The sequence below is a fragment of the Dipodomys spectabilis genome, unplaced genomic scaffold, assembly GCF_019054845.1.
Source record: "Dipodomys spectabilis isolate Male_0828 unplaced genomic scaffold, ASM1905484v1 ptg000003l, whole genome shotgun sequence".
Lineage (NCBI taxonomy): Eukaryota > Metazoa > Chordata > Mammalia > Rodentia > Heteromyidae > Dipodomys > Dipodomys spectabilis.
In genome coordinates, this window is record NW_024870680.1 from 570,380 (window position 1) to 714,558 (window position 144,179).

At 38.8% G+C, this 144,179-nt stretch overlaps 2 protein-coding genes across 2 annotated transcripts; one reads left to right on the forward strand and one right to left on the reverse strand.

Annotated features, from left to right (window-relative positions):
• Positions 1-11,134: 11,134 nt before the first annotated feature.
• Folh1b (folate hydrolase 1B) lies at positions 11,135-91,762 on the reverse strand. The gene is made up of 19 exons (XM_042689542.1): positions 91,549-91,762; positions 88,814-88,922; positions 86,131-86,317; positions 65,407-65,508; positions 57,617-57,742; positions 56,923-57,109; positions 54,375-54,468; positions 43,688-43,786; positions 42,926-43,011; positions 41,282-41,401; positions 38,810-38,892; positions 35,042-35,105; positions 26,316-26,383; positions 24,502-24,593; positions 23,020-23,110; positions 18,648-18,912; positions 17,661-17,742; positions 14,131-14,223; positions 11,135-11,408 (listed from the first exon to the last, which is right to left on the reverse strand). The coding sequence occupies exons 1-19, from the start codon at positions 91,664-91,666 to the stop codon at positions 11,219-11,221; spliced, it is 2,256 nt and encodes a 751-aa protein (XP_042545476.1). The 5' UTR covers positions 91,667-91,762; the 3' UTR covers positions 11,135-11,218.
• On the forward strand, positions 22,041-22,657 carry LOC122115942 (LYR motif-containing protein 4-like). The gene has a single exon (XM_042689553.1). It carries the CDS (start codon positions 22,042-22,044, stop codon positions 22,315-22,317), a length of 276 nt encoding a protein of 91 aa, XP_042545487.1. The 5' UTR covers position 22,041; the 3' UTR covers positions 22,318-22,657.
• Positions 91,763-144,179: the final 52,417 nt, after the last annotated feature.

Here is a 144,179-nt window from a genome sequence, read left to right on the forward strand (position 1 = left end):
GGCTGTAACACACACTTGGTCTCTATGCTCTCTCTCTCTTTCTCCAACCCACACCTGTTTTCCTCACGTCTCTTTAAATTGATTAGTTTTAATCCAAGATGATTTAATCTTGGATTATCTTCCAATGCCTGGTACTATAAAGAATAGAAATTGGGGCAGGCACTGAAAATTCATGCCTATAATCAGGATGCTGAAATCTGGGGATCGTAGTTCAAAGCCTTGCAGGCAGAAAAGTTCATAAGGCTCTTATATACGATAAACTACCAAAAAACCCAAAGTGGCACAAGTGGTAGAGTTTAAGTTTTGGGCAAAAAGAAGCTCAAAGATAGTGCACAAGCCCAGTTCAAGCCCCAGGACCAGGGAGGGGAAAAGAAAGAAAGAAAAAGAACAGAAATCACGTTCATAATTTTAACTGCAAAAGTCCTTTGAAGAAGGTCTGACTGATGATAGACTGATGATAGAAGGTCTGACTGGCCTAGAATGCAGGAAACTTTCGTTTGGGGCCGATCCATCACACACACACAAAAAAAAAACAAAATAAAATTACTGTTTTTTATTCATGAAAATGTTTTCTCAATCACTTCAATCTCCAGGGTAATTTCATCTTTTTACCTGGTGAATCCCGGAGCTAGAGCTAGTGATAATAAGCAACAATTAATCTCTGGTATTTAACACAAAAGAAGTGAATATACAGTTGGGGGTTCTCCCTATTGATCAAACATGTCACAGACTCCCTCTTCCAAGCTCCTCTAATCTATCTGAATACTGATTTGTGCCCAGTTTTTAAAACACAGCCACAGACAGGGCTTTCACATCACGGAGTTTCCTTAGAAAACAAAACAAAACTTCCTATTAAGCTTTTGCACAGATTCACCTAAGGCCAGCACTACTGAAATACTGGGCACGTTAGGGGCCACGTAGTGTAGTTAATTTTAGAAACCTACACGGTAGATCGGTTAAAATCTATAGAAAACTCCAATAATGCAAGCCACTGAGTTGCACACTCTGAAACTGAAGACTCCTGGCGCTGGCGGCCTTCCGAAGGATGACCGGACCGAGGACCTAAGCTAGGCCTGGAAACCGGCAGGAAGCGAGAGAAAGGCGCCAGGCCGCTCCGGGTCCATACTCACCGAGTCCCCGGCGGCTCCGAGCCTGCTGGCGGCGGGCAGACCGGCACAACGGGGACGGGGCGGGGCCAGGCTCGGCTCGAGGCTCGGCGAGCCTCGGCGGGCGCGGGCGGCGGCGGCGGCTTCCCCAGTGTCTCCCCGGCAGACGCGCGCCCTCCGTGGGCCGCGCGCGCTCGGCAGCGTCCCTCCCGGAGTAGTCTACTTCTCCGCGTGGGCCCCAGGCCAGCGGCTCGGTAGGCTCCGAACACCCCCTGAGCGAGTTCCAGGGGGAAAGAGGAGGAGATCTCAGGCGCCCAGAGCCGCGGTCATTCTAGGCTGGCGCTAGATCCCAGCAGCTCCAGAAGCCGACGCCAGAGGAGCTCGGTTCAAAGCCAGCCTGAGCAGGAAACTCGCGAGATTCCGTCTCCTGTAAAGCGCCGCCCCCGCCTCAAAGGCCGGAAACAGGGTTCAGGCTCTTGGGGTAGAGCACCAGTCTAGAGCTGAACAACTCTGGACAGCGTCCAGGCCGGAATCCAAGCACAGACAAAGAGAGGGAGAGGAGAGGGGAGGGGAGGGGAGGGGAGGGAAGGGGAAGGGGAAAAGAAGAGGGAGGGAAGGGTAGAGGGAGGGGAGGGAAGAGGAAGAGGACAGGAAGAGGGAGGGGGAGAGGGGAGGGAAGAGAGAGAGAGGAGGGGAGGGAAGTAGAAGAGGAGGGAAAGAGAGGAGAAGGGAGAAGAGAAAATGCATTTTAAGGCAGGGACCAGTGGCTCATGATTATATTCAAGAGGCTCAAATGTGAGAATTGCAGTTCAAAGCCAGCCCATACAGGAAAATCTATAAGACTTTTGTATCTCCAACTACCACCAATTAGCCAGAAGTGGAACTCTGGCTTCAGGGATGGATTACCAATCGAGTATAAAAGCTCAGAGGCAGTACCCAGGCCCTGAGTTCAAGCCCCAGGAAAAGAAGAAAATAATAAAAGAAAAAGACTATAAAAAGGCATTATACTCAGGCACTGATGAATCAGACTTAGAATCTTAGCTACTCAAGAGATAGAGACACGGAACATCACTGTTTAAAACTAGCCTAGTAGGAAAAGTCTGTGAGCTTCTATCTCTGAAACAAGATCCCAGATGCCGATGGCTCATGCCTGTAATTCTAGCTACTCAGGAAGCTGAGATCTGAGGATCATGGTTCAAAGCCAGCTAGGGCAGGAAAGTCCATGAGACTCTTACCTCCAATAAACCACTCAGAAATCCAGAAGTGGCAGTGTGGCTCAAGTGGTAGAATGCTCACCTTGAGCAGAAGAGCTGAGGGACAGTGCCCAGGCCCAGAGTTCAAGCCCCATGACTGTCAAAAATAAATAAATAACAAATTTTGGGGTAGAGGTGAGGCCCAAGTAGTTGAGGGCCAAAAAGCTATTTAATGGGAGAATTACTCACAAAATTTATTTTTATTGTGAATCAACGATCTCACATTCTTATTTTTAATTCATATGACTACAATTGCTACTACTACCACTCTTCGTAGCAGTAGTAATAGTAGTAGTAGTGACTTGAGCTCAGGGCTTATGTGCTGTGCCTATTTTTTTCATGTCTGGCAGTGTACCACTTGAGCCACAGCTCCACTTCTGGCTTTATGGCTGGTTCACTGGAAAACAGAGTCATGCAGAGTCCTGTCCAGGCTAGCTTCAAACTTTAATCCTCTTAGTACTTAAGATTACAATATGAGTCACCAGCACCTGGCTACAATCATGCATTTTTCTTTCCATTTTTTTTGCTTAGTGTTATGATTTCCTTTTGTTTAGAGAGGGTGTATTTCTAAGCTTGCTTAACACTTGCGATCTTACCTCCGTCTTCCCAGAGCTAAGCCTAACAACACACCTACCTTGACATGTGCCTTCTTATTCTACCTTTTTTTAAACTGGTAAAATTTAAAATGTCTGATTTACATTTCCATTCCATTTTTCCTTCACCTTTTAATAACTGTTTATTGAGATCAATGTCAAAGGAATTGGCAATAAAATTATAGTGTACTAAAACAGTCCTAGATCTGCTAGAACATGTATTATATGGAATAAGTTTGGCCAGAAACCACCAAAAAAGTATACAATTAGAACTGTAATGACTACACTAAAAGAGCAGAAAAGCTTAGGGTGTGGAATGTATCCAGGACAGAATGTAGAGCTGAATGTGATGTGAGTGAATGATGTGAGTGAATCTCACCTCCAGCACTGCAAGAAACTTTATTCGTGGTGATGATGGTGACAGCAACCCCACAGATGCACGCACGAAGCTGCTCTATCGAAAGGCTTCTCTAGCTGTGTGGCAGGAGGAGGAGAACAGCCTGGTAAATCTTAAGGTGGGTGTGGGCTTTAAAGCATGCTAAGGTGTGTCCTTCATCATAGAAACAAAGGGAAGCTGGTGATGGCTCATTCTGCTTTTTAAACCTATAATTGCTAATTTTATGTATCTAGCTATTATTTACCTGAACATATTCCACAATAAAACATTAAATGAAGGCAAGCACTTGTGGCTCATACCTGTAATCCTAGCTACTCAGGAGGCTGAATCTGAAGATGATGCTCAAAGCCAGCCAAGGCAGAAAAAAGTCCATGAGACTCTTAAGTCTAATAAACCATTCAAACAAAGCCGGAAGTGGCACTGTGGCTCAAGTGAATTAAATGAATTAGCCAATGAACATCTGTCTAACTCATCTTTAAAGGTACTGGCTCCATAGTGCCCCCTCCCACTACACACACACACATACACACACATACCCATAAAATGTATACCAATAAATATTGAGGGGAAAATAATCTTTCTCTCAAAAAGTAAAAATAAAAAGAATTTGCAGGTCCTGTGGCTCACACCTGCAATTCTAGCTACTCAGAAAGCCAAAATTTGAAGATCCTGGTTTGAAGCTAGCTTGGGCAAGAATGTTTGTGAGAGTCTTACCTCCAGTTAAGCACCAAAAAACCACAAATGGAGCCATGATTCAAGTTTAGAGCACTAGTCTTGAGCTCAAAAGCTCAAAAGCTCATAGCCCCTAGTTCAAGCCCCAGGATGTGCATACAAAACACAACACATAGACACACAGACACACACACACACACACACACACACTTTGCTTTTCAGCTGGATGCTCTATTCTCTCTCTCTCTCTCTCTCTCTCTCTCTCTCTTTCATTTATGTTACTTCAGGGGTCTGAACGCAGGGCCTGAAAGCTGTCCCTGAGCTTTTTCGTTCAAGGCTAGCATTTTAGCTCCACTCCAGCTTTCAGTTTTAGTGGTTAATTAGGAAAGAAGAGACTTTCTTGACTGGCCTTCCTTTAAACTGCAATCCTCAGATCTCAGCCTCCCGAGAAGCTAAGGCTACAGGTGTGAGCCAACTGTGGTTGGCTTGCACATCTATTTTTTTTCTTTTTTTCTGGTTGTGGGGCTTGAACTCTGGCCTTGGGTGCTGTTCCTGAGCTCTTTAGCTCAAGGTGAGTGCTGTACCACTTGAGGCACAGCACCACTTCTGGTTTTCTGGTTAGAGATAAGAGACTCAGGGACATTCCTGCCTGGGCTGGCTTTGAGGCAGAATCCTCAGATCTTAGCCTCCTTTGTAGCTAGGATTGCAGGCATGAGCCATCATGGCCCAGCTATGATTCTAAATCTTTATGTAACTGAGAATCTTTCTGTCAACTTTTACTTGTTGTGGGTGTACTGCTCACTCACACTCTGTCCTCACACTCCTTTTGGGAGTTGAGCAGAGTTAATGGGCCTGGGAGCCATGGATGATGGCCTGGTCTGAAAAGCAGGTGCTCCCGTCCTGCTTGGGGTATATGCCTTGCCATATTCAGGGGTAGTTTTGGCAGAGGGTTGGTATCTTGGTTAGAAATTTCCAAAGAAGGGCTGGGAAGGTGGCTTAGTGGTAGAGCGCTTGCCTTGCATTCATGAGGCCCTGGGTTCAATTCCTCAGCACCACATAAGCAAAAAGAAAAAAGCCAGAAGTGGTGCTGTGGCTCAAGTGGTAGAGCACTAGCCTTGAGCTGAAGAGCTGAGGGACAGCGTCCAGGCCCAGAGTTCAGGCCCCACGACTGGATCCCACCACCACCAAAAAAGACAAAAAAAAAAAAAAAAAAAGAAATTGCCAAAGAATTCAATAGAAACTCCCAAGTATATTAGACTGCTTGGAGAAATTTATTTCAAAGTCCTGTATTAATGTTTTACTTAGAATTTGTGATATTTAGTATTTAATATTTATGGCAATAGTCCATTTAAAAAGAGGTTTTGCTTTTTGTGCTGGTCCTTGGGTTTGAACTCAGGGTATGGACACTGCCTCTGAGATTTTCTGCTTAAGGCTGGTGCTCAACTTAAGCAACAGCTCCACTTGCAGCTTTTTGGTGGTTAGTTGCAGATAAGAGTCTCAAATATTTTCTTGCCTAGGCAGGCTTTGAACCATGATCTTCAGATCTTAGCTGCCTAAAAAAGTAGAATTACAAGTGTGAGCCACCAGCACTGGCCAAAACCTTCCTTTCATTAAGCTGCACTAACCAGGCTCCCTGCATGTGTCTGGGCAGCTGTGTAGGAAAGGACTTCTGCTTTTCCTTAAGTTTTGCCCTGATGTGACCCTCACCCTATATTACATGTGGTAATATTCAGCCCTTTGGCTGAAGCCATGTGATTTCAACCATTGTTTCATAATCTCAATCTCTCCCTCTCCCTCCCTTCCTCTCTGTCTCTCTTTCACTAACACACACACACACACACACACACACACACACACACACACACGCACACATAAAAAAATGAAGAAATAAAATTTTGCTTTGGTTTTGAGTCATAGAGATTTGGATTTCTTCTAATTAATATATATTTATGGCAATTAATTATGCTGTTATATATAACTATCTGTATCTGTACACACACACACGCACACACACACACACACACACACAAACATATATGGTGCTGGGCCTGGGCCTAGGTGCTGACTTTGAGCTTTTATGTGAAAGCTAGTGTTTTATCTCTTCAGCCACAGCTCTACTTGATAGATAATTGGAGATTAATGTCTCACAGACTTTCCTGCCTGGCTTGGCATTTGAACTCTGATCCTCAGATCTCATCCTTCTGAGTAGCTAGGATTACAGTCAGGAAACATCAGAGCCCAGCTTGTGTTATATTTAATTGACATAAAAATTGCTTCAACATATGACCTAGTTATCATCTCCCCCCTTTATTTGAACACTAGTCTCTCTTTACTACTGGTGAGGTGGTTTGCTCTCCCTTGTAAAGCTCTCCTTGGCCTATTGTCTTGGGCAATAACAAAAAGGTGGGCATGCCTGAAGACATCTTTCACAGGAACCACATAAAAACAAAAAGACAGCCAGGTGCTGGTGGCTCATGCCTTTAATTCTGGCTACTTAGGAGGCTGAGATCTGAGGATCATGGTTCCATGCTAGCCCGGGGAAGGAAAGTCTGTAATACTCTTATCTCCAATAAGCCACTCAGAAATCCAGAAGTGGTGCTGTGGCTCAAGTGGTAGAACACTGCCTGCCTTTAGCTGAAGAGCTGAGGGACAGTGCCCAGGCCCAGAGTTGAAGCCCCACAACCCACAACAAACAACCAAACAACAACAAACACACACACACACACACACACACACACACACAAAACCAAGCAAACCACTGACTGAGAGAGAAAGAGAGAGGGAGAGACTGAGATTATGAAACAATGGTCGAAATCACATGGCTTCAGCTAAATGGCTGAATATTACCACACTGTAATGTAGGATAAGGATCATATGAGGGCAAAACTTAAGGAAAAGCAGAAGCCCTTTGCTATACAGCTACCTAGACACATGCAGGGAGCCTGGTTAGTGCAGCTTAATGAAAGGAAGGTTTTGGCAAACACTTTCTATGTGGTTCCTGCAGCATGTACACAAAGTTTACCTATGTCAAACTTGATGAAACCATTAGCCTTGCCAGTTTCCAAATTTATGAGGTAAAGGTGTAGGACTCCTTTATTCCCCAAAGATCTTTCCAGCTTGTACAACTCAGAGGTAGTATTATGAACAGAAAAGTGAGTGACTCTACATGTCATTGATCAGACAGGCATTGTCTCTTGTCCATAAAATGCTAAGGACATGCATAACACCAGCAAGGTAAATAATATTAGTTTGTATGTCGCCATTAACCTTAATGATCACTTCAGTATCATAGGGAATACCTAAGATTAGAAAGAAAGGTTATTCAGATTGTAGAAATCAGTGGATGTGTGAGAAAAAAATTAGGTAAATTTATCTGATACCAAAAATGTTACAACAGCTACTAACTTGAGAGGCTTCTTCTGTGCCCATGAGGCACAGCTGTGCTAGGCATAGAAAATGTAATAAACTTATTTATTCATTTATTTTTTGCTGTTCCTGGGGACTAGAACTCAGGGTCTGGGTGCTGTCCCTGTTCTTCTTTGTGCTCAATGATAGCATTCTACCTCTTGAGGCATAGTGCCACTTCTGGCTTTTTCTGAGTAGTTTATTGGAGATAAGAATCTCAAAGATTTTACTTCACGGGCTGGCTTCCAACTGAGATTTTCAGATCTCAGCCTCCTGAAGAGCTAGGATAGTAGGTGTGAGCCATCAGCACCTGGCTTAGATTTTTGGTCTAAAAATTTTGTTTCTATTTTATCAATTGATTCATTTTTTATTATCTTTAAGTAGTTGTACAAAGAAGTTACCATTTATGAAGCCAATAAATCTTGGTCAATGTCACCCCTTTTAACATTCACAATAATCTCTCTCAACAAAATCCCTCCCTCACTTTTCTTAATTTTGTCAGATATACATTGAATTTTTTTTGGGGTGGGGGGGTCCGGTCATGGGGCCTGAACTCTGGGCCTAGGCGCTGTCCCTCAGCTCTTCAGCTCAAGGCTAGCGCTCTACCACTTGAGCCACAGCGCCACTTCCGGCTTTTTTCTTTTTGTTTATGTGGTGCTGAGGAATCAAACCCAGGGCCTCATGCATGCAAGACAAGCGCTCTACCACTGAGCCCCTTCCTAGCCCCTACATTGAATTCTTGACTGCATTCATCTCCCATTCTCCTCATTTGTTTATCCCTTTTCCCTTGACTCTACTCTCAACCTCTAAAGTACCTGTTACTTAGTGTTTATTGTTTTTGAACTTTGTCTTTGCATCTCTTTTTTTACTCTTTTGCTTTTATACTACTATTATAAAAGTGATGTACAGAGAGTTATGGTTATATAAGTTAGATAGTGAGTACATTCTTTTTGGACAATGTTATTTTTTTCTTCAATCTCTCCTCCCAGTTTTTCCCTTCCAGCTCCACCCAAAAGTTGTATAGTTCATTTTCAACATAGTAAGTACCACTACTGCATTGTCATTCTTTGTCCCTTCATTTCTGTGCCCCCTTTCCCACTTAAAGACAGATAAATGAGCAAACGAGACAAAATGAAAAGTAAACAAAAGCAGCAGCAAAGAAAAAAACCTCTTGTTTATATTTCTTGGAGTTTATTTTGATAAACTATAATCAGAGGCTATCTGGATTTCTAAGGGATTACACTAGTTGAAGTTCTCCCTTGAATCTACCATATTTAGTAAATATATTTGTATACACTTGCATACCACCTAGCGTATTTATGTTTATAAGCTAATTCTAGCTTCCATATATGTGGAAGAACAATCTTTGTCTTTCTGGGACTGTTTTTCCACTTCCATACTAATGGTACAATATCATTCTGTCTAACAGGTGAGTAAAATTCCATAAGGTATATATACACCACATTTTCTTGATCCATTCATCCATTGAGGGGCATCTGGGCTGATCCCATACCTTAGCTATAGTGAATAGTGCTGCTATGAATACAAGTGTGTTGGTTGCTTTACTATAGCCTAGTTTGTAAAGGATGGAGGTCTTAGAATGCATTTCAGCAATATACTTTTTATAGACAGATTCTCCTTAAACCTTTAATTTACCTTCCAAAGGTAGAAAAGATATAAGCTAACATCCATGATAAGAGGGGAGGGGGTTCCTTATGACTTCTGAGAATCAGTGTTCATAACACCACCGTAGTTAAGACAGAAGATGCAGGTCCTCATGCCTTGTTGGAGAGATGTTCTTCAATTTACTTCTATTTGCAGGTCAGAGTACTTTCTAAAATTTGGCTGCATCTTTACTCTGTGTAAGTTTATTGTATGACTTTCTACACACAAATGGCTATGCTCCTGTGGATTTCTTCTGAAGCCTTTAGGATGTTATCTAAATGTTTCATGGGTAACAAATGGTTCATAAAATATTCTTTTCTCAAACTCCTGAATTATAGCAACATCAAATTCTTTATATTATATAACATACCATTTTGGGTTTTTTTTCTGGTGCCAGTCCTGGGACTTGAACTCAGAGCTTGGGCACTGTCCCTGAACCCTTCTGTTCCAGGCAACTCTATTTCCATTTTTTGATGGTTAATTGGAGATTAGTCTCATGGACTTCCCTGCCCAGGCTAGCTTTAAACCACAACCCTAAGATCTCAGCCTCCTGAGTTAGCTAGTATTACAGGTATGAAATATAGTGCCCAGCAAACATGTCATATTCTTTCCTTGTATGTGTTATTTGTTTAACCTAACTATTTTGTCAATAGGAATATAGATGAAAGAATGGTTTGGTACTGCCTAGTAAAACTGAAGAGTTACAAATTTTACAACTTAGAAATTCATGTACAGGGGCTGGAAGGTAGCTCAGCGGTAGAGTGCATGCCTTGCAAGCATGAAGCCCTGGGTTCGATTCCTCAGCACCACATAAACAGAAAAAGCCAGAAGTGGTGCTGTGGCTCCAGTGGTAGAGCGCTAGCCTTGAGCTGAAGAGCTGAGGGACAGCGCCCAGACCCAGAGTTCAAGCCCCATGACCGGCAAAAAAAAAAAGAAAAAAAGAAATTCACGAACAGCACAAGAAAAGAGAATCTCGTCATGTCTTCTTTACAAAGTTTGTTCAGAGGAGTAATATACACAGCCTTCCAATGGTCTCCAGCAGAAAAAATGACATGATTGCTTGCGTTTTGTTGTGTGTGCCATTTCCCAGTCTTTGGATCTCTGCTCCAAACTTGTCTTTATTTCTGTTTTTCATAAGAGGGGTGCAAAACTATTAGAAATGGACCTTCCTTAATGTGCTTATCAGTTATGTCCATTTATATACACACACATACATATGTATACGTAATTTCATATATGTATATATATATATACATGTATGAGATGTTTCTTAACTTAAAAGAGTAGCTATCTACTGGGCACTGGTGGCTCAGAGCTTTAATCCTAGATACTCAAGAGGCTGAGAGCTAAGAACAGTAGTTAGAAGTCAGCCTGGGCAGAAAGTCCATGGGACTTTTATCTGCAATTACCAGAAAAAGCCATAAGTGAAGCTGGGTCTGAACTGGTAGAGCTCCAGCCTGGCGTGAAAAAGCCAAGTAAGAGCATGAGGCTCCAAGTTCAAATTTCAGTACCATAACACACACAATAAAGGTAGATCTATCCTTTATAATATGGAGCAGTGACATCTGTGAGAAACATGTCTGGACTCCAGTAGCTCATGCCTGGAATCCTAGCAACTCAGGCGGCTGAGATTTCAGGATTGCCAAGATGAGATCAGAATTTCCAAACAAGTATGGCAAGAAGTGACCCTCTTACCTTTGTTTGTCCAAGAAGGACTTAGACCTCTGTGAGGAGCAGCTGTGTGCATTATCTCCATTGAATTCCATGACGAAACAGGTTTTTCAATGAGATGCACAGGTCTGAAAGTGCTGTGTTAGACTTGGTTCCTGACAGTAACAAGTAAGTTTAGTATATTAAACTATTCTCCATAAATTAATACTGAATTCAAAATTTCAAGTTTGGAATAACACTCTACAATTATGGAATATAAATTTTCCACTTTTCTTTTAGAACACTTAGAGAAGGATAGGTATATATGTAAAACATAAACATATATGTACATACATATATATGTATACAGTAGCACATTCACACACAAACAGACACAATTTACAGCTTTTATTTTTAGTTTATCATTACATCCATACACCATCTTAAATCACTACAGAGGATTCTCTGAAAATCCTTTCAGGCTACTTCTCTCAAAGTCCCTGCTGCAGCCTGTACTGTGAAGGCTGCAATGGAAATCTGTCTCTTTACTTCTCTCCAGGCCTTGGAAGGATCTGCTTTGCTGTTAATATCAAACAGAGCATCGTAAATTCCTGGGAATGACTCTCCTGCATACTTGTTGTGGCTGCTTGGAGCATAGATGATATGCCTGTTGATAAAATAGTTTGCTCAATGTTAGTTGCACAAATAATATGCAAGAGGAAAAAAAAGCACAATACAATGTTAGGCTGGCTGTACAGATCTAATTTGGTTTGTCAACTGACCTTCCAAATTCAGTAACTGTCAAAGACTGGAATGTGAAATATGTGTGGGAATACATATTTTCACTTTATTGGGGGGAGGGCCAGTGTTGCAGCTTAGGCTTGGGGTCTGGGGACCGTTCCTTAGCTCTTTCACTTAGGCTGGCACTCTAGTACTACTTGAGCCACAGATCCACTTCTGGCATTTTTGTGTTTAGCTGGAAAAAAGAACCTCATGAACTTTTCCTGAAATCCTGAGATTTCAGTCTCCTGAGTTGCTGCTAGAAGTATAGGCATGAGCCCCTAGAGCTTGGCCACATTTTTACTTTAAATAGATAATTCAAAATGATTCAGAGATGAAACAATAGCAACAACAACAAAAACATTACCTAGAATGGAACAGGCTTAATAAAAAAGAATTACTTACAAATATTATTATTGAAACAACCCTATAAAATTGGTATTTTCTTGTCTGTCATGGGCAGTGTTTGTACTCAGGGGCTGGCACTGTCCCTGAGCTTTTGTGCTCAAGGCTAGTACTCTACCACTTCTGGTTTTAGGGATAAGAGTCTCATGGATTTTTCTGCCAGGGCTGGCTTCAAACAATGATTTCAGATCTCAGCGTCCTAAGTAGCTAGGATTATAGGTGTGAGCAACCTGTGCCTGCCTTGAGATCTGATCATTTAAATGGCTAAATTATTTGTCTCAATGTTTGCTGAAAAGAAGGGCTGACTTTGACTATACCTAAATACCCTCTGAAATTCAGTCCTACTGTAATGCTTTAGTCCCATTTGTCACTTGCCAACCTATTCTATATGGGCTTTTTCTCCACTTTAGAAGCCACACAAACATACTAGAATGCTGAACCTAAAGCATCAACAATCATTTTACAATTTTATAATATTTCACATGATCTAGGTGGAAGACTGTGCCATTGTTGGAGCTAAGTCAGTTCCTATACTGGTTCTAGAAGAGGAGCTTCATAGTAAACAGGCAAAAATGAATTACAAGCATGTTGCCCTGGCAACTAGTGAACCTGTTCAGATGATGCCCTTACTCTCAAGGATGATTTTTGATAATCTCTACATGGAAAGATAGTGCTATTTTTTGGCTGTCTCATTATCTAACTCATTCTTCAATACCTAGTAGGTTCAATCTAGTGTCCATGGTATTTATTAGAAATAAGCACATTTGTCAAAACTTAAGAGAAAGATCTGGAAAGGTAGCTCAGTAATAGAGCATTTGCAATTATTTAAAAATAGAGGACAAAACCTTAATGTACTCATTACCTTACTCATGTAACTGTAACCCCTCTGTACAGTATCTTTACAATAAATAATAAAAAGCTTTAAATGTCAATGTTATGTAAGTAAATAAATTTATGCACATTGCATTGACTTGATGCTATATGAATGCATAAAGACAAATATATTTAAGATAGGAATATATATGTACAAAGATATAATAAACAATTCAGTATTTGGCCGATGGGATTAGGGCTTGAACTCAGGACTTGTGCTTTTTCTTAGTTTTTTTCATTTGAGGATGGCACTCTACCATTAAGCTCTACCTCTCCTTCTAATTGGAGATATAAGTCTCTTGAATTGCCAGGTAATGGTGGCTCACACATGTAATACTAGCTACTCAGGAGGTTGAGATCTGAGGATCGTGGTTCAAAGCCAACCAGGGCAGGAAAGTCTGTGAAACTCTTATCTCCAATAAGCCACCAGAAAACCGGAAGTGGTGCTATACTCAAATCATAGAGCACTCGCCTTGAGCTGGAAGACCCAAGAGACAGTGCTCAGACCCAGAGTTCAAGGCCCACGATAAAAAAAAAAAGTCTCTTGAATTTGTCTGCCCAGGCTGGCTTTGAGCTGTGACTGTAACCCTCAGATCTCAGCATTCTGAATAGATGGCATTAGAGGAGAGAGCTACCAGCTCCTAGCTTAGGAGATTTTTCATGTATGTTCTCTCTGAACCTTCTAAATTTCCCAAAATAAACATATTCTTTTACAACTACAATAGAAAAATTAGAAAAATATAACAATCATATTATATTAAAATATCAAATATTTATCATTCATTACATGTATTTTGAAATATATTTTGAAAATACACAAAATGAATAATACTATTTACAGGCAAGAAATCAACTATAATATTTTCCACAGTTTAGAAGAACCTATAAAAGTCACATGAGATGTTTCTAACGCATTTATAAGATTATTTCTTTGTTGCTTTGTATGTCCCTCCCCCACAGTGTAACCCCCGCTTTCACTATATTTGATGTCAGTATAACATGTGGAGGAGATGGGGACAAACAAGTCATTTAAGGATTCAGGTGGACCTATTGCAACAATGAGAAGTACAAAATGTCATGTCAAAACCAGCTTTACAATGTCGGTGGGGGGTGGGGGGTGGGGGGGTATGATTGGGTGGGAGGGAGGGGGGAGGCTGGGAAGGGAGGTGAAGGGTAAACAAAGGAGGAGGCTGCAATGCTTGGTAAGAAATGTATGCATTATCCTGCCCATGTAATTGTAACCCCTCTGTACAATATGTTCTCAAATAAAATAAAATTAAAAAAAAAAAAAAAAAAGTCACATGAGAGCAAGGAGTCTTATTTTTTCTTACCTGTAAAAAGGCCTGTCTGGTAACCCTAAAGGATCAATGAATGCACGTTCCAAAAACATCAGTTGATCATTCACAATTCTCAATAATATTGGGCTAAAAAGAAAATTGACATAGTTATATCATCATGAAAGTATATATTCTCACTAGCAAATAAAAGATTTTAAATGAAACTCATTATTTTTAAATCATATGTATATCATGAAATAACATATATTACTATCACATTTTAAAATCTTATAAGATTATTGTGCTAATGCTCATAAAACTCTATTTCAGTTGACTAATGCCAGTGGGAAAAAAACGGTAATAATCTGTATGTTCAATAAAATACTTAATTGAAAAACTGAGGTATATAATTGCAAAAAGTTTTCAGTTCAGGGGTTATAATAGTCTGCATACAGAAGTATTATCAATATTGAAGTAAGATCATGTATTAATGTAAGTAGGGTGCCTGGTAAATTATACAGTTACCAGGTAACAACAAACAGTAAGTTTTTTTTTTTTCTTGATGGTACTAGCTTTTTTTTGTGTATGCCAGCACTGCGCTTGGGCTTAGGGAATAGGGACAGTTCCTAAGCTTTTGTGCTCAAGATTAGCGCTCTACCACTTGAGCCACACACTTCTAGCTAGCATTTGGGTGGTTAATCGAAGTTAAGACTTTCTGTCTTTGCTAGCTTCAACCTGCAATCCTCAGAGTAGCTAGAATTACGGGAGTGAGCTAATGGCTCCAGGCTGTTACTGACTTGAACTCAGAACCTTACACTGAGCCATACTACCCCACTTTTTCCCCTAATGGTTATTCTGAAGTCTTACTTTTTGCCTGGGCCTCTGTGTGTACCATGATCTACCTATTTTATGTTTTCTGATGTAGCTGGTATGATACATGTGGGCTGCCATGACTAGCTATTAATTGAGAGAGAAGAGTTTTTGCATGTATGCCCTAGCTGACCTTAAGCCATTATCTTCTGGATTTCAACCTCCCTCATAACTGGTATAACTGGTGTTCCATACAGATTGGTAACCAGCTAACTCTTATTATTAGATATAAACCTATCACAAACACAAGAAAGTGTTTGCTTCTTTTTTTTAAAACAATTGAAATTAGCTGGGAGTCACTGGCTCATACCTGTAATCTTAGCTACTTAGGAGGCTGAGAATTGAGGATCATGGTTCAAAGCCAGACTGAGCAGGAAAGTCCATGAGACTCTTATCTCCAATAAATTATATATATTTAAAAGCTAGAAATGGAGCAGTGACTCAAGTGGTAGCCTTGACCAAAAGAAGCACAGGGAAGACACTCAGGCCTTGAGTTCAAATCACAGGACTGGTGCGCACATGTGTGTGTGTGTGTGTGCGCACACACACACACACTTAAAACCTATTGAAATGCTAGCTAGGTATCAAACACTAACATGGAGCTCATGTTCTAAAAGATAGTGCTGAGGTTATTATTTGTTTATAAGAATGACTCAGTACAATAAAAAAATTTGTTAACAAACCCTAAGTAATACAACAATGAGTTATTACACTTAATGTAATAAATGTCATAATTTAGTGAGCAATAATCATTACAATAAGGAATAATTGCATTATTTATTTATTTAATTAGCTCTCAATTTTTATGTTACCTTAAGTAATAACAGCTAGCATTTAGTGTTCACTTAGTGCTCTGAATGCTAACAAAGTGCCATTTTTGTGTTTATGTCAGTTCTGGGGCTTGAATTCAGCTGATTTTGTGCTCCAGGTTAGTGCTCTACCTCATGAGCCACACCTCTACTTCTGGCTTTTTTCGTGTTTAATTGGAGATAAGAGTCTCAAGGCAGAGTCTCAAAAGACAGCCCAAGCTGTCCAAACCTCAATCCTGAGATCTCAGACTCCTAAGTAGCTAGGATTACAGTCATGAGCCAGAGTTGCCTCATTACAATGTTATCTTAATCTTACAAGTTGGGCAGAGTAATAATTTCATTACATAACTAAGACTCAGAGCTTTCAACTTGCCCAAGTTTATAAATAGGAAATTTGAGAGAGCATTGAAAGATCAATATGATCCTCATACCAGCACTCTGCTGACAATAGGAAGATAGGAATAACTGAAGCCCTGTCATTTAAATTTGAGCTAGCAGTGACATCTAGTTGTTCAGTACTGTGAACTCATTTTTGTGATAGTGAAAAACAGGTTTAGACTTTACATGTTAGTAATTCAACCTAAGCAAAAGAGACAATCAAAAGGTAATTTTATGAGAAATTAAGATTTCTGAATCAAGTTCACAAAACATTACAACAAATACAAGAATTCATGTGGATATATACATATATATGTATATACATATATATGTATTTGTATGTATATCCACATTATACATATACATTTATGTGTGTATATGTATATCCATGTGAATATATATACTTATGTGTGTGTGTATATATATGTATATGTATATTCTGGTAACTATATGTCTGCTTCCTCTCCCTCTCTCTTTCTCTCTCCCTCCCCTGCTCAGTCCCACCTCCCATCATGTTGTGACTACCACTCAGAGCCCTCAAATGTTCCTTATATAGTATAGAGTACACTTTGAAGCAAAGTAAACAGCATCTTTTTACTCGTGGAGCATGCTGCCTCTAGAAGGAGGAACAGTATTATATGCAGGTATTCAGGTTAGTTACAGTGTGAGAATAAAGGTATCACAGAGCCAACAGCCTGTGTCCCTTAATGGCCAAAGCATGGATTCAAGAAGAATAGGATAAACAATAAAGTGTTCACTAGGAGCTAGTGGATCACTCCTATAATCCTGGCTGCTCAGGTAGACAAATCCACAAGGCTGTTATCTCCAATATCTAGCAAATAGCTAGAAATGGAGCTGTGGTTCAAGTGGTAGAGTATGCATCTTAACTGTAAAGCCAAGGGAGAACAAAAGGCTTCAGGTTTAAACCCCAGATCCAGTACAAAATAAAATAAAAGGAAGAAGTATTTTTTCTTTAGATTTTAACATTTTAGTTGAGAAAGTCAATATCCAGTTTAATTTCTTTATTTAGAATTGACTACATTAAATACTGGTGTTTCAGAATTTTACATAGCATATTAAAGATAAAATTTAAGTTTGTGAGAATGTATTCACTTTGTTTAACCCTTTTGAACAATTAACACATATTACAAAATGAATGACAATAATGTAAAAGAGTCTGTGATGTAGACTCTAGTGGGAGGAAGAAAGGCAAATGGAGACCAAAAGCTGGTCTAGAAGTGAAAGAACGAAATCCACATGCATCAAGACTGCCCAGGTGATCTAGATACTGGTAACTCATGCCTATAATCTTAGCCACTCAGGAGGCTGAGATTTGAGGAAGGTAGTTTGAAGCCAGCCTGGGCAGGAAAGTCCCTGAGGATTTTGCCTCCTCTGTGGTTGAAAGTGGTAGAGCCCAAAAATGTACGGACAGTGCCCATGATCTGAATTCAAGCCCCATGACTGACAAAAAAAGAGTAATTCCTTCCAATTGTGTCTATTACATACATAAATAAATGCAGTACATACTTGCTTTTGTCTATGTCTTGAAGTCTTTTGCTGAACTGAGAAGCAACTTCTGTAAAATTCTCAACAGCAGAAAACAGCGAATCTGAAATGGAAATGATCAAAAGGTTGAAAAATATAATTTCTAATCCAGGTGATATTGTACATGCCTGTAATATGTCTGAGGCAGGAGTTTGATACTAGCAACACATCCAGAATCCATAAATAAAATACACAAAGAAGCAAGCAAAAGAACATAATTTCTAGTGACATTGTTCTATAGGTCAAAAAATATGAATGGGGGCTGGGAAGGTGGTTCAGTGGTAGAGTGATTGCCTCTCATGTATGAGGCCCTGGATTTGATTCCTCAGTACCACATAAACAAAAAGCTGAAAGTGTCACTGTGGCACAAGTGGTAGAATGCTCACCTTGAGCTAAAGAGCTGAGGGAATAGTACATAGGCCCAGAGTTCAAGCCCCATGACCAACAAAAAAAAAAAAAAAGAAAAAAAGTGAACAACAGAGAAAAAACCCTCTTATGTGCTTTAACAGTTATTTATATTTGTGCATTATGAGATGTGATCATCCATGAAAAAGAAAATACACTTAGGTTGAACCATAGTGCAATATTTGATCTGACAAAAGAACAATATGAATGATGACTTAGATAGGGTGCTGAAAGCCAGCTGAGGCTCACATCTACAATACTAGTTACTCAGGTGGCGGAGATCTGAGGATCATCAGTTCAAAACCAGCTCAGACACAAATCTAAGATATTTATCACCAACTAACCATCAAAAGCGAAGGAAAGCTCAAGTGTGAGAGCATTAGAGCACTAAAAAGCTAAAGCAGTACAAGACTATGAGTTCAAGCCACAGTACCAGCAAGCACACATATACACACACCCTCTAGGCCATTGCATTTCAGAAATTAATGGTAATACAAAAATAATGACTTTCAAAAGACCATTTGATACAAACAATATATCAATATATTTTTTAAATAACCATACCAAATGATACATGGTACATCTTCATCTCTTGTGGATATTTCATTGAGATATTGTAGATTTTGTCAGCATACATTTTCAAAGCTACAGCATAATTTTCACAGTCAAATGGGAGCAGGATAGAATTGGCCAATGCAAACACCAGCCCTCCTCGAACCTGAGCCACTGTGAGGTGATATTTAAATGTGGGATCATAAAATTTTTCCACCAACTCATATGTCTCATAGACACTATGATACAGTGGATAGCTGCTGAATTTGTTAGTTTCCTATGGAAGAAAAAAATTGAAATATCACCTGTAAGATAATAAGATTGATAGCATGATTCTCACTATTAGCATTAGTAAGAATACCTGATGAGTAATAAAGAACATTACTTATGAACTTCAGAGATCTTCTTAGTCAAGGGGTAACGGCATAGTATTTGTGTCAATTATAATAGGTGTACATGACATAAACAAAGTTATCAAAACATTCCTCAAAAGGAGATACTTATGAAAGATGTCAAGCTGAGCACCAGTAGCTCACTAGTAGCTCACACCTGTAGCTGAGATCTCAGGTAGCTGAGATCTGAGGATTGAAGGCAGCCAAGGCAGAAAGTCTGAGATCCTTTAGTGTGTGTGTGTGTGTGTGTGTGTGTGTGTGTGTGTGTGCGCGCACGCGCATGCGTGCATGCGCGTGCGCCCATCCTGGGGTTGTGAAATCAAGGTCTGGATGCTGTCCTGAGCTTCTTTTGCTCAAGCATAGTGCTCTACCGCTTGAGCCAAAGCTCTACTTTCAGCTTTTTTGGTGCTTAATTGGAGATGAGTCTCATAGATTTTCCTGCCCAGGATGGCTTTAAAACATCATCTTCAGATCTCAGCCTCCTATATAGCTGAATTACAGGCATGAGCTACTGGTGTCTGGTCCTGTGAGATTCTTCTCTGTAACTATCAAAGAGCCAAAAGTAAAGCTGTGTCTTCCATGAAGACAGTGAATAGAAGAACGGACAGTCTTGGCTGTGAAGGTTTTGGTAATGAATCTAAATGAATCTAAAATCTAAATGAATCTAACAATCTCACTATGGAGATTGGAGGGATGTTTGAAAGGCATAAGGAAAGCCAAGAGCATATGTAAAAGTCAAGGAAAAAAAAGACTTTTCAAGCTTTTTTGGGGGGGAGAGGGGTGGGGTTGGTCGTGGGGCCTGAGCTCTGGGTCTCGGCGCTGTCCCTCAGCTCTTCAGCTCAAGGCTAGCGCTCTACTACTTGAGCCACGGCGCCACTTCTGGCTTTTTCTATTTATGTGGTGTTGAAGAATCGAACCCAGGGCCTCATGCTTGCAAGGCAAGCACTCTATCACTGAGTCACCTTCCCAGCCCCACTTTTCAAGCTTTTAATGGTTGATTTATGTCCTATTATTTTTTTCAAGGTGCTTGTTTTTCCCACCTGAACTTGTCTACTTCTTGCTAGGCAATCTGCTAGTCCCCTGTTCCTGGAAGGTCATTGTATTGATGCTGAACTTACTGTGGACATCTAATCGATTTAGTATACTTTAGAACTTCTGGACTCAAATGATTACAAGCATGTACCACCACACCCACTCAAGGTTCTTATTTTTACTACTGATATAAAATAGTAGTGTGCTGAAGGGACTGAGACTACAGTTAGCCTGATAAGAGTTTCACTTCAAGCTTCACAGCTCATTGCCAAAAATTTTAGCTGTTCACTTGACCTTTCTTCCTGGAACTTTTATATATATGTAAAATATAGATAACATTAATATTTCTTCTTATCATCATCACCATGTAGCACTGACTAATCTTGAATCCAATGGTAAGCTATTAAAGATTTCCTGTCTGAAAAGAAGAGCTATCCCAAGAGGAAAGACCTAAAGATATTTGCTGTGCATTGCCAGCTGTCTTTATAGATTTTCTTTTATTTGTGCTGTTTCTGGGGCTTGAATTTAGGACTTTAATTGCTGTCCTTTAGCTTTTTTGCTCAAAGCTGACAGTCTACCACTTGAATCATACCAGCTCTACTTCTAGCTTTTTGCTGATTAGCTAGAGATAAGAATGTCTCAGGTTTGTCTTCCCAGGTTGGCTTTGAACTGTGATCTTCAGTTCACAGCCTTTTGAGTAGCTAGGATTTAGGAGAGAGACACGAGTACCTGGCAGGGGATTTGAGATTAACAGGAATATGAAGTTAAGTCCAATCTCCTGTTCTATTCTAATAGCCCTATATGCAGCAAATAAATTCTCTCTGTCTCTCTGTCTCTCTCTCTCTTTTCAAGCTCCTAGGGCTTGAACTCAAGGTCTGGGCGCTGTTGCTGAGCCTCTTTGTGTTCAAGGCTAGTGCTCTACCACTTGAGCCACAGAGCCATTTCCAGATTTCTCTGAGTGGTTTATTGGAGATAATAGTCTTACAGATTCTTCTGCCCAGCCTGGCTTTGAACCACTATCCTCAGATCTCAGCCTCCTAAGGAGCTAGTATTACAAGTATGAGCCACCAGTGCTTGGCTTAAATTGTCTCTTAAATTGTAGCAAGTATCAGAATTTTTTCCTTAAGGAAAAACTGAAAAATGAAAAAGTAGTAGGAGAGAAGCTATTATTATTCATAAACTTGGAGGTAGATATTAGAACGCAATAAAACTAACGCTTTTAATTTGATAAACAAATATAAGGTTAGAATGAATATGAAAATTAGATAAGAAGCCATTGTTTTTTCATTATACATTTAAGCAACTAGTTGAGATTTTATAAGTCATATACTTGTTACTTTGATAAAAATAAAAACTGAATAAAAATCTGTAATAAAATGGGATGTGACTTCTACATTTTCACTATTGTCTAATGATTTGTTATTTACTTAATGATTAGAATCATACTATACAAATGAAATTCCAAATATCTGCAGTTCGATATGGATTGTGAATGAGAATGAGAAGAAAAGATCCAAAGACAATTCCTACATTTTTAACTTCAGTGACTAAATGAGGAGATGGGTAGCATTGCATCAGGTGAGTGACACTGATCAAAATGCATTATACTTATAAACTAATATAGCAAATTAAAATTCCTGTGTACAGCTACTTAAGGATAATTTTATAAATTAAAAAAAAAATCAAGCCAGGAGCCAGTGGCTCACATCTGTAAGCCTAGTTACTCAGGAAGCTGAGAGCTGAGGATCATGGTTCAAAGCCATAGAAAGCACTAGAAAGCTGAAAATGGCACTGTGGCTCATGGTAAAGTGCTAGCATTGAGCTGAAGAGCTGAGGGACAGCATCCAGACTCCGAGTTTAAGCCAATGACTGACCAAAAAAAAAAAAAAAAAAGCCAATGACTAAGGTCTGAGGATCATGGTTCAAAACTAGCTCAAGCAAGATTAACTACTACAAAGCTGGAAATGGGCTCCCCTTCCAAAATGGCAGCCTTCAGTCATGCACAAGTGTTAGACCTGTACTGGGCAATGCTGAGAGAGAGCAAGCATTTCAACTCCTACAACTACAGAACGTATGCTGTCAGGAGGATAAGAGATGCCTTTAGAGAAAATAAAAATGTAAAGGATCCTGTAGAAATTCAAGCTCTAGTGAATAAAGCCAAAAGAGACCTTGGACTAATCCGTCGACAGGTCCATATTGGCCAACTGTATTCAACTGACGAGCTTATCATTGAGAGTCAAGAGAAGCCAAGGACCTAGGGACCAAGTCACCAGCAGCAGCCTGTGGACCACCTTCAGCATCCATTCGTGTGCAGCCTGGGGGCTTCCAATACCAGCTGAACATAGCTTTTTGCTTCTCTGACCTATAGAAGATGAAACTGAATCTTACTTGCATTCTATTGCAGTCTCAGTGTGAAAGAATGGCTGTCCTTCCTCTATTCAAGTGTTAGAATGAAGAGCTGGAGATCACTCACAATAATACTATGTATTATTGAGTCTCTTCTCCACCCTATCCCCATCTTGCAGCTCATCCACATTTGTATAGAACATTTGCAAGACTTTGTTTCTTGGTCCTTAACAATAAATTGAATTGTGGCCTTAAAAAAAAGCTGGAAATGGATCTGTGGCTCAAAGTGGTAGAACTAACTTTGAGAACAAAAGCTCAAGGACAGCACCCAGGCCCTGAGTTCAAGCCCTAGGACTGGCAAAAACAAAACAAAACAAAAATGAGTGACTGAGTGAATGTTCCACCTCCAAATAAAATAGAAAATATACTTCACAGATAGGCGTATTAGGGTCGGTGGCACTTATCACACAGTTCAGAACACAAGAGGCAAGAAATGTCCATCAACTATGGGGACATTTTTCCTTTGCTTTCAAGTTCTTCTACACCTCTCAGGTTCAAGCCACCTTTTGAAGTCAAAATTGTACAAAGTATTCAAAAATTCTGTTGACACTTACCCAGTTTTTAGTATACCGTGCTCTGCCTGAAGCAATTCCAAGTCTTTGGAAAAATACTTCAAAATCATTTCCAGACCCCAGCTTGCTAATCCTTTGAAGGATAAAATAACAGAATTATTTCAGAATTTTTTTTCCATTAAATTCAGATTAAAGATCAACTAAACTAACTCCATTCTTACTATTGTAAATTTGATAGCCTTTGTCATTCAACAAAAAATGCTAGGGTTCTGATCACAAAATATTGACTTCTGTAAGACTATTCTTGAGGTGATATTTCCCGAGTCACTTTTTTTTTTCTTTAAAGATTCCTGAAGGTGTGGCAGAAGTCAGTGGTTTAATGCCTATAATCTTGGCTACTCAGGAGGCTGAGATCTGAGAATCACAGTTCAAAGCAATCTCTGGCAGGAAAGTCTGTGATTCTCCCATCTACTTAACCAGCCAGAAATGACCAGCCACCAGTGGCTTACAATTCCTGATCACAGGAGGCTGAAGTATGAGGATTGTGGAAATATTTCTCCAATTAACCACCAAAAAACCCAAAAAACACTTGTTCAAGTGTTTGAATGCATACCTTGACCAAGAAAGCTAAGGGACAGATATCCAGGCTCTGAACTCAAGAACCAATAACAGCATGCATGCACACACACACACACACACACACACACACACACACACACACACACAAACATGTGTGAAGAGTTTAGTTTCCTTCAAATTACTTTATTTAAATTTTCATCTGTATTTTCTATGTCTGATAAAGTAAAAGAAAGCAAAAATAAATAAAAGAAAGCAACCAATTTCCTGATAATTCAGAAGAAAATTCTTCCCTTGATAATTAAAATTATTCCTATTATTCACACACAACTTAGAAATTTATTTTTCTTCCCTTGCTTGCAAAGGCATACCAAGGCTGATGGGATGCTTATGATTATTAGGGAAAACAATACATATATTAAGTGCATGATTGGTAAAGAATAGTTAGAGGGTGACAACCTGATAGAAGTATGAGTAAACTACTGATTTCTCTATTTTTTGTTCCAGTCCTGGGGCTTGAACTCAGGGCCAGAGCGCTGTCCCTGAGCTTCTTTTTGCCCAAGGCTAGCACTCTATCACTTGAGCCACAGCACCACTTCTGGCTCTTTCTGTTTATGTGGTACTGAGGAATCAAACTCAGGACTTCATGCATGCTAGGCAAGCATTCCACCTAAGCCACATTCCCAGCCCTACTGTGATCTATTATCTTGACTAAAACCTTTAAAAAAATGTACTGTATACTCATATCATCTATTCTAATGAGAATCATGTTTAGTGTCAACAGACTTACTTTCAAAACACATAGTAATAAGTTATTAATAAACCTAAATATACATATTTTAGAGAAATTACAAATTTTAATAATGATTGAAAGAAAAGTACATTTTACTTCCAAAACAATCTCACATAACAATCAAATTTGGAGAAAAAGTTGGGTTATTTACTGACCTGGGCACACCACTGAACTCAGGTGAAGGGCTCTTTTTACTCCAGCTCTCATAAAGAGACTTGCCTTCAAAGTCTTCATCAGGGCTTTGTAGCTATTCAAATTAAATGTAAGATAAAAAGCACACTTACAAGTGAAGATGCATTCAAATTCAATGTCCATTCACTAGGGAATGAGCAGCAAACAAGGCATGTAATCTCTGTATAGCTGTTACTAAGATCCCAGGCTGAAGGGATAGCTCAGTGTTAGCTTGCCTAGAATTTTAGAGGCTTTAGGTTCCATCTCTAGATGGTAGAAGAGTGACAAAGCTAAGGGAGAGCACAGTATACACATGAAAAGAGAAAAAATTAAAGAAAGGACAGAAAAGAGAGGAAAAAAAGAAAAGTAATGGGACCAGTGGACCGGAGTTGAAGGTTAGAATGGGAGTTATGAGGTCTCACCTAGTCCCTGTCCAAAATGATTTGTTGCGTTTATGCATGCTGTATTGAAGCAGGCTAGATTAGGGATCTCAAGGATAAAAACCAAGATCCAGGGGGTCAAGAATAAGCACAGTTTTCATAGTAACCTGAAGCTCCTTCTCCCCATTAGATTATAGATGTTAACGGGGCTTTCTTTCAGCTTTGAGCTAATGATTTCTCCAGCACTCTGGATGGATAAGTCTCTCTTAAAGAAAAATAACTGGCAAAACTCATTCTTGTATAAAAGGAAACCATGTGTGTTGAAGGAAAATAAAATCACATAAAGATGGATTTTCTGGTCTTAAAATTAGGAAATATTACTATATTTCTCAAAAATATGTATCATCTGTCAATTAGGGAGACTTGGTTTCTAGAAATACTAAACTTACCAGTTCATAGATGTAGTTATTAGAAGAATGCTGTCACAGCAAATAACTAACAGACCACATGGTCAAAATGAAGACGCATGCACAGAGACAAGGACTCTAGATTCTAATGTGGAGAGTCTTGTCTTACCAGGGACTTAGCTCTTCATATGTGCCCATATCTCCAGGCTCCTGGGATGTGTTTTACTATCTTCTTTCCTGCTTTGTTTAATAAAACTTAAACTCCTTGTCTAACTAGAACTTATCCTTAAATTCTTTTCTGTGATGATGACATCAACTCAGTTGAAATAGGTGCCACCCACATGACACCCCACCTCCCAAGCTCAGTACCCAAGTACTGGAAACATCTTAGTCCTGTTCTGGTCAATAATAGTCTCACAATCATTTAGAATCTTTAGCTCCTACTGTGGACTATAAACCAGTAATAAAATTAAGAAAAATCATAGGAGCAACACTCGGTCAACTAGTGTATAAATTATAGAACTTTGATAAGCAATGTTCTTTGAGCTCCATTCCCTCCTTTGCTAATTGGAGATAGTAAATGTAATGCTACCCAAGGTTTGACCTACAGGAGTGAGTGTAGGGAGAAATAAAGAAGTATATGTAGTCAGTTTGTTAGAAATGATACTCTAGAAAGCCAAAATCTGTTGTATGGAGCAAAGGTGAATTACTAACATCATCAATGTTCAACATAAGCAACTCAAAAAGACATTGTTAGTTATGTACCTGTGGTAGCTAATACCATCATCTAGCTACTATGGAGGCTGAGATCTGAGGATAGCTGTTCAAAGAGTCCAAGAGACTCTTAACTCCAATTAATCTCCAAGAAAAACCAGGAGAGGAGCAGTGGCTCAAGTGGTAGAGCACTAGCCTTGAGTAAAAAAGCTCATAGACAGTGTTTGGGCCCTCAGGTCAAGCCCCCAGATCAGCTGCACCCACCCCCCAAAAGAAAAAAATATAATTATTTTTTACCTCTTTTGTTAGATTATATACTAAGCTGTACATCAGTGGTGTACAATCAACTCTTAGAGTGTAGTTTCCTGAAAGATAATATTGTTTGTTGTTATTCTTTTACTCCAAGACTACAATAAGCACTCTAAACAAAATTATCTTTTTCTTTTTCTTTTTTTTTTTTTTTTGCCAGTCCAGGAGCTTGAACTCAGGGCCTAGGCACTGTCCCCAAGCTTCTTTTGCTCAAGGCTATTACTCTACCACTTGAGACATAGCACCACTTCCAGTTTTCTGGTGGTTTATTGGAGATAAGAATCTCACAGACTTTCCTGCCTGGGCTGGCTTTGAACTGCAAGCCTCAGATCTCAGCCTCCTGAGTAGCTAAGATTATAGACGTGAGCCACCAGTGCCTGGCACTTGCATCTTTTTCCATTTATGTGGTACTGAGGAATCAAACCCAGGACTTCATGCATGCTAGGCAAGCACTCTACCAGTAAGCCACGTTCCTAGCCCCAAAATTATCTTTTAAAACCAATGTTTAAGCCTGGCATTGGTGGCTCATGATTCTATTCCTAGATACTTAGGAGGCTGAGATATGAGGATCATGATTTGAAGCCACCTTGAGCATGAAAGTCTGTGAGACTTGTATCTCCACTAAACTACCCAAAGAGCTATGGAGCTATGGCTCAAGTATTATAGACCTAACCTTGAGGAACAAGAAGCTCAGGGACAATGCTCAGGCCTCAAGTTCAAACCCCAAGAACAGCAATAAATAAGTAAATAAAGAAAAAAATTCCATGTTTAGGCCAGGAACCTATGGCTTATGCCTGTAATTCAAGGTATTCAAGAGGCTGAAATCTGAGGATCACTGTTCAAAGCCAGCCAGGGTTGGAAAGTCCATGAGCTACCTTTAAAAAAAAAAGGAAGGAAGGAAAAGAAAAGAAATTAAAAATCTGGAAGTAGAGCTAAGGCTCAAGCTGTAGAATGGTAGCCTTGAGCAAAAATGCTCAAGAACAGTGCCCAGAACCTGAGTTCAAGTAGCAAGACTGGCACACAAGAAAAGAAAAATGTCAGGCATTGGGAAAGTACACCTGTAATCCCAAAAGTGAGGAGATGCAGGCAAGAAGATGGGAATTTTCAGGCTAGGCTAGATTAGTTTTAAAAGAGTTTTAAGCTATCCTAGACTAATGAAACTAGTTGTAAAAAGAAACATCCTGAGTGGAGTGTTTTGGTGCATGCTTGTAATCCAGGCTACTTGGGAGACTGTAGAAGATCTCAACTGGAGGCTGGCCCCAATCAAAAAATAAATACATGAAGACAAACCTTATCCAAAAAAATAATAAAAGAAAAAAGGGCTTGAGGAACATGGCTCAACATTTGAGTTCAAATGCAATTACTACAAATAAAATAATAACAAAACACAATCCTAAATGTCATCTAGAATAAAATGTATATATAGCAAATTCAATTTTAAAGCAGCAGGGCTCTTGTAAAAATGTAAATTGATAAAATTCTGTACAAACTAGGAAACACAGCCAGCAACAACTAACAGCAGGTACATAGATGTTATACCTACACATAATTTAGCCTTTATGTTTGAACTGAATTTTAGAATTTCTTATTAGATATAGTAGATGAGCAGCACTAGCAAAAACCAGAGATTTAATTTTTTTAGTTAGGCAGAGTAAAAATGAACCCAAATACAACAATGTCCAGACATGTATTTTATATATACGTCATATTATATATGTAATATATAGCATATATTATATAATTATCTACATAATATATAATATACTATTATATATACTATTACACATTATAGATTATGTGTATATAATACATAATATATATTTTATACTTATTCATTATATATAATACTATAGCATATATATATATATATAGATATAGATATATATAAAACAGGGCATTTGCAGGTCCCTTTACAGATAGTAAACTTGTACATTAACCTTGTAAATTTTTGTAGAACATTTAAATAAACCTTAGACACATATATACATGTTTGTAGTACGGTATAACATTTTAATCACTTAATATAAGAAAGTTTTATATATAATAAAGAAATATTTAAATTAACCCTGATTAGTTAGACCTTAGTTTCCTTTGAGAACTAATAAAATTATCAGAAAAGAAGGCTTATATTCATTTTCTTAAAAAAAACACAAGGTATTTTTTTTAATTTAAAACTTAAAGGGAAAACTACCTTTCCTTCAAGTCATTTTTTTTTAGAAACAGAGAAAAAAGTGTCTAAGCTGGGACTTGAATTCAGGGCCTTACATTGTCATAAGATTTTTTTGCACAAGGCTGGCATTCTACTTTTTGAGTCACACTCCCATTTTCAAAGCAAAATATTCTAAGGCATAGAATTTGGTGTTGTACCATGAGTGCATTAAATCTTGACCATTACAAAATTTTGACAATTTTGAAATTTTTGATCACATATAGAAACCCTCATAACTTTTATCTTTAATATATTTAAGGTCTATTTATACCATTCACATAAGTCAGTGATGTGTACATATGTTTGCAATTATAACAAGGAACTTGTTAATGATGGTATAACACTGTTAGCCATAATTATTATCCTAAAATGCCACATGCACAGGAAATAACAAAACTTCTAAACCACTTTTTGAAAATTTTTAACTATGGCTAGTATAATTTTATCATCTATACTTTGGATCCTTCTCTAAGAAATTTATGATCAAATTCATGAAAAAAGAAATTCTAGCAAGTACTTTTTTACAGTTATTGTCATCTTGGCTTTATTGTTGCATGAGACAACATTAAATTTGATGCTAAAAATAGCCAAAAAGAAGAGTTTTCTCCAGTTCAATGCAGAATGCCAGATTCTAAGCTTATTTCATAGTCTATAGTTCTTGCCTGTAACCTTAGCTACTTAGGAGGCTGAGATCTAGCAGAAGACCTCCATCTAGACCTTTCCACAAAAGACACAGATTATGCATCAAAAAGGCAAAATCCCTAGGTCACTCGTTACTCTAAAAGGGAACTGACTCTTGCCTGGGAAAAAGAAAAGACCTTCATAACATCTATGACCTCCTCAAGGAAAACAGCTCACAACTTATCTCAAAATGGCTAGAGTCAATCAGATTTGTATTCCTAGTCTTGGGATACGGATAGCCCCTTAGTGAGACAGCCAGGAAAAACAGCAAAAACCATTCAAAATTTAAGGATTACCAGTATCTACCCTATTCCTACAAGTCCCAGATTTTAGTTAATCCTTTTATTCTATATGTAACTAAAAGACAAGTTATAATATTAAAAATTCTTATTCAAAGGTAGGAAAAATTCTGCTAAACCTTATTTTTCAAAACAATTATATGCTGTCACATTTGAATTTACATCTCAAAAATAAAACTTACTTTTCTTAAGATCTTAAAACAAAAACAGATTCCTCAAAGAATAACTTGATGTCATCTGATCCTAGTCAATTCCTGGTCCAGAGGCCTATTCCTGTTAACTGAATTTCCTATGTCATCTCCTAAATTAGATACAAAAATTAATTTACAGAATTTTTTTGTGCTGGCTTAGATGCTGTCTTTAGCTTTTTCACTCAAGGCTGGCTCTCTACCACTAGAGCCACAGTACCACTTCCAGCTCTTTTGTGTTTTTGTTTTGTTTTGGGTGCTAGTTGTGGGGCTTGAACTTGGGGTCTGGGCACTGTTGCTAAGCTTTTGTGCCCAAGGCTAATATTCTGCCACTTGAGTCACAGCTCCACTTTGCTGCCAGCTTTTTGGTAGTTAATTGGAGATAGAAAGTCATGTGGTTTAGCTTAGAATCACCTCCCTCCCATCTCAGCTCCAGAGTAACTAGTATTACAAGTGCCTGGCTCCAAAATGAAGATTTTGGTTCCCTCTTTCCAGTCTATTTGGTTCCCTCTTAACAGTCTATTTTCAGCATCAAATAACTAGAGAGAACAGACTGTGAACCTTATATACTCTTTTTAAGATTATAACAAACTAAAATCATTTAGGGGCAAAATGAGGCAGAATATAGACAGAAGAGGAGGTGGGGAAATTACATTAATTTAAACAAATAAATAGGGATACAGGTTGGCCCATTGCAACAATGAGATGTACAAGACACTAAGTTGAAAAACGAACATTACAATTTAGGGCGGGGTGAGGGGGGCTGTAGTTGAGGAGATGGGAGGGAAGGGATGGTAGGGGAAAAACAAAGGAGGAGGCAACAATGCTTGATAAGAAATGTACTCATAGCTGAGCGCAGGTGGCTCACACCTATAATCCTGCTACTCAGGAGGCTGAGATCTGAGGATCGTGGTTCAAAGCTAGCCAGGGCAGGAAAGTCCCTGAAACTCTTATCTCCAATAAACCACCAGAAAACCGGAAGTGGTGCTGTGGCTCAAGTGGTAGAGCGCTAGCCTTGAGCTGAACTGCTCAGGGACAGTGCCCTGGCCCAGAGTTGAAGCCCCATGACCAAAAGTTACAGTTATGTGTAACTGTAGCCCCTCTGCACAGTATTTTTACAATAAAAAACTTACTTTACAAAAAAGGTCAAGACTTAGAAGTGAAACCAGGAAGTAGATAAGCTAGCCTCCATTTGGTATTAAAAAAAAAAAAAACAAAAAACACTTGGAGATATATCTGGGGCTATCTAGATCTGTCTTCTCTTAACCATGTCCATTGCAGCTTTGTTTTCCATAGCCAAAATATGGAATCAACCCAGATGCCCCTTAGTAGATGAATGGGTTAAGAAAATGTAGCATATATGCACAATGGAATTCTACTCATCCATCAGAAAGAATGATATTGTACCATTTGTTAAGAAAATTGAAAGACTTGGAAAAAGTTACATTAAGCAAAGTAAGCCAGAGTCAAAGAAACATAGTCTGCATGGATTTTTAACTTTTTTACTATACATGACTGTATATAGACCCTATTGAAAATTTTATAAAATACATTGCTGAAGGAAAAGACAAATTGCAGAACTATTTAGATGTAGTACAATCTCAAAAATCATTATGAAGTAATAACAGGGCAAGGTTGACACACAGAGCTTTAACCTTTCAGCTTCATGACCATGGGAGAGTTACTTAAGTTCTCAAGTCACAGTTCCCTCTTGCAGGCAACACATAATAAACTAATTTTGTAAAAGGACAGTTCACTAAATAAACATTTGGATATAAAGCAATTAAGACAGTTGTTTTATACTGTTGGTACTATGTGTGCACTGAATTGAATATAATGCGATAGAAACACTCCAAACTCAGAATGTCCCTTTGGAAGCAGGATTAAGCTTAAAAGTCATTTGTTTGCAGGTTTTACTTCATTTGTAAATTTCATACTGTAAATTGACATGGAGAATTTATTATATTATTCGGGGAATTAACATTTAACAAAAACTTTAAGCTGGTACCTGTGGCTCACTGCATGTCATCTTAACTACTTAGGAAGCTGAGATCTGAGGATTGTGGCACCAAGCCATCTGGGAAAGGGAAGTCTGTGAGATTCTTCAGAAAAAAAGCCAGAACTAGAGCTGTGGCTCAAGTAGTAGCAGGCTAATCTTGAGCACAAAAGTTCAGAGATAGCACACAGGCCCTGAGTTCAAGGACTAGCACACACACAAAAGGTAAGGTAAGTATCCCTAATGTGTAGTATATCATATGTACTCTGATTAGACCCTGAAACTTGTGAAGACACAACAAATTTGGTCAGAGGGATGAAATCAGTTAAACCCTGTGTGTATGTGGTGTGTGTGTGTGTGTGTGTGTGTGTGTGTGTGTGTGTGTGTGTATGTGTGTGTGTACGTGCATGCTGGTATGAAGACTTGAACTCAGAACCTGGGCACTGGTTAGCTTTTTTTTGTGAAACTACTGTACAGAGGGTTACATGGGCAAGATAATGAGTACATTTCTTATCAAGCATTGTAGCCTCCTCCTTTGTTTCCCCTTCCCATTCCTTCCCATCCTCCCCCTGCCCTCCCCACCCAATCCTCCTCCCCCCCCCAAAGTTGTAAAGTTCGTTTTTTGACATAATGATTTGTACATCTCATTGTTGCAATGGGTCTACCCGTATCCCTATTTAAATGATTTGTTTTTTCCCTTCCCCTCCACAAATTATACCAACATCAAATACAGTGAAAACAGGGGTTATACCGTGGGGGAGGGATATACAAAGCAACAAAGAAATAATCTTATAAAATGTGTTAGAAACAATCGCATGAAAGAAAAAACCATTTGAATACATATCTTAGGGTTCATCTCCCTAACATCAACTTATCTGAGCTTTTCTGCTTGACTCAGACATATACTAGTTATTGCAAATAAGGGAAACCATGGGACCTATGGTTTGGCTTGGCTTACTTTACTTAATTTTTCCAAGTCTTTCCATTTCCTAAAAAATGGGGCAATGTCATTCTTTCTGCTGGAGGCATAGAGTTCCATTGTGTACATGTACCACATTTTCTTGATCCATTCATCTACTGAGGGTTGGTTCCTTAGCTATAGTAAATAATGCAACAGACAAGAGTCTCATATCTAAAATATACCTGGAACTCAAAAAATTAAATCCTCCAACAACAAATCTTCAAAGAAACAACTGCCCAATAAATAAGTGGGCTAAAGACTTAAAAAGAAACTTCTCTGAAGAGGAAAGAAGGATGGCCAATAGACACATGAAGAAATGCTCAACATATCTAGCCATAAAAGAAATGCAAATCAAAACAACATTGAGATACCACCTCACCCCAGTTAGAATGGCTATAATCAAGAACTCTACAACAGATGCTGGAGGGGATGTGGACAGAAGGGAACCTTACTGCATTGTTGGTGGAAGTGTAAACTTGTTCAACCACTTTGGAAAGCAGTGTGGAGGTTCCTCAAAAGATTCCACAGAGAGCTCCCCTATGACCCAGCAATTCCACTTTTGGGCATTTACCCAAATGTTCACAAAAAAGACCACACTAAAGCTACCAGCACGACTGTTTATTGTAGCATTATTTACCACTGCTAAAATATGTTCCTTAGCTTTTTCACTCACGCCTGGTACTCTACCACTTGAGCCATACCTCTACTTCCTGCTCTTTGCTGGTTAACTGGAGATAAGGATGTGATCTACATAGAAGAATCTTTATAGGAGTACCAATAATAATAATTGTAGAAATAAAAATAATTTGCATAGGAGTAACAATAATAACCTATGTAGAAATAATAATTATTAATACTTTTGGACATTCACTCTGCAAGGTATAGGTCTGGGATTTTGCCCATATTAATGTGAGCATTGACAAGAGGTAAGAAAGCTCAGATACAAAAAGTCAAACAGGTGGATGTTACTAAGCCAGGAATAAACTCAGACAATCTGACATGAAAAGCTGTCCTCTTTCTCTGGGATGAGAAAGAACTTACATGAACCATATAAACTAACTGCAAGACAAAGAGATCAGGCACATGAACAAAGGAGGAATGTAAAACTCCATGTAACTCCCTCAAGGTGTTAGGTCTCAACTACTGTCATGCTCAACTTACATTAGTAAGTGATGCTAAGCCTGTGCCAGTGACTCAAACCTGTAATCTTAGCTACTAGGGAGGCTGACATCTGAATATTATGATTCTAAACTGGCAGAGATGGACAAATCTTTGAGCCTGTTTTCTACAAGTAATCAGTACAAAGCTAGGAGTAGAGATGTAGCTCAAGTGGTAGAATCAGCCTTGACTGAAAAACTGAATTCAAGCCACAGTGCCAGCATAAAAAAATAACCAGAAAGATCCATAAGGTTGGAGTGCAGTGTTGTGGATTGTTTGCTTCCCCTGGAAATCGACCCTCAATGTGCATCAGTACAACCTCGTGCTTACTTAGAAGCACATCCTGATATCTGCTAGAAGATCATCTTGGAAAGCAGTGATTTTGTGGTGGCTTATTATAATCCTAGCTATTCAACTGGCTAAGATCTGAAGATCAAGATCAAACACAGAACTCCGGGCAGGATAGCTACAGGAAAGAATGTGAAGAAATCAACCCTTCTCCTAGCTATGCCCTATAAAACACCTCACCACCCTATCTCCCTCCAGTACATCTCATACCACAATTCATGGTGGGTAATTAGTGCTCAGTTTAAACTTAGAACTTCTCCAGAGGGGTGGAAAAACTCATCCTGGACTAAGCAAACTGAGGCATTTGCACAGCAGAAATTTCCATGTCTTCATCTGACCTTTTCAAGAAATCCCTGCTTACCGCCTTCATGCCTCTTACCCATATACTTGAAATTATGGGATGGTGACCATGAACTTGCATAGATTGCTTGCAAATAAAACACATCTGTCAGGTCATGATGCCTCATCTCTCTAAGACCAATTGCTCTTCATTACCATGTACTCTTCCCACCTATGGGTACCACAGTTGAGATCTGGAGCCATGAGTTCACTCTTGAGCTATCAACTACAGAAAGCTGTTTTCTTTAATGGTGTACTTTCCCTCTCTAATAAACTCCTTGCTTTACCAAATTTGTGTGTGTGTGTGTGTGTGTGTGTATGTGTGTGTTGAATTCTTTGATAAAAATACCAAGAATCTGGGATCTTAGCCTCTGAGTCTCCCCAGGGATAAAAAAAAAAAATGACAAAAAGAACCAGCTTCAGATTCCCTAACCACAGCATGTGAATGGCTTGGTTCTGTGTTAGTATAAACTTTATCAGTAAAATTGCTGCCTCTAGTAAATCAGATCTTGTCTTAGGAGTCAACAATATTCACCTTCTATAGACGAATCAGCATTAATATAGGCCACACCACGTTCTTGAAGGATCCTGGAATTCTCCTGTAACAACAAACAATAAGAAACAACACTACATATGCATGTAGTAGAGCTTTCATCTCCTCCAGTGTGTGGTTCCCAGGACCCCAAAGTCAATTCGTCTCCCCCAGTACACTGTTCCTAGGACCCTAAGGTGAAGAGAGGCCTTGCTTAGGCTCGGGACACAGGGTTCCATGCTTGAGTCCCTGTTTCCTGTAATAGCCCCAACATCCTCTCAACAAATCTCACATTTTCACTTTATCATTTGAGTTAAGCAATTCACTTTCTCCATTGGTGTTTAGACAATGATGTCTTTTGGAGAAAAGCAGATTTTCGCAAAATTAAGGGCAAGAAAACAGCAGATCACACAATGACTTAAACACAAGTGATGATAACACGGTGCTAATGAGAATTTCTGTAGTATCACCTGAGCCACAAAATGCCTGCACAGAAATGTTTTAAAATGTGCCAGTACTGGAGCTTGAACTAAGTTTGTTTCACTTAAGGCTAGCATACTACCACTTGGACTAGAGCTCCACTTCCAGCTTTCTGTTGGTCAAAAAGATAAAATTCTCACATTCATTTCTGTCTGGACTAGCTTCAAATTTCAGTCCTTAGATCTCAGCCTCCTGAGTAGCTAGGCATAAGCCACTGGCTCCTGGAATTTAAATTTTTTGGTTTTTGGAAGTTCTGCTAATTTAAAAAAAAAATTGGTTTTGCTCATGCTTGGCCAAAACCATGCCCAATAAATTCATTAATAAGGTAAGCTTACTATAAGTCATAACTTCCTACTCTGTACCCATAAAAAGACACATAGACTTCTACTGAATGTAGATTTCTGAATTAAGCTGGCCTATGATAGCCACAAACCTGAAATTTTCACGAGTGTTCATTTGAAAAAGAATTCAATGAGGTTAATAGTGAGAAACAAGTGAAACTTGTTAACCATCTACATATAGCAGTTAACCATCTACATATAGAAATAGAGTTAATTGGGGTTGGAAAGGTGGCTCAGTGGTAGAGTGCTTGCTTTGCATGCATGAGGAAACACATAAGCAGAAAAAGCTGGAAGTGGGGATGAGGCTCAAGTGGTAGAGTGCTAGCCTTGAGCTGAAGAGCTGAGGGACAGCACCCAGGCCCAGAGTTCAAGCCCCACAACCAACAACAACAACAAAAAAGTTAACTTCTTAACTATAATGTAGTTTGTCCTAAAGCAAACATTACCTCTTACATTTTCCAGAGGAGATACTCTCACAAATATCTCACTATTTAACAGAACGCTGCCTGATTCATAGGGAATAAACTACTTCAGTCCTGGGATGGAAATTTTATCAAGGAAGACATGTATGAAGCCCTTCGGTCCCGTTCTTCTGTGGGATGGCGCCACCTAGTGGCAGGCAGTAATCCCTGCACAGTTTTAGAACTAATAAGAAATTACTCAGTATTGCTATCAATGTAGACTGCATCTCCAAAAGGCATCGTTGATTATAACATAAAAATTTGAAAAGTATATATATAATATATATATATATGATGGCATAATTCTGTAATATCAGCACTGTGAAGGATGAAATGGGAAGATCAAATACTTAAGGCAAACATGGGCAACACTGTAAGCAAAAACTTAATTTTGATGAGGATCATCATCATCATCATAATGATAATATAATTTGAAACAAATCATCCTCCAATAAGATTCAGATTTTCGTAGGCACTGGTGGCTTATTACTGTAATCTTAGCTACTTAGGAGGCTGAGATCTGAGCATTACAGTTTGAAGCTGGCCTAGGCAGGAAAGTCCATAAGATTCTCATCTCCAATAAACTACTAAAAAAAAACCAAATGTGGAATTGTGACTCAAATGCTAGTCTTGAGCAAAAAAAGCTCAGGGACAGTAGTTAGGCCCTGGTGCATGTGCACATGAACGTGCACATGTGCACACATACAACTTCAGCTTTTTCTGACATCAACATAAATCTTTCTTGTAAAAGCTTCATCTGAATAATGTACAAGGCAATCAACATTAAAGGCCTGCCTGTGCAGAAAGTTGGCCAAACCCCATCGCAATTAAAAATCTGGTGTAGTGGTATATACCTGCCATCACACAGCAACACTGGAACATAAATATAAGTATCTTAGTTTGGCCTTAATTAAAGCAAAAGGGGGCTGGGATGTAGCTCAGTGGCCAAAGGCTTGTCTTGCAAGTACAACATTCTGGGTTCAATCCCCCAATACCAAAAAAGAAAAGACAAAAAATGCAGTTAATTAAAGCAAAAGGGGCTCAGAGCATGGTTCCAGTGAGAGAGTGCCTCTTTAGCAATTGCAAGGCCCCAAGTAGGAACAATGGTACTACCAAAACAAAGAAAAAGGAAAAAAAAAAGAAAAGAAGGAAGGCGGGGAGAAAAGATGGAAGGAAGAAAAGAAGGAAGGAAGGAAGGAAAGAAGGAAGGAAGGAAGAGAGGGAGGAAGGAAGGGAGGGAGGAAGGGAGGGAGGGAGGAAGAGAGGGAGGGAAGGAAATCTTTATAATGTTGTATTTATTTATGAGTATTCATTTTATGTAATTTTTGGAGTGTAGTAGGAGCCAAATAAGTACAGCATAACAGAAAGTTAATGGTGTAAATATTAACATTGGACATATTTACTAGAAATTAATTCTTCTTCAAAAATCCAACAACCCATGCAGATAAAATATGTTTCAAGAGAACTTCGTAAACACTCAGTGTGGGACTTCTACTTGGATTTCACATTGTTTAATATAGAATAGGTTGCTGAATGCTAGTGGTTCATGCCTGTAATTCTACCTACTAAAGAAACTGAGATCTAAGCATCACAGTTCAAAGCCAGGCAGGGTTGAGACTCCTGAGTTCCTGAGACTACTATTAACCAGTAAAAGTCAGAAGTGGAGCTGTGGCTCAAGTGGTAGAATGACATCCTCAAGGGGAAAAAGTCAAGCAAGATGGAGAATATGGGAAGGGATGGGAAGGGGAAACAAAGAGGAGGCAACAATGCTTGATAAGAAATGTACTCGTTATCTTGCCCATGTAACTGTAACTCCTCTGTTCGGTATTCTCACAATAAAAAAAAATTTTTTTTTAAGTCAAGCAAGATTGTAAGGACCCAAGAATCAGCACCAGCACAAAAAGGAGAGAGAGAGAGAGAGAGAGAGAGAGAGAGAGAGAGAGAGAGAGAGTGACAGAGACAGAGACAGAGAAGGCAGAGAGAGACAGAGACAGAGAGACTGAGAGAGACAGAGACAGAGTATGAGCAAGCACACAGGTCATATAAAGAAGGAAAGAAGGCAATTGTGAAAAGTAGATCTTACTACAGAAACCTATAGTAATTAAATGGGTGCTGTTTTAGAAGATGAAACAGAATAATGACAAAGAAACAAAGCATGTTTTAATGTCCAATGTACAACATAACTCACCCAAAATGTAAAGATAAATTTTCAATGTAACTAATTAATTAACTGGAAGCATCTTTACAATGTTCAAGCAGTATAAAAAATCACAGTGAAACATCCTTAGACTATAAAGATATGCTAATTTAAAATAAATTCTTTTAAATGTAATTTAGATGAAACAGTTTTTTCTCACTTATTTTTGGACAAAATGTATTGCTGCAGATGATTTTGAAAACTGAATATTTCTTCATTGAATTCATGTGCCATTTTTACATGCTTGGCAATGAAGTGATAACTGTTTAATGCTATCAAATTACCAACTAACCTCTGCCCACTCAGTAGATCCAAAGAGACCAAATTCTTCTGCATCCCAGCTTGCAAATAAAATTGTTCTTCTTGGCCTCCATCCTAAAATACATGAATATAGCACATAAAGGTTGTACATGCAGAGGTAATTTACACATGACATTGTAAAGCCTGAATTGGCTAATGGAAAAAAGCATAACTCCATTTGTTGGTCACTAGTAGTTAGTCACTGGTAGTAAGACTCTTAACTAACTTCTTTTCTTTTTTGGTAGTAATGGGAATTGAACTCAGGGCCTCATGCTTTCTAGGCCAGTACAATACCTCTGAAGCTGTATAACCATGCACTTATTTTCAAGGGAGGGTCTCGATTTGTGCCCAGGCTACCCCTGGACTTTGATCTTCTACTTGTGCTTCCCCATGTCCTAGAGATGTTAGGTGCACCTCACTGCATGCAATTAATGGCTGGGATGCCTCTTGCACTTTTTTTTGCCCCATTTGGTTTTAAACTACACTCTCTCTAATCTCCACTTCCCACAGCATGTCACAACTTCTTTTTGTAAGTTTGAAAAGGTGATTTGCCAAAACAAGATGCTATGTTTGTATTTAAAAAATGGAATAACATACACATGGTAAAAGTCTTGCAAGGTCATAGAATATTAATCTGGGGTAATCAAATGGGAAAGGAACTGCAACATGAACCCAGTGTTCAGAAAGCATATGGAGCCAAGATTATGCCCTCAGCTTGGCATTGCCTGCACAGTGGCTTGATGCCTGCTGGCTGTTTGATTTCACTCCATTCTCTGGCTGGATGAAAGAAGCACTATCTGCTGCTGCTGAAAACCACACAATCAATAGGGAAGCTGCAAGGTTTAGAGGCTATGAAAGAAAGATCTCATGTCAACTAAACCCTGTTTCTCTCACTAGCATTGTTATTAGTGAAGTTAGTCATATAGACCAAGTCTTTATTTCTTTCCTATACACCACACATAGTAACAATGAAGATACCACTTGACTTTTGGGAGGATTAGATATAATAACATTCAAAAAGCACACACTTAGCTGCCATATGTTAGTAAATGTTTTCTATGTGTTTATAAGAAAGTTATCCTATAGCTGTTAAATCAATGCTTTATTTTTGTCGGCTGTTACTAGTATTATTCAAATCACCTAATAATAATAATTATTATTATTATTACATCACTTTTTGTGCAAATTCTGGGGTTTATACTCAGGACCTCTTACTTGCTCTCAGCTGGTACTCTGCCATTTAAGTCATGCATCTAGCCCAGCTTTTTGCTAGTTATTTTTGAATCTCATAGACTTTTCTGCCTGGGCTGACTTTAAATTGAGAACAGATTAATCTTAGCTTCCTAAGTAGCCAGTGTTACAATAAATCTGGTTTATGAAAAAAAGCACCTGATTTATAATTCCATTCTTTTAACCTGTTCTAACAAAGTGGTGTTTTGTATTTACCAAAGGGAAAAAAAAGTTCATAATTTTTGTAAAAATATTTTGTAACAACACTAAACCCTGCCTAATTTATGAACTATGCTAATTCAGATATCCTCTGTTTTGTTTTCTTAAAATATAAACTAGCTATGTAGAAAGAGAGTGGAGCACCTTGGACTGTATTTTAAATTGAGATGATGTTTTCTAAAGAAGAAACTGGAATTTGAACTCTGATTCTCTCACTCAGCATACACTGTCTACACAGTCCTGGGAAGAATGCTTACTTTTCTCAACCAAGGTTAATGCATCTGAAAAATGAGCACAGTAACAGCTAGGAAAGTTGCTTTCCTTGGTTTCTGTGACTTCAAGATAAGTCACATAGGTAAAAAGTTTCTCTGAGAAAAGAAATGATACAAAGAATGGACTTTTTGTCCTAAGTGTATAATGATTATTTTAAAAAGCACCTAAAGTTTTAATTATTATTTTCCTATGCATATTCTTAAATGATGGAATAAAAAAATACTATGGGTATGATGACTGGAAAAATAAAGATGTCAAGTCTTTCATCCCCTTAGGCAACCTTCATAGGAATTCTACCTGCCTGGTTCTGTATAACAGCTCTGACAGGGGACTAGAAATGTGTGCTTGCATTCTCTTCCTGGTTTGTGACCTGTTATATAAGACCTTCTCACATGTTCCCACCGTGTGTGTGTGTGTGTGTGTGTGTGCGCGCGCGCGCGCGTGTGCGTGCCATGTATGTGTGTGTACTAGTATTTTTTATTCATGCTGGCATTCTACCACTTGAGTCACAGCTCTGCTTCTGGCTTTTTGAGAATTAATTGAAATTAAGAGTATCAATACATAGCAATTATTGGTGTTGTAGTCATTTAATATTTACTTATTTATTTCTAAGATGGGGCTGGAACCCAGGGCAAGTGTTCTATCACTCAGTTACTTTTCTAGTCCCTGGGGTAGACCACACTCATTTGCAGAAGAACAGACAAGAGACAGAGATGTTGGTTGTTCCATTCCTGTGCATTACCTTCCTTTGCCAAGGTTCCAAAGCTCCTCACAATTTCATGAACAACAGCTGCCCCACTTTGAGGATCAATGCCACCAAACACCCACGAGTCCCGGTGACCTCCAAGAATGACATATCTGTCTAGGAAGCAGCAATGATAATCATTTGTCACTCAGATCCATAACAGAGCAAATTGCCAGTCATTCAAATACATCTGAACAAGACTCTTAACTCAGAAAACTACTAAGGTTCCGGAAAGCTCATAGAAATGTGTTCTTTGTTCAGATTTTCACATGTTTCCTCAAGTGCTGGAATTATGAATGAAATAAGGGAAGCATATTTTTGTGGATTATGTGGCTGTAGCCAGTTATAGGAAAGTACAAGGTCATACTTACATGTCTACCTCTTCACATGATTCTTTTACCCATTGTGCTTTCATCATTTCTGGAGTAAGACAGTAGTTTTCTAGATACAGCTAAAAGCTTTCTTTCTCTACAAATGTCTTCATCTTTTATAGGATACCTATTCAGCATCAAGGGCAATCTTTTCATACTTGGTGAGGCCCTTATCACATTTAAATGGGCGAGTCCCCTCCAAATTGAGTTCCTTATTTCTGTTATTTAATTGTGTGTGTGTGTGTGTGTCCATGTGTATTTTGACCAGTACTGAGGTTTGAACACAGGACCTCAACCCCTCAACCCTCAGCACTCATCTTTCTCATCTTTATTACTTGTGGCTAGTGCTCTATCACATGAGATATACTTCTAGTCCAGCTTTTTGCTGATTAACTGAAGATAGAGTCTGACTGACTTTTCTACCAAGGTTGGCTTCAAACTTAGATCTTCCAGTTCTCAGCCTCCTGAGTAACTAGGATTATAAGCATGAGTCACTGATCACTAGTTTAGTATATTAATATTTTTCATGAAATCAAATGCATTTAAGAAATGTGATATTTGATTGAATCAAGTTTGGTTAAAGAAGAAAAGCATAATAACTAGATCTTACTAATAACATAAGACTATAATATAATAAGACTATACATAAATTTATTAATCAAGAAGTGGTGCTGTCACTAAAGTGATAGAACACTAGCCTTGAGCACAAGGAGGCTCAGGGACAGTGCCCAGGTGCTGAGTTCAAGCTCCAGGGCAGGCAAAAGACAACAAAAATGAAAAACCAGGAAGCAATAATAACAACAAAAATTTGTTGATCAGTAGGCTATGTAAAATCCTTTGCATCCATATTTACCCGTAATCATCATTATTTTAGCTGTATATAAATAAAGCTATATAAAGAATTTATTGATTCAAGGTTACCTTAATTTTCTTCTGTGTAGATGTTTATAATCCTGAAAATATTTCCTTAGACAAAACATAAAAAAACTCATAGAAAATACCTCAGTACTATCTCCTTGACCACCTTTCCTAGTCTTTTAACTAAAACATGCCCAGCCTAACCCAAGCATTTAATCATCTTCTTCACAACATGTTCAGCAATATAATAGTACCTTACATTTATTGATTTTATGTTAAAGTGAGTTTCATGGGATCAAGAGTTGTTTTTCATTGTCCACTTTCTACTCTCAGAGCTCCAAGTGCTTAGTATGTAAGATGTGCTTGACTCATACTTGCTGTATGCCTGTTTACCTGGTGTTTACTTGTTTACCTGGTTCCACTGCTCCTCGTAGGGTACCAATCACATTATAAATTCTTGTCACTTTACTGTTGGAGTGGATGTGCATCTTGACTTTTCTAATTCAAAGATAAAGGACACCTTTTTAAAACTACTGTTTAACATATTTAAAACCCACAATGTTTTTCAATCTCCCCTTATGGTTGAAACAAATTTCTAAGTTAATGAAGGATGAGGGGAATGAGGGGAAGGGGAAGAGAACTAGACTCTGTGTGGTCCAGGAATATTAGCCACAGTGGGTTGGATGAACATGCAGGATGGCAGAATTTGAATATGGTCAGAATAGGTTGCTTGCAATAATGAAGGTAGAACAATGAGAAGAAATATTCCTAAATGTGCTCAGGGAAAATTCACAATGGCCGCCTGTAATGCTGTAAAAAGTCTGGTTTCATATTCTGCTGCTATGGGATCCATTTGACTTTTTCTGTAAAGGTGTTCAATCCTCTATAATTCTATAGTTTGTAAAGTTTCTGCCAGGTGCCAATAACTCATGCCTATAATCCAAGCTACTCAAGAGTCTGTGGCCTGGAGATTGCTGTACAAAGCCAGTCTGAGCAAAATAAGTCCCTTACATTTTTATTTCCAATTAACCAGCCAAAAATATGGAAGTGGAGCTGAGGCTCAAGTGGTAGAGTACCAGCCTAACTAAGGAGCAGTGGCCAGGCCCTGAGTTTAAGCCCCACACACAGACACACAGAAGTTTCTATATCAAAAAAATTAAAATAGCATCTTAACTGTGTAGAGAAGTTTCCAGCAAAACCAGGCCCCACATTGTATGGCACGTTGAGGCTTCCCTTCCAACTGCTATCGGGTGGTGCTGAGCCGCCCATGCGTCTGTTGGACACAAGAAACAGTATTAGCTGAAGGAAAACTTGGAGGCAATTGGTTAAAATGTCAGTAAGGCTACCTTCTGGTCAGGTGCTTACAATAGCTCTATGGGTGAGGAGAGCATGTGGTTTTTAACCCTCACTGAAGTTTTCAGAATTATTATTCCTGATTTATGGTTGAAAAACCTGAGGACGAGTGATTAGTTCATATGTTGGGAAAAGGCAGAGCTGAGATTCAAACTCCTATCAAAAGTTCCAGTTTTGGGAGCTGGGAATGTGGCTCAGTGGTAGAATGCTTGCCTAGCATGCATGAAGCCCTCAGTACCACACAAACAAAAAAAGTCAGAAGTGATGTTGTAGCTCTAGTGGTTGACTGTTAGCCTTGAGCAAAAGAAGCTCAGGGACAATGCCCAGGCCCTGCGTTCAAGCCCCAGGATAAAAAAAAGTTCCAGTTTTGCTTCACTACTCTCCAGTAGTAAATCATATTAAAATGCTCTCTAGTGCCTACCTTGTGCATAAGCCTCCTCAGAATTTTGTATCCTGATGTTTCTCCCACTGATAAATACAAACTGAAAGATACACATAGCCATACTTTACCAAGTACTTTGCTCCATGTCTGGGAATAGCAAAGATAAGGATTTCCCTTCAAACAGTAGCCCCTAGAAACGTCATGATCTTTCTTTTCTCTCTCGCCCATTTTCCTCTCTCTGACTGTCTCTGTCTCTCTCTTTCTCTCCCTCCTTCCATTTTTAAAATTTGAAAGTGTAAAAGGATTCAAATGGGCCAGCTACCTCATATAGGAGCTGCCAGTGACATCTGAACAGGAGACTGAGAAAGACAACAGGTGGGAAGTCAGAATGGAGATGTTTCTGTCATTTCAAGCAAGGATACCTTTCATGAATGCATTCAAAGCATATACTGATGTATTCCTGCTTTGGTCCAATCAGCAAATCTGCCTTCACTGGTAAGTGGCAGATAAATGAATGAGAATCCAGACAAACTTAGGAAATTGAATAATTTCTAAATTAATCATAGCTAAATTCTGATGGAAATTTAACTAGAAGGTGAAAAGAGAATTATTCTGGTATGCTGGAATAAATAAATGCAAAGATAGAAAATTTTCATCACTTGAAATTAATGACGATGTTGAAATATGAAAATCAGAATGAAATGTGAAAAATGAAAATGTGAATCTACTTTTTATTATCTTCTCTCATGCTTATACCCTCTGTGGTGGGATGACCTAGTTTCCTGCTTAATCTGTGCCTTAGACAGGTACTTATTACCTGCCTACTTGAGAAAATGTCCATAGTTCAACTTGACCTACAATCTTTTGCACATGAAAAAATAACCTCTCATGGAAAGATAATTACATAATTTTTCTGTGTCTTCATGAATTTTGATATGAATAGAATTTCAATAATGTGCTTAAAACTTATTTACATTAAATTGTGAAATAAAAAATTAATTAATACAAAGAAGCATTTTTATTGATATACAGCATAATCCATGGAGCTAGATGTCATGGTGTCTGTCTTTAACTTCAGCCCTAAGAAGGATGAAGCAGGAGGATCACCAGTAAAAGGCCAGCCTGGAAGAGAGGGAAGAGACAGAGAAGGAGGAAGGGGGTGTGTGAGAAGAATATAAAAAGCAATATACAGTAAATTTATCAGAAAGAGGGGAGAGAGGAAGGGAGATATGAGAGTGAGAATGAAGGAGGATCCATAGCTAAACAGTAGAGTTTTTTGTTTTATTTTGAGCCAGTGCTGGGGCTTGAACTCATGGCATGGTTGCTATTCCTTGGCTTTTTCACTCAAGGCTGGTGGAGCTCTACCACTTGAGCCAAAGCTCCACTTCAGGCTTTTTGGTGGTAAAACATAGATAAGAGTCTCATAAACTATCCTGCCTGGCATAGGTTTGAACCACAATCCTTAGATCTCAGTCCCCTGGGGAGCTAAGATTACAAGTGTGAGCCACTATTGCCTGGTAAAATGGCAGTCTTTCAACATTACAATATTGTAGAAAACAAATAATGAACAGGCATAAAGTTGATCACACATATAATATTTTTGAATGTAATAAAACGAACACCAGTTTTAGGGCTAGAGTAAAAGTAAACATTTTTCAATGTCATTTCAATTTTGTTTGCAAATGTATTTCCTTTTGAAAATAAAAATAGGAAAAGCATGCCAGAAGCTTGTAACTTCTGCCTGTAATCCTAGCTACTTAGGAAGCTTAGATATGAGGATCATGGTTCAAAGCCAACCCAAGCGGGAAAGTCCATGAGATTCTTGTCTCCAATTAATCACCACAAAGGCTAGAAGTGGATCTGTGGCTCCAGCTAGCCTTGAGCAAAAAAAACTCATCCATGCTCTGAGTTCAGGCCCCAGGAGTCACATACACATACACACACACACACACACACACACACAGATATGAAAAGCAATATGAGATAAATTTATCAGGCAATTGTGTATTATAATGTAATAATAGGCAATTGTGTATTATAATGTAATGAGAGTAATGAGTTCACTCAGTTCTCATAAAACAATAAAATGTAATACTGATAACTAAGTTTCTACCACCACATGCCTGGGGCCCCTGCATGGCATCATCATGTGCTGGGGTCAGTGAGGGAAGATAGTATGAAACTCACCACTGCCTTTTGCTTTGGAGATTCTTCTTTTTGCATAAGTAATCCATCCTATATAGATAGCTGACTAACTCTGTATGCTTCCTTGCCCCTGTGGCTGCTGGTATAAATAAAAATACATCTCCCCATTGCTAAAAAGTAATAATGAACTTTTTAAAAACATATAGTGCTGAAACTTCACTAGTCTCACAATGATAAAAAGCTGACAATAGAAAGTAATGATTGTTATACAAAAAAAAATTAAAATATGCAGGGCGTCGGGACCTCACACTTGTAATCCTAGGTACTCAAGAGGCTGAGCTCTGAGGATCGTGGTTCAAAGCCAGCCCAGGCAGGAAAGTCCATGAGACTTTTATCTCCAATAAACTACTCAGAAAAGGCCTGAAGTGGCACTGTGGCTCAAGTGGTAGAGCACTGGCCTTGAGCACAAAGAGGCTCATGGATAGTACCGCACAAAGAGGCTCATGGATAGTACCGCAGCACAAAGAGGCTCATGGATAGTACCGAGGCCCTGACTTTAAGGACTAGACCAGAACCAGCAAAAACAAAAAAACAAAACTAAACTAAAATACTGGTGGAGAAAATACCATGGAGATTTTAGTCAATAAATGTTATTGTGATATAAATTAGAGTCATTTGTTAGTTGATATGTCAACAAAAATAAACTTTAAGAAATTATAAAAGTGAATAAAATGCTAAACTATAAAGGTATCAGACAGTATAATTATTTAAAATATTTCTGAAAGATTTTGATAGATGGAAGATGCTCAGTGAATACTTACAAATAGCAATACATTTAAAATATCTATACAAATTCTGGCCAGTTATGGTTCATAACTATAATATGAGCTATTCAAGAGGTTGAGATCTGAGGATCTTGGATGAAAATCAGTTTTAACAGACAAGTCAAAGAGACCCATATCTCCAAATAAACAGCCAAGAGTGAGATTGTGGGCTCAAGTGGTAGAGGCCAAGCAAGAATGCAAGGTCCTGAGTTCAACACTAAGAACACACAAAAATAACCTTTATGCAGTAACATATTAATTTTGATTTTGGAAAAGATTTATTGTCTACTGTGCCTAATAAATTTTGCTTTACTCAACAAAAAATATAAACATTTATATGACATGAGCTAGCCTCTGGAGTTTCTGACTCACTCAGAAGTAGATTCATTCCTGTAAAACCAATTAAGATATGACATGTCACATGGTACAGTGATTTCCATAAAATATGTACTAAGGAGTATTGATTCAGCTTATAGGGTTGGAAACTTTTTCTTTCATATTAACATATGTTGATTGCAAAATAATAATGGATTTCATTATCTTTGCACTCATGCACACAATGTACCTTGATCATATTAACCTCCTCATTACCTACTTTGTCATCTTTCCCCATGGCTGGTCTCCTTCATCTTCCCAGATAGTCTACCTTCTCTTTCATGTTTTTTTTAATTTTTAATTTTTTGTCAGTTGTGGGGCTTGAACTCAGGGCCTGCATGCCATCCCTGAGCCTCTTTGTGCTTAAGGCTAGTGTTCTACCACTTAAGCCACAGCACCACTTCTAGTTTTTGAGTGGTGAATTAGAGATAAGAGTGTCTTAGGGACTTTTCTGCCCAGGCTGGTTTCAAACTGCGATCCTCCAATCTCAGCCTCTTTCCTTGCTAGGATTACAGGTATGAGCCACCAGCACCCAGATGTTTTGTTTATTTTTAATCTTGATTTCGCATATAGGGAAAAAGCATGCCATTTCATCTTTTGGAGTCTTGATTTTTTGCTTAACATTAATGTTCTCTTAGTGCATCTACTTTTTTGTAAACACATGATTTTGTTCTTTTTATGGTTGAGCAATACTCTATTGTATATATAGTATATACTGTCTTTTTTTTTTTTTTTGTCTGTTTTGGGGCTGGAACTCTGGGCCTGGGCCTTGAACTCTTCAGCTCAAGTCTAGCGCTCTACCACTAGAGCCACAGCACCCACTTCCAGCTTTTTCTGTTTATGAGGTGCTGAACCCAGAGCCTCACACATGTGAGGCAAATACTCTACCACTGAGCCACCTTCCCAGCCCTGGTACATATCGTCTTTATCCACTAATCCAGTGATGGGCACCTAGGCTGAGTTTTTAACCTGGTTATGGTGACACAATATACTTGGATATGTAGACATCTCTACAGTACTCTGCCTTTGATTCCTGTACATATACACCTTCTGCTGTAACTAACATGGTAATTTTAGATCAGTAATACTGATTTCTATAAGGGCTAGTCTAATTTATATTCTTATATGCAATATAGAGGGCTAATGCAACCAAGTTCTTTTTCTTTTCATTTAGTTTTCAGATTTTTGTTTTGAAATAGGGTCATGCTCTGTAGTCTAGGTTGGCCTCAAACTCTCAGTCTTCTTGTTTTCACCTACCACTTGCCAGGACTGTAGGCATGTATCACCATGCCAACTCTACTTGGATTTTAAAGTATAAAAAAGCTACCTGGAAAATGAAAATGAAATCACTCCAGGAACAAGGTATGATGTAAAGGAATGGTAAGTAGGCTGGTGGGGCATATGATGATTTGAGAGGCTTGAGTAGAAGTAGAGCTTTACTTCTGGGAAGATGCAGGTATGTGTTTTACCTCAGTCCTCTTGCCAGATACAAAAATTCCTACTATATATACATGACTGAAGATTGGAGAAGTAAGTAAGCACCAAAAGTATGAGGAATGCCACAGAGTATCACTCTCATTGTGCTTGTCTTCTTGGTTCATATATCCTGACCTGATTTTGGAAAAGATATCCATTGACATTGGAAAAGCTGACATGCCATGTCAAACATACTGGATACTGTACTCAACAGCAACCAAATTCCATATTTCTCTTACATGTGCATAGAGTATTTTTCATGATAAAACTTGTACAAGGCTGTAAAACAAATCCAAAGAAATTTAATAGGTTAAAATCTTACAACCCTTTTATTACAGAAACTAACTAAAAATGATTAGAGATAAACTGTACTTATAATTCTTCCATTAAGTATTTCTATTAAAATTAAGGTGAAAATGATATTGACTTAGTTAACCAGCTACTAAACTTAAGGTGAAACTAATATTGACTTAGTTAACCAGCACAGTCAATTATGAACAATGAATGAAAGGCAGAAGCAATTCTATAGGATTTTATGCCTAGAAAGCCTAGATCTTTTCTGTTTGCAGTAATTTATATTAAAATCGTGTTAGTAGGAAACATGTTTAAGACATCTAGAAAAATATTTAAGGAAATTCAGCTCCTCAAAATGTGGCATAATTTTTTATTCTTTAAATTAGCCTCTTTGTTAACTTATTGCCGAGAGAAGAAGCTAGACTAGCAGCACAGACCAAACTCCTCAGCAGGATGTGTGGCATGACAAGAGTCACAAGGCAAACCAGTCATGTGGAAATTCTAACTTCACCTCCTGAAGGTCAAGTGTCTTCCTCCTATCCTAGCAATCTTACTTGGCTTGGAGAGCTCATATGTATGGACTAAAGACCACTTGTTTAAAGGTATTTGATAAATTCAGAACTAACTAGTGGCAGAAAAGAAGGCAGAAATTTAGAGTTCATACTGAAAATGAACATAATTAGGCAGGCACCAGTAGCTCATAATATCATCCTAAGAGACTGAGGATCAAAGTTCAAAGCCATTCTGACAGGAAAAACTGTGAGATGCTTATCTACAATCAACCACCAAAAACCCAGAAGTGGAGCTTAGATCAAATGAACAAAAAGGTAATGGACAGTACCTAGGCCCTGAGTTCAAGCCCTAGCAGGAAGGAAGGAAGGAAGGAAGGAAGGGAGGGAGGGAGGGAGGGAGGGAGGGAGGGAGGGAGAGAAGGTGGGCGGACCAGGTGCCAGTGGTTCACACCTGTAATCCTAGCTACTCAGGAGGCTAAAATCTGAGAATTACAGTTGGAAGCCAGCAGCCCAGGCAGAAAAGTCCATGCAACTCTTATCTCCAATGAACTATTCAGAAAACGCTGGAAGTGGTGCTGTGGCTCAAGTGGTAGAGCGCAAGCCTAAAGCACAAAGAGATTCAAGGACAATATTCAGGCCTTGAGTTCAAGCCCCAGGAGCAGCAAAAAGAAAGAAAAGAAAAGAAGAGAAAAAAGGGCACAATAAAGAAAGAACAAAAATAATAATCATCAAGGAGATATTTTAATTAAATTAACCAGATATTCTAAGTACAGAAGGGCTCTGGTTACCAAAATGTAAATCAGGAAGGTGTGTAATGGTTCCCAACCTTTCTCTAAGCCTAATCTTGTTATATTTGGGCCCCAAGACCATCCAATGATGCCACTCATATTTAAGACAGGTCATATCTTCTTAGTTAATCATCTCTAGAGACGTCTTCTCAGATACACCTAGAAGTGTTTTGAAGCAGTAATCTTGGGCATCATTTAATCCAATCAATCAAGCTCACAGTCAAGATTAACCAACACACTCCTAAATGAACTGGAAATCACTAATTAATTAAAAGCATTAAATATGGCATTCTGGAACTTCTCTAAACATAATATTTAAGACATTTAGACAAATTCATGGTCTATGGTGCCCTCAAAAATTGTACCTTTGCCCACATGACAAAGGTAAGAGCACAAAAGATAAATGGAAAGGATATTTCCTTAACATCCCCTTAAATTAGGCATATACTTCCAATATGTAGAAAACAGCCTTCTTACCTGTAAAAATGAGGGCCCTACACTAGGTAAGAAAATATTTTTTTCCCTAAATTGTCAATCTGCTTCCTAGGTTTGATTTTTTTCAGAGTGGAACCCATAAAGGTACATATGGCCATAAGGAAAGGTGCCTTGTGTAAACTGTACTGTGCAGTTTTTGCCTTGGTAGATGAAACACACACAAGTACACCTCATCGGCCTGAAAAGCCTTCCTGGAAGACCTCAGACTGCCATGCCCACTTCACCTCATCTCAGAAGGAAGTGGCCTAGAGCCATCATCACTTCTGCTCCACAACAGCAATTAAGATTTCCATTTTAGAGAGGAAAATAAGATAGAGAAAGGGGAACTATTAGGTAGATAGGGATAAAAAGTGGCAAACTTAACACATAGCCAAAAATGTGTCCCATCCTAGCACTTTTTGTTCCCAAAGTACCTTGAGCTTGTGCTCAAATACTTCTTCCCACAATGCCCTGGGTGCTCCAACAAATGGAAAGAACTGGGGTGGTACATGCCAAAGCTACCAAGCAATCAGTGCAGAGCAAAGAGGAAGAGTTGTGGGAGGAGCTCCTTACTATAAAACCACCTTGGGAGAACTTGGGGAAACTCCACCTTAGAGTCCTCTTTAGATGGAAAGCTACTTCTTCCACAGCTTTCCTTTCATCTTCAAATAAATATATTTTGCTTATCTTGAAAAATGCTTTCTTGTAGATGAGCAATAAAGTAATTGATAACCTTTGACAATCTGGCCTGCTGCTTTGGTTCTGTCAACTTCACTCTGGGAAGGCTCAGTGTTATCTTCCCTCCTCAGTACAGTGGGAGTGAAGGAATATGATGATGGAGGGAAACAAAAGTGAAAGGGTCTCAATGCCAGAAACAAATAATAAATTTTAATAATGAAATCATAAAGAAGAAGGTTAGAGCCAGGCGCTGGTGGCTCACACCTTTAATCCTAGCTTATCCGAAGGCTGAAATTTGAGGATCGCCATGCAAAGCCAGCCCAGGCAGGAAAGTCCATGAGACTCTTATCTTTTAATTGACCACTAACCACCAGAAAACCGGAAGTGGTGCTGCAGGTCAAAGTGGTAGAGCATTAGCCTTGAGCTGAAGAGCTCAGGGACAGTGTGCAGGCCCAAAGTTCAAGCCCCACAATCGACAAAATAAAGAAAGAATGTTCAAAGTAAAAGCAGAATATGCAATCCCATTTGTCCAACCTTTCTTTGATTTGTTGTGTTTCTGGGTCTCTATTCAGAAAATTTCGGCCTGAGCCAAGGAGCTTCTGCAGGGCAAATGACATAGCTAGCAAGATCAATAGAAAGCCCACGGATTGCGAGAAGATCTTTACTAGCCATACAACAGACAAGGGTCTCATATCTAAAATATACTTGGAACTCAAAAAATTAAACCCCCCAACAACAAATCCTCAAAGAAACAACTGCCCAATAAATAAGTGGGCGAAAGACTTAAAGAGAAACTTCTCTGAAGAAGAAAGAAGGATGGCCAATAAACACATGAAGAAATGTTCAACATCCCTAGCCATAAAAGAAATGCAAATCAAAACAACATTGAGATATCACCTCACTCCAGTTAGAACGGCAAAAATCAAGAACTCTAACAACAACAGATGCTGGAGAGGATGTGGACAGAAAGGAACCTTACTTCATTGTTGGTGGGAATGTAAACTTGTTCAACCACTTTGGAAAGCAGTATGGAGGTTCCTCAAAAGACTCCACATAGAGCTCCCCTATGACCCAGCAATCCCACTTTTGGGCATTTACCCTAATGTTCACAAACAAGACCACACTAAAGCTACCAGCACAACTATGTTTATTGCAGCATTATTTACCATAGCTAAGATATGGAACCAACCCAGATGCCCCTCAGTAGATGAATGGATCAAGAAAATGTGGTATATATACACAATGGAATTCTATGCCTCCATCAGAAAGAATGACATTGCCCCATTTGTTAGGAAATGGAAAAACTTGGAAAAAATTATATTAAGTGAAGTAAGCCAGGCCCAAAGAAACGTAGGTCCCATGGTTTCCCTTATTTGTAATATCTAGTATATGTATGAGTCAAGCGGAAAAGGTCAGATAATGTGATGTCAGGAAAATGAACCCTTAGATGTGTATTTTAATGTTTTTTTCTTTCATGCATGTGTTTCTAACACATTTATAAGATTATCTCTTTGTTGCTTTGTATGTCCCTCGCCCACAGTATAACCCTTGCTTTCACTATATTTGATGCCAGTATAACTTGTGGAGGAGATGGGGAAAAACCAGTTGTTTAAGGATACAGGTGGACCTGTTGCAACAATGAGAAGTACAAGTTGTCATGTCCAAAACGAACTTTACAACGTTGGTGCGGGGGGGGGGGGGGGGGGGGGGGGGCGCTGGGGGGGGGGGGAGGAAGGAGAAGGATTGGGATTGGGGGGGAGGGGGGAGGCTGGGAAGGGATGTGAAGGGTAAACAAAGGAGGAGGCTGCAATGCTTGGTAAGAAATGTACACATTATCCTGCCCATGTAACTGTAACTCCTCTGTACAGTATGTTCACAAATAAAATTAAATTAAATTAAAAAAAAAAAAAAAGAAAAAAAAATAATAGAAGAAATTTTTATACTTTACTGTTTTTCTTGAGTCTCCAATAGGTATCAAATCATGGAAGCATGTGTAAGAGATTTACTAGTGACGAAAACCCAGATAGGGAAGTAAATAGAGAGCCAGGGAAGACAGCAGACAGCAATGAACATCTGATATAGGATAAAGGATAAGGAAAGGGAGGAAGGAAAGTGGAGAGGTAGGTATAGCATCTCTGAGTAAGGTTGTCAAGAGGTCCTTGAGCTAACATCTCATATCTGAGGAATCCTGGGCCTCCCAATACAAGCCCATCCTAGCATATATCCCACAGTGTTGTCCTAGCATCCATTCCACAGTCACGTCCTGAAAATATCTAGGGGAATGGTATGGCCTTGACAGAAACAGGGTGCTGACTTCAAAGCAGTGGCTGAGAATGGCCAGTGATGTTCTCCATGCAGTGGGAGGTCTGAAGGCTCATTTTCATGGCTGTCACACATTGGATTCCCATAATCCAATTCCAGAAGTGAACCTTCTATAAAATAGTGATAAAATTAGATAAAAATGCACCAAATTGGATGTGCCACTCATTTCAGGAATACCAGTACCAAAAAAAAAAAGGTCTAACTACTAAGAAAAGGAATTACCAAATAGTTTACTTACTCCAGGAGTTTCTGTGCATCATAATATCCAATTGGATGGACAGGAATACTTGGGAGGCCAACAGCATCTGCAACTTCACGCCTATATGCATTTTCTGTGGGGAAAATGTGAGCATGTTTCCAATAAAAACTCAGTTAAATGTGAACCACATTAAACATATCATCATTTGTATCTACCAGAATTGGTCAAATAAAAACATTCTCATTGCAAATGTTAACATAAATGTAGAGCAACTGAAAGTCTCATTCATGCCCTATAAGAGTGAAAATGTACCCAGTGGTTTTCTGTAATTAAAATGCATTAAAAGCATTAATTATTAATGGCAAAACAATTTCACTCATCAGTGTTTGCTCAAAAAAAAAAAAAAGAAAATATGTATATGCAGGAAAACATGCACAAAATTGCTGAAAGCAGCCACATTTACATTACCCATCACAGTTCTGAAAATAAGAGAGCAAATATATTAACTGTGTACAGTCCCACCACATACTACGGAAAAATTGAAATGGTGCTCAAAAATTAAAAGGGACAATATTTTGTAGTAACATGGAAAATATCTAATCATTACTGTGAGTGGAGTTAGGCAGGCACAAAGAACATCTACTGTCTGTTTCCATTTATGTGAAGTTGAAAGACAAACTAATGCAGTGAGCTAAATATATAAATATTATTGCTAGAGGTGCAGGGAAAATTGACCAGAAAGGGATATAAGAGAACTTTTTAAAGTAATAGAAATGTCACATTTTATTTTGGATGAAAGGAATGCATGTAATAATCAAATATATTGAATGTGAGCTCAAAATCTATGTATTTTATTATATGTCAACTTTATTTCCAAAAAAGAAAACACAGTATAACAGCCACTGGACTTGTTCTTGGGTTGGTTTTTCTCCAAAGATTTTCATCTTAGTTCCAAAATTTTAAATCATCTAGTAAGAAACTTAGGCAATTGCAAAATCTTATTCATTTTTATAGGCAAAAATAACATAAATATAGGACTTTTTCTGAAATTCTCTAGAGCAAAACTTTTTTAATTTAATTTTTAATTTTTATAAAGGTGATATACAAAGAAGTTAGTTACCTAAGTCAAATATAGAGTACCTTTCTTTCTTTCTCCTTCCTTCCTTCCCTCTTTCTTCTTTTCTTTCTTTCTTTCTTCCTTTCTTTCATTCGTTCATTCTTTCTTGCTTTCTTTCTCTCTTTCCTCTCTCTCTTTCTCTCTCTCTCTATTGTGGGGCTTGAACTCTGGGCCTGGGTGCTGTCCTGAGCTCTTCACAGCACAAGGCTAGCACTTGAGCCACAGCACCACTTCCATTCTGGACTTCCTCCCTGCCCAGCAGGTCAAATAGAGATAATAATGCCTCCTAGTTAATAATGGTCATAATGTTTGCCGTGACTGGTATTCAGCAGATACTCCTTAGTAGTTATCACTTCATATACAACAAAGCAATCATTCTTTTCAAGACTCTATATTCTAAATGCGCCATTTAATGAGTTTATAGAATCGCTGCTCTCTTCCTTATCAACTAGGAAAAAAAAACTAAAACACTGAACTCTTGGCCAGACATGGTGACTCACACCTATATTTCTAGCTACTATGTATGCTGAAGTTTGAAGCCAGCCTGGGCAAAAGGTTAGTGAGACCCATCTCAACACAAAAGTTGAGTACAGTGGCACACTCCCATTGACAGCTACAATGTAAGTGTAAATAGGAGATTAGTGGTCCATACTAACTTGGATGTATTATTTAAAAAATAATTGAGAACAAAAAAGGACCAGTGGGTCATGCCTGTAATTCTAGCTACACAAGAGGCTGAGAACAGATGATCACTGTTCCAAAATAAGCCAAGGCAGGAAAGTCTGTGAGACTCTTATCTTCAATTGAACACCAAAAGGGTTAGAAGTGGAGGTGTAATTCAAGTAATAGAATGCTAGCCTTGAGCAAAAAAGCTCAGGAACAATGCCCAGGCTCTGAGTTCAAGCCCCAGAACTGGAATGAAAGAAAGGGCTATGAGTGTGGCTCAAGAAGTAGAGTGCTTAGAAAACATAAGGCCCTATAAGCAGAAGTTTACACTCCAGTATTGAAAAAATAAAACCCAATTATGAAAACTATAAATTTTGGGGAACTTGTCAAAAATACTTGATTTAACCAAAGCTCACTGGACACAATCTTACTTGAGCAGACACAAGTTAAATGATACTCCTTATTTATCCTTAATTAGTATCATTATTCATACTATTTTTGTAAAACTATTTATATACTTGTTTCCTGAGTTCTGAGTTCCTGAAATTGCTGTGGATGAATGGCATATATACCATATCACAGCTTAACTATCTAGAAAAAGTCTGAGTTTCAAACCTGTCAGGTCCAAAAATTCCAAAGAAGTGATCTGAGACTGAAGCAACCACGCACAGAATGTGAAACTCTTTCATTCCATGCAAAGAGGTTAAAAAAAAAAAGAAATTCTGTATTTGGCCCAAGGTGATCTTTTAGTAAAATCGCTTGGAAGTGTGGACTTCCTGCAGGGACTGAGGTCTGATCACTCACCACTCGCCGGGTAACCCGGGGTGAGAGGGTCCCCCGCACCGTTCAGATTTAGAATGTTCCCACGCTGGACACCACCTCCAGGAAGGTTCCACCCGTCCGGGTAAGGCCTGACTCCGGGAGCCACGTAGTCAGCAGGGTCGGAGTACAGAATCACTCCCGTGGCCCCTGCCAGCTGGGCGTTTTTAACCTACAAAACAGAGCATGCTTTTTTTTTTCTTTTCTTTTCTTTCTTTTTTTGGTCATGGGGCTGGAACTCTGGGCCTGGGCGCTGTCCCTCAGCTCTTCAGCTCAAGGCGAGTGCTTTACCACTTGAACCATAGCTCCACTTCGGTCTTTTTCTGCTGTGTGGTCCTGAGGAATCGAACCCAGGGCTTCATGCACGCAAGGCAAGCACTCTATCACAAAGCCACCTTCCCAGTCCCTAAAGTGCTAGTTTTTAGTGAAAAGCAGAGAGAGCATGAGGCCCTTGGTTCAAGTCCCAGTACCAGAACCAAAAGGAACCAAACAAAATAGAAATAAATTAAAATAAGATAAAACAAACTCTGAGCTAGTAAGTGTATCTCCTCTATAACATGAGCATTTTCAGAGTATAAGAGGCTCCTGGGCCTCACAAAGGCCAGAGGGATGGTTATGCATTGTGTCTGGTGCACTGTAGTACTACTTGGACTGGGGAAAAGAAGGAGAGGATCATTACCTTATTTCCTCGGAACACTTTTCCATATCTGGCAATCACAATCTTTCCCGAGCAATTGATTTTCATTTCCCTCTCCAGTTTAAAGAAATCTTCCGTTCGTGCATAGTTAACATAAACTAAATCACCCTGTTGAGATCAGGAACAATTTAGTGTAAAACACAACACAAGAAGGTTTCTCTGCATGAGGGATGCTTGACATCTATGAAAGAGAGGGGGGAAGCATGAGGATATAAGATTTGAAAAAATATAAGGCTTCCTGGGTACCAGAAGCTCATGCCTATAATATCACCTACTCAGAAGGCTGAGACTTGAGGATCACAGTTTGAAGCCAGCCTGAGCAGAGAAGTTTGTGAGATCCTTATCTCCAAAGAACTGCCCAAAAACCAAAGGTGTGGCCCAAGTGGTTGAGTACTAGGCAATGAACCAAAAAGCTCAGGAGCAGCCCCCAGGCCCTAAGTTCAAGCCCCAGAACAGGCACCCCCAATTTTTTTTTAAAGGAACAATATGAGGCTCAAGGGAGGGAAAATTCAAATTGAGAAAATATTTAGATGAGTTGGAGACATGAACATAAAAGAACAAGTTTATTTGGGGGCCAGGAGTATGGGTCAAAGTGGTAAGTGGTAGAGCATCTGCCTGGCAAATTCAAGGCCCCAAGTTCAAACTCCAGGACTATTAATAATAATGAATAATAATGTTTATCTTATCTTCTTTTTATTAGGTAGCAATAAAGATATAGAAGCATTCTCCAATAAAAAATGCACACAATACACATACTTCTGAGCCAGGCACTATGGCACATACTATAATTCTAGCTACTTAGGAAGCTAAGATCTTAAGATCTGAGTTCAAAGCCTACCCAGGCGGACAAATCCATGAAACTCTTTATCTCCAACCAGCAAAAAGCTGGAAGTGAAGCTGTGGCTCAAGTGGTAGAGAATCAATCTTTTGAGCTAAAAAGCTATGGAGATCAGGAAATCCTGAGTTCAAGTCCAATAATGGCACACAAACCCAAAAACTGTAAGGTAAATTAATAATTGCCAAAGTAGGACAGGGAGTGATAGTTTTATTCACATTTTTTGCTTTTACCAATAAATTCTCAGACATTTTGTACAGTAATGCAAAACATTTTGTTATGGAATTGTCACTACATGATATAAATACAATCCAACTTACAACTCCTGAATCACACACTGATCTATCAGCCAAGTTATTTTTTTTTTCTTGGCACCAGTGATCAAATGTAAAGCTTTGAACTTGCACTACTGGCACTCTGTGAGCCACATCTTCAAGCCTACTTTTTGCTTGTTTTTTTTTTTTGGCCAGTCTTGGGGCTTGAACTCTGGGCCTGGGCACTGTCCTCAGCTCTTCAGCTCAAGGCTAGCACTCCACCACTTGAGCCACAGCACCACTTCCAGCTTTTTCTGCATATATGGTGCTAAGAAATCGAACTCAGAGCCTCATGCATGCAAGGCAAGCACTCTGCCACTGAGCCACCTTCCCAGCCTCTTTGCTTGTTATTTTAAAGGTAGAATTTCCAGAACTTTTCTGCCTGCATTGGCTTTGAACCTTGATTTTCCAGATTTCAACCTCTTTCCTAGCAGTGATTACAGGTGTGAAGCATCAGCACAAATCTAAGAAGTTATTTTATTTTACTTTTGCTAGTCCTGGGACTTGAACTCAGAGCCTGGCGCTGTCCCTGAGCTTCTTTTTGTTCAAAGCTAGTTCTCTACCACTTGAGCCACAGTGCCACTTCCAACTTTTTCTGTTTATGTGGTACTGAGGAATCAAACCTAGGGCTTTATGCATGCTAGGCAAGCACTCTACCACTAAGCTACATTCCCTGCCCTAGAAGTTATTTTAAATTTTAGCCTGAAGTAATTTTCATACCTCAGATAATTACTTCCTATGTATTTTAAGATGGGTAATATATGACTTTCATTTGTTTATTTTAAAAGAAAGGACAAAGGTATTTTAATTTGTAAGGTGGACCTCACCAATTAGGACCTCACCACATGCTCCATATTCCACAAAGGAATACACAGATGCTGGGAGTGAGAGAAGGAAGAGATGACATTGTCCAAAAAGATTACCTTACTTATGTAACCATAACCCTATTGTACCCCCTTTATAACAACAATAAAATATCTTAAAACAAGAATACACAGGTGATTGATTTCCTTGAACAATTCATGCCTGTACTTGGAAGCTGCCAAGTGATTTCCAGCCTTCTGTGATTTTGTTTATAGTTTTCCTTTTAGAGAAAATCTTATGTGCTCAAAAACAAATTCAAATTCTAAAGCAGACCTATTTCTTAGTTGATTTTGAGATTTACTTGAAGACTATTTTGATGGCCAGGGTTCTAAATGTTATGGAAAATCCCAGCCCTAGAAGGCATTTTGGTTGGGAGGAAGAGAATAAAATGATAATTAAAATGATCATAAACATTAAATTGAATATGAGAATAGGATGGTATGGGGGCTCATGATGTAATTGTAGTTACTCAGGAGATTTGAAGGAAGACTGGACAGGAAAGTCAATGAGACTCTTATCTCCAATTAACCACCAGAAGGCTGGAAGTGAAGCTGTGGCTCAATGTTAGAGTGCTAGGCTTAAGTGGGAAAGCTCAGAGACAGTACCCAAACCCCAAAACCACCATACACACACACAAAAATATATAGCATATTTTAAGGTGATTGCAAAGTGATGATATAGAAATCTTAAAAAAGAAAATTTAAAGAGAGTCTGAAAACAGTAACTAGTACTCAAATAGGTAACTTTAAATAACATGGTAAAAGTCTAATCTAGAAAGTGACATTTGAATCTTTGCTTTGGTAAAACGGATTTTTAGCTACTGCATTTTTTCCCTAAGATCAACATAGGCTAATGCACTAGTAATAATGGCACTATGTCTGATTTATAATTGTTAGCCCTTACTAGAGCACATTCTTTGTTTTGTTTCTTCAGTTGGTTGGCTTTGTGGAGTATAAACACAGGGCCTTGCATGCCTGAATTTTTATTTATTTAATTTTTGTTGTTTGCTCAAGGCTGGTGCTCTACACTTGAACCACATCTCTACTTCTGGCTTTATACAGGTTAATTGGAGATAAGAATCTTGAGGATTGGTTTTCCTGGGCTGGCTTCAAACCTCAATCCTCAGATCTCAATCTCCTCAATAGATAGGATTATAGGCATGAGTCCCCAGTGCCTAGTTTAGAGTATCTTCTTTTGCAAACTTTAGCTGCAGTTAACTAATTATCAGAAAAAATATAGTAACGGTATCTTGTAATTATTCCTTAATATTATTAAATTTAGGGAGAATATTTCTTTAAGTGTTACTAAGTGGAAACTATTATTGCTAATCCTCACACATACACAAAAAAAGCTATGATGGAGAAGGTATGGGAGAAGAAGATACTAGTTTAAAACTGACTATAAGCTTTACAAATGCAAACAAAAACAACAGTTTATGCTCTCTCAGCATTTCTTAAATAAAAGCTTTGTTTAGAAACAAGGGCCTTCTTGTGTAGCATACACTGTGCCATTGTTCTATGACTGTGAATACAATTCTGACTACTGGGTTACGTTTTCCCCATTTCTTTCAGGTTTACATTTTCCTGTCCTCGTTAGTATAGTTTAAACTGAATGGGAATGGGAGTGGTTCTTTACGAATGGCCTTTGAATTTGCAGAAGCACAATCACTGAGGACCTCAGTTTTTAAATACCTAAGGTTAGGTGTTATAGCTCATGTCTGTAATTAAGCTATTTGAGAAGCAGACATCAGCAGGACTTCAGTTCAAGGTCAAACTAGAAAAAAAGTTAGTGAGATTCCATTGCACCCAATACAAAGCTAAACTGGGTGTTATATATTGTTATCCCAGCTATTCAGGAAGCATAAATGGGAGGGACATGATACAGGCTGACCCAGGCCTATATTCAGCACCATTATTAAAATAACAAACACAATAAGGGCTTTGGTATGGTTCAAGTGAGAGTGTTCACCCAGCAAGTACAGATCCTGGTTCAAACCTCAACATTGAAAATAAACAAAGAACACACACCCACAAATCTCAAGTTTATCCCAAGCCCACTAAAATTCAGAGGGTAGGAACTAGAATCTCTATTCTATAATTTCTCCAAATTATCACACACTAAAGTTTGAGAATCCGTTGATAAGTATGATTATAGATATTATCAAATTGCCAATTTGCCTCAAGCTGGGTTTCAAATGACTTATTATGGCACACCAGTTAACCCACTCATCTGACATTGGAATAGGAACAGGAATCCCATACAGAATAACTTGTGCCTCCTAGTTGGTCATTAATCTGGGAGAAGCATCTTGAAAGAAAAATAAATGATAACGATTTCTATGCTGCTCAGTTACACCAAAGTTCAAAACTACTTTGTTGAATTTAAATGTCATGCAAAAACATTTAGACCAATCAGAGTAAAATGTACTTCTTTATAACATCTTAATATCCTAACTCTGTTGTGTATGTGTTTGTGTGTATGTGTATGTATGTGTGTGTGTGTGTGTGTGTGTGTGAGAGAGAGAGAGAGAGAGAGAGAGAGAAAGCTTGAAACATGTCCCCAGCTCTTTTGCTTTTTATTTTGTTTATGAAAGAGGATATCACTAACTTTGCCCAGGCTACTGTTGAACTTGTGCTATTCCTGCCTCTACCTTCTAAGTAGTTGTGATTATAGATACTGGCCAGTATGCTCAGCTAGAATCTGTTTCTTCATTCATATTTTCACTGCTCAATATATTTCAGTGTTCTTCAGCTGGTTCATACTCATGTTTTGTTGTTACTGGGGTTTAAATTCTGAATCTTGAGCTTACTATCCAAGTACTCTATTACTCGAGCCATGCCTCATGTTTCTCCTTTAGCGCTTGCTTTATTTATTGTTTCTCTAGGGTCATTTATTTCTTGTACAGGGGCCTAGGACCATGATCCTCCTACTGAAGCCAAGATGACAAGCATGCACCATAATGCCCAGATTTTTCTTTGAAATATGGACCCTTTATTTTATTTTATTTTTTATACTCAGGTACTGGGCTTAAACTCAGGGACTCCTGCTCTCATTTAGCTTTCTTTTGCTCAGGGCTGAGACACTACTACCTGAGTACTACATTTGGCTTTTCAGTGGTTAATTGCAGATAAGAATATCTGAAATTTGTTTGCCCAGTCTAGATCAGAAACACAGTTCTCAAATCTCTAACACCTGAGTAGCTAGGATTACAGGTATAAGACAACTGGTGGCCTGGCTCTGGTGGCTCATGCGTGTATACTCGCTACTCAAGGGGTTGAGGATCTCAGTTCAAAGCCAGTCTGGGCAGGAAAGTCCGTGAGACTCTTATCTTCAATAAACCACTCAGAAAACCAGAAGTGACTCTGTGGCTCAAGTGGTAGAGCACTACCCTTGAGCTGAAGAGCTGAGGGACAGCATCCAGGCCCAGAGTTCAAGCTCCATGACAACCAAAAACAAAAAAAAAAAAAAAAGAAAGAAAGACAACTGGCACCCAGCTTGGTATATGGTCTTCATAAATTTTGTTTGGACTAGGATGAAAATGTGATCCTCCTGTACTCTGCCTCCTGAGTATCTATGACTTCAAGAGTGAGTCACTGCATGCAAAACAGTTAATAAGATTTTTAAAGTGTATTTTACGTTGCATAGCAATTTTAAACTCTTGTTTATATGCCCTGCTATTATATATTATTTGTCCATATATACTTTTACTCTACTATCTACTATGGTAATATTAATGATTTTAAGTGAAGATATTTTAATCATATTTTATACACATTGTTTGCATATATATATCATATATTCTATATTATATTTTGTGATATATATGGACACACATACACACTTTGCGTAGTTGTACAAAGGGGTTCTGTATGAACCCATGCAATTTAACAAAATGATCAGAAATTCCATAGGAAAAAGAAACATTATAATTAATCATTTCACAAAGTGAAACCTAGAGTAGTTTAATCAGCATGTACGTTTATAGATGAGTAACCTTATTTGTGATCAGAGATATGTGAATCAAAACAAATTTAAAAAACCATGTATTAGCTGGGGTGCTGGAGGCTCATGCTTATAATCGTAGCTACTCAGGAGGCTGAGATCTGAGGATCAAGGTTTGAAGCCACCCTGGGCAGGAAAGTCTGTGAAACGCTAATGTCCAATTAACCACCAGAAAAATGGAAGTGGTGCCGTGGCTCAAAATAGTAGAGTGTTAGCCTTGAACAAAAGAGCTGAGAGATAGCACCCAGGCTCTGAGTTCAAGTCCCATGACTGACAAGTGTAAAAAAAAATTTTTTTAAAGTAACCTATCAGCTGGATAAGCAATAAAATCTTGTGATATAATTTGAAATGTTTATATCAGTATTCAGAAAGATGGCTAGCATTGTTATCCTAGATACTTAGGAGCCTGAGATCTGAGGATCATTGTTCAAAGCCAGCCTGGACAGCAAAGTCCATGAGATTCTTAGCTCCAATTAACTACAAAAAAAAAAAAAAAAAAGCTGCAAGTGGAGCTGTAACTCAGGTGGTAGAGTGCTAGCCTTAATCACAAAAGCTTGGGGACAGCACCAAGGTTCTGAACTTAAGCCCCAGGATCAGCACGCACACACACACACACACACACACACACACATACACATGCACAAAGAGCAAGACTCACACACTGAAATTGGGATATGGCTACTACAGGCTGATACTGGGAAATGAGATGTTTCCTGCAATTCCACCGTACCATTCTTGGTTTACTGTGCACACAGGAACTCTCCTGGACTGTGTCTGGACACATACTAGCACTTTAATGGGGCCTTCATCCCAATAAAGGGTACTTACAGACAAATTATGTGTTACTAAGAGAAGAGGTGACTTATTTGTGGTGCACATATGATGAAATATGCAACAGTGAAAACTAAAAAACTATTATGACATAAACTAACACATTGTGAAAAGAACTCTTCCTTAACTGGAAATAATAATAAATCAATGCCATTAACGTGAATTTAAAGTATATCAAAAACAAAAACAAAACCGTGTATTTTGAAGGATACACACACACACACACACCCCTGAGGACATATATCACAGTGGATGTATGGACGTGAGCCATGAGTACAGGAATGGGATGGAAAAGAAAAATGAAATATGTTGTAAAAAGTAAGCATATTACATCAAGAACCTCACCTTGACACTAGTGTGCCTAACCTACAGAATGAGGCTAAGTAGCTTTGGTTAGCTTTCAATCTGAGACATATTATCTCTTTATTTACAACTCTCACATTCCCTAATTTCAATGGTGAAATAACTGCAATGATTGCAAGCATCCTAAATACATGCCAATTTTAAATATAATATTAACTGTACATTGCAGATACATTTCAGATAGCCAAAAGAAAACAGTCTTATCTATTATTTGTGTTTTTTTTCTTTTTGATAGTCCTAGGGCTTGAACTCTGGGCCTGAGAGTTGACTCAGATTCTTTTGCTCAAGGCTAGTGCTCTACCACTTGAGCCACAGCTCCATTTCTGGTTTTTCTGATTAATTGGAGCTAAAGAGACTCATAAACTTCCTGGCTGGGCTGGCTTAGAACCATAATCCTCAGATCTCATCTTCCTGAGTAGCTAGGATTACAGGTATGAACCACTGGCACCCACGTTTCTTAAACATGCAAAAAGGGTAAATTAGGATGCTGTCAAAACTCCTTTCAGGATACTTTAATTTTTGCCTGCATGTGCCTGGGCAGGAGGGCTTCTGCAATTTTGTACCTGGGGTGTTCCTTGTGGAGAGAAGGCACTGAAAGGAGGAACAACATCTGAGACATGTTCATACCCTGGAGGAGGTGGTTCCGATAAGGAGGTGTTGAAAACCTAATGAAGTGAAAATAAGAATAAAAAATAAATCAATTAAACTTAAGTACTACAATCAAGAAAAGATGTATATCGTCTCTACTGTCAGTGAGTGTGTTTTATTATTTTGATAATACCAGCTAGATTCTCAACACAATGCTGGGGATGTGAAAAACACATAAACTGAATGAATTCATACCCTGACCTCAGTTAGGAAAAGAGAGCCAAACAAACAAACAAGAACTAAAACCAGTAAACAACTAAGTACTACAGAAACTTTCTGAGTAACTCAAAACGAGTGAGTTCACTTTGGAAAGCAGTATGGAGGTTCCTGAAAAGACTTCACATAGAGCTCCCCTATGACCCAGCAATCCCACTTTTGGGCATTTACCCAAATGTTTACAAACAAGACCACACTAAAGACCAGCACAACTATGTTTATTGCAGCATTATTTACCATAGCTAAGATATGGAACCAACCCATATGCCCCTCAGTAGATGAATGGATCAAGAAAATGTGGTATATATACACAATGGAATTCTATGCCTCCATCAGAAAGAATGACACTGCCCCATTTGTTAGGAAATGGAAAAACTTATATTAAGTGAAGTAAGCCAGTCCCAAAGAAACATAGGTCCCATGGTTTTCCTTATTTGCAATATCTAGTATATGTATGAGTCAAGTGGAAAAGGTCAGATAATGTGATGTTAGGAAAATGAACCCTTAGATATGTATTTTAATGCTTTTTTATTTCATGCATTTGTTTCTAATGCATTTATAAGATTATCTCTTTGTTGCTTTGTATGTCCCTCCCCCACAGTATAACCCCTGCTTTCACTATATTTGATGTCAGTATAACTTGTGGAGGAGACCGGGAAAAACAAGTCGTTTAAGGATACAGGTGGACCTGTTGCAACAATGAGAAATACAAGGTCATGTGGAAAACGAGCTTTACAACGTTGGTGGGGGGGGGGGAGAGGGGAGGATTGGGTGGGGGGGGGGTAGGGGGGAAGTAGGGAAGGGATGTGAAGGATAAATAAAGGAGGAGGCTGCAATGCTTGATAAGAAATGTACGCATTATCCTGCCCATGTAATTGTAACCCCTCTGTACAGTATGTTCACAAAAAAAATAAAATTAAATTAAAAAACAACAACAACAACAACAAAAAAAACACGAGTGATTTCAGGAAAGAGCAGATTTTCCCAAACAAAGGAAAAATTGCATATGTATTTTTGCCTTAAAAACATTTCTCCTTATTTTTTAACCTTACATTTAATAATAGTTTTCAAAAGTGGAATACATCTGTATTTGGTATAAATAAAAGCCTAACTGCATGTTTGCTTCACTGAAACTTAGAAATAAGTTAACAACATCAGTTTTCTGAGATAATTGTCTAAGCTTTCAATTTGGAGGGTAATATACTGCCCTAAAGAAAAATGTAAAAATCTTGGCTTTGCATGGTGACACTGTACTTAATAATCCCAGCACTTGGGAGAACAAGGCAGTGAGTTCAAGGCCAGCCTGGGCTACACAGGAAGACCTTGCCTTAAGAAAGCAAACAAAAAAATTTAAAAATTTGTTGCCTATCACTGGGATTCAGTGGCTCTTACCTGTCATTCTAGCCCCTCCAAAGGGTGAAATCTAAGGACCCCAGTTCAGAGAGAGCAGCAGAAAAGTCCTTGAGACTCTTATGTCCAATTAGCCAATAAAGGACCATAAATGAAGCTGTGACTCATTAGTCTTGAGAAAATAAAGTAAGCAAAAGTGTGATCCCAAAATATGGAAAGTACATAGTGTTTGTAGTCACTTAACTACTAAGCTAGGATGATTTCTTAGAAGCAAATTAAATATTATATTCACTTTAACAAAATAAATTACAAATAAAAACAAAAAACAAATTATAAATAAAAATAAAAAGTAAGAATACTCAGAAACAAAAAAGACAAGAGCACTGGAGTCCTTCTGACAGGCAGTGATGAAAGGTGTTATAATGTAGTATGGAATGCCTCCCAAATGTCTGTGCCTTGGGTCCCAGGGTGGTGCTATTGGACGTAGGTGGAAGCTATGAGATGGAGTGTAAGGGTGGTCCCTAACTCACTGAAAGTGGTATGGCTTGAAGGAGATTTGAGACCTGGGCCTCCTCTTTGTTTGTGTCCTCATCGTGAGGTACAGTTTATTTCACTCCACATTCTGGACCTCCTGATCACTGACTAGAACTAAAATCAGGAGCTGAAAGAAATTTATTCCTGTCTAAGGTAATAATCTTAGGTCTTTGGTCACAGTAATGGAAAGCTGACTAGAATAGTTACTCTATCTAAGCCTCAGGCTTCATGAGAGTCATAGAGGAGTCATACCCGTTTGAAGCCAGTCCAAACCATGGACTCTCACCAGAGACCCTTGCATAAAGCTGGTCTACAAAGAGCAATATTCCTTAGGGATAAGGATAAATGAGAAACTAACATATTCCACAGAAAGTGATGGCCCAGAGTAGAGTAGGAAAAAGGGACTCAGACAATTCATTCAAATTTCATATTTGCTGTCTCTGTGATACAAAATGCCTTAAGTTAAAGGACAGTATTTTAAAATATTGTCCTTCAACTTAGAGAGAACTTGTAGAATCTTCCAAAAGTTATAAAAAAATAAGATCTTCCCCTTCCACAAAAAGAAAACACTAGAGACACAACACACTGAGGGATAGAGCTAACGGAAAGAATAAATTCACATTTTTAAGAACATTTCTTGGAGTATATAACAAACGTAACATTGAATTAAAACTTAAATGAAAAAAGTATAGGTAAATAATAGATCAATTGGATAGATATGGTAGTACACACTTATAATACCAGTGCTAGGAAGGCTGAGACAGGAGGACTGTCTGCTTGAGGCTAGCCTTGGCTACATAGTATGATGCTGTCTCAGAAAGCAAACAAAAAATAAAATAAAACATGGACAAAGCTGCAGAAAACTAATCATTTTAAGAAACAGATCTGAGGACTGGGAAGGTGGCTCAGTGGTAGAGTGCTGGCCTTGCATGCTTGAGGCCCTGGGTTTGATTCCTCAGCACCACATAAGCAAAAATAAAAAAAGCCAGAAGTGGCGCTGTGACTCAAGTGGTAGAGCGCTACCCTTGAGCTGAAGAGCTGAGGGACAGCGCCCAGGCCCAGAGCTCAGGCTCCACGACCAGACCCAAAAAGAAAAAAAAAAAAAAAAAGAAAGAAAAGAAACAGATCTGAAAGAACACTCCATCATTCAATAACCAACCATAAAGATGTAAATATGATAGAAAGAGTTACCGACTTAAAGGACAATGTAAGTATGTTCAAGCACTTATTCAGTACTAAAAGAAGATAGGGAAAATGTGAAAATGATAAAATCTGAATTTACTATGTCTAACAGTATACTAAAACTGATAAAACTTAAGGAGGTCTAATAAATTCTGGTCAAAATAAATACAAATTAATATGCACCCAGACCATCATAGTAAAATTTCAACATTCAAACTAGTTTTAAATTTAACATTTCTTTTTCTATATTTAATAAGGAAGACAGACACAATGAGGCACGTTAAGAAAAAGGGGACTTCACCAAAATGACAAACTCTAATAAGCAAATAAAATACGCTTAAGGTGACAGAGTGTTGAGTATAATTATTTTTCTAAACAAAATGTTTATAAGATAGCCAGAAACTCGGCTCTAAAGAAAAGCTGAATAATTGTCATATGATTAGTGTCCTATAAGCGACATTATCTAATCAGAATATATTTATTTTAGAAATCAAGCCAATCTAGATAATTGTGGACATAATAAATTCAGATTGCTAATTACAATTGCTAATTACTAATTACAACTCTAAATAATTTCAGAATCAAAAGAAAACATGAAGGTTAGAAAACAATTTAAATTAATGATCAATCAAATACTTTATATCTAAACTTGTAGAATATAGATGAAGTGTTTCTAAGTAGAAGTTTACATACTTATGACTCTTTTTTTATATTTTTCAAAAAGTGTAAACAGGGTAGTGGTGGCTTATGCCTATAATCCTAACTACTCAGGAAACTGAGATGTAAGAATTAAGGTTTGATGCTAGGCCCGGGCAGAAAAGTCCAAGACTCTTAACTCCAATTAACCAGCAAAAATAAAAAGCTATAATAAGAGGCCTGACTCGAGGTAAAGTGAGTGAAAAAGCTATGTAAGAGCATGAGGACCTGAGTTGAAGTCTCGTTCTGATGTACACAGAGACACATATAGGCACCTTCTCTCTCTCTCTCTCTCTCTCTCTCTCTCTCTCTCTCTCTCTCTCTCTCTCCCCCTCCCTCCCTCCTCCTCAAATAAAATAAAAATTCTAAATTCCCATGAGTTAATAATTTGACAGAAGATGCTAAAACCTAACAAAGAAAAGACTTCTCAAAATCCATCAGTAAAATTGACAAATTCCTTTTGAGATCAATAAGGAAAAAAATTAGTCAAAACACAAAAAATAGGCTATTACTAGAAATGAATAGATGCTGCACCAATTTAAACAGGTATAAAAGACTATAAATTGGGGAGTTTCAATAACATAGACAAATAAAATTTAAAGAATTTATGAAATCCAGGGCTGGAAGGTGGCTCAGTGGTAGAGCGCTTGCCTTGCATGCATGAGGCCCTGGGTTAGATTCCTCAGCACCACATAAGCAGAAAAAAAAGCGGGAAGTGGCATTGTGGCTCAAGTGGTAGAGCACTAGCCTTGAGCTGACGAGCTGAGGGACAGCGCCCAGGCCCACGACCGGACCCCCCAAAAAAAAGAATTTATGAAATCCTGTTGCTGGAGACAGGAAAGGTCAATTCTTTCAGCTTCCCACGTTCCATGAAGATCAGAGTCCTGTGAACAGCCATGAAAAGCATTTCAAATGGAAACAAGCAGAGTCTCACAGGCAGAAGTTCAACAAAGACTTATTTCAGTAAAATAGGGTATAGTAGGAAGAAATAGAAAACAGGTGAAACAGGTTGTGTTTCTCACAAAGGAAGACTCAAAATGCTTGTTCTTACCTGGGGTGTTTACATGCTCTGGTCTAGGGCAATATACATCTTTGTGTTGTCTAAGACACCTAGGCATAAGAAACTACAGGCTTAAGACAGGCCTATTACTCAAGCTTGCCAAGATTGGTGCTGTTTATTACTCTAAAATATCACATCTTCTCTATTCCTATGCAAAAATACAGGGACAAGCAATGAGTTTCAGGACTGGCATCTATCAGAGAAGCCCTCCAGTTTTCTGTCTCTACTGGTTAAAGAAGCTCTGGAGGGGGGTTCCGGGAAGATGGCGGAGGAGAAGCTGGAATCTGAACAAGCTCTTGCATAGAAAACAGTTTCAGAGTTCCAGTGAACAGTCCCAAGCCAGAGAATCACACCAAGTGTGCCATCACAGGACAGAGAGTTAGCCAAGAGAGGGGAAGCCAAGCAGACACATCTGAGCGTCTGCCAGCAGCTGCTGCTGCGGCGGCAGGGTCGCAGCAGCGACCGCAGCCGCGGCCATACCTGAGCGCTCACACAGAGAGTCCGGGACTAAGGAGCCAGACGCAGCGGGCGAGCGGATTCTACTCAACACCAGCAAGAACCGACAAGGAGCGGACAACTTCATCCTGCACTTTGCAGACCAGAGACGACCCAGGATCCAAGACTCGGCGAATACGTGAATGTGTGTTTTCCTTTCTTTTCTTGTCTTCTTTCTCTTTTTCTTTCATTCTTAATTATCTTTTTGTTTTTTGTCTAGCTCTACTGAATTTCTGATCATTTCTTCTCACTCTCCTATCCTTTCCATCTTTTCCTCTTTGTTCTTCTTTATATAACTTAACTCTTGTTCTGCACATCCTCAGATAAACCCGTAGTTAACCAGTAGACCCTATCCCCCATGGTGTACACACTTAATCCACAAACTTATTACTCAATTCAAAACCTCTGAGACTTAAATTCATTAATAGCAGTACTACCTCTTTATACCTATATAATATTTTAAGCATTTTTTTAAAGTTTTTCACATCTCCTCTATGTCCCTCCCTTTCTCTCAACATATTCATATTCCTCTATAAATAGATGGTCCTTTAATCTCTAAAATAACATTAATTTTTACGTTTCTTTTTTTTTTTCTGGTCTCTTTTCATTCCCCTTTCCCTTTCTTCTTTTTCTCTCTCTCTCTACGTGCATCCTACCCAACCTATTTCCTGCATTGTGATTAGGACATAGTTAACTCTCCCTGTGCCTCCCCACACCAATCTATTCCTATTTTTTACCCACATCTCTCCCTAACCCTAATAATTTCTGGTTTTCCAAATTCTTCTCTGCGGTTCGAAGCCCTTTAACATATAGTTGTTTGATGTCGAATAGATGTATCTGTTCAACTAGATTGTATCTGTAGACTATTGACTGTACAAATGCAAACTTTGGTTGATGGTTGCCTTAAGATAGTGTTCTAGCACAAAACTGGTGCTATCTTCACCTCAAATGGGCAGAGTAAGCCGGAAAAACACAAGAAAAATGGCAAAGTTGGGTATCTCAATTCCCAATCTTGATAATCAGGGGTTAGAAGAGATAATGAATAATCCAGAGGAGAGTTCCCAAACAGCTCTACAAACACTGGTGGCAAACATGATAAATGAAAAGTTTGACAACGTACAAAGGACTCTGTATGAGCGTGATAGGGAGAGAGAGGAAGCATCCCAGAAGTTTATACAGGAATATCATAAGCGTGGGGAAGCTACTCAAAAACTGATACAGGATTTGCGTGAACAACTTGAGAATACTCAAAGAGAAAGGGAGGAATGGCATGAGCAGGCTGAGAACACTCAAAGAGATCTGCAGGAATCCCATGAACGGGAGGAAGCTAATCAAAGAGTAATACAGGAATTGAGAGACCAGGTAGAGAACACACAAAGATCACTAAAGGCATTCATGGAATCCATTAACAAAGAGCTGAAGGAAGTCAGGGAGACCACAAAGGGAATGCTGAATGGAACCCAACAGAAGGAATGGGAGCCCAAAGAAACCATAACCAATCAACTAAGTGATTTGAGGACAAACACTGAACACCAAATTAAGGAAGTAAAGAAATTCATACAAGACCTAAAACAGAGCTTCAACAAAGAACTTGAAGCCATCAAAGCTGACCAACTAGAAGGAAAAGAGATAAAAAACAAAGTAGAGAGTCTTGACAGCAGGTTAGACCATGCAGAAGATCGAATCTCAGGGATTGAAGACAGCCTAGATATTATAGAGAAAGAACATACAACCATCCAAGACAAGTCCAAGAAATATGATAGATCTATCCAACACCTGGAAGACACCATCAGAAGGCCTAATCTAAGGATAATGGGTGTAGAGGAGCACCTAGAAACAGAAGTTAATGGTCTAGGAAATTTGTTTAACAGGATCCTAGCAGAGAACTTCCCAAACATGCAAAAAGATAGGCCTGTCCAGATACAAGAAGCCTTTAGAACCCCAAATAGACCAGACCAGAATAGGACATCCCGCCGCCACATTATAATCCACACAGGATCAACTCAGAACAAGGAAAAGATCCTTAAAGCTGTCAGAGAGAAAAGGGTAATCACTTATAAAGGGAAACCAATTAGAATCACCTCAGATTTCTCAGCAGAGACAATCAAAGCAAGAAGAGCCTGGAACGATGTATGCCATGCCCTAAAAACAAACAACTATCAACCAAGAATACTGTACCCAGCTAAACTCTCCTTCATAACCGAAGGCCAAATAAAAACCTTCCATAGCAAAGAAAAATTGAAACAATACATCTCCACCAAACCAGCCCTACAAAAGATTCTTAAAGATGTCCTACACATAGAAAACCAACAAGACCGCAATAAAGGCCAAGAAACTGCACCCAAACTGAGAATCCAAGAACCATAGGAAGAACCCAGTTTTCGCAGCCCCCAAGAAGGTAGATAACATGGCAGGAACTCCCAAATACCTCTCAGTCCTATCTCTTAATGTTAACGGACTGAACTCTCCAATTAAGCGACATACACTGTCTAGTTGGATTAAAAAACAAGACCCTTCTATCTGCTGCCTGCAGGAGTCACATCTTGCCCGTAAAAACAAACACATTTTCAATGTGAAAGGCTGGAACAAAATCTACCAAGCAAACGGACCGCATAAACAGGCGGGAGTTGCAATCCTAATATCAGATAAAATAGACTTCAAATTAAAATTCGTGAAAAGAGATAAAGAAGGTCGCTACATACTAATTAAAGGATCTCTCCTTCAGGAGGATATTACAATTCTAAATATCTATTCGCCAAACAATGGAGCACCCAAATTTATCAAAGAAACACTACTTTCCCTCAAATCCCATATAGATCCAAAGACATTAATTGTTGGGGATTTTAACACACCACTCTCCCCACTAGATAGATCAACTCGGCAAAAACTCAACAGAGAAACCGCAGATCTAAACAGCTGCATAGATCAACTAGACTTAACAGACATTTACCGAACATTTCACCCAGCAGCATCAGAATACGCGTTTTTCTCAGCAGCACATGGAACGTTTTCTAAAATAGACCACATTTTAGGCCACAAAGCAAAGTTGTCTAAATTCAGAAACATTGAAGTTATACCTTGCATTCTCTCTGACCACAAGGGAATAAAATTAGAACTCAACACCAAAAGCCACCAAAGAAAGTCCTGTATCACATGGAGGCTGAACAACACACTGCTGAATCATGAGTGGGTCATGGAAGAGATTAGAAAGGAAATTCAAATGTTCATGCTATTCAACAAAAATGAACACACAAAATACCAGCTCCTCTGGGACATAGCAAAGGCAGTACTCAGAGGCAAGTTTATAGCTCTGAGCTCCTACATCAACAAATTGGAGAGATCTGAAACTAGCAATTTAATGACGCATCTAAACCTCCTTGAAAAAGAGCAGCAAGATAAACCCCAATCCAGTAGACGGAAAGAAATAATCAAAATTAAATCAGAATTAAATGAATTAGAATCCAAAAAAACTATAGAAAGAATCAACAAAACAAAGAGTTGGTTCTTCGAAAAACTTAACAAAATTGACAGACCCTTAGCAAATCTTATCAGAAAAAGAAGAGAACACACCCAAATTAATAAACTCAGAGATGAGAATGGAAACATCACCACGGAAACAACTAAGATTCAGAACATTATAAGGGAATACTTCTCAAAACTGTATGCTAATAAGTTTGAGAACTTGACAGAAATGGACCTCTTCCTAGCAAATATTGACATGCCAAAACTAAACCAAGATGAGTTAAACTATCTTAACAGGCCCATATCAAGCATTGAAATAGAAACAGCAATAAGAGACCTCCCAGCTAAGAAAAGTCCAGGACCAGATGGTTTTACAGCGGAATTTTACAAGGCCTTCAAAGCAGAGCTCACACCAATTCTCCTCCAACTCTTCAATGAAATTGAAAGAGAAAGCTCACTACCGAACACATTCTATGAAGCCATCATAACCCTCATCCCAAAACCAGGCAGGGACTCATCAAAGAAAGAGAACTATAGACCCATTTCTTTGATGAACATTGATGCAAAACTTCTCAACAAAATTTTGGCCAACCGACTTCAACAATTCATCCAAAAAATCATACACCACGATCAAACAGGATTCATTTCAGGGATGCAAAGCTGGTTCAATATATGCAAATCAATTAATATTATTCATCACATCAACAGGAGCAAGAATAAGAACCACATGGTTATCTCAATAGACGCAGAAAAAGCATTCGACAAGATCCAACACCCCTTTATGATGAAGGTTTTGGAAAAATTAGGAATCCATGGAACATTCCTCAATACAATAAAGGCTGTATATGACAAACCTACAGCCAGCATTATACTCAATGGTGAAAAACTAAAGCCATTTCCTCTTAACTCAGAAACAAGACAAGGATGCCCACTCTCTCCACTTCTCTTCAATCTAGTATTAGAATGCCTAGCTACAGCAATAAGACAAGATGCAGACATAAAGGGGATCCAAATAGGGAAAGAAGAAATAAAACTCTCCCTCTTTGCAGATGACATGATCTTGTATTTAAAGAATCCCATAGACTCCACTCCCAAATTACTCAAGCTGATTCAAAACTTTGGCAAAGTAGCAGGTTATAAAATTAACCCCCAAAAATCAGTGGCTTTTCTGTATGCCAACAATGAGAAAAGTGTGGCTGAAATTAGGAAAGCAACTCCATTTGTAATAGCCCCACAAAAAATAAAATACCTAGGAATTAACTTAACTAAAGAAGTGAAGGACCTCTATGATGAAAACTTTAAAATCTTGAAAAAGGAAATCAACACAGAACTTAAAAAATGGCAAAACCTCCCATGCTCCTGGATTGGAAAGATTAACATCGTGAAAATGGCAATACTTCCCAAGGCTATCTACAAATTCAACGCAATACCTATCAAAATTCCACCCTCATTCTTCAAGGAAATAGAAGAGGCAATCCAAAAATTCATATGGAACAATAAAAGACCCCGAATAGCAAAAACGCTCCTCAACGGAAAGAACACTGCTGGAGGAATATCAGTACCAAATTTCAAACTCTACTATAAAGCCATAGTAATCAAAACAGCTTGGTATTGGCATAAGAACAGACCTCAGGACCAATGGAATAGAATTGAAAACCCAGAAATGAACCTACAGACCTAAGAGCCATCTAATCTTCGATAAGGGAGCTAAAACAATAGAATGGAAGACAGACAGCCTCTTCAGTAAATGGTGCTGGCAAAACTGGTTAACTACATGTAGAAAACTAAAGCTAGATCCTTATATATCACCCTGCACCAGAATCAACTCCAAATGGATCAAAGACCTTGAACTCAAAGCAGACACTCTGAAAACATTACAGGATGGAATAGGAGAAACCCTGGGTCTCCTTGGCTCAGGCCGAAATTTTCTGAATAGAGACCCGGAAACACAACAAATCAAAGAAAGGCTGGACAAATGGGATTGTATAAGGTTGCAGAGCTTCTGCAGGGCAAATGACATAGCTAGCAAGATCAATAGAAAGCCCACGGACTGGGAGAAGATCTTTACTAGCCATACAACGGACAAGGGTCTCATATCTAAAATATACTTGGAACTCAAAAAATTAAACCACCCAACAACAAATCCTCAAAGAAACAACTTCCCAATAAGTAAGTGGGCGAAAGACTTAAAGAGAAGCTTCTCTGAAGAAGAAAGAAGGATGGCCAATAGACACATGAAGAAATGTTCAATATCCCTAGCCATAAAAGAAATGCAAATCAAAACAACATTGAGATATCACCTCACTCCAGTTAGAACAGCAAAAATCAAGAACTCTAACAACAACAGATGCTGGAGGGGATGTGGACAGAAAGGAACCTTACTTCATTGTTGGTGGGAATGTAAACTTGTTCAACCACTTTGGAAAGCAGTATGGAGGTTCCTCAAAAGACTCCACATAGAGCTCCCCTATGACCCAGCAATCCCACTTTTGGGCATTTACCCTAATGTTTACAAACAAGGCCACACTAAAGCTACCAGCACAACTATGTTTATTGCAGCATTATTTACCATAGCTAAGATATGGAACCAACCCAGATGCCCCTCAATAGATGAATGGATCAAGAAAATATGGTATATATACACAATGGAATTCTATGCCTCCATCAGAAAGAATGACATTGCCCCATTTGTTAGGAAATGGAAAGGCTTGGAAAAAATTATATTAAGTGAAGTAAGCCAGGCCCAAAGAAACATAGGTCCCATGGTTTCCCTTATTTGCAATATCTAGTATAGGTATGAGTCAAGCGGGAAAAGTCAGAGAAGGTGATGTTAGGAAAACGAACCCTCAAATATGTATTTTAATGTTTTTGTTTCTTTCGTGCATGTGTTTCTAACGCATTTATAAGATTATTTCTTGGTTGCTTTGTATGTCCCTCCCCCACAGTGTAACCCCTGCTTTCACTATATTTGATGTCAGTATAACATGTGGAGGAGATGGGGACAAACAAGTCGTTTAAGGATTCAGGTGGACCTGTTGCAACAATGAGAAGTACAAAATGTCAGGTCAAAACCAGCTTTACAATGTCGGAGGGGGGTAGGGGGAGTATGATTGGGTGGGGGGGATGGGGGAGGCTGGGAAGGGAGGTGAAGGGTAAACAAAGGAGGAGGCTGCAATGCTTGGTAAGAAATGTATGCATTATCCTGACCATGTAATTGTAACCCCTCTGTACAGTATGTTCTCAAATAAAATAAAATAAAATTTAAAAAAAAAATAAAAATAAAAAAATAAAAGGCAAAAAAAAAAAGAAAGAAGAAGCTCTGGAGTTTGGTACTATCTCAAAGGAAAAGGGAGGTGCAGATAGAATAGCTTCTTTATTTTTTCTTGTTCCTGTAACTCAACATCAAGAAGAGATGATGGGACAGGACCTCCCAGCTCTGGTTTTGTCAGTTTTTATTTCCTGGTTCTAGGTTTGTTTTCTGTTGTTTTTTTGTTGCTGTTATTGTTGTTTTTGGTGGTAGTGTTTTGTTTGTTTTTTATTACACACCTTAGTTTTATAAGGGAGGTCTCATTGTGACATTTCCAAATATTCTGATCAATCTTGCTTTATGATTCTCCCCTAACTCACTTCCCTTCTTAAAACAACCATTTCAACAGTTTCACCATTCTATTTTCATACTTGCAAACAAACTACTTCAACCAAATTCATCTCTTGTCAGTCCAACCCCTCCTGCTAGTCTCCCCACCTTTTATGTTCCTGCCATTTGTTTATTTATTTTAGTATGTATTAATTACATCAAGGGTTTATATCATGGTATTTCACATATGTACCATGTGTGAAATATACACATAGATGCATATTTATTTATTTATAAATGGAATACATATATATTTATTTGTATATGATATATATTTGTATATGGTATAAATATTTATATATCATTTATATACTTACTTATATAAATAAGACTACATATAATGTTACATAAAATATATTATTTTTCTCAGAGTAACCCCATCTTACTTTTTCTTCCCTCATCCCCTGGTTCTGTTTAACTTTTGAGCTTGGGGCTGGGAAGATGGCTCAGTGGTAGAGTGCTTGCCTAGCATGCATGAGGCCCTGGGTTTGATTCCTCAGTACCACATACACAGAAAAAGCTGGAAGTGGCGCTGTGGCTCTAGTGGTAGAGCGCTAGCCTTGAGCAAAAGACACTCAGGGACAGAGCCTAGGCCCTGAGTTCAAGCCCCAGGACTGGCAAAAAACAAAAACAAAAAACTTTTGAGTTTGGGTCATTTAATAGTCACTACTTATAGTTTCCCTCTCCTCACATCTATCTATCTTGCTTAAAACTTAGTAACATATTTTTTAAAAAATCATAACACACTTGCACATCCATGTTCACTGCTGCACTATTCGCAATAGCCAAGTTATGTCATTTGCAGGGATATGAATAGGCCTAGAGCAAATCATGTTAAATGAGGTAAGCCAAGCACAGAGAGGAAAATGGAGCATGTTTTCTCTCACATGTGGAAACTAGATATAAAATACAACTGGACATGCATTTACAGACACACAAGGAGCTTAAAGGAGGATATACTTAGGGAGCAACCGAAACACGTAACTCTGTGATCATCAGGAGTACTATTTATCAACACTAATTGCAAGAACTGGAAGCATGGGGTCTTTTTGTTGGTGGTGGTATTTGTTACTGTTTTGTTGTTGTTGTTGTTGTTTTCTTCTTTAGGGGTCACAGGAAGGCACAGAAATGGAGGAAGGAAAAGTGAGCAAATACAGTCAATGTATTCAATAAACATTATGTAAAAATGTACTATGCAACTTGGAGGCAGGGACAAAAGGGGGAAAATGTGGAAAAGCAGATGAAGGGGTGACATTGTCTAAGAAATATTATAATCATTACCTGACTTACAGAATTGTAACCCATTTATTCAATGCCTTAATAATAACAATACAAAAATAAAAAAATAGCATATGACAATAAAAAGCTAAAGCCATTTAAAAAATTACATCTTTATTTTCCTCCAGAAATAAAGGGCTAATCCCCAACATCTTTTTCTTCAGTTGGGAAGATTACATAAAGACCAATTTAATAGCCGGGCGCTGGTGGCTCACGCCTGTAATCCTAGCTACTCAGGAGGCTGAGATCTGAGGATCGCGGTTCAAAGCCAGCCCGGGCAGGAGAGACCGTGAGACTCCTATCTCCAATAAACCACCAGAAAACCGGAAGTGGCGCTGTAGCTCAAGTGGTAGAGCGCTCGCCTTGAGCTGAAGAGCTGAGGGACAGTGCCCAGGCCCAGAGTTCAAGCCCCACGACCGACAAAAAAAAAAAAAAAAGACCAATTAAATATAATAAAACTTTTTCACAAGATTTTAAAAACAACTCATTTTGTAAGACTGATATAGCTTACAAATTATAATTCAGCAAGCAAACTGAAAAACAAATTACCAAACTTGTTATGCTTATAAGCTGGATATGCATGGACATGAGTTCTAATCACTACTACTAGTATTAGAAGTTGCTGAAATATAAGATCACATTAACATTGGAATATCAATTTTATCATCAACTCAATAAAGAAAGCCAACATTCTTATGTTTAAACTGTTGATAAAATCTGAAACTGGGCACCACTGGCTCACGCCTCTGTAATCCTAGCTACTCATGAGTCTGAGATCTGAGGATCGTGCTTTGAAGCCAGCCGAGACAGAAAAGTCCGAATCTTATCTTCAATAAACTACTCAGAAGGAGCTGGAAGTGGTATTGTGAATCAAGGTGTAGAATGCTAGCCTTGAGCCCAAGAAGCTCAGAACATTACCTAGGCCCTGAGTTCCAGCTGCAAGACTGCGTACCCCCTCAAAGAAAATCTGACATAAAGCCATAGCTAAAAGTCTTAGTAAACTTGGGAGAGTAGTGAGTTAAGTTAATCTGATAAAGATGACAAAATATGTCAACAGTAATGGTGGAATATAAAAGTCATTCCCTACCAGGCCAGAAGGATAGTCAAGACTATCAACCATCACTGCTTCCTTTCAACATTGTGTCTTAGGTCTTGGCCAGAACCAAAACTCTGGGGATAGAATGAGATGGTTTAGCTGAATGCCAGTGGCTCACACCTGTAATCCTAGCTACTCAGGGAGATGAGATCTGAGGACCATGGTTCAAAGCCATCCTGGGCAGGAAAGACCATGAGACTCTTATCTCCATTAACCACCAGAAAACCAGAAGTGGGGCTGTGGCTCAAGTGGTAGGGTGCTTGCCTTGAGCTGAAGAGCTGAGAGACAGTGCCCAGGCCCAGAGTTCAAGCTCCACCACCACCACTAACAACAAAAAAGAATGACATTTTATAATACCATGTAGAGCATTGGTTCTTCCCTCTTGAGGCTGACAGTACCACAAATCAAATGAAATCAGCTACGACAACAATCTTCCAAATTTACCTTCTTTGTTGTGATCCATATAGGATGCACACTCATCTGAATTCTACAGGCTGAATGATAATCCATGTGGTGCTCTCACTTGTGAGGCCTCCTGAAAAGGAGCATTAGTGAGCACTATAGCACTAGTGACCAATAGCAAGTTTTTTCTCATCAACTTAATGAGTTACTTTAACAAACAGGAAAAGTATTTTTACCAAAGAAATGACATTTTTGGCTGACTTTATCAAATGTGGAGTATATGCCAGCATTAGAGCATTAACCTACTTGTAGCCTCAAATTATGTATTCTGAGTACAACTAAACAATTTTGGTTTACAAATTGTACTCACAATTTGTGATCTAAGAGACAATGTATAATGCAAGGGCTAGGCAGGACATCAGGAAACCCAGTGGCAGAGAATCCATGGTCTGGAGACTGATGAGGAATCACCACGTGGAGTGCTGACATTGGCAGACTAGTCTGTGGCATACAACAGGGTCTTGGTAACCTGCAGACCATAGAACCTACAGAGAATAAACGCCCAAGTCTGACCAGTCAATGCCCAAATCTCCCCTCACCCAAGGTGTGGGGGAGATAGGGACTCATAGCCTGCTTTGCCAGGATTGACCACCCCCATATCTGAGGGCTACAGTGACAGCTTGAAAACTTGGAACTCTTGACGCAAAATTTCTCTTAAGCCTGCCTACTCTCCCATCTGGAGAGTGTACTTTTGCTTTGCTTTCACTTTGTTTTGCATTAATAAACCTGCTCCTCTATGTCTGTCCTTAAATTCATTCACTCATGAGACTCAGAACTTTCTGGCCCTCTGGACTTGATGACCTAAATACAGCAACGTATTTTGACAAGCCAAGCCACGAGACTCAAGAAAAATCCCTATTCAGGAGCACAACCCCTATTAGAGGAGTGGTCTTTCTGTAACCATATTAAGGAATTGCTTTTGCTATGGGCATCAATTCTTTACTTGGGCCTACGAATTAGATAAAAGTGAGATAAATTCTGGGCATCTCAATCAGCCTCTTTTGTTTTAATGCCCTTGGCCCTCAGTCATTCTCTCTAGCAGACAGTTTGCAGCCATCATAGACCCCAAGCATCCATGACTCACTGAAACAAGATCTCAGCTGACCACTCTCAAGTCAGTGAGGGGCAGGGCTGTCTATAACTGTGGAGCACACTAACTGAGGCTGTTCATGCATACCTCATGCCTCTTACCCCAACTCTTCCTGCAATGGAAACCTGAGAAAAATGTCTATCCCAAGTACATGAAGTGTTTTCTTTTTTTTTTTTTTTGGGGGGGGGGGGTCCAATCGTGGGCCTGAACTCTGGGCCTGGGCACTGTCCCTCAGCTCTTCAGCGCAAGGCTTTTTTTCTTTTTGCTTATGTGGTGCTGAGAAATCGAACCCAGGGCCTCAAGCATGCAAGGCAAGCGCTCTACCACTGAGCCACCTTCCCAGCCCCATGAAGTGTTTTCTTATAACTACCCACATCAAGGAATAAACTTCCTTTCTCTGACTTTCAACATTATTGATCTTGGGCTGGGAAGGTGGCTCAGTGGTAGAGCGTTTGCCCTGCATGCATGAGGCCCTGGGTTCGATCCTCAGCAACACATAAGCAGAAACAAAAAGCCGGAAGTGGCACTGTGGCTCAAGTGGTAGAGCGCTAGCCTTGAGCTGAAGAGCTGAGGGACAGTGCCCAGGGCAGGAGTTCAGGCCCACGACTAGAACCAAAACAAACAAAAAAAAATTATTGGTCTTTTATTTGGTGTTGGGGCAAGCCCAGAAGTTCAAACCTTGGGCCTAAAATTTCCTGAAATATCTGTTGTATCTCTTTCATTCTGGATTACTTTACAAAACTTGCACAAGAGTGAAGGCTTCTTTCCACCTCTCTCTCTCTTGTGTCTCCAGTTATAAATCAATATGCTGTTTGTACCTAATCTGTAATTACATGGTTACTGTCTCTTCTCTCTTTTGGTTACTGTCTTTTCTCTCCTTCCCTCCTTACTCCTGCTTTTACTGAGATAGTTTGCTGCTCAAGGTCCTTTGGAAATTTCCTAATCTTAGTCACTCTGTAACACTTTGTAATTCTTAGACTCAGGAAAGACCAAAGGATGGGGCAGGAGTGTAAAGGCAATTTGAAAAATGCAAGTGTCAGCAAAAGTTTGTATAAAATCTGTAGCTGTAGGTAGACAGGCAAAGGGGAAACAGGAAATAAGAGACAAACAGATGAAAAGAAGCATAAACTAGAAAAGATAAAAAAGGAGTTTTTATGTAAATAAGCTTTTGTTCCAGAATGGAAACAGGCAGGTAAGAACAAACAAGAAACTAAAAGCATGCTCCACAGCTCCACTTAGGTCTTTTTGCTAGGTAACTGGAGATAATAGTCTCATGGAATTTCCTGCCTGGGATAGTTTTGAACTAAAATCCTTAGGTAATCCCTTAGTAGCTAAGATTAGAAGGGCACGCCCCTGGTGCCCACAATAATACTGTTAAAAATATTTTGGGGGCCAGTGGCCCACGCCTGTAATCCTAGCTACTCAGGAGGCTGAGATCTGAGGATCACAGTTCAAAGCCAGCCTGGGCAGAAAAGTCCATTGAGACTCTGATCTCCAATAAAAACCACTAGAAAACTGGAAGTGGCGTTGTGGCTCAAGAGGTAGAGCACTCGCCTTGAGCTAAGAGCGCAGGGACAGCGCCCAGGCCCAGAGTTCAAGCCTCACGAATGACCAAAAAAATATATCTATATATATCTATATATACATATATATACATCTATATATAAGTGCAAGTTTTCGGAATCTTTTTTTTTGGGGGGGGGGTCCAGTCATGGGGCCTGAACTCTGGGCCTGGGTGCTGTCCCTGAGCTCTTCAGCTCAAGGCTAGCACTCTACCACATGAGCCACAGCGCCACTTTGGCTTTTTTCTTTTTGCTTATGTGGTGCTGAGGAATCGAACCCAGGGCCTCATGCATGCAAGGCAAGCACTCTACCAGTGAGCCACCTTCCCAGCCCCAGTTTTCTGAATTCTTATGTAGCTGGATGTAAGAATCCAGATAGCTTTTTTGGTCTTCAATAACAATATATCATTCAGTCTCTATGGTATATTATCTCTGCATAAAAAAGGCAAAACAGTGTACTTGAATACAAGAAGAATACAGGATTTCTGGTAAAATTTATAAACTACTTATTGCTTGGGGGAAGGAGAACTTCACTATGTGGTTTAAGAGAAGGCTTGCTACCAAACTCAGCTGTTAAACATAACAAATTGCACTGGAACATGAGGGAAAGTGAGAGAATATTGGTGGTTAAGGTAGAAGGATAAACGTGGCGCTGAATTGTAATAATGTTCCTAATACTTGAATGTGAAGCAAAAGTAATATAAGGAGGTCTCTGATTGTAATTGAAATTGAAATAAATATCAAAACAATACATGCTAGGTGTCAGAGGCTTGTGTCAGTGATTATAACTACTCAAGAGGCTGAGGGTGGAGGATGAAAGTACAAAGTCAGCCCAGGAAGAAAAGTCTATGATGCCAGGTGCTTGTGGTTTATACCTATAAACCTAGCTACTCAGGAGGCTGGTTCAAAACCATCCTGGACAGGAAAGTCCATTTAGCTACCAGAAAACCAGAAGTCGAGTTGTGAAACAAAGTGGTAGAATACTAGCCTTGTGGAAAAAAAACTCAGGAACAGCACCCAAACCCTGAGCTCAAATCCCATAAATAATAATAACAACAAAAAGAAAGAAAGAAAAGAGAAGGAAGAAAGAAAGAAAGAAAAATAGAAAGAAAGAAAGAAGAAAGAGTGAAAAGTCCATGACCCGATCTCCAAAAATAACCAAGTAAAAGCTGGACTGAGGGTGTGGCTCAAGTGGTGTAGCCCCAACCATGAACAAGCAATATGAGTGAGGATAAAGCCCTGAGCACAAACCCTGGAATCAGGAAAAGAAAAAAAAAGAATCTGATCACAGTTGAATAGTGATTGCCTAGAAAACGGGAAGGGGGAAGAGAGAGAGGAAGCAAATTACACCATAAAACTGTGCCAATTTACTTTAATATGGGATCACACCAATGACTGTAAAATGTAACAATATATTAATTATCAAGAAAGACTGATACATTATCAATAAGAAAAGGTCAATGACATATATTAAAAAGTAATATCTAAATTACTGATATCAGTTCCATGATTATATCCCCAAAATTATATATAGCTTCAAAGAGTTAACTTATATTTATTATGTTTGCAGCTATCTACAATTTAGAAAGCTTAGTAACAAAAAGACTGTAGGAAGCTATCTGGTTTGAACAGGACTACATTGCATTATGTAGCTAGCTAACTAGGAATGAAGAGTTAAGTTGTGTTTTTGTGTGTATGCTAACTGTGTGTGTGTGTGTGTGTGTGTGTGTGTGTGTGTGTGTGTGTGTGTGTATGTGTGTGTGTGTGTGTATGTAGTGCTATCCTGGGTGGTGTGTGTGTGTGTGTGTGTGTGTAGTGCTATCCTGGGTTGTGTGTGTGTGTGTGTGTGTTTGTGTATGTGTAGTGCTATCCTGGGGTTTGAGTTCCAGTCCCAGAAGCTGAGCTTTTTTTGCTCTGCCACTTGAGCCACAGCTTCACTTCTAGCATTTTGGTGGAGATGAGAGTCTCATGGACTTTTATGCCTGGGCTGACTTCAAGCCCTGATCCTCAGATCACAGCCTCCAGAGTAGCTAGGATTATAGGCATAAGCCACCAACACCCAGCCATATTTCAAATTCCATTTTATGGACTTTTTCTCCAAATTATGTTTCCCTCCAAATGTTCACAAACAAGTTCTTGGCAGAGATCCAAGCACAAGGTCTTTTGAGACACAGCCATTCATTATTTGGCAGACATTTAGCTAAGATCAAGTGGAAACATATCATTAAAAACAATGAAAACACTCAAAGTGCACACTGGGTGTGGGAGGACATTTAGTGTTTTTACAGCTTAAATCCACCAACTGTATCTCTTAGCTACAGAACATCTTACAAAGATACTATATTTGATACTGATATATAAAACTGAAAATAAAAATTAGCAACAATAACCAAACATTTAATTTCTAAGAATCTTTCTAAAATCATAGTAAATTAAATTTAAAAATCTTAAGAGGTTTGTTGACATATCTGGAAGAATAGATTGGGAAGGGATATTTTTCTTTTATATTTTGTTGTTACCTCATTTTCTTCTTCATCAATGACTGAGACATAGTTGGGATGAGTCTTGTTTGGGTAGGACAACAGGACATCATAATGAGCTAACTCCACAGAATCCAAGCCAAAGTCTTTCCACTGGGACTGAATTTGCTTTGCAAGCTCAAAGTTTTGTTCTGTCCCTGCTAAATGTGGTATCCGTGTAAAATTACTGTTGGACAAAAATTGAAAGTAGTTAATAATTAAGGTATAGACAGCAACAAAATCAGCAACAAAACAAAACTTCCCCTTTCATTTTGCCTTTCATGCATGCTAATAGTAGGATAAGAGCTAGAGGGAGAGAAGGGATTTTCTGAAAAGTAAAAAAATACAAGCTTCAAGCTGGGGGGCTAATGGCTCATGCCTGCAATCCTGTCTACTCAGGAGGCTGAGATCTGAGGATCATGGTTCAAAGCCAGCCCACACAGGAAAGCCCCTGAGACTCTTACCTCCAATTAATCACCAGAAAAGACTGAAGTGGAGCTGTGGCTCAAGTGGTAGAGCACTAGCCTCCAGCAAAACAAACAAACAAACAAACAAAAAAAACTCAGGGACAGTACCCAGGCCCTGAGTTCAAGCTCCATGACTAGCAAAAAAAAAGAAAGAAAGAAAAGAAATACAAGCTTCAAAGTCACTGACTTGGAAAGGCCCTTCCAAAAAACTGAGATGTGCCTTAGCAAATTATTTTTCACAGTTTCATTCTGTTGTAATTAATACAGACTTAGGTGGATTGTTGGACTATGTGGACCTCTTACCTCTTTGCAAATGTATATATATATTTTTTATTTATTAGATATTATACATAAATACATTGGTATTCATATTTATTACACATATATGTAAGTATAATGTATATTATACAATCCTTTTACATCAAATTAAAAGTTGCATTCAATAGAAAACTTCAAATATTTTTCTAGTTTTGTCATTGTGTTAGAACTGGGGTTGAACTCAGACCCTTATTTTCACTTCATTGGCCTGCTATCATTTGAGCCATACTTTTACCTCTGACTTTTTGCTAGTTACATGGAGATAAGAGTCTTGTGGACTTTTCTTCCCATGGCTAGCTGAGAACCATAATTCTCAAATCTCAGGCTTCTGAGTAACTAGAATTACAGGTGTAAGCCATCAGTGCACTTCAGTGATTTCAAATATCTTTCAACATATGCACTAAACTAATTAAAAAGAGAGAAAGTTCATGCATTAAAACCTAAATATTCTAATGGTTTGTATTTTATTCTAATTGCTTTGTAAATACCCAGGGCCTTACAGACACTATACAGTGGTTTACCATAGAGCTACATCTTCAGCTCAATATTTAAAAAGTTGCTCATTTATCTCTTTGCTCTACTATGTAGGAAGTTTAAAGAAAGAAGGGAGCTTGTCTTTGAAATCTGCTAAATATATGCTCTCCAATTTCATTACCATCACAACAGTATTTTTCCTTATTTTACAGATGTGGGAATAAAAGAAGGAAAGAAGGTTATATATCCACCCAAAGTTTTGTTACCATTGATTGGCAGAGATTAAATCCAAACTTAATTCAGTCCAAGTTTATGGTCCATTTATATTCAAAACTAAAATATACTATTTTCATCTAATGCATGCATCAGCAAACAATGTTTCTCCAGCCAAATCAAGTCTTAAGCATGATGTTATACAAGCCACAGGTTAAGAATTGCTCTTATATTTAAATCAGTGAAGAAACAGAAGAATAACATTTTGTGATACATCAACATACGAAGTTCAAATTCCAGTGTTTAGAATGTTAGCAGAACCAACACACATACCTGGTGACAAATTTTCTGTGGCTTCTTTTGGGCTGTATCAGCAGAGCTGAGAAGCTGGGCCCTGGCTGGTCCTAGAAAAGTTAGCTTACTCTTGATGTACAGTCTTTGTAATGGGTGCCTATGGATGGAACTCAGTGGATGGGTGCTAACTAAACATGTTTAAGGTTCTAGATTCACTTCCCAGTACAACAATGAATCCATATATCAATAACACCTCTGCAATAAAATAAAGTTCACTTGAGAGTATATATCCCCACATGAATGTGATACAAAAGTCATAACAAATAAGACTTTCTTTAAAAAATTCCAATTCCTGCATATAAAATACTAAATCATGGCTCAGTAGTAGAGCGCTTGCCTTGCATGCCTGAGGTCCTGGGTTCGATTCCTCAGCACCACATAAGCAAAAAGAAAAAAGCCGGAAGTGGCACTCTGGCTCAAGTGGTAGAGCACTAGCCTTGAGCTGAAGAGCTGAGGGACAGCACCCAGGCCCAGAGTTCAGGCCCCATGACCGGACCCAAAAAAAAAAAAATTCTTCAGCTAAAATACTAAATCAAAAAACAATTTAAAGAACAATACAACTGGATGCTGTTGGCTCACACCTATAATCCTAGCTACTCAGGAGGCTGAGATCTGAGGATCACAGTTCAAAGCTAGTCCAGGCATGAAAGTCTGTGAGACTCTTATCTCCAATCAAACACCAGAAAACTGGAAGTAGTGCTGTGGCTCAAGTGGTAGAAGTGCTTGCCTTGAAGTGAGGAGATCAGGGACAGCACCCAGGACCAGAGTTCAAGCCCCATAACCAACCACAAAAAAAAAAAAAAAGAATACTTTTTTTCCAGTCAACTGTGCAAATAAATGTACAAACATATGCTTACTATAAGAACGTCTTGATGTTCTCAGCTTTCAATTCATCCAAAAATGCCTTCCACATGCCATGAGGAGGAATAATGCTAGTAGCTTCATTGGAAGGTTTTATAAACCACCCTGTAACATACAACCAAACATAGGAATGAGATCTGAGCTCATAAACACCTCTCATTTTTCATTATTATATATAAAACCATATATAAAACACAGATGGCCAACTTTTGGCAGAAGTCAAGGCTTTCTGAAGTTTTATATTTCTTGCCTACTTTCACTGAAAAAGGATCATGCAAACAGATTTTTAAATTGCAAAGCAACTACAGTATATTTTTAGTGAAATTTCAATCATATGTGTTGTTGTTATCTTAAGAAATGGTCTATTAGGAAATTGGTTCCCAAATTAAACATGGCATTAATATTTCAATGAATGGAGATAAACAAGATGTTTTGGAAATGAAGGTTAAGGGTAGAGACTGTCTAGTTTCTTTCCACATCATTTTTCTCATTTGTCTCTGATTGTCTGTGACCCAAATAAGCATTTACAAATTTCAAAATATTAAAGAAAACTCAAGATTTAATTTTCTCAGATTCTGAAGCTATACAATTCTGCTGAGATTATCTATTTCCAATTTAAATAGGATTGAGTTCAGAAAGCTTCAGTAAAACTACAATGTATCCAACATCTCTGCAAGAAATCCAGAAGGAAATGGCCAGCCACATTGTTTAGAACCTTTAGAGTCTTCTAGTGACTTTACTCTGAGGGAGTAAGGACATGGGTAAAGGCTTACTTTTAGACAAATTATAGGATCTAGAGGGGGAAAAAAAGAATGTTACAAACTCAGCACCCAGACAGATTTCCTGAAGCTTTCCAGTTAGTGCTCACATATATACAAACACATATGCATATAGACATGCATATGAAAAAATACACAATTGGACACAAAGAATTGTCATTATACCTGTCCATAAAGCTAAAGGACTTAAACTATGGGATCAGGGAAGAACATACAGGTGATGAAATATTTGATTTGAGATAAAAAAAATGAACTTGAGGAAGAAGGAAAAAGACCTAGAGGTGATGGGGAGCAGAGATACCAAGACAAAAAGAAACAAACAGAGTAAAGAAGATTGAGCAGGGTGAATCCATGGAATCCCATTAACATTGATACCAAGAAGAAGGTTCTCTTTAGGACATACAGGAGATCCCCTTAACCTTGCCAAGTCCTAATTCTTAACTTTTACAATTGAAATCATAGAAATTCAATTTAAAATGAATCCTTATTAAGAACTCTTATAAGTCAAGCTGCACAATCTTTAACTGGTTACTAACATTTTAATTATGAGCATAATTTGGCTCAAAAGTCTCTCTCCCGGGGCTGGGAAGGTGGCTCAGTGGTAGAGCGCTTGCCTTGCATGCCTGAGGCCCTGGGTTCGATTCCTCAGCACCACATAAGCAAAAAGAAAAAAGCCGGAAGTGGCGCTGTGGCTCAAGTGATAGAGCGCTAGCCTTGGGCTGAAGAGCTGAGAGACAGGGCCCATGCCCAGAGTTCAGGCACCACGACTGGACCCCCCCACCCTAAAAAAAGGTGTTCTCTCTCTGTCTCTCTCTTCTTTTCCCGCTCCTTCCTTTTGGTAACATTCTCTGTTTTGAACTGAGGACCTGGGTATTGATGTCCATCAGCTCCTTCTGCTCAGTATGTACTCTACTACTTGAGCCACAGCTCCACTTCTGGCTTCTTGCCTGAAGACTCTGTGATCCTCCAATCTCAGCTTGAACAATAGCTAGAATTACAGGGGTGAGGGGCTAGCCCTCACTCCTCCACCCCCAAGGCTGAAAGTATTTTAAGACTCCAAGGATACAAAGCAAACTAGTGGATCTGAGGAAACCGAATTGATTTCCTCACCACACCCTGATATTCAAAATCACAGAGTTCAGAGTAAAGGTGATACCTGGTGATACCTTAGGCGGCTCTTTTGTATTCAAGACCAGTTAGAAGCATATCCTTATGTAGTTAGCAAAGCCCTCAGCATACATACAAGTTGGCTACTTCATTTTCTCACTTTATACCTGTCACTGTTTCTCATCATAGACAAAGGGGAAAAAGCTTCAGTCAAGTCTCTGGGAACTTTTTCAAGGTCTCTCAGAAGTGGTGTCAGAATCAAAACGAGAATGCTAGAGTCTGAGTTTGCCTGTGCTGCCCAAGTTTTCAGGTGAAGTTGGGTGAAATCTATAAATCATGAAACACCAGATACCTGTGAGAAGCGTGCTGATAACTAAAGCTCTATCCAAAGAGAGCTTTGCAGTAAGGCACCTGTTTCCCAAAGTGTCGGTAACAGAGGGATGTAAACACTCCCTTTGCAGGAATGTACAGAATTCCCTCAAACACCAGAAGCAGCACTAGGTGTAGCAAGATTAAAAAGAAAAATCCTAAACAGATTTAAGAGTCGCCTAAGGCCCTGCTCCCAGGCCGGCCTGAAGCAGCTCTGGGGGTTTGGCACCGCCCATAGGGGTGCAGGTTTCTCAGAGCTGCAGTCCGTGGTACTTCAGTTCGCTTTCCCTTAACTTGTGCCTTGCAAGCACTAGATCCAGAACTCACTCAGTCACGCCGCCAGCCTCAGCCTAAATCGCCCAACTCCTCCCGGCTTCACCCCTACCCCAATCGCCACCCACGTCCACTCCACTAACGTGGCCTAAGTCCCAGAATGACGAGAGGTCCCGAAGTTAAGTTTGGCAAGCTGCGCCTACCGAGGAGGAAGCCAAGGATGAAGAGGCTGGCGGCGGCTGCCAGCGCCCCAGCACACAACCAGCGCTGCCTGTGCCCGGCGACCCCCGCCGAGTCGGGGTCTTGAAGTGGGTTCCACATCTTCACGCGCGGGTCTCAGGCCTCCTACACATTCGCTGCTTCAGTCAACCCCACAGGAGCGTCCAACTGCCTGCAGCCCTGGCGGGGGGCAAAGTCTGCCTCCACCTCCTCCCCAGGCGCCGTGCACTCCGGGAGCGCAGCCTCAGTGTCTCCGCCCTCAAAGTGTTTCTGCCTTCCTCTGCACCAATCCAAGCGAGGGGAGGCAAAGTCAGCTTGGAGAGAAGGAAGTCTGGCCCCTTTCTCCTTCGGGACTCTAAAAACAAAACAAAACAAAACAGCAAACAAACAAAAACCCCTGCCCTTGAAAACTTTCAGCACTTTCTTGATAAAAACTAGTGAGAGCAGGAAAGGCTAGTAGCCTTTCCTATGGATTCCTCTAAACCAACAAATCCGACTCCTCCGTCTGCTTAGAAAAATATCTACCAAGCTTCTCTCACGAACTTTTTTTTCAGCTCTGAAATCCTCTAAAGTATTTTACAATACTCTGCGGCACGAATACAAGCAGAAGGAGGGAGAGGAAGGGGAGCGGTGTCGGCCCTTGTGAAGGGTCAGAGAAACTTGTCAGCACATCACCTTGTTGTTACTTATAAGCATTCAGGAAATTTATGCAATGAAACTGTTGTTATTTTTAGTGAATATTAATTATACAAAAGATTCACTGTAATATTTCTGTACCGGTACACACGTATAATGTACTTTGATCATATTTACTAGCCATACCCCTGTTTTTTTAAACGGCCTAACAAATTTTCAAACGGATTTCAACCTGTCCTTTTTATGTGCACACAAGGTATTTTGATCATATGCTTCCTCTGCCAGTTCCTTTGGCCCTCTCAGGCCTTGTTCTTGTTCTTGTCCCCACCACTGAAGGCCTCCTTTCAAGTGTGTGTGCTGTTTTGTGGTTTTGTTTCTGTTCTTTTCTTAGCTTTAGAGTTGTGTGCATGAGAGGGAAAATCATGGTATTTATTTTTATGAATCTAGATTATTTTCCTTAAAATGATATTTTCTTGAAAATGATATGATATTTTTTTCTTTTTGGATAAGTCACACCATCTGATTCCATAGTTTTACTATGTGAATAGTGCTGTTCTAAACATGGGTGTAAAGGTGTCTCCATTGTGTGTTGACTTATACATGGTATAGCAGGGCTATAGGGTAGTTCTAACTTTCCTTTCTTGAAGGATCTTGGTAGTAACTTCCATAATGACTGCACTAGTTTACATTCCCACCAGCAATGTATAATGGCTCTCCTAACACACACAAATACACACACACACACACACACACACACACACACACACACACAGACATACCAGCATCCTGGCCAGCACTTGGTTTTTGTTTTTTTTTTTTGGGGGGGGGGGGGGCCGGGTCGTGGGGCCTGAACTCTGGGCCTGGGCGCTGTCCCTCAGCTCTTCAGCTCAAGGCTAGCGCTCTACCACTTGAGCCACAGCGCCACTTCCGGCTTTTTTCTTTTTGCTTATGTGGTGCTGAGGAATTGAACCCAGGGCCTCATGCATGCAAGGCAAGTGCTCTACCACTGAGCTACCTTCCCAGCCCCTAGATTTTTTTTTTCCAGCACTTGTTTTTGATAAAACTTTTTAAAAGGAATAATATTGAAAATTCTTGGAAGCAGAGGTTTCACTTTTATCTCATCTGTGTTTGGCCAAATTTTCCATAATTGATAATGAAATAAGGATACTGGGTCTAATTAACATCTCCTTGCTCTCACAGCCATCCTGGTGCCTTATTGGGTTGGGTAGAGGGGGCTTTTCACCTAGCTTGGAGAAGCCTAGAGGTAAGACAAATCTCTTCTTTGAATTATAGATGTCAGGTTGTTTGGCTGCAAGAAAGCTTTGCTGCAGAAGATGCTTGCCCTTGAGTATTTCCCTATTTGGCTTGTTTTGCTTGCTTTTAAGAATTTCCCTATATGGCCTGTTGGGCTTGGATCCCCACCTCAAACATGTGGTTGTCTTTAAAACTTTGTTCAAGTTTGATTCTGGGCTTTGAGACTGGAGTCTACCTGCAGTTGCAGGCTCTCCAATAAACACTCTCAATTGACCTTTCAAGATGTGGCTTCTCTATTTCTTGTGACTGAATTCCCATAAACAATAAGAAATCAATCTTTATTGAATAATCAACCGCACACAATTCTGTCCCCATTGTGAACATTTAATAATAGTGATATCTAAAAGAAGTGAATAATGATACACTTCATAAAATCCTTTGTATTTGACAAGCACTAGTAGCTTACTCCTGTAATCCTAGCTACTCAGGAAGCTGAGATCTGAGAATGGCAGTTCAAAGCCAGTCTGGGCAGGAAAGTCTGTGAAACTCTTTTTTTTTTTTGTCGGCCATGGGGCTTGAAGTCTGGGCTTGGGCACTGTCCTTGTGCTCTTCAGCTCAAGGTTAGCGCTCTTCCGCTTGAGCCACAGCACCACTTCCGGTTTTCTACTGGTTTATTGGAGATAAGAGTCTCACAAACTTTCCTCCTTGGGCTGGCTTTGGACCGCGATCCTCAGATCTCAGCCTCCTGAGTAGCTAGGGTTACAGGCATGTGCCACCGGCGCCTGGATAGTCTGTGAAACTCTGATCTCCAGTTAACCACCAGAAAACCAGAAGTAGAGCTGTGGATCAAGTGTTAGAGCACTCACCTTGAGCTGAAGAGCTCAGGGACAGCACCCAGGCCCAGAGTTCAAGCTCCACAACCAACCAAAAAACAAAAATCACTTGTATTCGTAGTACAACCTATAGAGGGAACCAGAAATGATAAAGAGAGCCCTATGAAAGTGTTGCACATAATAGAATCCTAAAGTACAGGTTGAAGCAGTGGGCAAATACAGGAAAATTAATTTATCAATAATGAACCAAGTCGGGGCTGGGAGGTGGCTCAGTGGTAGAGCGCTTGCCTTGCATGCCTGAGGCCCTGGGTTCGATTCCTCAGCACCACATAAGCAAAAAGAAAAAAGCTGAAAGTGGCACTGTGGCTCAAGTGGTAGAGCCCTAGCCTTGAGCTGAAGAGCTGAGGGACAGCGCCCAGGCCCAGAGTTCAGGCCCCACAACTGGACCCAAAAATAAAAAATAAATAATAATGAACCAAGTCAATTGGCTGAAGGAAAAGGGGCCAGTTCCTAATTCCTTTCTAGTAAAATCTTCTATTTCCAAATATTCTTAGTTTCAAATCAAACTAGCAAATGACAAAGGGATAATAGGTATATTTGCTGAGCACTTGCTATGTTTAATTCCCTCTATCTACATATTCTCATGTATTCATCATAAGATCCCTACTCCCATTCTTTTTGTTTTAGATAACCTGAAATGCACTGAGACTAAGTGAATCTTCCCAAGTAATGTTGTATGGGACCTCAGTTGCAACAAAACAAAGAAGCCACGTTTTAAGAGGTCAAATTGGGAATCTTTGTTGGAAAGCTGGCAGCTGCAGGTGGATTCTTGTCTCAAAGTCCTGCAGCCCAGAACATAAAGCTTTTAAAGACAGAAGCCACATGTTGGGGTGGAGACCAAGCCTGAACAAAAGTGTTATACGTAAAACAAAGCAAGCTAGATGAGGATACTTATTCCTAATAAAAGTGTCATACATAGGCAGTACAAACTGTCCAGGGGAAAAATAAAGGGCCATCAGGACCCAATTATCTAGGGGAAGAATGAGCTTTCTGAAGCCCAACAACTCAGGACAAAGTTGAAATCCAAAGAATGTCCTTTATACCCTCTAGAGTTCTCAGAAAGTCCCCATCTTCTATTAACTTCTATCAAGATGCCAAGATGGCATTACTTAGATCCAGTATTCATGTTTCAGTAATAAAGCTAAGTATTAAAGCTAATGAGTGCAATGTCTGTCTCAATCCCCTTTTACCACACAACCTTTACTGAGCTCAGGGTATACACTCTAAAGACTTGTGCTTAGAGATAGAAGACATGGGCTTAGACTTTACATGTGCTTGGGTGTAAAAAATTCAATTTGGAGTCAGGCAATGGTGGTTCATGTCTGTTATCCTAGTTAGTCAGGAAGCTAAGATCTGTGGTTCAAAGCCAGCCCAAGGCAGCAAAATACATGAGCTATTATCTCTAATTAACCCCCAGAAAACCAAAAGTGGAGGTGTGGCTCAAAGTGGTAGAGCATGAATGTGAAGGAGATCTGGCTGTGATGTCTGTCACTCCATTGATCACCAGCATTGATTTGACTGAGCTGGCTGGTTAGGCAGGTGTTCCCCTCTTCCCTCACCACTCCATGTGCATTCCTCCCAAGGCTGTGTACCTCTCCCAAAGCTGTGGGTTTGGCCAACGAGGACAACCATCCCTGATAAAGGAGGACCCATCTTCTGTCAAGGGTATGTGAATAACTGAGCTCCCCTGCTAGAACCTCCAAACAAGCTCCCAAAGTTGTATAATGCCACCCTTAAGCAAAAGAACTCAAGGTCCTGAGTTTAAGCCCCGCATCCAACAACAACAACAAAAAAATCGATTTGGAAATCCCTGTGGCAATGTCCAGGCAACAAGGTTAACATAGATACCTCAAAGGCCAGATTGTGACCATAAATGAGGCAAATGCCACTCAAATACAGGAAAGAAATTTTGACCATAATTAGAACTACCTAATAGAATCAGCCTTCCTTGTCTAAGGGAGAGCCAATTGAATCCAAGAGTGTGGGTTCAACCAACTTTAGATTTAAAAAAAAAATAGAAAAAATGAGTCTCTACTACAAATGTTCATACATTTCTCTTGACATTATTCCCCAAACAATTCAGTGTAATAAGTAATTATATAGCATTCTCATTGTTTTCAGTATTACTAGTAATGTAGACACGATTAAAAGCTACAAAATGGTATGTCTACATTTATGCAAATACTACATCATGGGCTAGAGCATTGCTAATTTTCGGTATATACAAGTAGTCTTAGGACTAAATTATAAGCACTTTATATGTGGTAGATACTATGTTATGTGCTTTATATTGTGCACACACACACATAACTTGATTGAGTAATTTATTTTACTTGTTGTGTTATTACAGAGGCTTCAACTCAGGGTCATATGGACTCCCTTAACTTTTTTTGCACAGCACTATGCTCTACCACTTAAACTATACTTATTTCAGCTGTTTTTCTGATTAATTCAAGATAAGAGTTACTCAGGTTTTCTGCCCCACTGGAGTCAAACAGAGATCCTCACATCTCAGATTCCTGAGAAGCTAGGATTACAGGAGTGAGCCATCAGTGTCTGGTTTGTATGTCTTATTTTATTTAATTCTTAGTACTGAATCAAAAAGAAAATGAAACTTTAGTAGTGTGTTTTCTGTTTTCTTATTTTTATTACCTATCTTGTACAAATAAAAAATAACTTTAAGCTTAAAAAAATTGATATTTCCCCAAAAAACAGCTAGTAGATGTTTGTTTCTTTGAATGCCCATATTGACTAGTAGGCTAGTGTATACTTTTTTTTTAACTATCAGGACCCTTTCTGATGATCCTTTCTGGTCATCAGAACACATGCAAACCATGTTGGGTGCTGTTAGCCCAATGAGCTCCCTTCCCATAGCTTAGCATGCTCCTTCCCCTCTCCACAGCTTAGCATGCTTCCTTCCTAGGCAACACTAGGTCCATTTAGTAAAGACAGTAAATAATCAACCTCCAATCCCCCTTTACCTTGAGATGGCACTCCTCTAGGGTGGCCACCACCATATAAGGCAGCAAGAGCCCCTTAGAGTGATCTTCAGGTCTGGGTAGCTGCAGGGCCCTATCTACTACTTGGGAAGCAACCATAAATCCTAGTCCACCATGATGAAGTCCCTGGTCCACACCTCCACACCACACTTCCTAGACCCTTCTAATCCCTCCTAGCCTCAGTAGGTAATATAGGTCACCTCAGACAATAGCAGGCACTTCTTCTCACTCCTGTCTTGTGAGAAGGGGTCTTGCCAGTCCTTTTACAGCAATAATCCTTTTGTTTGTTCTTTGTATCTGGATGACTGTGTGGTTTTCTGGTGAAGTCTAATATACTGTAACAGGTGCTGTCTCCTTTATTTGCAGCAACCTTCTCTATAATACTTCTCATATGACATTGTAACCAAGTTCATTTGTTATCTCTCCAATAGACTCATGTTTTTGAGGTCAAGGACTTTATTTTACACATTTTTGTACCCACGATTTCTGGCACACAGTACTTATTTGATAAATATTTTCAACAAATGAATGAAATAGAGAACAACTTTGATGTTAAAAAGAAAGGAATGAAGGAAGGAAGGAATGGAGAAAGGAAGGAAGATGGAAGGACACCTGCTCATGTGAAGATTCATTATGTATTTTATCACTTAATAGCAAATGATTCTAATATATACTATCTTGCCTGATGAGAATCTCAAGAATATTGTTTTTACACAATTACTCTATGCAACCTCTGACTCTTCAGCTCCTTCATGTATCTTTTCTGATTCATAAACTTTAAGTATAAAATGATGCTGTTAGGTTTGAAAACATCCAAAATGCAAATGCATTCTGTTATATGGATCTTTTTTCCCCATCTTCATTGTCTCTTTAAAAACCTATGTTTCATAGCCTTTTGCAATCCACAGACATTTTAACTAACAACTGATTTATCTTTTGTTGTTGTTGGTGATGATGATGGTGGTAATGATGATAATTGTGGGGCTTGAACTCAGGGCCTATGCATTGTCTCTGAGTTCTTTTTTTCTCAAAGCTAGTGCTCTACCTCTTTGAGTTTCAGTGCCAATTTTGGTTTTCTGGTGGTTTATTGGACTTAAAAGTGTCACAGATTTTCCTGCCTGGGCTAGCTTTGAACTGTGATTTCAAATCTCAGCCTCCTGAGTAGCTAGGATTATAGATGTGAGCCACCAGTGCCTGGCCTGGTTTGTTTCCTGCATTTTTGCATGTTTTGTTACATGTTTTGCTCTGTTCTGTCCCTTCAGATTTTAAGATCCCTGGTGCCAAGAGTCATACTTAGATTCTTATCTTATTTCTGGAGTTTCCACAATGCTCAGCATGTAGAAAAATTCTTTTGAATCAATGCATTATTTTATACCAAGGAATGAAGCAATTATGAGGTATGAGAGAAAATTACTCCCAATAGAACCTTTGCTGAGTGAGGGAATGAGGCCTGAATAGAAAGATTAATAACAATGTCAGAAAGCAGAAATTGTGTGTCCAGAAGAACAGCAGCAGCCTGAATCAGAAAAGCAGGATAGATTCAGGGGAGAACTCTAACAGTATAATTCCTTAGGAAGGCTAAATCAGAGGTCAACAAAATGAACACCAGGAAATGGGTACTTGAAAGGGGTGGGGTAGGGTCAAGAAAGTTGGGTAGGTGAATGAAAAGAGAGCATACAAAATTAAGAAAAGTGAGGGGAGTAGTGGAGTAGGGTGGGAGGGATGGGTAAGAATGTTGAAAGGGGCCTGGGAAGGTGGCTCAGTGGTAGAGCACTTGCCTTGCATGCATGAGGCCCTGGGTTCGATTCCTCAGCACCACATAAGCAAAAAAGAAAAAAGCCAGAAGTGGCACTGTGGCTCAAGTGGTAGAGCGCTAGCCTTGAGCTGAAGAGCTGAGGGACAGTGCTCAGGCCCAGAGTTCAGGCCCCACGACCGGACCCCTCCACCCCCCCCCCAAAAAAAAAGAATGCTGAAAGGGGTGGTTTTTTTTTTTTTTGGTTGCTTGGTCATGGGGCTTGAACTCTGAGCCTGGGTGCTGTACTTCAGCTCTTCAGCTCAAGGCTAGCACTCTACCACTTGAGCCACAGCATCACTTCCAGTTTTCTAGTGGTTGAAGAAAAGAGTCTCACAGACTTTCCTGCCTGGCCTGGCTTTGAACCACGATCCTCAGATCTTAGCCTACTGGGTAGCTAGGATTACAGGCATGAGCCAAGGGCACTCAGCAAAAGGGGTGATCTTAAGACATACTATATTCATATATTGCTTGTTAAATAAAAACTTTTTGTACAATTACTTAAAAATAATAAAATATTTTTAACAAACAAAGCAACATAGACTCCTTGCTTATGCCTAAAGATCCATACTAACCACAAAAGATCTTGTTTAGCTGGGCATGGTGGCTCACACCTGTAATCCTAGCTTCTCAGGAGGCTGAAATCTGAGGATTACGGTTCAAAGCCAGCCCGGGCAGGAAAGTCCGTGAGACTCTCATCTCCAATAAACTACCAGAAAACTGAAAGTGGCACTGTGGCTCAAATGGTAGAGCACTCTCCTTGAGCTGAAGAGATCAGGGACAGCACCCAGCCCAGAGTTCAAGCCCCATGACTGCCAAAAAAATAAAAAGATCTTGTTTTAAAAATACCCAGAGACACTTCACAGTGAACATCTGTACACAAAAAATAATTGTCAGTGTTGTGTAGATTAGTAGATAGCTAACTTTTGACCTGACACCTCTCAGTAGAATAAACAGTAGATTCATGGAGAAGTAGTAAATAAAAGAAAAACATTTGTGGTGGTCAGGCTGCATCCTGCTCTAAATAATTCCACATTGCACAGAATAGCACTTTCAGGCTGTGTCTTGTTCTAAATAATTCCATTTTATAAAACAACAGTTTTCTCAATTTTGAGTGAAAATGCTCAGGTAGAATGACCTGCCATCTTGGCAAGCAAAGAGCAACAATCTGTCCACAAATCATGAGACTAATAAATTGATTATGCAAAAGAAGCATTACTACCTATAATGGAACTAAATCAGGAACACATAGCCATGTGGGTATGTCAGCTCCATCTAAGAAAAAATCAGACACATGAACTTCTTAAATGTACCTGCCCTCATCTGGATCATATCTAAGGTGGGACATCTAACATCAACCCTTCATGATGTAAGTAGCATGGATGGACAGGTGCTGACCCCCTAACCCTGTCCCAGGGGCTTCTCCTGCTGGGGTGTTCACACATTCACTCATCCAGAGGTGCTTGGAAGCAGATCTACATCTTGAACTAGGTCTTCATATTGACACTGCAACACCTGAACTGCTCTGTTCCTTATATTAATATTTTATCTTACCTTATATAGTCATTTTCTTCCCATCTATATATGCTTTCTGCATTTGGCTTCAATGGGGATTTTTTTGAACCTAGAAGCCATCTTAAGTCTTTCTTCCTTTTATTCTTTTTCTCTTTTCTTTCTTTCTCTTTCTCTTCCTTCTTTCCTTCCTTCCTTCCTTCCTTCCTTCCTGACTTCCTTCCTTCCTTCCTTGCTCCCTCCCTTCATTTCTCCCTCTTTCCTTTCTCCCTCCCTCCCTTCTTCTCTCTGTTTGTCTCCTTCTTTCTTTTATTGTGTCAGTGCTAGAGTTCTACATCAAGGCCTGGTCACAGTCCCTTAGGTTTTTTGCCCAAAGCTATTAGTCTACCAGTTAAGCCACAGATCCATTTTGGGTTTTTTTGGTGATTCATTTTAACATGTGATCTGGGATTTAATATTTAGTAATTAATTAAGGCTAAAATAAAAAAAAATCTGTTTTGCCTATTGACTCACAGCTATCAAGCAAGTTAATGCCAATTAAGTTGACATAGCTTGTGACTTTATTGTTATTCAGTAATTTCCAGCATTGTGGAAAGGTACATGTGTTTATAAGCTAGACTTAAACCTTAACAGGTTAGGACTCCTTACTGAGATACAGCAGTGAGGGACATCAAATCATAAGTTGTGAGAAAAGGTGGAGTTGAGGTCTGGCTTATATTGTTGCTTTTTGTTTTTTGTTTTATGTGTTTTTTGCCAGTCCTGGGGCTTGACCTTAGAGCCTGGGCACTGTCCATGAGCTTCTTTTGCTCAAGGCTAGTACTCTACCACTTGAGCTGCAGTGCCACTTCCGGGTCTTTCTGTATATGTGGTACTGAGGAATCGAACCCAGAGCTTCATGCATGCTAGGCAAGCACTCTACCACTAAGGCCACATTCTCAGCCCTATATTGGTCTTAACAAGGAAACAGAAAATAAAAAATAGGCTATGGTTTCTTGGGGCCTTTGGCCCTAGGATGGAGTGCTCCAGCTGGGATGAGAGACCTTTCAGCTAAGCCAAGATTGGAATGACCTGCCTGTGATCAAGCACATGAAAGTGAACCTGGTGTGTTGCTTGACTTGGGGGGAATAAGGTGGAGTCAATCCTTCAATGATGATGTGGAGATTTTTGGAAGAGTTCTACCCATGCAAGTTAGGCGCAATTCATATGCATGAAGTCTGATGTAAAGTTTTATTTTTTCAAAAAGGAAAGGATAAGGACACATCTGTTTCTACTGTGCTGGTGCCTCAGTTCTATTTCTACCTCTTAGGAGAAGTCCTAGCACAAACTGACCACTATGACTTGAACTTGGGAGACTCCAGTTTCCTGTGACCCTGCCCCAGACCTGCTCTATTTTAGGGTTAGATGAGCTCAGTGTGCTGTGTCCTGTCTCCTGGCTCTGCTCCAGTTAACCTGACATCCCACTTCAGCTCTCCATTAGGGTTAATCTAGGTTGTTGGTATTATTTTTTCTGCTCTTCCTTTCCACTCTTGTTCATATTGCTCAATTTTCTAACACTGTTAAGTGTATTGGAGGTGGCGAGAGGCAGGGAGAGCTGCAGGTCTTTGTGACAACAATCCTCTTGCAGATGCTGGCATTTTAATAAAGAACCCCAATTCAACCTCTCAAATTTGGCATCTTAGAAGGTGGATCTTACAACAGGTCATTTCATTTTGAACCTCCTATACATACCCAGCAGCTTCCAGTGTTTAAAACCAATCTATTACCATAAAGCAACCTAAAGTTGAAATAAACCCATTGTTGTGAAAACAATGAAGACACATTCCAAAGAACAAAAGGAAATGCTCTAGGCATGATATAAAGAATTCTTTCACAAATTGAAAGGGATGACATCAGTCAAAATGAAAATGAGGACAAGATAAATTTGACTTTGTACAAACACCAACTAAATTTAAGTATTGCACTCATCTGTGGGGCCTATTCTTGGAAAAAAATAATTTTACCTTTTCTCTAGCATCTAACACATCTTGCTTTTGAAAAATATGATTTAACATAGCCAAAAAAGAAAAATATATATACTTTAACATTCTTTGGCTGCTTCTTAATTTGTATTCAACACTGCCAAATTCTAAAATATTCACTATATATAACATAGTTTTGGAAGGTAAGAATTCAAATTTCTTAAACCAAAATTTCTTTCTTTTTTTTTTTTTTTCAGTCGTGGGGCTTGGACTCTGGGCTTGGGCGCGGTCCCTGTGCTGGGAAGGTGGCTCAGAGGTAGTGCTTGCCTTACATGCTTGAGGCCCTGGGTTCGATTCCTCAGCACCACATAAGCAGAAAAAGCTGGAGTGGCGTTGTGGCTCAAGTGGTAGAGCACTAGCCTTGAGCTGAAGAGCGGAGGGACAGCGCCCAGGCCCAGAGTTCAAGCCTCACCACCACCAAAAAAGAAAAAAAAAGATAAACCAAAACTTCTTAAACCAAATTTCTTAAACCTGGGAGCTTGAACTCAGAGCCTGGGCACTGTCCCTGAACTTTTGTAATCAAGGCTAATACTCTACCACTTGAGATGAGAGTCTCAGAGACTTTCTTGCCTGAGTTGGCTTAGAAACATGATTCTCAGATTCCAGTCTTCTGAGTAGCTCCTATCACAGGGGTGAACCATTGGCCCCAGTCATCATTTGACTTTTCTGGAACTGCAGTCTTTTAAAGTGGCAGGTAATTCCATGAGCACACATATTTGTTGATTTGTGATATGTACACACACTGAAATCTGTGTGTTTTATTATATATAAATTACATATCTAGAAAACTGATTTTTTAAGACAAGAACATGAATAAATGGAAATATTTCCTCATGTTTTGGCTAAATTTCACATTCTTTCAAAATAATTAGTTTTCTTTTCCTTGTGAATATTTGGATCTGAGGGAGTGGAAATCTCTGTAGAGGAAATATTCATAGACAAGTTTCTTTGCTTTGCAATTTGAGAATTAGAAAACATTAGAACTCCCTGATTTTAATGGAAGGAGATGTTAAAAAGACACATTTTATGGAAATATGTCTGGGATATTTAAGTAAAGTGTTTATTTTCTGCTATGTTTTGTTACGTTATTGTAGTGAGTATTATGGAATATTGATATAGTGTGTTATTGAATATAGAACATGGAGTGTAGGTGTGCTATGAAATATATTAAACTGTGAAATTATGTTAGAACTGTGAAGTATGGAATACAGAGATAAGGGCACACCCAGAGGGCCAAAGACATCACCAAGGCAACCAGCTGACCTATAACCTGCAGCAATAACCAGACACAGCCAAAAGCAAATATGCCCAGCCAGAAACATATAAAACCCCAGCACAAGCTGGGCACCAGTGGCTCACGCCTGTCATCCTAGCTACTCATGAGGCTGAGATCTGAGGATTGCGGTTCAAAGCCAGCCGGGACAGGAAAGATCATGAAAGTCTTCTCTCCAATTAACCACTGGAAAACCAGAAGTGGTGCTGTGGCTGAAGTGGTAGGGCACTTGCCTTGAGCTGAAGAGCTGAGAGACAGCTCCCAGAGTTCAAGCCCCACGACAGACATAAATAAATAAATAATAAAATAAAAAATAAAACCCCAGCATAGTGGAGACGACCCTCCCCCCACCTCCCCATGGAGACGACCTCCCTGAGCCAGACAACTTCCTGTCCAGTTCTCCACTACTCTGTCCAGTGATTCTGAGCAGCCCGGAGGACACCCTTAACACACCTGACTTCTGGACCTAGTGATGTGCCACGTGAGCTCTCTGACTGTGAGACACGCTAAGTAGAATTGAGTATAAGAGTTATTGCTGTGGATTAATACTGGTAATTTTGAAATGTTTGATTAAATTGAGTGAAACTTTTTAGTCTAAGCATGATGCTATATGCATGCTTAGCACAGTTATATATATTAACATGTATGCAGATGCACAGGAGGTATGCACATATCATTTTTGTTACTCCTTGTCTTCCTTTACCTGGCCCTCTCCCTCTATCTAGGGTTAAAGGGACAAAAGATATGTTTACGCCAGATATTTTTCTGTGGATACAACTTTTATTAATACAAAAGGCGATCATGCTATGCATTTATTTTTATTTTAGAAAACCTTGTGTGTGTGTGTGTGTGTTGCATGCGTAGGTCTTGGGGCTTAAACTCAGGACCTGAGCTTTTGGGGCTCAAGGTTAGCACTCTACCACTTGAGCCACAGTTCCACTTCTGGATTTTTGGTAATAATTGGAGAAAAGAATCTCAGGGACTTTCCTAGGCTGGCTTCAAATCATGATCCTCAGATCTCAGTCTGCTGAGTAGCTAGGATTATAGGTAATGAGCCACTGGCACCTGACATAGAAAAACTTTTAACACATACATATGTAAATAATGTGTACATAATTTAACCGTCTAGTGAATTTCCAGGAAAAGAAGACACTGTTTATTCACCATCAAAGTCAAGAGACAGAACAGAGCCCCTGTTACCACTGCTCTTCTATTCAGAATTCTAGCATTAAAGCTTAAAGCCAGTCTGGGCAGAAAAATCCATGAGATTCCTTACTCAGGGAGGATGGGAAGGGATGGGAAGGGGAAACAAAGGAGGAGGCTACAATGCTTGATAAGAAATGTACTCATTATCTTGCCCATGTAATTGTAACCCCTTGTACAGTATTTTCACAATAAAAACAAACAAAAATAAAAAATAATACTGCAAGTGGCACTTTTGTACTGGAGGTCAAATTCACTTATTTTGTGGGTAAATACTACAAGTCATAACTATATATGTATTCAGCCTTAGAAAATTTCAGTTTTCTAGTGTTTCTTTGTCTCACTCCTACAAGCTGGGCATACAAAACTCCAATTCTTCTATGTCCTTGCCAACCTGTCTTTCCTTGACAACTGAAAGAATGCAGCAGTTTTTCCAAGTATTATTTTACTTGAGATGCTTTTTGTCCTATTGATTGTTAAAGTAATTTTTCCAGTTTTGAACAGATAGATGAGATTGAAAGCATCTTTCTTATTCATAACATGCACAGACTGTTGGTGATTCTGGGCTATGAGAACAAGAGAAGTATGCTTTGCATGGAGCAATACAGAAATGTTGGCATTGTTTTGAATGTGAAAATAAGTCAGCCAGAAGGGCATTGGGAACCAACATTGGCATAAGCAGCTACTTTTTTTCCAAAGTTAACAACTTCATTGAATACATTTTTAAAATCAGATAACAGTAGATATATTTCAGAAGAAAGATAATAAATAAAAGCTTCAAAATTGTGGTGTGCAGTCTAAGAACATGGTAATGGTATAAGATTAGCCAATGTGCTCTACTTTGTAATGCTTATGTCTGTATTCCATAACATCTCAGCAGTTAAACTTTCTTACCTTACAGTCTTTAAGCCAGATCATCTATTACTTTATAAAGTTACAGACACAGGGATATAGCATGATTTCTTGATTTGAAAACTTCAAAAGTTTAAATTGGCTTTTAGCATCTGTCAAAGATAGGGAATCTTTTTTCTGGTAAGGGCCATTTGAATGCTTATAACATTACTAATAATATAGGCAGATAACCTCAGGTTGCCAATAAGAAGCATTATATGTCTTTCTAGTCATGTACCAAATGATTTTGTGAGCTAGTCTACCTAGCCCTAGGGACTATCATACCCACCTCTGATATTGCCAGGCCTAAATATATGATACAATAAACCTGAAGAGAAATGACTTGTCCCATCTTTTTAATATCTAGCTTATTTAGGATACTAAAATTTCTAGATAAGCATGTGCTATGCTAGTATATATATTATTAGCTAAAGCACAGGTATGGTCCAGACTGGTACAGTCTATGAAATGTGCACTAGCCGTTCTTGAAGAGATGCAGAACCTGCATCAGATTGTATACCTGTGTGTTGTTTCCATTGTAATAAAAGTTAGCTGCAAAAGTAAATCCTGCCATTGTTCTAAAAATGCCTCTAGATTGAATTATTTTACCTTTTCAAACAAACTGTTTTGTGTATAGTGATGGAGACTAAACTGGGGTCTTTTGCATGTGAAGCATGTAAGGCAGCAACCCTAACCTTTTAGAATGATTTTTTTTTTCTTTTTGGCAGTCCTGGGACTTAAACTCAGGGCATGGGCACTGACTCTGAGCCTCTTTGTGCTCACTAACCACTTGAATCACAGCTCCACTTCTGGCTTTTTCTGAGTAGTTTATTAGAGATAAGAGTCTCATGGTTGGGGCTGAGAAGGTGGCTCAGTGGTAGAGCTCTTGCCTTACATGCATGAGACCCTGGGTTTGATTCCTCAGCACCACATAAGCAAAACGAAAAAAGCCGGAAGTGGCACTGTGGCTCAAGTTGTAGAGCGCTAGCCTTGAGCTGAAGAGCTGAGGGACAGTGCCCAGGCCCAGAGTTCAGGCCCCACGACCGGACCTCCCCCCCCCCCCCCCCCAAAAAAAAAGTCTCATGGACTTTCCTGTCTGGGCTTCCTCCAAACTGTGATTCTCAGATCTCAGCCTCCCGAGTAGGTACTAGGCTTGAAATGAAATTTTTGAACGCATTTATTTTGTTTATAGATCAGCAGTAGTTTGTGGGCTTGTCCAAATTGCATTGCTCTTGAATATTACAATGTTGCAAACATAAGTAAAGGAAGAGATGTGCAGATAAGTTCTAGAAAGATATTAAGAAGTATCAAAAATAATAAAATTAGCCAAATGCTGGTGGCTTACATCTGTAATCCTAACTACTTCCAAGAATGAAGGATAGTGATTCCAGACCTGCCCAGGCAAAAATGTTCTTGACACCCCTTTCTAAACTGAGAGCTGGACCTTGTGGTACACTCTTGTTACCCTTTAACTGTGGGAAACCTAACAGGCAGATGGCACCAACTTGATAGCTCAGGCAATAAGTTGGGCACTATCTAAAAAAATAACCATCAGCAAAATAGGGTTAGGGGTACAGTTCTGTGGAGAGTGTCTGTTTAACAAGAACAGGGCTCAGAATTCAAACCTCAGTAATATCCCCCACTCCCACTCCAGTACAAAAACTATTCAGTGTTTAATTCTACCCTAGGTATGTATATTATACCATTAAGACAAATAAAGAGTCTACATATATATATATTTGCTGGTCATGGGGCCTGAACTCTGGGCCTGGGCACTGTCCCTCAGCTCTTCAGCTCAAGGCTAGCGCTCTACCACTTGAACCACAGCACCACTTCCAGCTTTTTCTGCTTATGTGGTGCTGAGGAATCAAACCCAGGGCCTCATGTATGTAAGACAAGCTCTCTAGCAGTAAGCCACCTTCCCAGCCCTGCTACTTATATTTCAGTTCTGGGAATTTTCCTAGTTGTAAAAAGTTGTAAAGGAGTAATTAAAATAGTAAACAGCAATGTACTTATGTGATCTATAAAATTTAGGTAATTTAAAGAACTTAATGATCTATAAAACTTAAAATTGTTTGTACCTGAACATCTATCACTAAAAGTCTTTTAAAAATTCAGTAACTTGAAGGGTTGGGGGTTTAGCTCAGTGGAAGGGTGCCCACCTCGCGAGTGCAAGGCCCTGGGTTCGGTCCTCAGCCCTGGGATAAAAAAAAAATATCAGTCACTTGAATAATATTATGTGATACAAATTCAGGAAATTATCTTACTAAACTGAAGTTTTTCTTTTTTCTTTCTTTCTTTTTCTTTTTTCTTTTCTTTTCTTTTCTTTCTTTCTTCCTTTTTTTTTTTTGTTGGTTGTAGGGCTTGAGCTTTGGGCTTGGGTGCTGTCCCTGTGCTCTTCAGCTCAAGGTGAGCACTCTACCACTTGAGCCACAGTGTCACTTCCGGTTTTCTAATAGTTTATTGGAGATAAGAGTCTCACAGACTTTCCTGCCCAGGCTGGCTTTGAACCATGATCCTCAGATCTCAGACTCCTGAGTAGCTAGGATTACAGACATGAGCCACCAGTGCCTGGCTTGAAGTTTTCTTAAAAAAAGACTTCCTCAAATCTTGCCACAGAATATAGAGAACAGTAAACTTGAGTTTTATGACAGGAAAGGAAAAGTATGGCTGAAGGTATATTTAAAAAAAACAGAAATTGCAAGGAATAATCACTACTTTAAATTTTAAAACATTACTAAAATATCACCATTATCCTCACATATAAAGAGGCTAGGTGCTTTGTCTCAAAATTGGAGCCTTGAAATTATGCACACATCTCTTAGCCCCCATAAACGGGCTGAAGTTGCAATCCTAATATCAGATAGAGTAGACTTCAAATTAAAATCAGTGAGAAGAGATAAAGAACATTAAATATTAATAAAGGCATTTCTCCTATGGGAGGATATAACAATTCTAAATATCTATCCACCAAATTCTGGAGCACCTGACTTCATCAAACAAATACTATTTAATCTAAAACACTCATAGATCCAGACACATGGATAGTTGGTGACTTTTTTTGGGGGGGGGGGGTGTGTCTGGTCATGGGGCCTGAACTCTGGCCTGGGCACTGTCTTAGCTCTTCAGCTCAAGGTTAGTGCTCTACCACTTGAGCCACAATGCCACTTCCGGCTTTTTTTTCTGCTTATGTGGTGCTGAGGAATCTAACCCAGGGCCTCATGCATGCAAGGCAAGCGCTCTACCACTAAGCCACCTTCCCAGCCCAATAGTTGGTGACTTTATTGTACTACTGTTGCCTGTGCATACATCAACCCAGCAGAAACTCAGAGAAACAGAGAAACCTCTGAACTAAATAGTTGTGGCCAATGAGATTTAAGAGACATCTACAGAATATTTCACTAGGCAGCATCAGAATATACATTCATCTCAGCAGCACATGGAACATTCTCCCAAAATAGATCAAATTTTAAGTCACAAAGCAAAATATTGAAATTATTCTCTATATTCTGTCAGACTGCAACAGCATGAAATTAGAGCTTCACACCAACAGTCATCATAGAAAATTCTCACACTTATGGAGACTGATCAACACATAGTTAAATCACAAGTGGGTCATTGAAGAGATCATAGCAGAAATTTAAACGTTTATATTATTTAACAAAAATGAACATACAAAATACCAGCTGCTCTGGGACACAGCAAAGGCAATACTCAGAGCAAAATTGATAGCTCTAAGTGGCTACATCAACAAATTGGATAAACCTCAAATGAACAATTTAATGAAGCACCTTAAGCACCTTGAAAAAGAGGAACAAGTCAAACCCTATACCAGTTGAGAGAAACAAATAATTAAAATTAAACCGGGAATAAATGAGTTAGAGAACATAAAACAAACAAACAACCCAACATAGAAAGTATAAACAAAACAAAGAGTTGGTTCTTTGAAAACATTAACAAAATTGACAGATGGTTAGCAAATTTGACCAAAAAAAGAAGAGATCATACCCAAATAAATACAATTAAAGATGATAAGGGGACTATCATGACAGAAACAAGCAAGATCCAGAACATTATAAGGGAACACTTTGCAAACCTTTATGCTAACAAATTGGAGAATCTGGAAGACATGGAAGAATTACTAGCAAATATTAGTGTGCCCAAAGGAAGCCAAGAAATTTAAACCAGCTAAATAGACCCATAACAAATAATAAAATAGAAACAGCAAAAAAAAAGACCTCCCATCCAAGAAAAGCCCAGGACTTGATTGATTCATGGCTGAAGTGAATAAGGTCTTCAAAGGAGAAGTCACTCCAATATTTCTCAAACTCTTCAATGAAATTGAAAGTGAAAGATCACCACCAAATTCATTCTATGAAGCCAATGTAACCCTCATTCCAAAACCAGATAGGTACTCATCAAAGAAAGAGAACCATAAACACATCTCTTTGATGAACATTGATGTAAACTTCTCAATAAAATTCTGGTCAACTGACTTTAACAACTAACCAAAAAAGGCATACACTATGATCAAACCAGATTCATTCTAGGTGGTTCAATATATTCAAGTCAGTTGATGTAATTCAACACATAAACAGGAGGAAGAACAAGAACCACATGATCATCTCAATAAATGCAGAAGAAACACTGACAAGATCCAACACCCATAAATGATAAAAAGCTCTGGAGAATCTATGAATCAATGGAATATCCCTCAATATAATAAAGGCTGTATATGACAAAGCTACAGCCAGCATTACACTTACTGGTGAAAGGTAAAAACATTTCCTTTAAAACCAACAATGAGACAAGATGCCCATTCTCTCCACAACTCTTCAATATAGTATTGGAATTCCGAACCAGAGCAATAAGTCAAGAGATAAACATAAAAAGGATCCAAATAAGGGAAGAAGTAAAACTTTCCCTCTGCAGATGATATAATCCTGTTCTTAACCTCATGGCTCCTTTCCCAAGTTATTTGAGCTGATCTGAAACCTTGGCAAAGTAGCAGGGTACAAAATTAACCCACCAAATATAGTTTTTTTATGTATGCCAGATGAGAGGTTGAAGTCAGGAAAACAATTCCCTTTGTAATAGCCTGAAAAAAAAAAACCAAACCAAAAACCTAGGTATTAATCAAAGAGGTGAATAACCCTATGATGAAAACTTTAAGAGGAAATCAAAACAGATATAAAGAAGTGGAAAAATCTCTCATACTCTTAAATTGGGAGGATTAATATTGTCAAAGTGGCAATATTGCTCATAGCTATCTACATATTCAATGCAATACCCATTAAAATCCCAGCAACACTCTTTAATGAAATACAAGAAGCAATCCAAAAATTTGTATGGAATATAGAAGACCCTGAATAACAGAAATAATCCTTAGCAGGAACAACAGTGCTGGAGGAATATCAATACTAAACATCAAACTCTATTACAAAGCCATAGTTATAAGAACAGCTTGTTTACTTGCACAAGAACAGGTCTGAGGACCAACGGAATAGAATCCAAGAACCTACAAACCTATAACCACTTAATCTTTGATAAAGAAGCAAAAAACACAGGATGGAAGAAAGACAGCTTCTTCAACAAAGAGTGGTGGCAGAATTGGCTATACAGTACACTTGCAGAAAAATGAAGTTGGACATCACCCTGCACCAGATTCAATTTCAAATAGATCAAAGATCTCAATGTCAGACCAGATATCCTGACAATATCACAAGAAGGGATAGGGGAAACACTAGGGCTCCTTGGCACAGGTCAAAATTTCCTAAGTAAGGATCCAGAAACACAACAACAACAACAAAAAAAAAACCTTGGATAAATGGAATTACATGAAACAGAAGAGTGTCTGCATGACAAAGAACTTACTTAGCAAGATAAATAGAAAGCCCACAGATTGGGAGAAGATCTTCACTAGCTATACATCAGACAAGAGCCTCATATCTGATACATATTTTGAGGTAAAAAAATTAACCACCCAAAAAGTAAACCCCCCCAAACTCAACAACCCCATCAATAATTAGGTAAAGACTTAAAGAGAGCCTTCTCAGAGAAGAAATAAGAATGGCCAATAGAGGACTAGGAATGTGGCTTAGTGGCAGAGCTCTTGCCTAGCATGCATGAAGCCCTGGGTTTGATTCCTCAAGTACCACATAAACAGAAAAAGCCAGAAGTGGTGCTATGGATCAAGTGGTATAGTGCTAGCCTTGAGCAAAAGAAAATCAGGGACAGTGCCCAGGATCCAAGTTCAGGATTGGGGAAGAAGAAGAAGAAAAAGAAAAAGAAAGAAGAAGAAAGAAGAAGAAGGAGGAGGAGGAGGAGGAGGAAGAGGAGGAGGAGTAGGAGTAGTAGTCAATAGACACATGAAGAAATGTTCAACATCTCTGGGCATAAAAGAAATGCAAATCAAAACAACATTGAGATTCCACCTCATCCAAGTTAGAATGGCCATTATCAAGAAAACAAATAATAAGTGATGTTGAAAGGGATGTGGCCAAAAGAGAACTCTACTAGACTGTTGGTGGGAATGTAAACTTGTTCAACCACTCTGAAAAGCAGTATGGAGGTTCCTCAAAATATTAAGCATATTGCTTCCCTATGTCCCAGCAATCCCACTTCTGGACATTTTCCCAAAATGACCACAAACCAGCTCACACTCAAGAAAATGTGGTATATATACAAAATGGAATTCTAGGCTTCCATCAGAAAGAATGACATCGCCCCATTATTAAGGAAATGGAAAGACTCATTATATTATATTAAGATTATTAAAATTATATTAAGTGAAGTAAGCCAGACTCAAAGAATTATAGGCTTCATGGTTTCTCTCATTTGTAATAATTAGAATATGTTTATAAATTTACAACTTAATCCAATGAATAGTAAAAGACAAATAATTACACTTGGACATAATTAAATAGCACTCTAAGTATTATCCAGTGAGAACAAAGGACGATATTCTTGGGAAAGGATCATCATGATTCAATAGCTTTGTGCATATAGTCATATAAAATGATGCTTATGGACGAAGTAAGCCAGGCCCAAAGAAACATAGGCCCCATGGTTTCCCTTATTTGCAATATCTAGTATAGGTATGAGTCAAGTGGAAAAGGTCAGATAATGTGATGTTAGGAAAATGAACCCTTAGATATGTATTTTAATGCTTTTTTATTTCATGCATTTGTTTCTAATGCATTTATAAGATTATCTCTTTGTTGCTTTGTATGTCCCTCCCCCACAGTATAACCCCTGCTTTCACTATATTTGATGTCAGATTGTTTTATTTTTCCCTGTGTGTTTATGTTGCGTACATACACAATTAAATGATTTTGCCATATCAAAAATAAAAAATTTAAGATAAATTCAATAATTATTGTTTCTCAAAGAATAGACTAAATGAAGTAATTTAAAAATGTTATCATTTTGAATGTGATTATGGGCAATAGATCGCCAGTGATCAGGCAGAGCCACACATTGCACACCTCCTCATAAGGTGTATGGGGTGCATTGGGTAGATGAGGAAACCTGAATCATGGAGTCTAATCTTTCATTATAGCTCCATAATTTTTTTAGGGGGGTGGTCAGTCATAAGACTTCAACTCAGAGTCTGGGTGCTGTCCCTGAGCTCTTTTTTTTCTTTTTTCTTTTTAAGTTTTTGATGTTTACTATTACTTTTTTTTGTTGGTTATGGGGCTTGAACTTAGGGCCTAGGTGCTGTCCCTGAGCTTTGTCACGCAAGGCTATGGCTCCACCACTTTAAGCCACATTGCCACTCACCCTTGAGTTCTTTTTTGTTTAGGGCTAGAGCTCTACTTGGTGGTTAATTGGAGATGAGAGTCTCATGGACTTTCCTGCCCAGGCTGGCTGTGAACCATGATCCTCTTATCTCTGCCTCCTGGGTAGCTAAGATTACAGGTATGAGACACCAGCACCCAGTTGCCATAATTCTTTAGTTAAGAGTGTGAATGAGATTAAGTTTCTGTTTTGCTCACCCTCTATTCCTCTTTCTGTCCAGACCTCTGATATTTTTTCCTTTTGATACTAAAAATAAATTAATTCATGCACAAGAGACAAGGGGAAGGAGAATGTGGTCAATATATTCAATGCCTATCTTGTTAAACAAGGACAATAGAAGGGAAGATTTGGGTTGGGAGGGATGGAAGAGAATGATGAAAGGATTAATGTGGATCAAGCTCCTTTGCACTTATAAACTGATTTGTAAATGGTAACCCTGTTTTTACAGTTAATTAGATTATAAAAATGTAATTTAAAAATTAATTTATGCACACATACACAAAGCCAGTTTTCAAAATTCACTGCTAACCCATAGGGTATGTGATGTGTATGTGTTAATTATAATATCAAGGAAGTTTTATTTTTCTCCAATATATTCTACTTTTTTTAATGTCAAGCAAAGCAACATCTCTCTCTATACTTAAACCTTCCCTCTCTGACTCTATCTACCTTGCCTCCCTTTCTCTCTGTATCACTGTCTCTGTCTACTGAGGCTAGGTGTCTTGTTCTGTGCTTGGTTACCATACTGTCTGCATGATTGAAAACACAGCTGCCTTCAGAAATAGATATATGATATATGGGGCTCTCAAACGAAAAAGGTTCTCACAGAGACACAATGTGGATGCTTGCCACTTCCTATATTCCAGTTAGTTGTGTCCATTTTTAAAATTAGTATTGAATAAGGGAGACTGATGATGAGGATGACATTGAGTGAGATGTTTTGTACTCAAACTGACATGTTGAATTGAAATCTCTTTGGATAATTATTTAAAGATAATTAAAATTATAATTAGTTGAATAGTAATTCTAACTATGTGTAATGTTTCATAATATGTTAGAGAAACATTGAAATTTAACACATCTTGCCTATATTTTTGTTAATTTATTTTTCATTTCTTCTGTGTACATCGTACAATTGTAAGCTGCATCACATTTTTTTTTTGGATTGGATCCAGAAAAAATGATGACTCCCTCTAACTAGTTTCATATGTGCCTGTTCCAGGTTGAGTAAATCTTCCTCTAAAGTTACTACATTGAATTCTTAACCTAGGATCTTATTTTGAAATAAGGCATTTAAAGGTATTTAGGTTACAGTGGGTCTCTTAGTGTGATTTTTTTTACCTAATACACCAGTGTTTTTTAAATAAAAGAGAATATGGATAGCTACAGTGACTGAAAGGTGTAAAGAGATGTAACAAGGAGATGACAGTACATAGGCTCAGTACAGAAACTTGGAATTGAGAGTGCCTCATAGTTCTCAGGGAGAACCAGCCATGTTAACCACTTGATTTCGGACTTCTAACCTCTTCAACTGTGAGACAATAAATTTCTCTTGCTTTTATCCAGTTCATAGTTCTTCGTTATGGCAATTCTAGGAAACTAGTAAAGTATTTTTGTGAAAGAAGTTTATCTTATTTCCTTCAGATTTATTTTCTTTGGCATGTCTATTTCAATTGTACTATGTCCTCACCAGGAAAATAACAATTTTATGAACTTTTTTGTTGTTGTTGGTGGCTTCCTGAGTAGCTATGGTTACAGGCATGAGGCACCAGCGCTCAGGTGATGATCCTTTTTGTAGAGAATATAAGATGTAAGACATGCTACCTGTTGTAAGATCAATGTTTTCCATCAAATATTTGTTTACTGAATGCTTAATGTAATAATGTAAAATATTATTGTTAGGGTTCTGCTTAATATGATAGCCTCATCATTTGTGAGGCATTCTCTGAGATGGTAGTGGGAAGACATAAAAAACATATTGCCAGTTCTGGGGCTTGAACTCAGGGCTTGGGCACTGTCTCTGACTTTCTTGAACCACAGCACCACTTCCAGCTTTTTCTGTTCATATTGTACTGAGAAATCAAACTCAGGGCTTCATGCATGCTAGGCAAACACTCTACCACTAAGCCACATTCCCAGCTCTAATTACATATGATAAAAACAAGGCAAGCTACATTTTTATAATAGTAATTTCAGGGCATGAAAATATGTGATAATTACAAATGGGAAGATAAACCACTATGAGCAAAGAGGAGAAACAGCTTAACTCTTGGCCAAGAGGATGACTCAGGAAGGACTCCAGTGGAGGGCACCTGAGCTCAGGTGAGGAAGAGCAGTAGAGTTCTGTAAAGACCAAAAAGAGGAAGCATTTGCACTTGATAAGAAGAGAATGAGGAACAACTCCTAGGTTAGGAGCAGTTTCTTTGCTTGAAGTATAAAGAAATTGAGTAAGTAGGATAATGGCAGTATTAGGTTTTCCATGCTTTCTAAGTGCTGGGGAGTGGAATAAAGGTTTACATTATCTTATCTTCATGTTTTTAGATGGCCTGTGTAAGGTCCGCTCTTGGATGGTGAGCAGACTCCACTTCCTAGCAGCAAAGTCTCCACCCAGTACCTGCATTACCTAGGCAACTGGCACACCTGGAAGAGGTCACATCTCCATCTGCTGAGGTCACATCTGAATTTGGTGTGGCCACACCTTTCTCTGCCCATACCTTAGATAAGGCCTAGCCCAGGCCCAGAAGCTCTCTTTCCCAGCTCTCTTTCCCAGATGCTCTTTCTGAGCAATTTCCTTCTTAGCTCTTTCCCAGCTCTCTTAGCTCTTTTTCCCAGCTCTCTCTCTTTCCCTGTTCTCTTTCCCAGCTCTCTTTTTCCCAGCTCTTGCTCTTTCCCAGCTCTTTCCCAGCTCTCTTTCCCAGATCTCTTTTCCCAACTCTTTCCCAGCTCTCTCTTCTCTTTTCTAGCTCTTTTCTAGCTCTTTCTCAGCTCTTTCCCACCTCTTTCCCAGGTCTTTCCCAGGCCTTTCCCAGGCCAATGTGGCCTGGTGCCAGACAGAATGATGAATAAACTGGCCCCTTACCTGAATACCACGTGCGTGGTGCTGTTCTTACTCGGCTACCTCTTTTTAAAAACCTAACAGCCTGTATTTGGAATCTATCTCAAAGGTTACAGGTGAGGATATTGAGTTTTGATTAACATTAGTTTGAAGTCATGCTATTATACCATACTACATACCATCCAGACCTATTTTGAGGGATAAATGTAATTTACAATGAAGTCTCTAACTCCACAGCTTATTTTTTCCCTCTACAACAGGGGAATGCTCTTAAATTCAAGTTACAGGAAGACTATATTGCATTACAAGTTAGACTATAAAGTTCATGGAAAGAGAATGGGAAAATCGAACTTCTGCAAAGTAGCAACACGATCTACATGCTGAAACACTGAAAGAAGAACAAAACAGTGAGGGGAAGCAGCAATACTCAATACTTACAGAAACAAAGGTCTGTAGAATGCAGCTCACAAAAATATTCAGTGCATATCCTGTGAAACTTGGATGGGCAAGAATGATGAAAGGGGTGCCATCAATCAGCATGCCTTGCGCTTACCATGTGATTTGTTGAAAGCTAGCCACAGGTGGATTATGCCTGTAATCCTAGCTACTCAGGAGGCTGAGATCTGAAAATCACGGTTCAAAGTCAGCCTAAGCAAGAAAGTCCATGAGACTCTTATCTCTAATTAATCCTGAAGTGGAGCTATGTCTCAAGTTAAAAAGCTCAGGGACTGCATTCAGGCCCAGAGATCAGCACCCATGTGATGCGAAAGCACACTGCAGAGATTTGTTGAATGGTAACCCCTTTGTACAACTAGTTAAGATAATAAAAATATAAAGTAAAAAATATACCCGTTGTTAGAATTGCTCAGTTTGGGCAAGAAGCAACTCAGAAGCTTGTTAACTAATAATTCCTGACACCACCCATGAGAATGGCTGACAGGACAATACTCTCTTCTCTCCTAGTCAAAGGATTACAAGAAGCAATGTGAAACAAATTTGTTTCTTCACAGCAAACCGTTGGCATTCAGGAACCAGACTTTATTCACCTTTTGAATCCCTCTCCCCTGGGAACCCAGAAGTATGAGGATGCTCAGAAGTACAAGGATGACTTGAAATGACCAGACAGAACTCTGCATTTTTTTCTGACACCTGTAAAAGATGAATTGTTAGGATTATGTGAATTTAAATGAGGAAAAAACAATAAAAATTCACATTTTTGTGCATTTTGCACATTGGGAGAAAGGCTATTCAGGTTGTAAGGATGATGACAAGTGATCAAATAAATAAATACACAAAAAACACAGTGAAATCTCCAGTTAATTATATTTGAGTACTTTGATACTTAGGATGCATAACTGAACTCCTAGCAGGTCTTACATCTGTTGAGTATTTTTCCTCTGCAGTTATGAAAGAATTTTGAAAGATGTGTCATCATTACAAGACAGTGGAATGCAACACATGATTTGAGCCCTGCTTAAACTTGCATGCACCATTCTATTTTAAATTGCAATAGAAAGGAATCACAGAAGAGGGTTCATTTTGTTTGTTCTTTTTTCCCACTGAAATATCAGGACTTTTTGTAGGAAAAAAAACAATTGTTTCAGTAGGTGTCAATAAATATTATTTAAATAGAATTTCAACCCCCAAAGTATAACAGGATCCTAAGGGCTAGAGTTCTTATTTAAAAAGCCCATGTTCTCTGATCAAAATATAGCTGGCGTTTCAGTACATATCTGTTGAAAGAAAATAACAATAACAAGCTTAGGGAATAAATACTCTGTGCTCTTGAGTGACTACTAATTTGTTTCCTGTATGTCCGTGTCAATAGATCTACGTGTGTGAATTTTATCAGTACTCCTGGTTGACATTTCTGATCATTTCTCCTCATTTTCAAAACCCTTGCCTGTTTCCAATTTTTCTGAGAACACAGAAGAAATGAAGTGTGCCCTTTCCTTACCACCTTAAAGAACCATCTTGCCTGAATATTCATGTGTGCTCACTGTGGCTCATAACACTGATGCACTGGGTCTCATTATCTTGTACTCTCAGTCATGGTACTCAGATCGTGTCTTCTGATTCTATTATGTGCTACCACCCATCCTTATCATTCCAGGACTTCATCATGTGTGTCTATCTGTTAGTCTTTCCAACTGGAAAAAATCTTGTAAATGTCATCAGAGTCAGTCTCCAAAATATCGGCTTTTGCCTTTCATATATTTGATGCTCTCTTTCAAGTTTTATTTTATTTATTTTTATTTTTTATTTTTTTTGGGGGGTCCGGTTGTGAGGCCTGAACTCTGGGCCTGGGAGCTGTCCCTCAGCTCTTCAGCTCAAGGCTAGCACTCTACCACTTGAGCCACAGCGCCACTTCCGGCTTTTTTTCTTTTTGCTTATGTGGTGCTGAGGAATAGAACCCAGGGCCTCATGCATTGCAAGGCAAGCGCTCTACCACTGAGCCATCTTCTCAGCCCCTTATTTATTTTTTATTGGTATTAAATCCTTCACTGTAATAAACCAAATATATTTACAATTTATACAAATGTTTAACCTTCAACAAAAATTTTTAAAAAAGTCACAAGATGCAAAACAGGAAACAAAGTCACTGGAGACACCAATGCTCTACAAAGGTAGTCAAATCCTTGGTTGTACCCCTTATATATTTAATTTTAAACATTTCACCTCCCAATCACCATCTCTTATCTTTTCACCTTATTGCATTGGTTCCAGATATTCTTTGACCCAATGTACATATAACTCATTAATGCCTACATTATCTCCAATTTTTTATACTTGTAAAATTTCTAAGTCCTTTCTTAGTTAGCTAATATTCTATAATCCATTAACCTCCTGAAAACACCACTTATATATTCTTATACACTATATATATGCTCTTACATGTTCTATATCCTGCTTGTTAGTTTATTTATTTACCAAATCTAGGACTTCATGCATGCTAGGCAAGTACTCTATTACTATTCTCCTACTATGCTATACTTTAGCCCTGCATCATATTTAAATTTAAACTCAGTATTCTACTTGTGCTGTACCTAAATCTCTGAAGGTGATGCTGTCAAACAAATTAGAAATAGAAATAATGAGGAGATAACTTTAGTGTTCTGACAGTACCATTTAACCAACTTCCTGCCTGCATATGAATCTGTATTCACCATAGATGAGCCTTCCAGAGTCCTGGCTAGCAATACTGATGGACTGGTCTCATTCTTTCACTTCAGCAAATACATATCTTCTACACCTATAACTGTGGAAACATGGTATAATATCAGTTTTAAAAATAATCTCCTTTAAGATCTTCTTGCCATATAATGGACAAGGGTCTCATAGCTAAAATATAACTGAAACTCAAAAAATTAAGTCCTCCAACAACAAATCCTGAAAGAAACAACTGCCCAATAAATAAGTGAGTTAGAAACTTAAAGAGAAACTTCTCTAAAGAGGAAAGAAGGATGGTCAATAGACACATGAAGAAATGCTCAACCTCTTTAGCCATAAAAGAAATGAGATTCCAGCTCACTCCAGTTAGAATGGCTATAATCAATAACTCTCATAACAACAGATGCTGGAGAGCATGTGGCCAGAAGGGAACCCTACTGCATTGTTCAACCACTTTGGAAAGTAGTATGGAAGTTCCTCAAAAGATTCCACATAGATCTCCCCTATGGCCAGCAATCCCACTTTTGGGCATTTACCCAAATGATCACATCTAAAGCACAACTATGTTCATTGCAGCAATATTTACCATACCTAAGATATGAAGCCAATCCAGATGCCCCTCGGTAGATGAATGGATCAAGAAAATGTGGTATATATACACAATGGAATTCTATGCCTCCATCAGAAAGAATGTCATTGCCCCATTTGTTAGGAAATGGAAAGACTTGGAAAAAATTATATTAAGTGAAGTAAGCCAGGCCCAAAGAAACATAGGTCCAGTGATTTCCCTTATTTGCAATAACTACTATATGTCTGAGACAAGCAGAAAAGGTCAGATAGTTGATGTTAGGTGAAATGAACCCCAAGATAAGGACTCAAATGGTTTTCCTTTCTTGCTATTGTTTCTAACATATTTATAAGATGTTTCTTTATTTGTGTGTCCCTCCCCCAAAGTATAACCTGTTTTCACTGTATTTGATGTTGGTATAATTTGTGGAGGGGAAGGGAAAAAACAAATTGTTTAAGTAGGGATACAGGTGGATCCATTGCAACAATGAGATGTACAAGACGTTATGTTGAAAAATGAACTTTAAATTTTGGCATGGGGAGGGAGAGGATTGGGGGGGCAGGAAAGGGGAGGATGGGAAGGGATGGGAAGGGGAAACAAAGGAAGAGGCAACAATGCTTGATAAGAAATGCACTCATTAATTGTAACTCCTCTGTAAGGTATTTTCACAATAAAAATTTTTTTCAAAACAAATCTCCTTTAAAATAATCTTCATTGTCACAATTCCTCTGCTTCCTTATGAACAAAATTTCTTAGAATATTTAAAAATATTATTTTAAAGGTGATGGATACAGTGGTTACCATGACATAAGTTAGGTAATGAGTAACTTTCTTTTTAAACATGTCACCCCTTCTCTCTCTCCCAGTTTTCCCCTTCCATTTCTACCCCAAGTTGTGTAGTTCATTTTCAACATGGTATCTAATGAGTGCCCTTAGGATATTTTGTATCAACTGTATCCTCTCTATGTCCTCCCATTCTTACTTGCCTCTACTCCAAAAGATCCATCATGCCTTAAAAAAAGAAGATAAAGGTGTGTGAAGAGAAAAATGTACAGAGAAAAGGACTTGAAGTGTATCTCAGTGATAGAATACTTCACTAGTATGCCCAAGGACCTGAGTTTAAGCTCTAGCACATTCACACACCAAAAAGAAGATAGAGGATGAGGACATGAAGGAGGAGAAGGAGGAGAAGAGGAGGGAAAGAAGAAATGAATAAGAAAGGATATGGAAAAGAAAAAAGGAAGGAAAGAAGGAAGGGGGGAGGTCGGGAGGGAGGGAGGGGGATGAGGAGAGAGGAGAGAAAAGGAAAAGAAAAGAAAAAAGAAGAAAAGAGAAGGGAAGAGTGCAGGAAGAAAATTACTTTTCTCCAGATATTCAGGACTTCTATGGTACATACTTGGTCTTAACTTTTAGTAACTTTGATTATGATTCAACAAGTTATATTCTCCTTGAACTAGTTGACTTCTGGGGTTACTCTCAGCTCTTGTGTTAATTTTTGATGCCCCCTTTGCCTCAATTTACTAGTTCTTCTCTCTCACTCTCTCCTATTCCATTGAGTATATCTGGAATTCATTAGATTCCTCTCTATCAATACTCACTCACAAGCTTAGATCACTCCACCTAATGGCTTTAAATACTACCTAGAAGCCAGTCATGCTGAACTTTACTTCTGGACTCAGGGTACTTCCCAACTGTCATCTGACATCCTCACACCCACAATGAGTGGACACTGCAAATTTGACATATCCTTATTTGTACTTTCTATATTCTTCTCTTCCAAACCTGTTTTGCTTGCACACTTTTTGATATGACTACATATCACTTTCTCTTCAAGAAGTATGACCTTTCTTATTTCCTCAAGCATATTTGATCAATCAATCCTGTCAAAACATATAAAGAATCTGATTACTTTTCTTCCACAGCTAACTCTTCTCTAGGTGGTCAGTATATAGATATATTCAATATTTGACTTTTGGTGCTTCTGATTTAGTGCTTGTCTTCTTAGAGTCCATTGTGAAGACAGAAGCCAGGTCAGATTGGCTCAGGTGATCTCAGACTGCCAAAGGCAACACTCACCATCCCCCTTACAATGATCAGCAAATCTAACTCTTACTTCTTTTCAGACCCAATGTATTTTGCTCTCCCCAGACCTCATTCATTGGTCACACTGCCTTCTGTAACATGTGCAGTCTCCTGTGGCTATTGCTTTTTGTATCATATAGCAAGCTATCATAAGCAAACCCTTGGCTAAGTGGTGATGTAATTTAGGCTCAGATTACATTCATTCACTGTTAAAACAAAGAAGAAAGTTGCTATAAAAATCTGCCTTGTTTGCAAGCATAATAAGATGGAAGGAAACATAAAAGATTAAGATATATGTGTCCTCCTAATTTTGAATTACAGTTTTGGACAGAATTGCTGCACTATTCACACACACACACACACACACACACACACACACACACACACACACACACACACACCAAGTTATAAAACCAGCAGATGCCTTTCAGTGGACAAATTGATCAAGAAAATGTTATATATACATATTTATATCCTTATATACATATATACACAGTATATACGTATATACCAAATATATACTGTATTTTCTTGACCATTTGGACACACACACACACACATATATATATATATACACACACAATGTATGAATACGTTATATAAAATGAGATTTTACTCATTTATCAGAAAGAATGATACTTGATCATTTACAATAAAATTGATGGAGCTGAAAAATTACGTTAAAGAAGTAAATCAGGCTCAGAGAGACAAAGGATTCATGTTTTCTCTTAAATGTAGAAGTTAAAAATAAAGTATAGACCAAAAAAATAAAATAAAGTATAAAATGTATATAAACACATATAGGGTTTTATGCATACATACACGAACACATTAACTATAATCTGGTATATGTAGGGGAGGATTCCAATGGTGTAACTCCTTTGAATAACTAACTTACAATTACCAGCAAGCTTGAACATGTAGTATTCGAAGAGGGCTGATGTCTAGGCTGTTGATGAATGGAGAAAGGAAAGGTGGGTAAACGTTAGAGCATTCCACATGTATATGTAAAAATGGAACTTAGAAGAATTAAGGGGGTAGATGGGGTTGGGGAGAGAGGAGAATGATGAAAGGCTGATAGTGATTAAGATGTATTATACTCAAACTAATATTTTGAATTGAAACCCCTTTGTACGAGTATTTAGATAATAAAAAGAAAAAAATACATGATTGTAATACGCTGTTTACTCTGTAACATCTTAATGTTCAAATGTCCAATTTCATTTGTATACGCTTGCATTTGAAAAGTAAAGCAATAAAAGACAAAATCACACACAAAAAGAAATAGAAGGGTGTAGGAATATGTATTTTTTCAATAGTTGCTATTACCTCTTTGGACACCAGATGTCACTAGGAGACCATGTCTGGGCAGCAGCTTCACTGTAAATAAAGGCCTGCTATTTCCTAATAGAAACTTCCAAATTAAGCATAGAAACTTCCGTATTTTATTTCAGAAGAGATTTTGACATTGCCAAGTATTGGAAAATGAGCATTGAATTGAGAAACGGGAATTCCAAGTTTTCCAAATAATTCTATTTTCTAATTCTTAAACTCTTTGTTGTGTTTGTTCTCCTTTCTGGTTTCTAGAAGGATCATCTGAAAATAAAACTGACATAAGAAGATGACCTTCCAGCTCTTACATCTGATATGTCTGTCCCTTTCTGGAGCTCAGAGAATAACAAGGTAGTGTTCACCAGTTGGGATGAACAGGAAAGTCGGCTGAAGGGTGAATTCTGAGGACAGATCAGACTCTCCCTTTCTTCCTATGCACATACTACACCAGCTTTTGCCCTTTATACTTTACACTTTTTGTCATTTCTACACAGTCTCCATGTATTGGTTTCTTCCATTTGTGAAAATAATTTTTTAAAATTTAGAATGCCCCATTTAAACTTTTTTTTTAATTGCACAAAATCTTCCTTTCTGTCTGTTTCTCTTTTGTTTTTGTGCACCTTGGAAGGGTTTTAGAATCATATAAATATACTTTTAGCAACTGTCATTCTGGGTATTTAACTTCTCACTGGTAAATGAATTATTTATGTTAGATATTTCTGAATACCTTATCTGAATATTCTCTCTTAAAAAAAAAAGAATCCTTAAACTTTCTACTCATCTACCAAGCTAAAATACACCCAGTTTAATCTTTTATTCATACTATCCCACGGGTCTTTCAATCCTAGCCCATTTGTAGTAGACTAAAACACTGTTGTTTTAGAACTGCCTCATGTGTCTCTTTCTGTGTATGTTTATACTTCAGTTCTTTACATTTCATATAGCTTCTCAGACATTTCCATTGTGTTTATTCTACTCAGGATTAAAGTACATAGTAAACATTTTGAGAATAGTCTAAGTTAGGTGGAACCACTCATACTTAAAGCCACAATCAAATATGGCAGGCTTACCTTCACACACACACACACACACACACACACACACACACACACTTTATTCATTCATGGAACATATATTGAACATTTACTACTTGTTTTACACTGTAGAGACTCTGAAATTTAGACAAAAATTGCACACAGAATGACATAGAGACAGCTTGAGCTCCTGTTTGCTCAGCAAAATGAGGATGTTACTGTGGAGTTGTATACAAAACATACTAGGAAGCTGTGGGAGGCAAGCTGGGCCCAGTTACCCTTGAGCTGACTTTCAAAGAAAGGCAGGGCTAGTCCTGGTTGGGAGGTTGAAAGACTGTGACAGACAGGGGGCAGCAGAGGCAAAGAAAGAGAAGCAAAAGGCTACATACTACACTAAAACCGGCATGATTTTATTTGTTTGTTTGTTTGACTTCTTAGTAAATAGTGGAAGGAATGGTTTGTTGGGTCCTGTGACTGAATTGGTGTTTATTTTTCAGTTTCCCAGAAATATCCTCCTTCCTCTTTAGTGTATTTTGGTTCTATGTAAGAGACAGTTCAGATGTTTGCTAAAGAATGTTGTAATCTAGATGTATTTACTTAAAATATATATTACATATAATTTGTGGCACACTGCTAATGTTTGTTCATTACTTAGTGTGCACACGCGCGCGCGCACACACACACCACACACACACACACATACATAGCCTCTAATCTCAGCTAGAAAGTGATCTCCATCCCCAAGGTCATGTTTTTGTTTTGTTTTTGATTATTAATAAGGTTTTTTTTAATTGTGGAAATACCGTACAGAGGGGTTATAATTACATGAGCAAGGTAACGAGTGCATTTCTTATTAAGCTTATTGCCTCCTCCTTTGTTTCCCCTTCCTATCCCTTCCCATCCCCGCCCCTCCCCCCCAATGTTGTAAAGTTCGGTTTTCTTTTCTTTTCTTTCTTTTTTTTTGGGGGGGGGGCGGGGTCCGGTCATGGGGCCTGAACTCTGGGCCTGGGCGCTGTCCCTCAGTTCTTCAGCTCAAGGCTAGCACTCTACCACTTGAGCCACAGTGCCACTTCCGGCTTTTTTCTTTTTTTGCTTATGTGGTACTGAGGAATCTAACACAGGGCCTCATGCATGCAAGGCAAGCACTCTACCACTGAGCCACCTTCCCAGCCCCTAAAGTTCGTTTTTCGACATAATGTCTTGTACATCTCATTGTTGCAATGGGTCCACCTGAATCCCTATTTAAACAATTTGTTTCTTCCCTTCCACTCCCCAAATTATACCAACATCAAATACAGTGAAAACAGGGGTTATACAAAGTAACAAAGAAAACATCTTATAAATATGTTAGAAACAATAGCAAGAAAGAAAAACCATTTGAGTCCTTATCTTGGAGTTCATTTCACCTAACATCATCTTATCTGACCTTTTCTGCTTGACTTATACATATACTAGATATTGCAAATAAGGGAAACCATGGGATCTATGTTTCTTTGGGCTTGGCTTTCTTCACTTAATATAATTTTTTCCAAGTCTTTCCATTTCCTAACAAATGGGGCAATGTCATTCTTTCTGATGGAGGCATACAATTCCATTGTGTAAATATACCATATTTTCTTGATCCATTCATCTACTGAGGACCATCTGGGTTGGTTCCATATCTTAGCTATAGTAAATAATGCTGCAATAAATATGCTTGTGCTGGAAGCTTTAGTGTGATCTTGTTTGTAAACATTTGGGTAAATGCCCAAAAGTGGGATTGCTGGGTCATAGGGGAGCTCTATGTGGGGTCTTTTGAGGAACCTCCATACTACTTTCCAAAGTGGTTGAACAAGTTTACACTCCCACCAACAATGAAGTAAGGTTCCCTTCTGTCCACATCCCCTCCAGCATCTGTGTTATTAGAGTTCTTGATTTTTGCCATTCTAACTGGGTGAGGTGGTATCTTAATGTTGTTTTGACTTGCATTTCTTTTATGGCTAGGGAGGTTGAGCATTTCTTCCTCATTCTTCAAGGAATAGAAGAGGCAATCCAAAAATTCATATGGAACAATAAAAGACCCCAAATAGCAAAAACGCTCCTCAACGGAAAGAACACTGCTGGAGGAATATCAATACCAAATTTCAAACTCTACTATAAAGCCATAGTAATCAAAACAGCTTGGTACTCGCACAAGAGCAGACCTCAGGACCAATGGAATAGAATTGAAAACCCAGAAATGAACCTACAGACTTATAGCCATCTAATCTTCAATAAGGGAGCTAAAAAAATAGAATGGAAGAAAGACAGCCTCTTCAGTAAATGGTGCTGGCAAAATTGGTTAACTACTTATAGAAAACTAAAGCTAGATCCTTATATATCACCCTGCACCAGAATCAACTCCAAACAGATCAAAGACCTCGGAGTCAAAGCAGACACTCTGAAAACATTACAGGATGGAATAGGAGAAACCTTAGGTCTCCTTGGCGCAGGCCAAAATTTTCTTGAGACCCGGAAACACAACAAATCAAAGAAAGGTTGGACAAATGGGATTGCATGAAGCTGCAGAGCTTCTGCATGGCAAAGGACATAGGTAGCAAGATCAATAGAAAGCCCAGGGATTGGGAGAAGATCTTCACTAGCCATACAACAGACAAGGGTCTCATATCTAAAATATACTTGGAACTCAAAAAATTAAATACCCCAACAACGAATCCTCAAAGAAACAACTGCCCAATAAATAAGTGGGCTAAAGACTTAAAGAGAAACTTCTCTAAAGAAGAAAGAAGGATGGTCTATATACAACATTTTCTTGATCCATTCACTTACTGAAGGGCATCTTGGTTGGTTCCATTTCTTAGCTATGGTAAATAATGCTACAATGAACATAGTTGTGCTGGTAGCTTTAGTATGGTCTTGTTTGTGATCATTCGAGTAAATGCCCAAAAGTGGGATTGCCGGGTCATAGGAGAGCTCTATGTGCTGTCTTTTGTGCTTAGTGGTCACATTGAATTCCCAATATATGAAAGAATGGAAAGAAGAAAATAGGGGGAGAGAGGAAAGAACATAGGAAGGAAGCGCAAAGACAGAATAGGTGCTTATAATGGGTAATGAAATTTTAGTGTCTTTTCCTTCTTTCCTTTGGTCCCTTTCCTTCCTTTTTTCCTTCCTTTCTTCCTTCCTTCCTTCCTTCCTTTCTTCCTTCCTTCCTTCCTCCCTTCCTCCCTTCCTTCCTTCCTTCCTTCCTTCCTTCCTTCCTTCCTTCCTTCCTTTCTTCCTTTCTTCCTTCCTTCCTTCCTTCCTTTCTTCCTTCCTTCCTTCCCTGAACAAGTCTTACTATGTAATCCAGACTGGCCTTGAACTCAAGAAGCTCCTGTCTTAGCACCAGTCTGATATCACAGATCTGTTCCATCATACCCAGAAAAATTAATGTTTTGTAAGAATCGTATTTTGAATATATGTGAGTATGTGATGTATATGTATGTATATATATTATATAAAATGAGAAGTACATTAAGTGTAGAATATGGTAAATTTTAAAATAATATTTGTCATTGTCCCAGAAAATAAGTTCTTTTGAATTAAAAAAAAAAAAACTGGGGCTGGAAAGGTGGCTCAGTGGTAGAGCGCTTGCCTTGAATGCCTGAGGCCCTGGGTTCGATTCCTCAGCACCACATAAGCAAAAAGAAAAAAGCCGGAAGTGGCACTGTGGCTCAGGTGGTAAAGCGCTAGCCTTGAGCTGAAGAGCTGAGGGACAGCGACCAGGCCCAGAGTTCAGGCCCCACAACCGGACCAAAAAAACAAAAAAACAAAAAAAAAACAAATCAGGTCAAAGCCCAGGGTGTATGCATGTTCATACATACATGTAACATACACACCAATGAATTTATGTATACAGACAGAGAGAATATCACAAGCATACTTTTTCAGTGTGCTTTGTAAGGTAGAAATTGGGTAAATTGAGTTCTACTCAATAACTTTTGGCATGGAATTTATGCTCAGCATGAAGAGGTTATATAAAATAATATCACATTCTAGTCTTAGTGATGGAGATGCTCAAAAAGGCAATAGTTCAGAGTCTTTTGTTTCATTGCCTTGCTATTTCTGCCAAACTCCTTTTTGGATCAAAAATAGCTCCTGAAATGGCACCTGAGCTGCTTGGGAGGGGGGTTAGGAGAGGGTTAGGAGAGTAGTTAGGTGGGCAGGACACAGCTGTGGGTCCTGGTTCACCAATTGGTGGCTGTCTGACCTTGAGCAACATACTTTGTTTCTTTCTAAGCTTCTGAAACCTTAGCGGCTAAATGCAGATAGAAACAATTCCTTCACAAAGGACAAAGCAGAGACAAAAAGAAAAAAAAAGACTAATAAACCCAGTATTCAAAGAGCACATAGAAAGTATTCTGTACATCATTACCATAATTATAGTTGCTACATCTGGATGTGAAAAAAAAACAAAAACAAAAGACTGGACTACAGGTTAGAAAATATGAAAATATAAGGTGCAATTTCAGCTCCAGCTCTCACCTGCACTGTGACCTGAGTCACGTACTTGTGCATTTTATCTACACAGGTGCAGAAGTCTATCTCCTCTCCAGGCTCAGATGACTCAATGTATACAAAGCACTATACTAGACAAGCTAAGAAATCATTTTTGGAAAATGTAGGGATTCATTACCTCAAAATGGAGCTCTTGTGGCTTCTTTTGCCTGACAGCCTACAATTATTACTGCTTGTGATATTTCCATGCTCTGGTGTTTGCAAGAGGCATCGTGTGACCTTCTGCAGAGTGCAATGTCCATTTCATGGGATTCTGTGTGAGTAGCAGAGTTGAGCTGAGCATCTAACCCCAGTGAACCCTGCTTGGTGTGTTATGTAATTTCCCATTTTAAAGAAAATCATTGTTGATTAGAAACTCAGGATAGTTTTTCCTGGCTTTCATAAATTTCCCATTTGCTATCAAGTCCTAATCATCTGAAGATACTTATCATCCTACTCATTATTCTTAGAAACTAATATCATTTAAAGTTACTTTTGTTCTCTTTGATTCTTGTATTTGCAATTAAGCAAAAAGGTCGATTTTATTTTCAAACATTAGCTTTGTTCTGAATTGTCCCTTCAAATATGTAAAATGTGAGGACCAATAAACCAATACTTGTGTTTTCCAGCTGATAGAACCTAATCCCAGGTAGTTTTAGAGATTATTGGTCAGTCTCACCTTAGATCTTGTTAGAGAATGTTATCTCCTGTTTTCATAGTTAAGCCATATTATTCTTAAAGGAAAGTCTGGCTAGACCCATGTGCCTCATGCCTCTAGTTCTAGCTATTCAAGAGGCTGAAATCTGAGGATCTTAGTTTTAAGCAAGCCCAGAAAGAAAAGTCCAAAATACTTGTATCTGTAATTAATCAGCAAAAAGACAGAAGTGAAAGTATTACTAAAGTGGTAGAGTGCTAGTCTTGAGCAAAAAAAAAAAAAAAAAAAAAGACTTCAAGGCCCTCAAGCCCCAATGCAAGCACAAAATGAATGATGAAAAAGATAGATATAAAGAAAGGAAAGAAGAAAAAAAGATAAATTTTTATTTTAATCTGGTTTCATTCACAGAATTCACATATAGTATGACATTAATTAATGAATTAAATATGATTTGTTTGTTATAGTTTTTAACCCTGACAATATATCAAATCATTACAAACTTAGTTTAATGTGATTTTCACAGTAGACAATTTATTATCTTATCCATATTACTCTGTAGAGTACAGGGTAGTTATCATCTTATTCAGTCCACTTGCTCAATAGTAGATTGAGATCCACTGAGCTTCTAGCCTTTCTCATCTTCTTATAGCGAGTGAAAGGGAATAACTACATTTAAACATGAATTTTTGACTTGACTCTAACTCATAACAATATTATTTACTTACAAAAAAAGTTAAGTTGAAGAAATGGCAGTCACCTTCAGGCTGAGTCATAGGGAAGATCCATGTTTAATTTGTTGTTGTTGGTCATCGGGCTTGAACTCAGGGCTTAGGCTCTGTCCCTGAGCTTTTTGCTCAGGGTTAGCACTCTACCACTGAGCCACAGCTCCACTCTGTTTTTCTTGTGATTAATTGGGGATAAGAATCTCACAGACTTTCTTATCTCGGCTGGCTTCCAACTGTAATCCTCAGATCTCAGTCTCCTATTTATTATGTTTAATTTATGAGGAACCTCCAGACTGCTGTCCAGAGTGGTTGTATTAGTTTACATTCCCACCAACAGTGTAATAAGGTTCTTTTTTTCCACATCCCCACCAACATTTATTGTTGTTCAAGTTCACAATACTGGCCAGTCTAACTGGGGTGAGATAGAATCCAGGGTTGTTTTGCATTTCTGTTATGGACAGGGATGTTGAGTATTTCCTCATCTTTCTTCTGAGAAGTCTCTCCTTAGCTTCTCTGCCCATCTCATTATTTTTTTTTGTTTTATTTTGTTTTTTGATTTTTTGGCTTTCGGAGGGGCTAGTTTCTTGAGATATTTTGGATATTAGGTCTTTGTTGGATGTATTGCTGATAAAAATCTTCTACTCTATTGGCTGTCTTTCTAGTTTAGTAACTATATCCTTTGCTGTGCAGAAACATTCTTTTGGTGTAATCTCATTTGTCAAGGCTCTCTCAACACTGTGTTCTAAACTTAGTCCAAAGTCAGACATGTACTAAACTGCTGTTAGATTCCGTATACTAAAGTTTTTCTTCAACAGAGCAGATTATTTTGTATTCTCTATTTGTCTTCTGTATGTATCATATACATGCATGTTTTTAAATTGTCAGCAAGTTGCTTATCATGACTTCCTTGTTTAGGAACTCTCTTATTCCTTTTATAATACAGAAAATGGAAGTTTAGAGTTTATGCTCCAAATACCTTTATTTTATAGTTGAATATACCTAAACATTTTGTCAAAAAATCACATTCGGTTGGTACCAGCACCAGAAGCAGAACACAAGTTAATTTTTAACTGTATGCTGTTCTTTGCTACATCTGCCTTCCTTAATAATACATTAACTTGTTAACTCACTTCCATGTTAACTTCTCCTTTGTCCTCCCCAAAGTGAGTTGCATGACCAAAAAGCAGAAGTTTTTAAAGAGTATTTTTGTTATTAAAATTTCATATTCCCGGGCTGGGAAGGTGGCTCAGTGGTAGAGCGCTTGCCTTGCATGCCTGAGGCCCTGGGTTCAATTCCTCAGCACCACATAAGCAAAAAGAAAAAAGCAAAAAGAAAAAATCCAGAAATGGCACTGTGGCTCAAGTGGTAGAGTGCTAGCCTTGAGCTGAAGAGCTGAGGGACAGCGCCCAGGCCCAGAGTTTAGGCCCCACGACCGGACCCCCCCCCCCAAAAAAAAATCATATTCCTCTTTTCCAGTGTATTTCCTAGCTATTTGCTTAAGCAGTTGCAATAAGCAAAGAATAGAACCGAATGGTTTATTATTCAATATGCATTGCAGAGAACACACATTCTTTGCATATTTCATATTTTAGTGCACAAAACACATAACTATTATAAACTAGCAGTACAACTGTCACTTTTCTCAAAGTGACAAAGACAGGCATAGGTAGAGGAACCCATACACCATAGTTTCCATCACCACCCCATGGTACTGGAAAGTACAAACTTGAATCTGCTCTCCATATCCAAGCACACCCATCTTTGAATCCATGGACAGCTATTGTCCTGCATTTTGTGGTTTTTTAAACCTCTTCAAAAACATTACACTGAAGCTCCTTTAACAAAGTTCTACAAAATCATACCCTTTGTACTGGTAATGATGTAGAAGAAGAATATGGAGGAGGAGGCTTTAAACTGGAGAAGGCTAAGATTGATAATCTGTTACTACTCTGATTACATTCACTTCAAGTGAACTCAGTTGTTGTATAACTTCCAGAAGATGGAGCCATACAAGTGCTAACTTTGTACTTTTTGCAGGTGTCAAAACTGATGCCATCAGATACACTTTATTCCCTCTAGATTGTTGTGCATTGCATAGTATTTTATTCTTTTAGTTCATAAAGAATTAGATCTGAAGTATTATTCATCTATCTCCTCCATATTATTTGCTATATTCTTGCAAAAACACACCCACACACACTCACACATCTTGCACACACACAGCACAGGGAGTAGAATATTTGATGTAATTCCCAGATTCTCCATCAATAAAGGGCTTGGACTTGATGCTCCAGTGAGTGGAAGTTGTGCTCAGACCCTTCATAAATTGTTCCAAGATATGGCTCCCTAGACCAAGAACACACTCTTTCCAGGGTGGACCACCCAAATTACTGACACACATCAGGGTAAAAGGCCTTGTAGTGTTGGCCCAAGTTCAAGCACTGGAGCTCTGCATATGATTAACTCCAAACAATGTTGACTTGACTTCGCAGAACAACTCCTTTCTGAGTCATGCTTCCTTCATCTTCCTTGAGCAAGTGTGGATCCCATGGGCACATTTTAATATACCTTTTTACCTACCAGAATATTTTTTATACAATCCAGTGGGATATTATGTAATGGTTCAGTAAATGTATACATATTATGTTTAAATCAAGATAAATCTGTCCCCTCAAGCATTTGCACATATGTATGTATATGTGAGTCTGTGTGTGTGTGTTGGGGGTGTTTTAGAAACATCTTAGCAGCTTTTTTTGTCATAAAGATAATTTATTAATTTTAAATTTCATATGTATATAAAAATCTGTCCACATTAAAATTAATATACACTGAATTACATTTAAAATGTAAACTCTGAAGAGTCTCCAGAGCCTACATCTCTGTTTGCTGACTATATTCAGTTCTGTTCTTTTAAATCTTCTTCCCTTTCTATAGAATTTTGTCAGCTACTCTCCAGAAATTTTAATGGACACAGTCCATCATTTTCCATTTTACAAACACATTGTTTTTTTCTCATAAACTGATGGGTAGCAGGATAGACATTGTTGTAGTTCTATTTGCAGTACCCCAGATGTGTGTCCAGTCTTGTTTTGGGGAAATCTTTGTCAGGCAAACAAAGCAGCCTGCTGGGAATACTGTGTGTGTGTGTGTGTGTGTGTGTGTGTGTGTCTGTGTGTGTGTGTGTGTGTGAAGGGCGCAGTCCTTTGTGTCAGACTCTCTCTTAGTGGAATAGTAGGTAAGTTGCTTCTTGAATCTGCTTATCAAGAAACTCAATTCAAGCTGGGCACTTGTGGCTCATGCCTATATCCTAGCTACTTAGGAGGCTGAGATCTGAGTATCAGAGGTTAACTACAAGCCAGGCAAGAAAGTTCATGAGATTTCTTATTTCCAATTGGAAATGGTGCTATGGCTGAAAGTGATAGAGGGCTACCCTTGAACAAGAAAGCTCAGGGACAGTGCCCATGCCCTGAGTTCAAGCCCCATAACAGAGAAAGAGGAAGGAGAAGAAGGAGAAGGAAGAGCATAAGGAGAAGAGGGAGGAGCAGAAGGAGAAGAAGGAGAAAGGGGGGGTAGGAGGAGTGGGGGGGGAGGAGAGGGGGGAGGAGGGGAAGAAGGAGGGAGAGAAGGAAGTGGAGGGGAAGGAGGAGGACGGGGAGGAGGAAGGGGAGGGGGAGGAAGCAGAAGCAGAAGACTGAAGACGAAGACGAAGAAGAAGCAGCTTAATTCAGAGCATCTCACAAATACCTTTCATTAGCTCACAGAAATATAGAATGGTTTATTTTACCTGGTAATTTCAGTAATATGTAAGATCCTTGTCACAAATTTCTGAAGCATACCGAGTGAACTATTTGAATTGTGCTTAGAACTTTTCTCTTTCATTATATGAATTTTGAATGGAGCAGAGTAGAATCTTTTTGAGTGATCTGACTTTCACTGGTTACATAGCACTGTTTATATACTACACAAACTAGGCAGCATTCTTTCTTTTTGAAGCTCAATCCTTATTTCTTCAGTGGTAGCATTCTTATATGTTATAAGTAGTAGGCTCTACAGAGACAGAGAAAACTCACTCTGAATGGTTAAACAAATCACATAAACTGCATGATTATATGGAAAAATCATAATTTTTGTTTTCCTCCCACTATGATACTATGATACTTTGACACTATAATACTATTGTCTGTAGGACTGAGTTAACTTCAGTGGGTAAGCTGACATAGAGGAATACTCTCTTTTTTATTTTTTATTTTCTATGTTAAGATCACTGAAGGCATCTTCCTGGCTAGTGAGATCTAGCTCCTACTGGTCTACTTAGTGTTTGTTCTATGATCTCTGTATCTCTCACTTTCCAGGAATTCACTGGTCACTAGGTAGCCCTATGCTATTTCTTAGTGACCTTACATGCTCTCAAAGTAAGCCATTGATGAGAAGAACACTCAAGCATCAAGGTTAGATAACAGCTTTTCTTGTTCTCCTTAGTGTGATCACCTCTCCTCTATTCTATTTTTACTTTAAATACAAAGAATATTCTTCAGTTCCTTATGGAACATTTTTTTCCTTATGAGCACAGACACAAAACTTCTTTTTATATTAGCATACATCAATAGTGTAGGAAGGTTCCATTGTGATAGTTCTGTAGATGCATTTAGTAAATTTTGAACATATTCACACACAATTATATTCCTTTAACACCATTCCTACTCCATGATTCAAACAATATTTTGTGGATTTTTAAAGTTATCTTTGGATATATCTATATATAAGTATATAGATATAAAGTTTGATATATAGAGATAGAGGATTTACATAGTATAGAGGATATATATATATATATGATATATATGGGATCCTATATGTAACATATAGGATATATTTTATCCTACATAAATATGTAGTCATATATATTCTAAACTTATACACTATTATGATAATAAGAATAATATTTTGATAATAATAATCATTTAGATAATTATATAAGTAAAAGCAATTCAAAGTTGACTTGTTGAGCTTTGGTTGTTTTGCTCAGCATAAGAAACTTCTCTTCATTAGCTTACCAAGAACCTCTTCTTTCTGTACTTCTACTTCATAGCTCTGGGTTGGTTGGATTACATTCAGTTTCTGTTGGTATTTGTTTTTCCTTCCTTTATGAATGGTTATATCACAAAGTTAGCCATTCCAAATTTGCTTAGAACTGTAGCAACTGTAGCTTAGCTTTGGAATAGGTGGTAGCCTCAGAGAGTGTGAAGTAGAACTTTGGAATACCTGTCATTGATGCAACTGAGCGATTGAGCACTTGTCTCTGTGCACTCAGGATATAGTCTGCAGTATTCAAATTAAAGTCTACATTTAAATTCCCAGTCCTCAGATTCCTCCTATGCATGAGGACATCTTTGCCCTTTGAACAAAATGCATCCCATAATAGTTGTTTTGCAGTGAATGCACATTTCCTAGAAAATTGGAGTTACCTGTTATCCTTATAATTTCCTGTGCTGTTATTTTTAAAATAAGTGCATCTTCAGGGCAAAGTTGTTGCCTTTGTGTTTTCAGAGTCTCAGTGCAATTAGGACCATAAATCACCATCATAACATCCTAAAAGCACTTCTGTTTCTACTATTGGCAGTGCATCCCAGGAGATTAAACTTTATCTGTTTTTTCATCTTTGACCAACCTGTATCACTAAGGATGTATTTCAATAACAATCCAGCACAAGCAATCACACTCAAACTTATATTCTTATTTTTTTGTTTGTTTTCATTTTTATGCTGAGAGTGAGGCTTGAATTCAGGGCCTGGGTTCTATTCATAGTTGTGTTCAAGGCTAGGAGTCTATCCTTTAAAGCCACAAGTCTATTTCTGGATTTTTGGTAGTTAATTGGAGATAAACATTTCACAGACTTTCCTGCCTGGGCTGGCTTCCAACTCAGATCTCAGCCTTCTGAGTAGCTAGCGTTACGGGTGTGAACCACTGACACCAGCTTAAAACTATATTCTATTATTATTATTATTTTGTCAGTTGTGGAGCTTGAACTCTGGGCCTGGGTGCTGTCCCTCAGCTCTTCAGCTCTAGGCTAGTGCTCTACCTCTTGAGCCACAGTGCTACTTCTGACTATATTCTTCTTTTGGGAGGGGGGAGGGTCTGGTTGTGGGGCCTGAACTCTGGGCCTGGGTGCTGTCCCTCAGCTCTTCAGCTCAAGGCTAGCACTCTACCACTTGAGCCACAGCGCCACTTCCGGCTTTTTTTTTTTCTGCTTATGTGGTGCTGAGGAATTGAACCCAGGGCCTCAGGCATGCAAGGCAAGCGCTCTACCACTGAGCCACCTTCCCAGCCCTTCTGCCTATATTCTTTTTCTTTTCTTTTATTTGTGCTGGTCCTTGGACTTGAATTCAGGGCCTGGCCACTGTCTCTGAGCCTATTTTGCTCAAGGATGGTGCTCTTCCTGTTGAGCCATAGCTCTATTTCCAACCTTTTTTGTGGTTTAATGGAGATAAGAATCTCAAGGACATTCCTGCCTGGGCTTGATTCAATCCATGATCCTCAGATCGTAGTCTCCTGAGTATCTCAGATCACAGGATTACACCACCAGCACCCAGCTCAAATTTATATTCTTAATCCTACTTGAGCCATTAAATGAAACTATTTTGGTCAGATGTAGATGGTGCATGAATACATCCTTGTGTTCTGTTTGTGTTGTGCTTTATTTGACATTTGGTTATTAAATTATCTTCTGTTCATCTCTCCCACTTACCAGTGTGCAATCTGTGTTTCACTCCCATCTAGAGATGGGCTGCCCATGGCTGGATAAAGTTCTTACAAATGCCATGACCTAAGGTGGAGGAGGTAGACACTAATTATAGTTGGGCCCTGAAAAGGAAAGACTATGAACACCTGGCTCTGGGATCTCTCCTTGTGTTTCACTGTTTCTCTCACTGTGTCTGTTGCTTTCAAACAAACTTGCTCTCAAATAAAAAATCAAGTATATATACCATGAGTCAACCAGCATTGTTGTGCATGTCAGTAATCCCCACATTCAGAAGGTTGAGGCTGGCTTCAAGCTTGGGAAAAATAGGGAGCTCCTACCTCAAAACACCCAAACCAAACCACCCAACCAGCCATGGATAAATTTGCTCAGCTACTTTTTATGTATGAAATTCTCTCCTCCACTCATTTCTTTATACCCCAACTCTCTTTCCTAGGGGTTTTTTGTTTATGTAATAATATCTACTATAAGTACACATAGAACTAAAATGTTGGAGCGCCAGAGATTCCAAATTGGTGTTAACTATATTCCTCTAAATCAATGATCTAAAATTGGGCAGTTGTTCTTCATGAGAAGTGAGAAGACAGCTTCTTTCACAATGTTAGTATGGTTTAATCCCAACAGAAGCATAAACACTTATGTTTGTCTCTCAATAATTCAAAAAATATTGAAACAGTTCTATCAGGATTTTACTCACACTGCCCATTCACCCACTAAATTTTATGAACCTATGGAAGAGGAGGCCAATTTGTGAAGCTAATATAAGTTCAGATAACTGACATTCAGAATGTTTCTTTTTTATTTTTTTGTCTACTGGGCTTGAATTCAAGGCTTCTTGTTCTCACTTGGTTTTTTTAGGCCATGCCTGGTGCTCTACCACTTGAGCCATGCCTCTAACCCAGCATTTTGCTGGTTAATTGGAAGTGGAGTCTTTTTTTTTTAAAATTTTATTTTATTTTAATTGAGAACATACTGTACAGAGGGGTTACAATTACAAGGGCAGGAAAATGCATACATTTCTTACCAAGCATTGCAGCCTCCTCCTTTGTTTACCCTTCACCTCCCTTCCCAGCCTCCCCCCTCCCCCCCACCCAATCATACCCCCCCTCCCCCCCCCCAACGACATTGTAAAGCTGGTTTTGACATGACATTTTGTATTTCTCATTGTTGCAACAGGTCCACCTGAATCCTTAAACGACTTGTTTGTCCCCGTCTCCTCCACATGTTATACTGACATCAAATATAGTGAAAGCGGGGGTTACACTGTGGGGGAGGGACATACAAAGCAACAAAGAAATAATATTATAAATGCATTAGAAACACATGCATGAAAGAAACAAAAACATTAAAATACATATTTGAGGGTTCGTTTTCCTAACATCACATTCTCTGACTTTTTCCGCTTGACTCATACCTATACTACATATTGCAAATAAGGGAAACCATGGGACCTATGTTTCTTTGTGCCTGGCTTACTTCACTTAATATAATTTTTTCCAAGCCTTTCCATTTCCTAACAAATGGGGCAATGTCATTCTTTCTGATGGAGGCATAGAATTCCATTGTGTATATATACCACATCTTCTTGATCCATTCATCTACTGAGGGGCATCTGGGTTGATTCCATGTCTTAGCTATGGTAAATAATGCTGCAATAAACATAGTTGTGCTGGTAGCTTTAGTGTGGCCTTGTTTGTGGTCATTTGGGTAAATGCCCAAAAGTGGGATTGCTGGGTCATTGGGGAGCTCTATATGGAGTCTTTTGAGGAACCTCCATACTGCTTTCCAAAGTGGTTGAACAAGTTTACATTCCCACCAACAATGAAGTAAGGTTCCTTTCTGTCCACATCCCCTCCAGCATCTGTTGTTGTTAGAGTTCTTGATTTTTGCTGTTCTAACTGGAGTGAGGTGATATCTCAATGTTGTTTTGATTTGCATTTCTTTTATGGCTAGGGATGTTGAACATTTCTTCATGTGTCTATTGGCCATCCTTCTTTCTTCTTCAGAGAAGCTTCTCTTTAAGTCTTTCGCCCACTTACTTATTGGGCAGTTGTTTCTTTGAGGATTTGTTGTTGGGTGGTTTAATTTTTTGAGTTCCAAGTATATTTTAGATATGAGACCCTTGTCCGTTGTATGGCTAGTAAAGATCTTCTCCCAATCCGTGGGCTTTCTATTGATCTTGCTAGCTATGTCATTTGCCCTGCAGAAGCTCTGCAACCTTATACATTCCCATTTGTCCAACCTTTCTTTGATTTGTTGTGTTTCCGGGTCTCTATTCAGAAAATTTCGGCCTGAGCCAAGGAGACCCAAGGTTTCTCCTATTCCATCCTGTAATGTTTTCAGAGTGTCTGCTTTGAGTTCAAGGTCTTTGATCCATTTGGAGTTGATTCTGGTGCAGGGTGATATATAAGGATCTAGCTTTAGTTTTCTACATGTAGTTAACCAGTTTTGCCAGCACCATTTACTGAAGAGGCTGTCTGTCTTCCATTCTATTGTTTTAGCTCCCTTATCGAAGATTAGCTGGCTATAGGTTTGTAGGTTCATTTCTGGGTTTTCAATTCTATTCCATTGGTCCTGAGGTCTGTTCTTATGCCAATACCAAGCTGTTTTGATTACTATGGCTTTATAGTAGAGTTTGAAATTTGGTACTGATATTCCTCCAGCAGTGTTCTTTCCGTTGAGGAGCGTTTTTGCTATTCGGGGTCTTTTATTGTTCCATATGAATTTTTGGATTGCCTCTTCTATTTCCTTGAAGAATGAGGTTGGAATTTTGATAGGTATTGCGTTGAATTTGTAGATAGCCTTGGGAAGTATTGCCATTTTCACAATGTTAATCTTTCCAATCCAGGAGCATGGGAGGTTTTGTCATTTTTTAAGTTCTGTGTTGATTTCCTTTTTCAAAATTTTAAAGTTTTCATCATAGAGGTCCTTCACTTCTTTAGTTAATTCCTAGGTATTTTATTTTTTGTGGGGCTATTACAAATGGAGTTGCTTTCCTAATTTCAGCCACACTTTTCTCATTGTTGGCATACAGAAAAGCCATGGATTTTTGGGGGTTAATTTTATAACCTGCTACTTTGCCAAAGTTTTGAATCAGCTTGAGTAATTTGGGAGTGGAGTCTATGGGATTCTTTAAATACAAGATCATGTCATCTGCAAAGAGGGAGAGTTTTATTTCTTCTTTCCCTATTTGGATCCCCTTTATGTCTGCATCTTGTCTTATTGCTGTAGCGAGGCATTCTAATACTAGATTGAAGAGAGGTGGAGAGAGTGGGCATCCTTGTCTTGTTCCTGAGTTAAGAGGAAATGGCTTTAGTTTTTCACCATTGAGTATAATGCTGGCTGTAGGTTTGTCATATACAGCCTTTATTGTATTGAGGAATGTTCCATGGATTCCTAATTTTTCCAAAACCTTCATCATAAAGGGGTGTTGGATCTTGTCGAATGCTTTTTCTGCGTCTATTGAGATAACCATGTGGTTCTTATTCTTGCTCCTGTTGATGTGATGAATAATATTAATTGATTTGCATATATTGAACCAGCTTTGCATCCCTGAAATGAATCCTGTTTGATCGTGGTGTATGATTTTTTGGATGAATTGTTGAAGTCGGTTGGCCAAAATTTTGTTGAGAAGTTTTGCATCAATGTTCATCAAAGAAATGGGTCTATAGTTCTCTTTCTTTGATTAGTCCCTGCCTGGTTTTGGGATGAGGGTTATGATGGCTTCATAGAATGTGTTCGGTAGTGAGCTTTCTCTTTCAATTTCATTGAAGAGTTGGAGGAGAATTGGTGTGAGCTCTGCTTTGAAGGCCTTGTAAAATTCCGCTGTAAAACCATCTGGTCCTGGACTTTTCTTAGCTGGGAGGTCTCTTATTGCTGTTTCTATTTCAATGCTTGATATGGGCCTGTTAAGATAGTTTAACTCATCTTGGTTTAGTTTTGGCATGTCAATATTTGCTAGGAAGAGGTCCATTTCTGTCAAGTTCTCAAACTTATTAGCATACAGTTTTGAGAAGTATTCCCTTATAATGTTCTGAATCTTGGTTGTTTCCGTGGTGATGTTTCCATTCTCATCTCTGAGTTTATTAATTTGGGTGTGTTCTCTTCTTTTTCTGATAAGATTTGCTAAGGGTCTGTCAATTTTGTTAAGTTTTTCGAAGAACCAACTCTTTGTTTTGTTGATTCTTTCTATAGTTTTCTTGGATTCTAATTCATTTAATTCTGATTTAATTTTGATTATTTCTTTCCGTCTACTGGATTGGGGTTTATCTTGCTGCTCTTTTTCAAGGAGGTTTAGATGCGTCATTAAATTGCTAGTTTCAGATCTCTCCAATTTGTTGATGTAGGAACTCAGAGCTATAAACTTGCCTCTGAGTACTGCCTTTGCTGTGTCCCAGAGGAGCTGGTATTTTGTGTGTTCATTTTTGTTGAATAGCATGAACATTTGAATTTCCTTTCTAATCTCTTCCATGACCCACTCATGATTCAGCAGTGTGTTGTTCAGCCTCCATGTGATACCGGACTTTCTTTGGTGGCTTTTGGTGTTGAGTTCTAATTTTATTCCCTTGTGGTCAGAGAGAATGCAAGGTATAACTTCAATGTTTCTGAATTTAGACAAGTTTGCTTTGTGGCCTAAAATGTGGTCTATTTTAGAAAACGTTCCATGTGCTGCTGAGAAAAACGTGTATTCTGATGCTGCTTGGTGAAATGTTCGGTAAATGTCTGTTAAGTCTAGTTGATCTATGCAGCTGTTTAGATCTGTGGTTTCTCTGTTGAGTTTTTGCCGAGTTGATCTATCTAGTGGGGAGAGTGGTGTGTTAAAATCCCCAACAATTAATGTCTTTGGATCTATATGGGATTTGAGGGAAAGTAGTGTTTCTTTGATAAATTTGGGTGCTCCATTGTTTGGTGAATAGATATTTAGAATTGTAATATCCTCCTGAAGGAGAGATCCTTTAATTAGTATGTAGTGACCTTCTTTATCTCTTTTTACGAATTTTAATTTGAAGTCTATTTTATCTGATATTAGGATTGCAACTCCCGCCTGTTTATGCGGTCCGTTTGCTTGGTAGATTTTGTTCCAGCCTTTCACATTGAAAATGTGTTTGTTTTTACGGGCAAGATGTGACTCCTGCAGGCAGCAGATAGAAGGGTCTTGTTTTTTAATCCAACTAGACAGTCTATGTCGCTTAATTGGAGAGTTCAGTCCGTTAACATTAAGAGATAGGACTGAGAGGTATTTGGGAGTTCCTGCCATGTTATCTACCTTCTTGGGGGCTGCGAAAACTGGGTTCTTCCTATGGTTCTTGGATTCTCAGTTTGGGTGCAGTTTCTTGGCCTTTATTGCGGTCTTGTTGGTTTTCTATGTGTAGGACATCTTTAAGAATCTTTTGTAGGGCTGGTTTGGTGGAGATGTATTGTTTCAATTTTTCTTTGCTATGGAAGGTTTTTATTTGGCCTTCGGTTATGAAGGAGAGTTTAGCTGGGTACAGTATTCTTGGTTGATAGTTGTTTGTTTTTAGGGCATGGCATACATCGTTCCAGGCTCTTCTTGCTTTGATTGTCTCTGCTGAGAAATCTGAGGTGATTCTAATTGGTTTCCCTTTATAAGTGATTACCCTTTTCTCTCTGACAGCTTTAAGGATCTTTTCCTTGTTCTGAGTTGATCCTGTGTGGATTATAATGTGGCGGCGGGATGTCCTATTCTGGTCTGGTCTATTTGGGGTTCTAAAGGCTTCTTGTATCTGGACAGGCCTATCTTTTTGCATGTTTGGGAAGTTCTCTGCTAGGATCCTGTTAAACAAATTTCCTAGACCATTAACTTCTGTTTCTAGGTGCTCCTCTACACCCATTATCCTTAGATTAGGCCTTCTGATGGTGTCTTCCAAGTGTTGGATAGATCTATCATATTTCTTGGACTTGTCTTGGATGGTTGTATGTTCTTTCTCTATAATATCTAGGCTGTCTTCAATCCCTGAGATTCGATCTTCTGCATGGTCTAACCTGCTGTCAAGACTCTCTACTTTGTTTTTTATCTCTTTTCCTTCTAGTTGGTCAGCTTTGATGGCTTCAAGTTCTTTGTTGAAGCTCTGTTTTAGGTCTTGTATGAATTTCTTTACTTCCTTAATTTGGTGTTCAGTGTTTGTCCTCAAATCACTTAGTTGATTGGTTATGGTTTCTTTGGGCTCCCATTCCTTCTGTTGGGTTCCATTCAGCATTCCCTTTGTGGTCTCCCTGACTTCCTTCAGCTCTTTGTTAATGGATTCCATGAATGCCTTTAGTGATCTTTGTGTGTTCTCTACCTGGTCTCTCAATTCCTGTATTACTCTTTGATTAGCTTCCTCCCGTTCGTGGGATTCCTGCAGATCTCTTTGAGTGTTCTCAGCCTGCTCACGCCATTCCTCCCTTTCTCTTTGAGTATTCTCAAGTTGTTCACGCAAATCCTGTATC

What these genes read in the sequence shown, in the direction of transcription:
- Folh1b (XM_042689542.1), bottom strand. Translation starts at nt 91,666, where the DNA reads ATGTGGAACCCACTTCAAGACCCCGACTCGGCGGGGGTCGCCGGGCAC. An exon ending in AACATCAAGACGTTCTTATA is followed by an intron (nt 86,318 to 88,813) that starts GTAAGCATATGT and finishes TTTGTCCAACAG; the next exon opens with TAATTTTACACGGATACCAC. An exon ending in GAGTTCAGTGGTGTGCCCAG is followed by an intron (nt 23,111 to 24,501) that starts GTCAGTAAATAA and finishes TATCCTTCAAAG; the next exon opens with GATTAGCAAGCTGGGGTCTG.
- LOC122115942 (XM_042689553.1), top strand. Translation starts at nt 22,042, where the DNA reads ATGGCAGCCTTCAGTCATGCACAAGTGTTAGACCTGTACTGGGCAATG.